Source organism: Opisthocomus hoazin, chromosome 19 (assembly GCF_030867145.1).
Source record: "Opisthocomus hoazin isolate bOpiHoa1 chromosome 19, bOpiHoa1.hap1, whole genome shotgun sequence".
NCBI classification, from domain to species: domain Eukaryota; kingdom Metazoa; phylum Chordata; class Aves; order Opisthocomiformes; family Opisthocomidae; genus Opisthocomus; species Opisthocomus hoazin.
In genome coordinates, this window is record NC_134432.1 from 398,123 (window position 1) to 540,897 (window position 142,775).

Sequence of the window (142,775 nt, forward strand, 5' to 3'; positions counted from 1 at the left end):
AATATACATGTGAAGTTTGGGGGGGCAAGACAAGCAAGCAGTCCCAGTCTCTGTGCCTCTGTGCGAGCAGTGCCATGGGCAGATGAGGCTGAGCAACAGCTTTCCAGGATAGCTCTTTCTGCCTGCGAGCTATCTGCAGACGTTCGCATTTTCAAAGTAGGGCTGACGGAGGCTCCCGGCAAGGACCCCCAAACCTACATTTGAAGTTTGAGGTGGCAAGACAAGCAAGCAGCCCCAGTCTCTGTGCCTCTGTGGGAGCAGTGCAATGGGCAGATGAGGCTGAGCAACAGCTTTACAGGCCAGCTTTTTCTGGCTGCGAGCTATCTGCAGACGTTCACATTTTCGAAGCAGGGCTGTGAAAGGAGCCTGCCAGGGACCTCCCTCATTCCCAAATGACTTTCCAAGTTTGGTGTAGCAAGACAAGCAAGAAGCCCCAGTCTCTGTCTCTCTGCGCGAGCAGTGCCATGGACTGATGAGGCTGAGCAACAGCTTTCCAGGCTAGCACTTTCTGCCTGCGAGCTATCTGCAGACATTCGCATTTTCAGAGCAGGGCTGCCTGGGCGACCCGGCACGGACCACCTAAGTTACATTTGACGTTTGAGGTGGCAAAACAAGCAAGCAGCTCCAGTCTCTGTGCCTCTGTGCGAGTAGTGCTACGGGCAGATGAGGCTGAGCAACAGCTTTCGAGGCTAGCTCTTTCTGGCTGCCAGCTATCTGCAGACGTTCGCATTTTCAAGGCAGGGCTGCCGGAGGCGCCTTTACGGAACACCTAAGCCACGTTTGAGGTTTAAGGAGGCAAGACAGGCAAGCAGGCCCAGTCTCTGTGCCTCTGTGCGAGCAGTGCCATGGGCAGATGAGGCTGAGCAACAGCTTTCCAGGTTAGCTCTTTCTGGCTGCTAGCTATCTGCAGACAAATGTCTGCAGATAAGTCCCAGTCTCTGTGCCTCTGTGCGAGCAGTGCCATGGGCAGATGAAACTGAGCAACAGCTTTCCAGGCTAGCTCTTTCTGGCTGCGAGCTATCTGCAGACGATCGCATTTTCGGAGAAGGCCTGCCAGAGGCCCCCTGCAAGGACCACCTAAGCTACGTTTGAATTTGGAGGGAACAAGACAAGCAAGCAGCCCCAGTCTCTGTGCCTCTGTGCGAGCAGTGCCATGGGCAGATGAGGCTGAGCAACAGCTTTCCAGGATAGCTCTTTCTGACTGCGAGCTATCTGCAGACGTTCGCATTTTCAGAGCAGGGCTGCCGGAGTTCCCCTGCACGGACCCCCAAATATACGTTTGAAGTTTGAGGTGGCAAGACAAGCAAGCAGCCCCAGTCTCCGTGCCTCTGTTTTAGCAGTTCCATGAGCAGATGAGGCTGAGCAACAGCTTTCCAGGCTAGCCTCTTCTGGCTGTGATCTACATGGAGATGTTCGCATTTTTGTAGCAGGTCTGCTGGAAGTGCCCAGCAGAGACCCCCTAACATACCTTTGAAGTTTGAGGTGGCAAGACAAGCAAGCAGTCCCCGTCTCTGTGCCTCTGTGCGAGCTGTGCCATGAGCAGATGAGGCTGAGCAACAGCTTTCCGAGCTATCGTCTTCTGGCTGTGATCTACCTGAAGATGTTTGCATGTTTGGAGCAGGTCTGCGAAATGCTCCTGGCAGAGACCCCGTAAGGTACGTTTGAATTTTGAGGTGGCAAGACAGGCAAGCTGCCCCAGTCTCTGTGCTCCTATGTGAGCAGTGCCATGGGCAGATGAGGCTTAGCAACAGCTTTCCAGGCTAGCCTCTTCTGGCTGCGAGCTACATGCTCTAATACTAGAAGCATATGTGGTTAGCACAGAATACAGTTTGTTTAGGGATAACTACTGAAGAAGGAAACATCAGATATACAGTTTCTGTAATGACATGTAACACTATTTGAATTAATTATTTGTTTGGACATAGTAAAAGTTTACATAGCTAAGAACCTATCCCTCAGGGAATATGTATATATTTTTTTGCAACCTGTCCAAGCAATTAATTCTGTTTTCTTTCTTTCTTCTGTTCTGTTGTGTTCACATGTAGTATTCTCTTGCTTTCTGTAATATTGTGTTGTGTTCTCCTGTGTTCTGATGTGTACTCATTTTTCGTGTTCTGTTGTTTTTTGTTGTGTTCTGTTGTGTTCTGTTGTGTTCTGCTGTGTTCTGATGTGTTCTTTTGTGTTCTGATGTATTGTGTTCTTTTTTGTTCTGTTCTGTTTTTTTCTGTTTTGTTCTGATGTGTTCTATTGTGTTCTGATGTGTAGTGTTCTATTGTGTTCTGATATGTTTTCTTGTGTTCTCATTTATAGTATTCTCCTGTGTTCTGATGTGTTCTGCTGTGTTATGTTGTGTTCTGTTGTGTTCTCTGATGTTCTGATGTATTCTCATGTGTACTGTTCTGTTGTGTTCTTTTGTGTTCTGTTGTGTTCTGATGTGTTCTCATGTGTAGTATTGTGTTGTGTTCTATTGTGTTCTTTTGTGTTCTGTTGTGTCTTCATGTGTTGTGTTGTGTTCTGTTTTGTTCTGATGTGTTCTCAGGTGCAGTGTTCTTTTGTGTTCTGTTGTGTTCTGTTGTGTTCTATTGTGTTCTCATGTGTAGTGTTCTGTGGTGTTCTGTTGTGTTCTCTTGTGTTCTGTTGTGTTCTGATGTGTACTCATGTATAGTGTTCTGTTGTGTTCTGTTGTGTTCTGATTACTTCACATGTAGCATTTTGTAGTGGTGTGTAGTGTTCTGTTGTGTTCTGCTGTGTTATGATGTGTTCTGATGTGTTCTGTTGTGTTCTGATGTGTTGTATTCTCTTGTGTTCTCTTGTGTTCTGATGTGTTCTCGTGTGCAGTGTTCTTTTGTGTTCTGATGTGTTCTCAGGTGTAGTGTTCTGTTGTTTTCTGTTGTCTTCTGTTGTGTTCTGCTGTGTTCTGATGTGTTCTGTTGTGGTCTGTTGTGTTCTCATGTGTAGTGTTCTTTTGTGTTCTGTTGTGATCTCTTGTGCTCTGTTGTGTTTACGTGTAGTGTTCTGTGTTGTGTAATATTGTGTTGTGTTCTGTTGTGTTCTGTTGTGTTCTGCTGTGTTCTGCTGTGTTCTGTTGTGTTCTGATGTTTTCTGCTGTGTTCTGTTGTGTTCTAATGTGTTGTGTTCTGTTGTGTTCTGATGTGTTCTCGTGTGCAGTGTTCTTTTGTGTTCTGATGTGTTCTCAGGTGTAGTGTTCTGTTGTGTTCTGTGTGTTCTGTTGTGTTCTGATGTGTTCTCATGTGTAGTGTTCTGTTGTTTTCTGTTGTCTTCTGTTGTGTTCTGCTGTGTTCTGATGTGTTCTGTTGTGGTGTGTTGTGTTCTCATGTGTAGTGTTCTTTTGTGTTCTGTTGTGATCTCTTGTGCTCTGTTGTGTTTACGTGTAGTGTTCTGTGTTGTGTAATATTGTGTTGTGTTCTGTTGTGTTCTGTTGTGTTCTGCTGTGTTCTGCTGTGTTCTGTTGTGTTCTGATGTTTTCTGCTGTGTTCTGTTGTGTTCTAATGTGTTGTGTTCTGTTGTGTTCTGTTGTGTTCTGTTTTGTTCTGATGTGTTCTGATGTGTTCTCATGTGTAGTGTTCTGTTGTTTTCTGTTGTCTTCTCTTCTTTTCTGTTGTGTTCTGCTGTGTTCTGATGTGTTCTGTTGTGGTCTGTTGTGTTCTCATGTGTAGTGTTCTGTTGTGTTCTGTTGTGATCTCTTGTGCTCTGTTGTGTTTACGTGTAGTGTTCTCCTGTGTTGTGTAATATTGTGTTGTGTTCTGCTGTGTTCTGTTGTGTTCTGATGTGTTCTCATGTGTTCTCATGTTTAGTGTTCTGTTGTTTTTTGTTGTGTTCTAATGTGTTCTGTTCTGTTGTGTTCTGTTGTGTTCTGTTGTGTTCTGTTTTGTTCTGATGTGTTCTGCTGTGTTCTCATTTTTAGTGTTCTGTTGTTTTTTGTTGTGCTCTGATGTGTTCTGTTATATTCTGCTGTGCAGTGTTCTGTTGTGTTCTGTTGTGTTCTCTTGTGTTCTCATGTGTTCTCATGTGTAGTGTTCTGTTGTCTTCTGTTGTGTTCTGATGTGTTCTGTTGTATTATGTGTTCTGTTGTGTTCTGATGTGTAGTGTTCTGTTGTGTTCTGATGTGTTCTCTTGTGCTCTCAAGCGTATTGTTCTGTTCTGTTGTGTTCTGTTGTGTTCTACTGTGTTCTGTTCTGTTCACATGTGTAGTGTTGAGTTGTGTTCAGTGATGTTCTTATGTGTTCTGTTTTGTTATGATGTGTTCTCCTGTGTAGTGTTCTACTGTGTTCCTTAGTCTTTTGTTGTGTTCTGTTGTATTCTCTTGGGTTCTGTGATGTTCTGATGTGTAGTGTTCTGTTTCGTTCTATTGTGTTCTGATGTGTTCACATGTGAAGTGTTCTGTTGTGTTCTGTTCTCTTCAAGTGTGTAGTGTTCTGTTTTGTTCTGTTGTGTTCTCTTGTCTTCACATGTGTAGTGTTCTGCTGTGTTCTGTTTTGTTCTGATGTGTTCTGATGTGTTCTCATTTTCACCGGACTCCAGGAAGGGGCACAGCCGGGGGGTGGGGGCTGACCCCACCTGGCCGAACAGAGCCCAATGTTCCATACCCTGTGATGTCACGCTGGGTTCCGGTGGGGAGGGCGGGGCGGCGGGAAGGCACTCGTGGCTTGGGGGGACGCAGCGCCGGTCCTGTTTCGGGAGAGCAGCTGTCTGGGTTGTACGGTTCGTTGTTGTGTTTTCTCCTTATTTGTATCATTGTTGTTCCTGTTTTCCCTCTGTTTGCTGTTCTGTTAAACTGCCCTTATCCCGACCCACCTGTTTCTGCCTCTTTCTTTTCATTCTCCTCCGCACGCCGGCAGGGGTAGGGGCGGCTGCGTGGCACTTTTGTTGCCGGCGGCAGCCGAAACCGAAACAGTTTTTCAGCAATTTAAGTCACAGATATGATCTGTAATGGGACAGATGACACTAACTGCATCTGACCATCCTAATATACTCCAGATGTTTATCTTTGGAAATATTGTTAGCTTGCAGTAGACTTTGTGCAAAGGTAGCAAGAGGAAGAGAAGTCTGTCTTTGAATTTTAAAGCTTTCTTTGCATGTGTCATTTTGTGTCCTTCTGTCTACGTGACTCGCAGCACTACACTGCACGTTCTGCGGAGCCCCTGATCTGCTAGTGACATTAACGGCTAGCTGGGTGGTGGTGGAAGGGTGCCAGTTCTCGCAGTGCGATTTCAGTAAGGAATTTCAAACTAGTTAGACTTCCCTAAAATCCAGAAACTCATTTACCAGTTCAGGAAGAGGTGGTGGTGTTGCCTTGTCCTGCCAGTGCTGAGTGCTGTATGTCCTGGGTTCGGCCAGGACAGGGTTAATTTTCACCGGACTCCAGGAAGGGGCACAGCCGGGGGGTGGGGGCTGACCCCACCTGGCCGAACAGAGCCCGGTGTTCCATACCCTGTGACGTCACACTGGGTTCCGGTGGGGGGGGCGGAGCGGCAAGAACCCTCTCGCTGCTCGGGAGTGTGCGGCGCCGGTGCGGTCCGAGAGAGCGGGTCTGTTTTTTGTTGTGTTTTCTCCTTATCTGTATCGTTGTTGTTCCTGTTTCCCTCTGTTTGCTGTTCTGTTAAACTGCCCTTATCCCGACCCACCGGTTTTCTGCCTGTTTTCTTTCCATTCTCCTCCGCACCGCGGCGGGGGGGAGGGGGGGCCGCGTGGTGCTTTTGTTGCCGGTGGCAGCCGAAACCAAAGCACTGTAGCTGTCACAAGAAGATGTGCAGATGTTGCAAACCTGCCTGACAACAAGAAAAGCAACTGTTTTGCTACCGTTTTCCTTTAGAACAGCGTCTTTCCCAGGCAGGCGTTTGACCTGTTCGTGGAATAACAACTGCCACTAGAAGTGGGCCGCATGGGAAGAGCATGCTGTTCTCCTGGAAGTCAGAAGACTGGCTTCCGTTCCTGCGTGTTGCTGATTTGGTTTATGACCTGCGAGTCCTCTCCCGCTATGTTTGCTTTACTTGTTTTCTCGATGGCGATCTGTTCAGCAGAGGAAATGCCTTTTACTTCTGTGCAAGATCTGGGCTCAAGTTGCTTGGGGGGGAAATTGCAGCTGGTTGAGAAGTCAGTCACTAATTTTTTCTAACCAAATTGTAGCTGAGATAAATTTGCCTGACAAGTACTTTCCTTTATTGGAAAGGACTCTATAGCTTTACACGCAATGAATTTAAAACCATGTAGAAACTTCAAAGTGCTTATGCCAGCTGAGCTTTTTGTATTTTAAATGTGTTTGAAGCTGCTTCAGAGCAGAAGCTTTTGCTGCTCTAGGGAAAAAAGCTTTAATTCTAGATACTGCATCAATTTACCAGCGACTGTCAGACTTTCCTTGACCTGTCTCTGTAACGTAGTTTGTAATGGAGAGATCCTTCAGTTAATTGATGAAATAACCTTGTACCTCCAGCTTGAGGCTATTGCTAAGGACGGTTTGCTTGCTTGGATGCGCTGTTTGCCATAGCCCCTGGCTGGAGTTGATACAGCATTTGAATTCGGGCTGGTAAGGTTTTGTTTCTACTGGTAGTGGAATTGAGACTGAAATAAAGCAGGTGAAATTACGACCTTACTGAAGTCATTAGCAAAGCTGCCATTGACTGAAGTAAGGCTAGGATCTCAGCCAAGGGTTTGGGTTGTTTAAATTATGGTAACATATTAATTGAGTTGTATTAAAACAAGGTTTTGAAAAAGTTAATCTTTAGCTTCGTGATACAATCTCCATTCCATAAATATTTTACATAGTGTTACTAAAAGTTTACCTTTTTTGGGCAGGTTGATAGAGGCAGATTTTAATTTATTTTTATAATCTGTGTGTTTGCACTCCTAGGAAAGAACTAAAGTACGCAGATGTCATTATTTCTGTAAATGAAAAGGACTTAATCCTAAATCTTCTAATTCTTTTATAATATATGGCAGCAGAGCTATCTAACACTCTGTCCTGCAGGAAATATTTGGCATACTTGGAAGGTCCAGGGAGAGGAGAACTAGGATGATAACATCCATTAACTTTGTTTTTTAATGAGAACTTGCATAAAGACTTTCTCGAGGAAAAAAAAAAAATCACTATTAGATTTAAAGGCTTTTTAGCAAAAGGAATGTATTGCAAGCTTTTGACCTTCCTGTGCTGTATGAAGCTTTACTGGTGCGTATGCCAGAAAATCCTGTTGATTACTGGACTCTTGCAATGTGTGCTGCCCTTCTAGAAAGTCGACATCTGGACTGTATTTATTCTACTATTTTCTCGTCACTGGATGTGTCAGAGTAGATTTTCCTCCTTTAAATTTTGATAAACTTTGTTTCTATGATTTGGCAGAAAAGATTTTGTGCAATTTTAAAGGCACAACTAATAATGCGTTCCCAAGCTCTGATGACAGTTAGAACAAACGGTATTGTTTTAAAACATAAATGTATATTTTGCTGTACTACTCTTCTTGCTTCTCTTATCTGCTAGAATAGTTTTAGCATTAAGCATATTTTAATACACATCTAGAAACAGGCAAGACTGCTTTTATTATATTATTATATTGCTTGAAGTCATGAATTATGTTAATGTAAACACTGTAGTAAAAGGGAGACTGTATTGGCACCTGAGGTCTTTTATTCCTGCTTGTCAGTCTTCACATTTGTCTTGTATGTGGAGACTGTGGCCTGGGTAGAAATGGGATTATTCATTAAGAGTCAAAGTGTGTTCTTCCACTTGTAGCGGTCCCAAAGTACACCCAGTTTGTGTTGCACATCGATGGTATCTTGGCAAAAAGGAAACCGAGTTATCCATTAGCTAATTCTCAGAGTAATCTTCTTTGTAACCAGTTCTTCAAGTAATACCTTCCAAGTTTTCCCATGCAATGAGTAAAGCTAGCATAGTCAACAAGTTTCAAGGAACTACTCTCTCAATCACTGGAAAGTTTTGACTAACTGAGCACAGTGATTTTTAATCTCTGGTATTCTGTATTATTTTTCAGTGATGTTTGTCTTATGAGGAACAATGGAACAAAATGGTTTTGGACAGGTTGATGTAGTTGCTTCTGAGAATTCGGGAGCGTGCGGCGCCGGTGTGGTCCGAGAGAGCGGGTCTGTTTTATTGATGTATGCCATCAATAAAATCAGGTGCCTTGATTAATCCTCTAGTATTGCAGGTCACAACTTGGTAACTGAGGCTGTGATAAATATCCCATAGCTTGTCTGCAGAATCAACTTTTTTTTTAGTGTTTTCAGTTAAAAGTTTTCTCCTGCAAAACCTAGGGACTGATACTGTTCTGTCAGGTCAAACAGATAAGCTGTTTCACCTGAAGTTTGTACCTAGCTCTTGTAGGCTACTTTTCCGTGATGGGTTTGCTAAGCTGCTGTGAGTGCACTTCCTCAGTCTCCATTGCTGCTTGCTCATGGGTGGAGGAGTGCACATATGGCCACCTCATAGCAAGAGGTCACCTCTGCTAGCGCAGCTGTCCCGTGGGCTTTCCGTCATTTGAGAGGGTTGGAAGGTAAGAAGAAATGAGATTGTTTTAGAGTCCATTCTCTTTGAACATCTGGGGTGATATCCTTTCTGGGGTGATATATCCTTTCTGGGGTGATATCCTTTCTGTATATGCAAAGTTAAAATTTCAAGTGCTATATTGTCTCATTTTTGCAGAGATTAAGTGTAATGTGAGGATAGGGATGCTTCTAAGCTGCCTATCTGATCAAGAAGTGCAGGTCTGAAGTTACTAAATACCCAATGAATGCAGACTAGCTGCAAAACTGACGTATGCAGCATGGTGGAGGAAGGTGAAGACTGTAAGAATGTGCTTAAACTCCCCCTGCTAAATTAACATTGCTGTTCTGAGTATCTTAGCTGAGAAATATGCAAGCATGCAAAATGTACACTTGTCATTCTTAAAGTAGTTGGTTTCCAGCCTTTAATTTCTGAAGGACTGTTGAATGACGGAACTACTTTGACTTTTTCCACACAAATCCCTCTAATGAAATGCGTTTCTGCTTCACACCCGTCAGAGTTGCTAGTGGCAGTCACTGTCTCGCTTGAAATGGGATCTTTCTCCAGTAATTTACTGCCAGTTAATCATGGCTAAGTGAGACCTGGTAATCCCATTGATGTGCCTGGACTTATCTGAAGACAAGACCTAATTTTTATTTTTTTAAAAAGAGCTGTAGTAACATCATTTGTAATTATAGTGATATGAACTTGGTCACGCTTCCTGCCTACAATATCATGTATGTAAACACTACAATAAATTCTGTCTAAACACGTTCTGCTTTAACTCTACCTCTGTCTTAAGAAGTAAATGTGCATTTGCTGTCTTTATTTATCTCTGTACTGTACCACTCTGCACTAATAAATTCATTTCTTAATGAATTCATGTAGCCGTATGGCCAGAAATATATTTTTTAACTAGCTAAGAGTCTGTGATAAGCAGTGCAAAGAATCTGTTTCTTTAAAATATGTTTTACTGTACTTTGAAACTGGCTTCTAAAGATACTGAATGTTTCCATCAACTTGGTAATACTCATAACCAGCTCCTGGTATATACAATATATTAAAATGATGCTAAATATAAAAGTGTGTGTGTATAATGATTTTAAGAAAACTAATATATATGTCTCTGCACTCTGAATAAATCTGTCTCTGGACTTGTGATCAAGGCAGAGGACAGGGCTGTTTCTTGTTACTTAAGGTAACACAGGAATTCAGGCACATAGCAAAAAGCTTTTAATCACACTAATGTGATGCATTGTATCAACATCTTAATGCTAAGATGATCTTTAGGATGAAGAAAGTATTTTAAACAAACACCATGTAGTTCCCTGCAACATCAGTGCTTTTTGTTCTAGACAGTGAAGGTCTGTTGTGTAGTCAAAGCCGTAAATGGAATGAAATGAGGTTGCTTTAAACAAAGGTTTCATAAGTTGTTGAAAATCAGTTTTGAGGAAAATGTCTGAAATGTTTTGCAGAGGTGAATCGGGTGCTGGGAAGACTGAAAACATGAAGAAGGTTATTCCATACCTTGCTCATGTTGCTTCCTCCCATAAAGGAAGAAAGGACCATAATATTCCCGTAAGTTGGGATATTTTATCATTTGTTTATTGTTCTTTTTGAAAACTACCATCTTTGCATTTAAAAAAACCATAATATTTTTATTAAAGATAAGCTGGAATGTAATCCACATAATTTTCTCAACCATTATTTTCTCTTTAGTAGGGGCTGAAATGAGCAGTTCCATTAAAATTTCCAGTTGATGTTAGCTGTTTAACTTCTCTTCTGAAATTAAAGGCTTTATGCAACCATTTTAACTAGGAACGGTATCAAAGCTTTCTGATGCAGTGTATGCCAGTTTTCAAAAAATTTAATTAACTTGGGCAAGTCTTAGTGAATTTAGTTCCCACAGATGCAGTTTTCAGTACTATATTTGTGAACAAGCTTTCTGTTCTTTCAAAAATTATCTTGTAGATAAGAAAAATCATCAAGCTTCAAAACTGCTGTAGACTTGATATGTCTACAAGCGAGCACCTAATAAAAAGCTCTAGTTTTAGTACATTACAGACAAAAACATATGCAATTATGTCAGAGTCTTGGGTTTTTTGGTAACTTGTCACTAACTGATTTATGTAGAACTTTCTTCAGATTTACTGCTAGACTTCAAAATTCACAATGAGTTTTTATCAATATTTTGCTTTACAAGATATGGATGGGTTTGAATATCTGTTGCTATGAGCACTTGGATCTCTTTGCAGTGGAATATTAATTCAACTTGCTAGAAGAAAGTGGCTTGCTATATTCGATACTGGCGTATGTGGTTGGAAATTTTCAAACTATATCAGACTCAGAAGCATCAGCTTCTGTAATTTCTAGTGTATAACACTTAATATTAAGATATTCTGGAATGTGTCAAGACTCAAACTCCTAGAAAACCAGGAGAGGACTTTTGACCAGTCTGTGAAGAAAAAAAAGCAAGAATTTGAAGTTGGAGAGAGGGAAAGATTGCTCTGCAGATAGATTTGGAGGTCTTAGGAGGATGCTGTGACTGGAGTGTCGGCAGCATTAGCATTGTCATGTGCTAGGGGAATACATGGCTCTGCAGAATGCTATTTAGAAAGTCATCCTTCAGAACTTGTTTTCTGTGTGGGTTTTGATTTATAAATATTCTTGGATTTATGGCTGTGCAGCCTTGAACAAAACTAGTGTTTTTAAAATTTCTACAGGAGTATAATTGCCTACAACTTTTTGGGGGGGAAGGGAATTATGCAGAGAATGGAACTGCACAGAGTTTGTATACCAAGTACTTCTAAACACACTATTGACAGCTTGGAATGCACCAGGTTGAAGAGACTTCTGTGAGCCTCTTGTCGAGCCTCCTTTCAAAATATGCTTCCCTTTAAAGCTGAGTTTTGAAAACCTTGTGTGATGAAGATTATACAACCTTTCTGCAAAACTTTTCCTGTGCTTAACCACTTAAACAGTCAAAAATAGGGGTTTAAAAAGTACTCCTTGTTTGTTTGGCTGTGTTTCCATAAGCACTTTGTGCCAGTACCTGTGCTAAAAGTAGTCCCCTTTTTGAGTTTTGTCATCGTAACAATTCCTGTGGCCACTCACTGGGCTTGGAGACTGCAGGCTCAAACTACTGTTCTGAAAGTCATAGAATCATAGAATGGTTTGGGTTGGAAAGGGCCTTAAAGATCATCTGGTTCCAACCCCCCTGCCATCAGCAGGGACATCTTCCACCAGACCAGGTTGCTCACAGCTCCATCCAACCTGGCCTTGAACCCTGCCAGGGAGGGGGCAGCCACAGCTTCTCTGGGCAACCTGGACCAGTGTTTCATCACCCTCACGGGGAAGAAATGAAGTCCATCTGGCTTTAGATGAAACAAGTTTCCTCTGTTTGTTGCGTGGCTGCATAACTGATATGAAGTGAAGGCACAGAAAAAAGCTGGGGTGGAAGATGTTGATGAAGGGAAGGATGAGTTGCTCAGTCTAATGCAGTGCTGGCTAATTCTGTTTAAGTTGCTGGTTGAACTGGAATCTAATTCTCTACTTAGCAGCGTGATCAAATGGGACAGGAGTTTAAGATGGTGGGTGTAATCAGCTGCTTCGTGAGCCATCGAAGACTGTCACGATGAAGACTGGAAAAGTTTTTATTCTTTGTAAAACATAGTTCAGACACAGTAAAAAGAATAGGGTAGTGTCCTGAATAGAAGTTTGATACTTTGATTGTGCGCTTCATTCAATGCACTGCTATAGTAAGCACTGAATTAAGTATATGTTTATGAAAAATGCAAAATGTTCACGTAACCTAAACCGTTTTGAAAATACAAATGAGTCTTGCTTCTGTAACAATTAATTCTTATTTATATACTGCAGATGAAAAATGTCTAATCTACACACCTAACACTCAAAAGTTAGGAAGTGTCAGAATTGGTTATATTTAAGCAGCCCTAACTTGTTCCTGTTCACATATACATTAGAAAACTGTAGAGGGCTGGTGGTGATCCGTAGTATCCATCTGTACAGCCTTTGCACTGACCTGTGCACAAAGATGATGCTAAACAGGCTTGTTAAATAGACAGCAAGTCATGGATTTACTTTTATCCATCCTGTAACGAATAATTATCAGTGCTATGCATATTACTGAGACTTCTGAAAGTTGCATGGATTTTTTTTTATGAACAATTTGTATGCTGATGAATGAATAATTATCTTCCCAACACCATTCTGAAGTGTAGGGTTAACTTTGTCTCTTTTGCCTGACAGGCAAACCTTTACAGGGTGCTGTAGAAATATTACAAACAAACGCAGCCCCCAGTTTGACACCTCAGGCCATGGCCAGAGTAACAGTAATGGTCTGCCATGCCACAAATGCTCACCATGTACGTTCTGCAGCGGCACTGGCTGTGAAATGTTTGGCTTACGCAAGGAGCATCACATAGGAGCTCTACTCATCCCTTCAACAGCCTTCTTGTGTCTGGCATTCAGCTGTTTGTCTGTTTTCTTTCCCAGCCGCCCTGTTTCATCACAGCTGGTGGCTGTGTGCCTGCAGAGGAGTCCTGCGTAGCCCTTGGCACGTCATCCCCAGGCGCAGGGGTCCTGTGGGGAACGGAGCCAGTAACACAGTGTAACCACGGAGGGTGGAATTACAGCGCCGAACAGCCTGAATACTAACGTTTCCTAGTTTTTGAGTGTTTGAATCTGTAGCCACACTGTCTCATTTCTGTTTAATCACAAAGAATGTTAAAGGTATTGTCTTGGGCACAGTGCTAGGAAGCGTGGGTGGGTGGTGGTGGTAAAAAGGTAGAAGAGAAGCTTTAGTGCTTGTGGGACTTGGCAGAGCTAGGTGAGACTAGGGTAGTCCCTTCAATTAGGAATTGAGTCTGGGCTTTCTAGAGCCAGGTGATGGAGAGCAGGGAGAAGCGCATGGCAGTGAGTTATGAACAGGCTCATCTATAGATTGAAGGTGGAATGAAAGTGAGCCTGAATCCTTGTCTGCAGTGTGCTTGGTTGAGCATCAGAACTAACACGTGTACAATTCTAGTTGATGCGTAGCAAGGGAGAAAAGATGGAAGATATCTGTTGTAAATAACTGGAAGCTTTAGCTTCACACCCAACACATCTGCGCTCTAATGAATTTGGGGGGAGTGGGGTGGTAGTGTTAAGAACTTTACCAGTAAATCTGTATATTTTATCTGCACCAGGCATATTGTGGTTTATTCGGCTGTTAACCAGGTCATACATGGACCAGCTTTCTAAAGGCAACCATTGTGCTTTAGCCTGGGCATCTCAGACCAAAGGTGACCCACACTGGTGTCTGTTGGTCTGGTCAGCTATCCCATGCTCCTAGGCCAGCATAGGAGCCTCTCTTGCCTTTGCTGTCAATTATTCCTCTGTAGACTCAGGTGGTGTGGAGAAAAGGTTATTTAGAATGAAAGGGTGAGGAAGAGAACAAGGACAGGTAACTGGTGAGTGGAGGGGGGGGCTCATGTGTCCAGAGAGGGGTTTTGACAGATTAAGCAAGGAGGGTAGGGAGTAAACAGAGTCTTCTAAACTATTTGGCTTTGTGGCTCATCACTCCTGTGTGCACTAAGTGGCATGGGAAAGAGAGAAAAGAATGAAATCGTGTTAATGCATGTGTTAGAGCTGCTTTAATATGGTTAAGTAATGAGTCCTAATTCTGACTCTTGGGCTCTGCTTTAGTTTAGAAACTTTGTGTTTTTGAATGGGGAGGGAAGTCAGTGCAAAATGTAGAAATAACTAAAAAAAAGTTTGCATACACAGCTTTCCAAAAGAAGGAAAACTGTTGGTTGTCACTCGCTGCCTGGGGGCTGCCATGAACTTGCAGGCTCTCCAGGCTGCGTGAAGTTAAGGGGGTACTCTAAGCTGGACTGTGGACATACCTGGACCCTATTCATGGTCAGATACCTGAAATGGGCAAGTGTGTTCCATCGTGGTAGTGTGTGAAGTAAACTTCTATAAATAACTGCATCCATCTACCACCGCTGTATCCAGTTCTAGGCATTCTGGTACTGCGTACCTCTGGTTCAGGTGAATGGAATTAGACTTTTGTTCACTTCCCTGCTCCTCAAAGCCTTCACATCCCAAACCCACTCTTATTGTCACTAAAATTCAGGTTTCTAGGTGGTGCCATTTTAAGCTTCAGAAATGGAAGCATAGAATCACTTAAGCTGGAAAAGACCTTTAAGGTCATCGAGTTGAACCGTAACATAATTACTGGTACTTGCAGGTTAATGATGGCTTTCAGTGACTGCATTTGCCTTTGTAGCTGAAATACTAAATTGTTTAATCTGTTTTATGAATTTCAGAAGAAATATAATTGGCTTTGAAGTACAGGATCATGGGTAGGCTCATTCAGACTGAAGCTCCCCTTGGTGAGGATTTCCCAGATGAGCTTTAACTGCCCTAATTGAAACACAGAAGTTAAGTGTGTGTCTGATTATGTTCCGTTCTGTTTCTAAGTGAGGACAGAAATGGACACCCTGAGGAAGTAGTCTATCCTGTCTGAAGATAAGCAAAGGAAATGCCTCTTAAGTTCCCAGGTGTACCTATCCTTCTCCAGTGATTTCGGAAGGAGCGGTAGCTTCATACTGAAACATCTAACCTTATTTTTAGATCCTGAGTTGTTTTCTGAGCAGGTATGATGCAGCTTTGCAAAATTCACATCACTTAGCTGAGTAAACTAAACCTTTGCTAGCTGCTTTGCAGAACTCTGTCAAAACCTGTTATTCTTCACTAAAACAGTGCTAGTTGCTAGTTAATTAAATTAGTAGACATAAACGGAAGAAGTGTGCGTCTGTCTTGGTGTGAAAATTTCTTGTGGTCTGAGTTTCACCACCACGTTTTCTCCCTAGGCTCTCTGGTCTGAAGCTCAAGATTGTTAAATTTGCTGACTGAGACAAGGGACTTTTTTTTTTAAGACTTTTCTTCTCATGTGGACGGTAATTCTTGAAAGAAAGCTTCTGTCTTGATTGTAGGATTGCCTTTCTTAAGTACTTGAAGTACAGGGCAAAAACAAAGCCACATTCTCTGTAGGTATTGCTTTCCTCTTAGTTCTTTCATAACCTTTTTGATTTTTGAAAAATAGTGATGATCTTATCCATACAAAAACACCTTGCAGTGACTAAGTCTGTCGAGACCGTTACTTGGTGTTGTGGGTTTATTTTTGTTGTTGTTTGTCAAAACTGTGGAAAGCAGTGCATGACTAATTAAACTCTTGTCCTTTTTCCCTGCTGCTCAAGGTCCATCTATCATCTTGTGTTTTATTTGGAATTAGTCCTTTGCATAAACACAGGTTTTAGTATTTTGCGCATGCAATGATGAGCAAATAACTTCTTTTCTAAAATTAACTTGAATAGTTTCTATGAAGTGAGTATATGGTTAACCTAAACCTACTGACTTTAATAATTTGGGATGTAACTTGCAGCTGGAATGTTTGCTTGCTAACATATGCATTTCTTTGTTTGCAATGAACAGCCCGAATCACCTAAACCCGTGAAACATCAGGCAAGTGTTTTTCTTTATGCTTTTAAAGTTATGTAGGTGAACTGATATATATTCTTCTATTTTCTGTCAACTTGTGTTTATAATATGTGGGAAACTTTGTAGAGGTATACAGTGAGTAGTAAACTTTGTAAATATTTAACTGGCTTTGAGAGAGTGGACTAGCGAGCAGCTTACAATTTCCTCATCATTGCAAAGCACTGCTCCCCATTTTCAAGTGGTGTTAGTCCTGAAGCAAGAGGTTCACCCTCTCTCTAGCTGACCTTCTCCAATGTGCTGTGTGTAGACTTGGTTCATGTGCTGCTGAGGGAGTGCAGAACGCTCTTTTGGTATTAAATAAAGTGCTAAAGAGATGTATTAATGGAAGCTACAAAATTCTTTTGATTAACATGCTGTTTTGTCTGGATATTTTTATAGTTTCTCAGATAACCTGATAAAGACTTTGATCTCAAGCGTAAAAGGCTTGGCATAACCAATCATCTTCTGAAGTCAAGTGTTTCCCCTGACTTTCTAGGATAAATGGTGTGAGCGACGTGGTACCTATTCAGTGTTGTTGCCTAAATTAATGATTCCTCATTTGAGCTTCAACTACTCATATTCCTTGGGTTGGCTGGACTGCCGTGCAGATAGCTCTGCATCTCTCCTACTCCCCTAACCCCTCTCTCCGTGGGCAGCAGTAGTGAGTCTGGTCCAGGGCACCTTCGTGCACGAGAGCAGGAGCTGCAGTACTCTTAGGGCTATGGAGCGGACTTGGGAAGGAGCATAAGGAGGAGGGTTAGGAGGAAGTTTAGGGTAAGGCTGTAGAAGGAGACAAACAATTGGTGCCATGTGTTAGGCAAGATAAATGCTCCGCGCTCTAACCTGAGATGTTAAGTGATGCCTTTGTCATGGGCGCGAGGTTTTAAATCAAGAAAAATCTTTGCAGCAGCTCCATATGGTATAAGCAAGGCTTGGTAACTAAAGAAGCTACCATGAGTTAATTTAGCTGGTTGTATTCTTCTGCTTACATTTTCCTGAAAGCTGACTGTACTGCAACTTAAAGTGTAGTGAAAAGGAAAATAATAAAAGACACTTCAAGTTAGGTCTGGTATACTGGAAGCAAAAAAATCCTATGGACAGCTGTGATGCCTTTGCTAGTGTGTGGTAACTCGTTAAACCTCTGTAACCCAATCATGCATCTGAGCCCACGGTCTCATTTTCAGAAGTTACAGACAGACATTCTTAGTATTTGACTTAATCCTCCCTCCTTGCAAACTTCAGTCAATTCTAAGGGTTTTTACAAAAATATTTCTCTGTTCCAAAAATAGACGGAGCAGTGTTTAGTTTAACCCTCCTTTTGCTTGTCAGGGTTGAAATAAACCTTTTGTTGGCAAACATTTTAAATGTATTGGTGGAAACATGCTAATCCAGAAGCGTTGATATTGCATAAACCATAATCATTAACATTTCTGTTTCAATGTCATTTTGAACTACAGAGTGGATCCATGTTGTATGTGAGTAGCACGTAGTTTTCCCTGCCTCACCCAGGCTTCACAACGAACCGAATCACTGGGATGCTGGTTTTTCTGAAACTGAGACAATAACCCGTCCTTATCTTGATGTTGCCCTGCATGAAGTATTGCATGACTTCACTTTTTCCACAATACCATGATACTGCTTTTTCCAAGTTCTGTTTAGATGCCTGCACGGGAGACATGCCTGTAGGACAAATTTACACTCTTTCCAAAGCACTGAATGCTTCTAAAAAAGAGAGTTAGTTTTTGGCTGTAAAGCAGTCTATCTAAAGCTGAAAACTACTAAATCGAAGCCGTTTAACGTAGTGTGGGAGGGTTGCTGTTTCGTGGTGATGGCTACAAGGCTGCTTGTGAGCGCAAACTAGAGGCTGGCTAGGCTGTGATCGCTGTGTTTGTCCTCACTGTTTTCACCCACATCTGAGGACCCAACTGAATATTTCATTCAAATCCTCAGAGATGATTGTAAAAATGAGCTACTAAGAACTTTACTCATTCTCCAGCCAAATGGGAAAAAATATTTTATGATGCATTGCAGAAATTCCTCTGCGCAAAACCAAATTAAGGTTATGGTACACAGAAGCACTTTAAAGCATGGACGAAGCGTGGCTGCAGTGAGATGCTTTCAAGTGGCACAACGATGTTCTGTGAAGGAGTCAAATTTTGAAGTCGGTGTGCTTTCTTTTCCAGAATAGCTAGAATTTGAAATGTAAGCTGTGACATGCTTGCTGCATTTAATATACATAGTGTGGTTTATTTCAAGCTGTGTACAGCATGGTAAGCAAGCTTCTCATTTTTATACTTGGTGTCTTAGCAGGAGCTGACAGCATGGTTGGGAAAGGGGAACGGGAGGAATGGTGTAAGCAAATGCTTTCTAGCTCTCTGATGCATTTACATAGGAAATTTTTAGAATATAAATTGCAGACTTGCACGTAGTGGTTATAACAGGGATCTAGTTTTTCTCTAATTATGGATTTTTTGCCAGTTTAAAAGTGCTCCGGAGAACTGTAATGCTGGCAGACCTAACATACTGTGCATAGGCACTGTGTCCTCAGTAGTGCTTCGTGTGCTCTGGGCTAAGGCTCACACAATTGTTTCTTCTTTGGTTACTTCAGAATTCAGAGAATGTGTAGTCCCAAAGGGAATATATTTAGAAGTAAACAAGTTTTGAGTAGATAACTTGAGGTCACATTAAAGAACAAGCAGCTATTGGTTTCCTGGAGGACTTGAAATACATTTTGATATACATATAAAAGCCTCTTTTAAGTGTTAACTAGTGAATTTTTTAAATTCCTGTGTAAGAATTTACTTCATATGCAAGCTTTAAGAGACTTATGTTTCCCATTCTTTGATGCTCAGACTGGGGCCTTTGTTCCATCTCTGTGCTATAAATGATTGGAAAAAGCAGGTTTATGAACACAAACGTCAGTTTTTGAGACTACATTCCAGATAGCCTCACTTTTTTTTTTTTTAAACCATCCTTCAGAGCAGGAAGGCAATATTGTATTTTCCTATATTCATCCGTGCCTCCCGGGCTCATGGAAGCAGCACAGACTTTTTTGTTACCAGACCTGCTCATGGACAGCAAATGTAAAAGCCGTTGTGCAATTTCCTTAAGATAAGTGCTTTGATTTCTACATCCATTGGCTTGAACTTAAACACTTAAAATGCATTAAACATACTCAGCAATGCCGGCTGAATTGAGCAATCTGAACATGGTCTTTGTATTTGGTGTTGCTCAGTTCCCATTATGCCATTCTGGCGTGCTGCTCAGGTGCTTTCAGGTCAGAGATACTGCAATGATCTAAATGTCTGACTGACTGAAAGTGAGTATTTCGCTGATTTGAAAGTAAGTTTGAGAATACATATTCCAAAGTAGCTATATTGTCAAATCACTGAACAGGAAGCTTAAGAATAACCTCGCACTACAATATTAAAACAGTCAAATTATTTTTTCCCCTTAAGCACTCAAAGTCTGTGCCTAATTTCATTAGCCCTAAATGTGAATTTTCTAGTCCATGTTCAATGATTTTCAACATCTGTTATGTCTTATTTGGTCACTGCTCTGTGTGTGTGTATGTGTGTGTGTTTAAAAACAAAAGAAACCCCTAAAAACTCAACAAAAAAACAAAACACATTCTTCACTGGATGGAGGAGACGTGTCAGCGGATTTAGAAGTGAGGGGGAAAATGATGAACCCCTTCTGAAGGTGGCATCACTGCCACAACCTGGGTAAAATGGCTGTTGGGAAGAAGCAGAATATAGTAACCCTTAATCGCCTGTGAGCCGTGCTTATGTCCCTTTATTTTTCTGTTTGTGTGGTTTTTAGGGAGAGCTGGAGCGTCAGCTGCTTCGGGCGAATCCCATTCTGAAATCCTTCGGGAATGCAAAGACAGTGAAAAATGACAACCCCTTCCGCTTTGTGAGTTACTCCTTTTCTCTTTAGAGCCTGTAAATCTGGATTACTGTTGTTCCCTTTTTAGGAATCAAGCTAACTAATATCAGAAGCTTTATTTGTTCTTTCCTCCATGAATTCAGGTTCTTTTATAATGCTTTCTGTAAAAACATAACTATGCCGTAGAGCTAAACTGTGGCTTGTGTGCACAAATTACTGCTGAAACTACTATAAAGCATGAAGGAGTACGGCATCAAGGTGGAATTTGGCTAGATAAGTAGCCTTCTTGTCAATAGCTATGACTTCATCAATGGATTGGTTTAGAGAGAACATCCTCAATTTTTTTAAAAAACACAAAGCTTGCATATAAAACCTCCTCTAAATTTGCACACCCTTCTGCTCTGACTGATTTACTGAAGGAAAGTCAAAAAGAGAGTATGACTTACTCAGGGTGTTGGGCACTCCTGTAACTGGTTGATGTTTTCGCTGGGTCAGTACCTTCTGTTCAGATACTGTTTGTGTGGCAGATAACCACTCTTGATGTGTCCCATTGTTTTAAAAATAGTGGTGGAACTTAGGGTGAGTAGCTATTTACCACTTCTTAAAACTTCCTTTGCTTTGCAGGGGGGAAAAATAGTGCCACCTCCTATTTTTGGGGAAAGATGTTTTTAGTACAACTTTAAAACTGTATTGGAGGTATTAAATCTCTTTTTCTTGTGAGAACACAACTAAAATGCGCAGAACAAATGAAAGATTTCTTGGCTGCGTTGACATTTCAACAATTGCTTGGATTTATAGTGTATGAACTCGGCTCCAGCGATAAGGACTCTGGGAAACTGTATGATTAAATCCGTTAGCCTTTTCAGTCAAGAAGGGAGACCGGAGTACTGCAGAAATTCAACTTTGAGAATTTTATAGGCACGTTATTTACACTATTGCTTGGTGCTTATATGTGTTTGGTATAGGATTTATAATATCAACGGGTGTCACTGTGCAGTAATTCTACTTTCTTACACGTCTTGAATCCATCAAAGATTGTACCAGTTTAGTGATGATACTGTTTTCCTAAAAGATGTTAGCATCTGGTTTGTATTATATTGAAATCTGCATTGCTATCATGAACCTAATCACTAGGATGGCTCTAGCTCTATTTTTACGAAGGAGCAAGTATAATGCACTCCAGATGGTGTCATCTCATGCAGAGAAATAATCTTTAGTAACAACCATTTTAAAACCTGACTTAAAAAACATATATCCTCCCACAAAGTGAGAAGTGCTGTTGTTCAGCCCGTACAGGCTTGTCAGTCTTCACTGTGCAGCGTGAGCATGCCAGCCTGTTCCCTGCTTGCTGATGATACCAGACGGGGCTGAAATAAGGCTGGTGTCAAATCAATTATTTTGTTCCTTTTTTTTTATTCTATCAAAGGCAGTATTCTCCTTGTTTTTTGGGAAATGAAGTCTCTAGTTTACAGTTGACAGGAGAATGGGCTTACTGAGTTCATATTGCAGAACTAAACACTTCCTTCTGATGTGGTTTTTACAAAGCTATGTACTTGGTGCTGTAATGATGGTATAAACAGAATTCAGTTGTTAGATGACCACTACTACAGTTTTTAACTGACAAATTAAAGATTTCATAGCGAGATTGGCTAGCACTAGCCAAAAGGATATATTAATTTTGCTTTTAAGAAGATGAGCTAGATAAGTGACGTCTGTAGTAGAGACTCCAGTGATGACTGAACTTTGAGGCAGGGAGCGTGTAGGTCCCCTCTTCTGGTATGTCAGCTCGTTTAATGACTGCATTTCCTCTCAATTATTTTTGTTCATGGAACTGGTAACTTGAGAGCAGAAATTAGATAACTTTTAAGTGTTGAACAGAGTAAAGTCGTTCTGAATTATGTCAGAAAAAGCCACTGACTAGACCTTACGTAATGTTTCATGTCTGTTTTCACATCTAACGTGGCAAATTCAAGCCATGTCATTAGAAGAGGGCTATGGTACCTGTTCTGGGTAACAAGTTGTCAGCTGCCATTCTTGACATGCTAGTGCTGGCACATGCATGTTATATCTAGTCTATTGGCTGAATTCCGGTAAAATGTCAGTTCATTCTTTGACAGTTATAGGTTTCTGGAATTGTTACTGAGCAGAAAGTATAAATGCTTCAGGTACAGGCTGAGCTTAGTGTTCTGTTTCTTCATACTTAGTCTGAGTTCAAGTGCTGGTGCCTGACAGGATATGCTTGAAAACAAGTCTTGTTCCTTGGCGTGGTCCTTTTGGTGCCACTGGCTTTCCAGCCAAACTGCAGATTAAGCAGTAGGAGTAACCATTGAAGCTAATTTAAAGTATTGCACCAGTTTTCTTGAAACTTGTAGAAATCGCTTGGAGTTGAAGATGTACAACCACAGTCACGGAGCAGTTGCTTTGCTCTGACACTAAGCCAAGGTAAGGCTGGTGGGTGGGTTGTACCTTTCTCTGGATTCGCTGGTGTGATTGGAGGGAGAAACTTGGTCACTCTTGTTCACACAAATCTTTTTGACGTGAATGGGCTTTATCAGGGAAGTTGAAGGGTAGGATGTTCTGGTAAGACATTGCAATAGCTCAAAAGATTGCAGCAATTTGTTCAGGCAGAAGTCTACAGCATGGCAATATATACCTCCTGGTATACACACTTGCTAGGTCGGGCCATTGCTAGAATACATATATTCTACAGGATTGAGTAGAATATTTAATATGAAAATCAGCAGTACAGTCCCTGAGCTGAAAGGATCTGCCAAACAGGAATTCACTTTAACATATTAATATAGCACTAATCAGCAGACTTGAGATAAGTGAGGATTTGCATACTGATTGTAAAAGCGCTTTCAGAAGGCCTCCACAAAAGATACTGGTAGGTGGCTTTGTGCAGATACCATCAAAAGAAGTGTTTAAGACAGGTCGTAGCAAACTACTGTGATGGTCCCTGATCTCCAAAACCTGTTCATGTGTGGACAGAGGACTGCAGAAATTGTGTGCTATGAAAATGGAGAGCTCAGTGTAGTCACTGGCTGTTTCCATTGGTTTCTTCACACCTTTGCAACCAGGGGAATACCTAACAGTTTCTTGAGCGCAAACCTGAAATGCAGTAATGGCGCTGTTAAAAACGGTCCAGCTCTGAGCCAGAGCATGTTGTCCTGTTGGGTTTGTTCATAGCCAAATGACAAATTGGACAGGGGAGCCGATGTGACTTAAAACTGGTATAATCTATCCACTTGCAACCACTTTCTTTCCAAGAGCTGCTCTGTGTGTGGGCAATGTGCTTTTTATTTGGTTCTTAGTGGAGAAAAGGAGGCGTGTGTGGAAGAAACGGGTATGTTGTCTCTCTCTGTCCTTTCTTTACCAACTGCTAGAAAGGAGAGGCTGTGCAGATAGCAGCTGTCCTGGTTTTGGAAGTGGAAGAAGCAGTGTGATGGGCTGGGCAGCACGCAGGTTCAGGATTGCTGCAGATAAAGCACTCTTAGGCACCAGGGAGTTTGCTTTAGTAATATGTGCACTTCAAATCTCAATGTTCCTTTCAACCTTGGACAGCATGTGTTGTCAATGAGAGAAACTGAGATTCACTTTCAGAAAAAATTTTTAGAAGTCTGGATTACAGAAATCTCTAGAATTCTCTTTCTTTGCTCTTCAGAAGGTGTTTGTGTGCAGTGTAACATATTCCATTGAAACAACGGCTGAGCACATTGAGGGGAAAAGATTTCATTTGAATTTGTGTGAAATGCTTTTTATATGAATGCAAGTGGGATTATGTGTTTATTATATAGACAGCATTGTTGTCTTAATAAAAATTTGTAATTACAAAAAAATCTCTCTTTTTGCAGGGAAAGTTCATTAGGATTAACTTAACATTAGGTTACTGGTTATATTGTTGGGGCCAACATCGAGACATGTATCCTACTTAATGCCATGTCGTTGTAAAATGCAAGGTTCACGATTTGTTTTGCTTTTAACCCTAGAATCTATTGGAATGCAGTGAAAGGCTACCACATCTCTACATTCCTTTGACAACATCCATCTCTTCCTTTGTTTCAAAACAGCAGATCAAATATCACAAATTCAGCATGCTTCCTCGTGCTCAGAAATTGGATACCCCAAAATTTAGCCCTCTGAAATCTGCTGACTCTTCAGACTAGCCTTAAAACCAGGGTATGTTAAACAGACAAACCATTGAAAGTGTGCTTGCGCTATGAACATTTCTTTTCTAGAAAAAACACCTTCCTAATCAGAAGCTGAGCTACTGTATTGTGCCAAAAGCTTGGTTTTGTTCTTGTCAGCACTGCAGGAGCAGCTCTCTGCCGGGAAGGAGGTGATGCTCATTATAAAGTGACAGAGCTGGAAGTGCTGGGATGCCTTCTGCTTTCTTAGCTCTTCTGGATACCAGCGTAGACTCAATAACATGAGACCTACTAGTAACTAATACTGAAGCCTAATTTAGTTTTAGCTTTAAGGTTCGTTTTTATTTATGATTGCATAAGAACAAGTAAAAATACTTGCACTGAAAGCCTTTGTCTAAAGTTGTTCTCTTCATACTAAAAATATGTGTGTATTTTTTTTTTTTTTTAGTTTGTTTAGCCTCTTTCCTGGGGGAATAGCAATAGGGTGTTCATAAAATTATGAAATTGGGAGTCTTGGTAAACATTATCGTGTGGGTATGAATCATAAAAATGCTGCAGTTAAGCTTTCATTCCGTTGCCATGAGTTAAACTGCTTAATTTTAAATTCATTGAATGTTTCGAACTATCATAAATGGCTTGCTATATTCGATACTGGCGTATGTGGTTGGAAGTTTTCAAACTATATCAGACTTAGAAGCATCAGCTTCTGTAATTTCTAGTGTATAACACTTAATATTAAGATATTCTGGAATGTGTCAAGACTCAAACTCCTAGAAAACCAGGAGAGGACTTTTGACCAGTCTGTGAAGAAAAAAAAGCAAGAATTTGAAGTTGGAGAGAGGGAATGATTGCTCTGCAGATAGATTTGGAGGCCTTAGGAGGATGCTGTGACTGGAGTGTCGGCAGCATTAGCATTGTCATGTGCTAGGGGAATACATGGCTCTGCAGAATGCTATTTAGAAAGTCATCCTTCAGAACTTGTTTTCTGTGTGGGTTTTGATTTATAAATATTCTTGGATTTATGGCTGTGCAGCCTTGAACAAAACTAGTGTTTTTAAAATTTCTACAGGAGTATAATTGCCTACAACTTTTTGGGGGGGAAGGGAATTATGCAGAGAATGGAACTGCACAGAGTTTGTATACCAAGTACTTCTAAACACACTATTGACAGCTTGGAATGCACCAGGTTGAAGAGACTTCTGTGAGCCTCTTGTCGAGCCTCCTTTCAAAATATGCTTCCCTTTAAAGCTGAGTTTTGAAAACCTTGTGTGATGAAGATTATACAACCTTTCTGCAAAACTTTTCCTGTGCTTAACCACTTAAACAGTCAAAAATAGGTGTTTAAAAAGTACTCCTTGTTTGTTTGGCTGTGTTTCCATAAGCACTTTGTGCCAGTACCTGTGCTAAAAGTAGTCCCCTTTTTGAGTTTTGTCATCGTAACAATTCCTGTGGCCACTCACTGGGCTTGGAGACTGCAGGCTCAAACTACTGTTCTGAAAGTCGTAGAATCATAGAATGGTTTGGGTTGGAAAGGGCCTTAAAGATCATCTGGTTCCAACCCCCCTGCCATCAGCAGGGACATCTTCCACCAGACCCGGTTGCTCACAGCTCCATCCAACCTGGCCTTGAACCCTGCCAGGGAGGGGGCAACCACAGCTTCTCTGGGCAACCTGGACCAGTGTTTCATCACCCTCATGGGGAAGAAATGAAGTCCATCTGGCTTTAGATGAAACAAGTTTCCTCTGTTTGTTGCGTGGCTGCATAACTGATATGAAGTGAAGGCACAGAAAAAAGCTGGGGTGGAAGATGTTGGTGAAGGGAAGGATGAGCTGCTCAGTCTAATGCAGTGCTGGCTAATTCTGTTTAAGTTGCTGGTTGAACTGGAATCTAATTCTCTACTTAGCAGCGTGATCAAATGGGACAGGAGTTTAAGATGGTGGGTGTAATCAGCTGCTTCGTGAGCCATCGAAGACTGTCACGATGAAGACTGGAAAAGTTTTTATTCTTTGTAAAACATAGTTCAGACACAGTAAAAAGAATAGGGTAGTGTCCTGAATAGAAGTTTGATACTTTGATTGTGCTCTTCATTCAATGCACTGCTATAGTAAGCACTGAATTAAGTGTATGTTTATGAAAAATGCAAAATGTTCACGTAACCTAAACCGTTTTGAAAACACAAATGAGTCTCGCTTCTGTAACAATTAATTTTTATTTATATACTGCAGATGAAGAATGTCTAATCTACACACCTAACACTCAAAAGTTAGGAAGTGTCAGAATTGGTTATATTTAAGCAGCCCTAACTTGTTCCTGTTCACATATACATTAGAAAACTGTAGAGGGCTGGTGGTGATCCGTAGTATCCATCTGTACAGCCTTTGCACTGACCTGTGCACAAAGATGATGCTAAACAGGTTTGTTAAATAGACAGCAAGTCATGGATTTACTTTTATCCATCCTGTAACGAATAATTATCAGTGCTATGCATATTACTGAGACTTCTGAAAGTTGCATGGATTTTTTTTTATGAACAATTTGTATGCTGATGAATGAATAATTATCTTCCCAACACCATTCTGAAGTGTAGGGTTAACTTTGTCTCTTTTGCCTGACAGGCAAACCTTTACAGGGTGCTGTAGAATTATTACAAACAAACGCAGCCCCCAGTTTGACACCTCAGGCCATGGCCAGAGTAACAGTAATGGTCTGCCATGCCACAAATGCTCACCATGTAGGTTCTCCAGCGGCACTGGCTGTGAAATGTTTGGCTTACGCAAGGAGCATCACATAGGAGCTCTACTCATCCCTTCAACAGCCTTCTTGTGTCTGGCATTCAGCTGTTTGTCTGTGACACTTTTCTTTCCCAGCCGCCCTGTTTCATCACAGCTGGTGGCTGTGTGCCTGCAGAGGAGTCCTGCGTAGCCCTTGGCACGTCATCCCCAGGCGCAGGGGTCCTGTGGGGAACGGAGCCAGTAACACAGTGTAACCACGGAGGGTGGAATTACAGCGCCGAACAGCCTGAATACTAACGTTTCCTAGTTTTTGAGTGTTTGAATCTGTAGCCACACTGTCTCATTTCTGTTTAATCACAAAGAATGTTAAAGGTATTGTCTTGGGCACAGTGCTAGGAAGCGTGGGTGGGTGGTGGTGGTAAAAAGGTAGAAGAGAAGCTTTAGTGCTTGTGGGACTTGGCAGAGCTAGGTGAGACTAGGGTAGTCCCTTCAATTAGGAATTGAGTCTGGGCTTTCTAGAGCCAGGTGATGGAGAGCAGGGAGAAGCGCATGGCAGTGAGTTATGAACAGGCTCATCTATAGATTGAAGGTGGAATGAAAGTGAGCCTGAATCCTTGTCTGCAGTGTGCTTGGTTGAGCATCAGAACTAACACGTGTACAATTCTAGTTGATGCGTAGCAAGGGAGAAAAGATGGAAGATATCTGTTGTAAATAACTGGAAGCTTTAGCTTCACATCCAACACATCTGCGCTCTAATGAATTTGGGGGGAGTGAGGTGGTAGTGTTAAGAACTTTACCAGTAAATCTGTATATTTTATCTGCACCAGGCATATTGTGGTTTAATCGGTTGTTAACCAGGTCATACATGGACCAGCTTTCTAAAGGCAACCATTGTGCTTTAGCCTGGGCATCTCAGACCAAAGGTGACCCACACTGGTGTCTGTTGGTCTGGTCAGCTATCCCATGCTCCTAGGCCAGCATAGGAGCCTCTCTTGCCTTTGCTGTCAATTATTCCTCTGTAGACTCAGGTGGTGTGGAGAAAAGGTTATTTAGAATGAAAGGGTGAGGAAGAGAACAAGGACAGGTAACTGGTGAGTGGAGGGGGGGGCTCATGTGTCCAGAGAGGGGTTTTGACAGATTAAGCAAGGAGGGTAGGGAGTAAACAGAGTCTTCTAAACTACTTGGCTTTGTGGCTCATCAATCCTGTGTGCACTAAGTGGCATGGGAAAGAGAGAAAAGAATGAAATCGTGTTAATGCATGTGTTAGAGCTGCTTTAATATGGTTAAGTAATGAGTCCTAATTCTGACTCTTGGGCTCTGCTTTAGTTTAGAAACTTTGTGTTTTTGAATGGGGAGGGAAGTCAGTGCAAAATGTAGAAATAACTAAAAAAAAGTTTGCATACACAGCTTTCCAAAAGAAGGAAAAGTGCTGGTTGTCACTCACTGCCTGGGGGCTGCCATGAACTTGCCGTTTCTCCAGGCTGCGTGAGGTTAAGGGGGTACTCTAAGCTGGACTGTGGACATACCTGGACCCTATTCATGGTCAGATACCTGAAATGGGCAAGTGTGTTCCATCGTGGTAGTGTGTGAAGTAAACTTCTATAAATAACTGCATCCATCTACCACCGCTGTATCCAGTTCTAGGCATTCTGGTACTGCGTACCTCTGGTTCAGGTGAATGGAATTAGACTTTTGTTCACTTCCCTGCTCCTCAAAGCCTTCACATCCCAAACCCACTCTTATTGTCACTAAAATTCAGGTTTCTAGGTGGTACCATTTTAAGCTTCAGAAATGGAAGCATAGAATCACTTAAGCTGGAAAAGACCTTTAAGGTCATCGAGTTGAACCGTAACATAATTACTGGTACTTGCAGGTTAATGATGGCTTTCAGTGACTGCATTTGCCTTTGTAGCTGAAATACTAAATTGTTTAATCTGTTTTATGAATTTCAGAAGAAATATAATTGGCTTTGAAGTACAGGATCATGGGTAGGCTCATTCAGACTGAAGCTCCCCTTGGTGAGGATTTCCCAGATGAGCTTTAACTGCCCTAATTGAAACACAGAAGTTAAGTGTGTGTCTGATTATGTTCCGTTCTGTTTCTAAGTGAGGACAGAAATGGACACCCTGAGGAAGCAGTCTATCCTGTCTGAAGATAAGCAAAAGAAATGACTCTTATGTTCCCAGGTGTACCTATCCTTCTCCAGTGATTTCGGAAGGAGCGGTAGCTTCATACTGAAACATCTAATCTTATTTTTAGATCCTGAGTTGTTTTCTGAGCAGGTATGATGCAGCTTTGCAAAATTCACATCACTTAGCTGAGTAAACTAAACCTTTGCTAGCTGCTTTGCAGAACTCTGTCAAAACCTGTTATTCTTCACTAAAACAGTGCTAGTTGCTAGTGATTTAAATTAGTAGACATAAACGGAAGAAGTGTGCGTCTGTCTTGGTGTGAAAATTTCTTGTGGTCTGAGTTTCACCACCGCGTTTTCTCCCTAGGCTCTCTGGTGTGAAGCTCAAGATTGTTAAATTTGCTGACTGGGACAAGGGAATAGGGGAATTGAAAATTTCTGCGTTTCTGCAGAAACTGCAAATTTGTATTTGGGGGTTTTTTTTGTTTTGCTTTATTACACTCATGTTCCATTTACCCTTTTTTCTGGCAAAAGTTAAAGGTATTCCAGTTTTTTAAGACTTTGCTTCTCATGTGGACGGTAATTCTTGAAAGCAAGCTTCTGTCTCGATTGTAGGATTGCCTTTCTTAAGTACTTGAAGTACAGGGCAAAAACAAAGCCACAGGCTCTGTAAGTTTTGCTTTCCTCTTGGTTCTTTCATAACCTTTTTGATCTTTGAAAAATAGTGATGATCTTATCCATACAAAAACACCTTGCAGTGACTAAGGCTGTCGAGACAGGTACTTGGTGTTGTGGGTTTATTTTTGTTGTTGTTTGTCAAAACTGTGGAAAGCAGGGCTGCCGGAGGCCCGGCCAGTCTGACTAATTGAAGTCTTGCTTGTCTTGCAAGCCCCCCTTTCTGTTTGTTGGAGGACCAAAATTCCAAATTTCTGAAGGTGAGACCAGTATGCGTGGTGGAGATTCTGCTCTTAAGTGATGGTAGTACCAAGTGATAGCTCTCAAAGCATTTCAGGCTGCTGTTGCGTTATCTATAGAGTTTGCGCCTGAAGACTTGTGGGGTTTGACCAAGTGGAAGCTGAGACACTGAGAGCTTTAAAAGGGAGATATTTGCCATGCATTCTTTCCAATTCCATGGGTCTTCCAAACCTAAGAGCTGGAAACAGTGTTTATCATAGCTACTGTTGTTCATTGCAAACAGAGTTCCAAAAGTGTAAAACAAAGGCTGTGCTAAAACCAGACCTCCTGTGTGTTCAATTCCAAGTCTCGCTTTCTTGGAAAACAAGTGTTCATGTCTCTGTACGGTTCCAGTTGATCCGTAGTATTGACAGGTCAGTCACTTGAAATGAAATCTGTATTATATCTGGTGTATGAGACCTCTGTATGGATTTTGTATATTCAGTTCTTTGTGTTGCTTAGAGACTATTGTTGTGGAGTCTCCTTCTCTGGAGATATTCAAGACCTGCCTAGACGTGGTCCTGTGCAGCCTGGTCTGGGTGACCCTGCTTCGGCAGGGTTGTTGGACTGGGTGACCCACAGAGGTCCCTTCTAACCCCTACAATTCTGTGATTCTGTGATTCAAATTCTATTGTAGAAGTTATTCTTTCTCCCCTTTCTCATGGCTAGAAAATGAAGCTGATGGAGGATGGAATTGCTGAATGTACTTCTCAGCTGGCTGAAGAAGAAAAGGCCAAAAACTTGGCCAAACTCAAGAACAAACAGGAAATGATGATCACTGATTTGGAAGGTTTGTTCTTGCTACATTTGCCTGTTAACAGGTTGTACATCATGCGAGAAAGGAGTGGATCACTTATTACAGTGTATGCAGTATCTGGTCCAGTCTGCTAAGTGTAACCTTATATGTAGATACCTTAATAGCTGTTGCTTTTATCTAAATCTTGAAAGAATAATTTATTGCTTGCAAGCCTTGTTGCATTTGGCTGCTCAGACTTTCTCGTGTTTGATTTGTTAGCTTTTCATTTTTGAGAATCCATTTTATTTAATGATACACTCCAGAAATTCATGTTGTTGCATGCATCCCTTAGTAACAAGGTAAAACATCTGTCTCTTGGGAAGGCGCTACACTTTTCTATAATAACACATTAGAACAACATATTTCTGGAAAAATGTTAGTAGGCATTCCTTAGTCTTCTAATATTTTTTGAATAAGCAAATCTGAATTGTTCTGCCTTTCTTGATGCTTTGTTTACCTAAAATGGTTCAATTTCTTTGGCCATTTATTTCTGATTGTTTTGCCTGTGTTGTCACGACTGAATTAGCCCTATATGTAACCTTTCATGATGCTATGGTGGGTTTTTTAATTACTTATGGTTGTAAATAGGTATTGTGCAACATTAATAAACTGCCAAGCCAAAGTTGCAAAATATAAGGCAATGTTGCTATCTGCCCTAATTTGGAAATATTTTTTTCACTTACTGTTATGGGCTGTCTTGCTACATATTTTAATACTGATGCGCTTATGGAAAAATACCAAAGTTTAGTCTTATCTGTGTAGGAAGGTATTGAAGTAATACAAATAATAGATGATTGATGTAGCTTTTATTTAAAAAGCCTATTCAGGGACTTTAAGATGGGCATAAGTAAGCTGTACTCATTGGAAAACAATGCTTGAGTAGTTGTGTACTTAAATTGGGACTAGTGTTTCTGAAGATACTTGACATATGTGGTTGGTTATGGTGCTGTTCCCAGAGTGATGACCTTAGAAATGGAAATTAAAGCTTAAATATAAGGCATGCAACTGCTTGGCTAGTAAAGCACAGTAAAATGATACTCTTTGAGACAATTCAAGAAGCCATGAAGGTCACTCTGCTAGGGTCTTGACACTGGTAAGTACTGAAATTTGGGGGGGGGCAACAAAAACCCACAAAACCCCAAAAAAACCCCACTAATTCAGTTTACTGTGAGTTTTCCCCATTGAGAAATTGTGTCTTATGACACTCTTCTGTCACCTGCCAGAAATATAATGTAAAAACAGAGAAAAGTGCTATTTTTTTTTTTTTTTGAATGAGGAGCTGTTTAGAGAAAAACAATGTTACTTTAGATTGTCTGGAAAATCCCAAATACCCCTCGGTAGCTCTAAGATATGATTCTTGAACATGGCTCTGTTTCCATGTAGAAGATGTCCTGATCTTGTAGCAGGCTTAGGAGGGGTGTGAGAAACCCCTGCACTGAGAACCCACAAAGTATTGAACAAGTCTAATAACTTACATTTATTCTAATAGATGTTGAATTGTGCTAATGCTATGCTAAGCAAAACCTTCCTGTGACTTCAATATATTACATACCTGGTCATTAGCTAACTGTAGACAATGCAGCCAATAACTATCTTAATCAGACCACAGGCAGATCATCTAAATGTATTTTATTGCTAGGGCACTGATAACTGGATGGTTTTCACAAAGAAATACCTTAGGGCAGGAGTATCTTGGCTACACAAGGAAATTACTGGAGGCTATCAGGGTTGCAAAGTCTTGCTAAATATCAATGGGATGTGAGTTAGTGGTACAGATACTTGCAAAAATTGTTTATCCAAGTTTTCTTTAAGTTACACTATTTTCCAGTAGACCTTTTGGAGTCTAGCCTAGCCCTTCCACAACTACGCAAGCCATAATTTTTTCCAGTCTGTAGTTCTTCATTTTTGAATCCTGATGTCTGCGATCACCTGGACGAGCAGCTCAAACTGCTCTTCTGTTAGATTCTATTCCTTATTTTTCTGTCAGCATGTGATTATGTTTGTTACCTTACTTCAAACTTTTTTCTCCAGTCATTGACTTTTTCTTGACTTTCTATCTCAATCATGCAGTTCTACTTTGCTATTTCATCTTTCCCAGTCACCCTTCCAGCTGCAGTCTGGAGAAAGAATTGACACAGTGTATATTACACTTCCCACCCTTCTTGCTGTCCCATTGCCCTGCCCCTGAACATTCTGAGGATAACAACAGGAAAAAATTGCTTACAAATATAATCCTTTACTTCCATAGAGCGCTTAAAAAAGGAGGAGAAGACCCGTCAAGAATTAGAAAAAGCTAAAAGAAAACTTGATGGTGAAACAACAGACCTACAGGACCAAATAGCTGAGCTGCAAGCCCAGATTCAAGAACTGAAGATCCAGCTGGCCAAGAAAGAGGAAGAACTGCAGGCTGCTCTTGCTAGGTCAGATCATGATGGAGCTTTATGACTACAGAAGTGTGATAGAAACCTACTTTCCCAGACAGAATTTCAGCTGACTGCAAACTGATGAGTTAAAACTGGGAGTGTTCAAGCAGAAGCCAGTTCATGTTTGTACTACAGCACCTCTAGACACCTGTGTGTTTTGCGTAGACAGGGCAAAAAAGGAACTCAATCTTTCATCACCATCCTTGCTCTATAAAGTTCCAAAACCAATGTTTCATCAGGGCTTAATAGCACTTTGGCTCTGGAAGCTTTTTAGTCTCCCAGAGTTCAGCCTCAGGAGGGGGAAAAAACATGTAATCGTAGAGAGTGTTCTTAGTTTGTCCAAATACTGGATAATGTCTGTCCAACTCAATCAAAGATCTGTGTGGTAGTCTCGCAGCCACATGTTATAAACTAAACACCACCTGAGTTTTCTGAGTAATGATCTATAACTTTGCAGGAAGAGACAGTCCTACAGACAAGGGTGCACCCTTGGGAGTGTTGAGGTCTACAAAACTGGAATACCTGAATGCAAACTGGAAAGCTTGATCATTCCAGTAGTGTATCTGTAGTACCTGGGGCACTGCGCTCATTAGGATCTTGAGAATAAGAGTGCAGTAGTGGCTTTGTCTATGAAATTTTAGGAGGTGGATTTTGTTCAAGTGGGAAAGATGAGTTATTTTTTGAGTACATAACTTATACTAGACTTATGAGAAGAGATCTGAAGCTATGAAATATCATTAACTGTTGTGGTTCTGTTTAACAGAGGTGATGAAGAAGCAGTTGAGAAAAACAACGCACTGAAAGTGATAAGAGAGTTGCAGGCTCAAATTGCAGAACTGCAGGAGGATCTTGAATCTGAGAAGGCATCTCGCAACAAGGCGGAAAAGCAGAAAAGAGATTCAAGTGAAGAGCTGGAGGCTTTAAAAACTGAACTAGAAGATACCTTGGATACCACTGCAGCACAGCAAGAGCTGAGGTAGGATCATGTGTCTGTATAAGCAGGCACCATTAAAATTCACCTTGAATTTACAAAAGACTAAAATGTTGATTTTTGATAACTATTGATGCTTCCTCTAGGACAAAGCTAGAGCAGGAGGTGGCTGAACTGAAGAAAGCAATTGAAGAGGAAACCAAAAACCATGAAGCACAGATCCAGGAAATCAGGCAGAGGCATGCTACTGCCCTGGAAGAGCTCTCTGAACAACTGGAACAGGCCAAAAGGGTGAGCAGAAAATTAATTACAGAAATACATTTTTCAGCTTCAGGACTTTTATAAGTAACATAAGTGGCGTGGTCACTTCCAGTGATATCTGCAGATCTAAATTGTCCTCTGTACATACTTAACTACTGCAGTTGAATCAAATATATCCTGCTGGTTTGAACATATAGCAACTTTTCAGATAGATGCCAAGACTATCTAAAAGTGTTTGTTAGACCTGGAAACAGTGCACCTAGAGATAAGTTGATGTAGTACTTTTGTGGGAATTCTCGAGCAGCCTATGTGCTTATTTGGTGAAAAGCAGTTCTCTGCCTAAGCGAACTGCGGAATGTTTTCCAAATAAGGTAATTGTCATGTCGACACTCACAAATAACAAACTGTGAGTACGGGTAGCGTAAAAGTTCTTCCAGCCACTCTTCACTTTATGCTTGTACCGTGACCTCCAGTGCTAGATATCTGTGGAGTATCTTGCTGATTTGCAGAGTTATATTGTGTCTCTGGTAACCCCTGCCAGAGCAGAGGAAGCGGCACACCTGGACAACGTGGTTCCTACTAGTGCAGCTTCAGTGTCTTTGTTCAGAAGTAGAATTAATCCAACACTGCCAAAAAAAAAAAAAAAAAGTATCTCTAGCTTGTAAAATTTTATTTCTAGTCATTCACAGATATAGGTGTGGACAGTTCATATACTGTAGTAATATTTTTGTGTAGGAATATTTCAGAAGCCTCCTTAGTTTAAAATACTACGTGAGAAATATAGTAGTTAAATCTGATGGAAATTATAGTTTATTCACCTGAAAATCTTACGTGTTTCCTGTGCTCCTTAGTCATTAAATATTCTCAATAAGAGCATAAAAAGACAGAAAAATACCCTACAATCTTAAACAAAGGTCCTGTGATAAGATTGTCAGTTCTGGCAATATAGTAAGAATGGCACTTAAACATCCCTTATGGCAATTACTACCTTTTTAAAAAGGTTTTTGACAAATGTCAGTGCAGTGGTGAAAAGTGCTTTATTATGCACCTCCAGGCTGCTATGCCTACTAAAATCAGGGCAGCTGTAGCTGATATCTTTCCTTTTATTTCTGTGAGATGAGCCATGCTGATCTGTTAATGGGCACATTCCTTCCTGCTCAGTGCTACTCACATGGTCCTTTTACAGCACTGACATCCCAGATCTTACTGAATTCATAGAAATATCTTCTGGTCCTCGCTGTTACCTGTGATATCTGAGAGTGGATTAACTTGCATTACCTTAATTTTTTTGGCTAACATATGCAAAATGTTACACAGCAGGATTTTAAATGCTCCCTACTTACAACTTGCTGAGCAGTTATTTTGTCTTTGAGCTTATAATCCTGATTTGCTGGACTGAATATTTTTAGCAGAAAACTTTATTGATATGTAAAAAAGTGTTGAAGTTCTTCCCTTTTGTTTTTCCTAGTTCAAAGCAAATCTTGAACAAAACAAGCAAGGCCTAGAGTCCGACAACAAGGATTTGGCCTGTGAAGTGAAGGTACTGCAGCAGGTCGAGGCAGAGTCTGAACATAAGAGGAAGAAGCTCGATGCTCAGGTGCAAGAGCTAACTGCTAGGGTCACAGAAGGAGAAAGACTGAGGGTGGAGCTGGCGGAGAAAGCTAACAAGCTGCAGGTAAGGCTGTATGGAATTCCTAAACTGCTGAACTATACACAAGAAAGTAAAAGCTTTAACCATACACAGAAGTGGCTAGGAGGAATGACTATCAAAGATGCAGCTAGGTCTACAGGAATGGGGACTGTAGTTGATGTGGGAGGCGATCTCAGTCATGTACTCGTGTACTTGAGGGACTTGAAAGTGGTGACACACCTCAGATAGCTGGAGAGCCATGACATGAATCCTGAACTTTTTGGACTATGTAAGAATCACAGTGGCTTTGAAGTACATGGCTTCCCATTTTGGAGACCAAATCCTGTAGGAGGCTCTGCTGACAGCTGGCCTACAGGTTTTTGGCTTGGATGTGGAGTTGAGTAGAGTGGGCTGAGCTCATTTGTAGGCTTGAGCAAAAATGTACTGATTGATGATGGCCACACGTTTCCTTTTGTGCTTCAAAAGGAACTTGACAGATAGGGATTGCAAGTAAAGGGCTGTTCCTCTGCGAAATGGAGAAAACAGACAAAATGCAGTCAGAGCTGACTTCTTAGCCACAGCAAAGAGTATTATGAGCAAATCAAGCTAAAGTGCTTGAAAAAGGGAGTGGCCCCATTCTTTTTGGGGGAAGCATTTTGGCAGTCTCTCACTGTATATACAGGTAGCATAGCCTAAAATAGCAAGAATTGGCACCTGGCATTGACCTTTTCTCTTGCAGTGATGCTTTAAACCCAGCTGCCACCCTGATAATCCTTGAATTAATGGTACTGTAAAATACATGGTCCTATAAAATACATGATCCTATAATGAAAAATAGCTTTAAATATGACTGTAGATGTTGGAATGACATGCTCTGCTAAATATCATGGCTAACTCTTATTATGTTCTGTCTTCAGTTCAGGACTGACACGTTTCTAACCAAACTTCAGTATTCTTAGCTTGTTGTACCTGGGATGTGTTGTTGTCTTGCCTTCCACGGAATTTGTGGAGGTTTTGTGTTCCGTGTCAGATGTAGGCTTTGCCATGGATCTGCTGCGCGTTATTACCTTTAGACTGCTTGCTTTGCAGAACGAGTTGGATAATGTCTCAAGTCTCCTGGAGGAAGCAGAGAAGAAAGGCATTAAGTTTGCCAAGGATGCGGCTAGTTTGGAATCTCAGCTTCAGGATACACAGGTGTGTGTGCAGTGAAGCTTGAACTTAGCGCTGAAGATTTGTTCCTCATTGAAATGCTAACTGCATAACAGAAAATACATTTTCATTCATGGTTTGGAAAGCCCCAGGGGTAGAAGCTGTATTTCCTATTGAAGTCTAGTGAAATGCGATGTATGATGATTGCTCAGCTACATGTGGAGCCAGTTTTTCATTATCTAAGATTTACTGCTTGATAGACTGTAGCCTTTCAGTTTCTCTTTTTTATTTCTTAGTCTCTGTGGGAGATAAGTATTAAGTCAAAAAAACCTTTCCAAGTAGGATGTTAATGCAAATAAGGTCCTTGGGGTGTGTGAAAGGCACGAGGGACAATACCCTGTCTTTTACTGACTTAGGCTGAAGTTCTTTACTGACTTCAGCTTAAGTTGTTGAAACTGCGAGTGTTTGGTTTTTGGGTTAAATAGTGCAGCTTGGTACATGTATTCATCACTTAAATATACTCTTTTTTTTTTCCCCCTGTATAAAAATGCTAATGGTGACTATGTGAGTAATGTTCATTACAGTTGGAGAGTTCTGTGAGGAACAGAGTGGGGGAAGAGAGGGCTGGTGGTTACACTTTTCATTAGTCTCGGTTATGACAGAAGTTTCCACTGCCAAATTACAGCTGTCTTTAAACTGACCTTTACATTTAAGCAATGCAGTGAATCTTGAAAGCATGCTGTCATTGCAGGATTTGTTGCTATATATTCGTCTCAGGTGGTTTAAAATAGGGACTCTATATGTTTGTCGGAAAAGAAAGATATATTTTGAAGGCAACTGCTGTGCTTGTCCCTTTGAAGATAGAAAAGTATCATCCATTGGCTTCTCTGAACAGACAGTGGCATAGATTCTCTGAGAAATACGCTTCATAAAGGCTTAAGTGTGCCCCAAATGACTGAGCAGTACCTTTTTGAAAACCCAAATTACGGATGGCTTCATAAGCATGTCGTTGTACAAAACTGCTGAGAGAAAAATAATCAAACCTGAACCTCCAAGTAGAGTAATGGAGGGTGGTGGGCCAAGGCCACACTTAACACGCTATGAACCAAACTGAACTTTGAATATGCCTGTTTGTGTAACAGGAGCTGCTTCAGGAAGAAACCCGCCAGAAACTCAACCTGAGCAGTAGGATTAGGCAGCTGGAAGAGGAGAAGAACAACCTGCAAGAGCAGCAGGAAGAGGAAGAGGAGGCCAGAAAGAATCTGGAGAAACAGATGCTTGCCTTACAATCACAGGTAAGCTGTTGTACATGGCAAGACTTCTGTAAGGGCTGCACGTTCCAGGTGAGATGAATTGGTGTCCTAAACCTCTTGGAAAAATGTCATGTAACTGGCACGTATGCTCGACCACACTTTGGAATAAAATTTTCCATGGACTTTCTCAATTGCCATAGTGACCAGTACAACTAACTGCAGTGGACAGGACTTTCCCCTCCTTGGACTCCTGTTAGCTCATAATTTTTGTGCTACTCTAGCTAGCAATAACACCTAGTTTTGTATTTTTGACTTGTTGCCTTTCTTTCCTTTTCATGATGTACCAAGGAACATTATTTTCTTTTATTTAATTTCAGTTGGCTGATGCTAAGAAAAAAGTAGATGATGACTTGGGAACCATTGAAGGCTTGGAGGAAAACAAAAAGGAATTACTGAAGGACGCGGAGTCCTTAAGCCAACGCCTAGAGGAGAAGGCAATGGCTTATGACAAACTGGAAAAGACAAAGAATGGCCTGCAGCAAGAGCTGGATGACTTGATGGTAGACCTAGATCATCAGCGCCAGATTGTTTCTAACCTGGAGAAAAAGCAGAAGAAGTTTGATCAGGTAGTCTAGTTTCCTGTCATCTTGCTGATTTCTATGATTTTTAAATGGCATCTTGTTTGCGTTGATTGATAAATCTTTTGGGAGCAGCTTGGCCTTTGTTAGGAGTAACTTGTTGCTTCTAATTTCAGTGAGCTAAATGCCATCTTGGAGTCTTGTTAGATCAAGTAATAAGCTCTTTCTATACAAAAAAGAAATTCTATTGGAACAAAAACTTCAGACTATTATTGTAATCCCTCAGGATAGACTAAGAAAGGGTGTGAAGTCTGAACGATGGAAATAATAGGAAAATTATTTCATCTTTGTTAGTAGCTTGCTTTCCTCTCCTCATTCCAGAGTAGCTGTAGCTGTTTTCTTACTAGCCTTTGGATCAAGACTGAGAGACTAGACAGCTTCTGAATGCCAGTTAAACTTAGAGCATTCACCACTTCAGTGACTAAAACACCTCTGAGGCAGGAAGGACCTGATTATAGAACTGATGAGATGGATTAATTATTTCTTATATTCAGATGCTGGCAGAAGAAAAGAACATTTCTGCCAGATATGCAGAGGAAAGAGATCGTGCTGAAGCAGAGGCAAGGGAGAAGGAAACCAAAGCACTGTCTCTGGTTCGGGCTTTGGAAGAAGCCCTGGAAGCTAAGGAAGAGTTTGAAAGACAGAACAAACAGTTGCGGGCAGATATGGAAGACTTAATGAGCTCGAAAGATGATGTGGGCAAAAATGTAAGTAACTTTCCACACCCTATTTTGTTATGAACTGCACAGGGAACAACACAGGAAAATTCCCTGGTTGGAGAAGTGTTTTTGACGCAAATATGGAACGTTTTGAGGCTGATTTGTAACCCAAAATTCTGGAGGAATTAATGCTCAGAACAAGAGGGTGGTCTCTATTAAGATGAGGCCTGTTCAAAAGATGTGAAGACTTGGAGAGCAGCAGTTGCTGGCCTAATGCCTAATGGCACTTGTGCTGGATTTAAGAGCTTGTCTTACTACTACTACTTTTTCTCTGTGAATATTGCACAGCTCATCTCTCCATTCATCTGCACGGATGTTTGTTTGGTTCTCTAATCTGTATCTTAGAGATGCTGCTCTCCCTGTTCTGATTGTCCAGTTTGGAGCATCACAAAGTGTAGTGTACTGAGTTCATATAATGTCTACTTTTGCTGTTAACTGCTGATTTTGAGAGGGTCTGATTAATGTTTGTGGCTTAGGTCCATGAACTGGAGAAATCAAAAACAACTTTAGAGCAACAGGTTGAAGAGATGAGGACTCAGCCTGAGGAACTGGAAGATGAACTGCAGGCCACAGAAGATGCTAAACTTCGTTTGGAGGTGAACATGCAAGCTATGAAAGCCCAGTTTGAGAGAGATCTGCAAGCCAGAGATGAACAGAATGAAGAGAAAAAGAGGATGCTGGTTAAACAAGTATGTATCTTACTGTGCTTCATAGTGGGAAGGGCGTGATGATCTTTGACAAAGCTCTATGGCTTTGAGAACTTGCTACCAGGAAAATAAAACTCTGTGCTTAAAGATCCCATCCTATAGAAGTCCCAAGCACGGATCTTTACCAACAAGACAATAGGTCTTGTTGTGGATTAGCCACTGTTAATGTTAGTCTGCCAGTGGTGGTCCTCCAATTCAACTGTACCTTGCCTCAAAAGCACTCAACATGCAAGTAGATTTGACTGTTGCTGCATGGGTGTCCTTCAAGCCCGTCCTGTTTGGTGTACAGCAACAAATCCATGGATGCCGACATAGACTGAAAGACTGTAATTAAGTGAACAGTTTCTTAAATGAAAAACGTAGCAAAGATTCCAGATTTGCCAGACTTGAGTCTCTTCAGATCTACTTTATGATACTAGAGTTCTAAAGAAATGCCTTTAAAATTTCATGCTTGTAGGAGAAGATAGATCTAAATTAACATTTCTAAAGCTTTAAGGAAAAAGCACCGAATATTTCAAGATTTATCACAAGAAAACAAAAACCTACTGAGAATTACCTGTATAGAGATCTCCTATAAATAAATAAAAGCATTGACCTGGAAGGCTTTTGAAGTTCCCTGCAATGCTGAATTGCTATTGTCTTGCACTGGACAAGAGCTCCTGACCTGGCATGAGGAGAGAGGCTTGATTCAAAAGAAACATATTCCTTCATGTTGGTAACCTGTGGCACTTCTGGCTCACTTTTATTGTTGCATGAGTTCATCTTAGTTCTTGTTAGTTGCTTTCTTAGATACTTTGCTTCTCTGTTCTCTTTTGAAAAAAAGAAAAGTTGTTGGTGTATACATTCTAGTAGCACATCTGTTTCAAAGAGAATTATTTCTTTTTTTTTCTTCTTGAGAATGTGTGGTGATTCTATGTCGTATTTTCCTCTTAGTGGTTCGATCAGAATTAGCAACATCTGCCCCCAAGTCATACCTAAATGTAGACAGATGTACTGGGCCAGAAGCTGATCATGAAGTAGCTGAACAGATGAAATGGAAATGCTTCAGACTCTGAGCTCTTTTCTTTATTTTCCTTTTGTCAGTTCAGAGATCTCTGCTTCCAGTTTGTGGATTTTTTTGCCGTCTGCAGTTTCTTCCCATGTAGCTGAGTTCTGTAGGCTCTTCGAATCAAGTAATGCTAATTCTGATCTGCAAAGGCCTTTCGGATTCATCAGCCATTTTGTTAGGATTTTGTGTTTGCTCTGTTCCTGGAGCTTGAGCCTGTTAAATCCCTTGATTTCACAGGTGCGAGAGCTGGAGGCAGAACTGGAAGATGAGTGCAAACAGAGGGCTCTTGCTGTGCCAGCCACGAAGGAAATGGAGATGGATATGAAAGACCTGGAAGGTCAGATAGAAGCTGCAAACAAGGCTCGAGATGAAGCAATCAAACAGCTACGTAAGCTCCAGGTAGGCACAGCAAATCAGCTGAGCTGCTTTCCCTCCTGCTGACAGTGTGTCAAGGGTGCTGCTTTTCGTTACATGCATTTGTAGTGTGAAGGCAAGAAGGAGTATCAGACTCAGCTATGCTGGCACACGTCACAGTATCTGGCCCGAACTTATCAGCCGCTCAAACCTCCTCTCATCCTTTTGTTGCTAAGGAGTTAAGATTGTCCCCCACGTACTTCTATTCAATAGTCATCATTTTCAACGCTTTGCATAAGGATTTACTGAGGATTGCTTTTGAGGCTGAATCTTTAAAATTTATGGTTGTTTGTATCTTTGAATTTACTGATTTCAGCTCAGCTCTTGCTGATTGCTACTTCCTCTAGTTGAGGAAGCCAAAAATGCTGCAGAGAAATAGGAGGAGTAAATTTTAGTTGCTTTGAAAAAGATCCAAGATGCCTATTTTTTTAGATTGGCAAGAAGAATCCAGTACTTGTGTCAAGGATTTATTTCCCATTCCCAGAGAAATACTCCGTCTTTAGTAGAGGTCAGTTTTCCCAAGGCTTTCAGTGCCATGGCCCAAAGCTGCAGGAGTATGATTCCGTGGTAAGACCATGTATAGCACAGAGCAAACTGCATTGCCTTTCTGCCCTATCCACTCTATTCCTTGGCAATCCTACTTCAACTGAATGAGGGCAATTTTGGAACTTGGTCCAGGCGCTGGATGAGAAGGGAATGGAGATTATAGCAAGAAATGCTGGTACCTAGCAGTAGCGGCTTCTCTGTTCCCAGAGGCTGAGTCAGTTACAGAGTTCATACCTGATCCCTGTACACTTTCATGCAAGCACGTGAAATAAGTGGTCTCATGACTGGTGGTATTGCGAAGATGCAGGTACAACTTCAATGCAGTTTCTCCAGCTTTATTCTTTTAGCATCTGAAGTCAAACTTGTGTGAATTAAGATATCAGTCTGTGTTAAGTGTCTTACGGGAAGGATAAGTATGTGCTTCTACGTTATATGTGCAAAATGGTGAATTGTGGTACTTCTACACTGAGAAGTTTCTTACCTTGGGTACTTGTAATAGGTTTTATCAGTCAATTTAAGTAAATAGGTTTGTTTTTTTCCAAGACAATTGCAAGAGCATTACCTATCTACTACAAAGGTATCTCTACTACCTCTACTAGAGGTTTCTTCCTACAAGAAATCTACTAATAAATGAAGTGAAGTCTTCTAATGGGATATTTCTGATGAGGAGTGAGTGATGGAAAGATGAGAAAATGAAGGGTTTAGACTGAAAGAGGGTAGATTTAAATTGGATATAAGAAAGAAATTCTTCACTCTGAGGGTGATGAGGCACTGGCCCAGGTTGCCCAGAGAAGCTGTGGCTGCCCCCTCCCTGGCAGTGTTCAAGGCCAGGTTGGATGGGGCTTTGAGCAGCCTGGAAGGTGTCTCTGCCCGTGGCAGAGGGATAGAACTCTGATCTTTAAAGGTCCTGTCCAACCCAAACCATTCTATAATTCTATGAAAATAAGAACTGAAAATAAATATATTTAAGTGGAATGAAGCCACTTTAGGAGGAAGGTCTTGCCTCCTAAGGGCAAAAAAGCTTCAGAGCTACTAATAAATCTTGTGGTTGTCCTGCTGTATCATGGCTTATTCTTTCCTCTGCTCTCCAACTGCAGGCTCAAATGAAAGACTACCAGCGGGAGCTAGAAGAAGCCCGTGCATCCAGAGATGAGATCTTTGCACAGTCCAAAGAAAGTGAAAAGAAGCTCAAAGGTCTTGAAGCAGAAGTACTCCAGCTCCAAGAGGTGAGATTGATATCCAAGAAATCTGTTTTTCTTTCTAGAGAAAAGGGGAAGGCCAGAGTGTGTTTGTTTTTTTTAAAACAAAAAAAAAAGTAAAAAGCCATCCAGTGAGTTGAACAGAAAAGTGGGAGCCTGGAGATGTTTCTCTTCCTCACTGCCCCAGGTCATTAGTGAGCTTCTTATAGCTTTGTAGGAATCCTTCTAGTAGTCTGGACTTCCTTTCTCTGCCTGGGTAGCAGGGAAGCCTTACTACTGCTTGAACAGATTTCAAGCCTCACTGAAATTTGCAAGGTGGTTTGAGAGTCTCTGGAAGCTGTGGTGCACAGTGTCAGTACTAAAACTGGTCACTGGAAGTATATAAAAACCTAACAATCTCTCCAGTACCTCAGTGGACCATTTAAGTCTGTGGAGGTTTATCTCTCTGCTATCTGAGGTCCTCATCCCTTTCTTTTACGGGCATCTGTTCCCTCATTGTTGGCAATTCATGTAAGAGCTCCAAGTCGTGCTACATATCGCTGTCACTTATCTCCGATTATCTCCGTTGTCTGCCACAAGGTTAAACGTTTGAGGTTTGAAGGCAACAGAATTGCCTTGTGTGAGAGACGGCCTCTTTTTGCCCTGTTAGCTGCAAAGGTTGAAGCAATCACTCAGCTTACACTGCACTTAATGTTTGAGACTTTTACCTACAACTTACTAGAGCTTCTCCATGTCATTCTTTCACAGACGTCAAACTGGTCAGTCTTGCACTTGCAGTGCATTAGATTGTGTCCTTCTTAGTGAATGTCTGGGTGTTTCTACCACTCAATACAATTTCACAATAGAAGATTCAGCGCTGTTATACTTTTGTGCTAAAAATTCATTTTCTATACTTTGCTTTCAGTCATGCTACGTACTCTGTAGGAACCTAAAAAATTTGCTTAATTTAGTGCTCACGTTATACTTAATGAATTAGAGCATGTGACAGAACGGTTTTCTCCTCCTGCTTAGGGCTTGAATGTTACTGGCCTTTTCAGGGGACGGGGAGAAGTAAATTCATAGTAGTCATGTGGCAGTTACGGGAGGGAAAGATCAAGGTGATGCGTCCTGCTAGCTTTTACAGCTGTTGGTTCTGTTTATCCATTAAAAGACCTCGGCGATATCACACTTCACAGCATCTCCCAGAAGTTATTAGAAGGCATAATTGTTTGCAGAAGTTTTGAGATTCCTAATGCTGTAATGAATATTTCCTAAACCTTCACAGGAGTTTGCTGCGTCTGAAAGAGCTCGTCGTCATGCTGAGCAAGAAAGGGATGAGTTGGCTGATGAGATTGCAAACAGCGCTTCGGGAAAGTGAGTCATCAAATGTATTAATTGTGCATCTGAAGAACTTCAGGCACCAGCAGCTGCAGTTCTTGGTAGCCTGCTTGCAATTTCTGTATTGACCTGTTGTCCCGATAAAAATTCCTTCTTGTTACGAAGAGAATTGCTTACACAGTAGCTTCTCGTTACAGTTTGGAATGTCTAAAGTATCAAAAGCAAAATAGCCAGTTGCTTTGTATCAGATCTGAGCGTGTCTTGACCCAAATACTTCTTTTCTAGGTCAGTGCTGCTGGATGAGAAGCGCCGGCTGGAAGCTCGGATTGCACAATTGGAGGAAGAGCTCGAGGAAGAGCAGAGCAACATGGAGCTTCTCAATGAGCGGTTCCTAAAGACCACGTTGCAGGTGAGTCCGTTGGTGGCAATGCTGTAGGGGCAATCTATGTTTCAGTGTGCAGATAAGTGGAGGATCTGAATAGCACCAAATGATCTTCTATCCTCCTCCTCTGAAAGGTTGACATGCTGAATTCTGAGCTAGCTGGGGAGCGGAGTGCCGCCCAGAAGAGTGAAAATGCACAGCAGCAGCTAGAAAGGCAGAACAAAGAGCTGAAAGCCAAGTTGCAGGAACTGGAAGGATCTGTGAAGTCGAAGTTCCAGGCAACAATTTCTACTCTAGAAGCCAAGATTGTGCAGCTAGAAGAACAGCTTGAGCAGGAAGCCAAGTAAGGAGAAAAAGAAAAAAAAATCTGTTTGCTTGTGTTTGCCATGTCTGAAACCTCTGTGCCTTAGGTTTTTGTGGGGCTGAGATATGAGCTTCCGACAAAGGCATTGGGGTTTCTGATCAGGAAACCTACTGTTTGGGGGACACATTTTGACAAGACAACTGCAAAGTAACTGGGGTTGAAATTTTCAGAAACTATTTGCTCCGTAACTAAAGCTGCTGAATTAACTCTGGACATTAACCAGGTGAGTATGTTGACTGGTAGTCCCAGGATGCGCAAGGTGATGCAGAAGTTTCTTGAGACAAGATGAAACATCGCCTTGAGACACCTGGTCTCTTTGGTTAGAGGAAGCCAGTTGAAGAGCTTAGGTGTGACAGCTTTAGTTGGTTGAGATGAATCCTGTACTCTGCAGAAGTCTTTCTGCAGTGAGCTCTTCCTGTCTATCCTTGTCATCTTGGTCCTCCAAATATATGTATTTGTTTTAAGCTAGTTCCTCCCAGAATCTGAAGGTCTTATAACAATCTTTGTTCTTTTTGTGCTTTTGGCTCTATGGGAGGAACATGATACTGGTTAGCAATAACTCTGTAAGAAGCACCTTGATATCCCTCTTTTGAGCCTGCATACCATACTGGTATTGCTCCAGTGCTAAGGCTTCATGTTTTCAAAGCTGCATCCCAGCCAACCACCAGCACGCTAAAACTGTTGCTGCTGTTGATGGTGGCAGGCGTGTTAGGAGAACTCAAGTATCAGTTACACCATGAGGCGAGAGCCTTTCAGAAGGAACAGATTTTGTCTTCCTGGCCTTCAAGTACTGGGACAAATGACGGCTTTTGATTATTCTAGGGAAAGAGCAGCTGCTAACAAACTGGTCCGTCGTACGGAGAAGAAATTGAAGGAAGTCTTCATGCAGGTGGAGGATGAGCGTCGACACGCAGACCGGTACAAGGAGGAGGTAGGTGAAAGGGCTTAGCTTTTGAGGCCTATTTCTCAGAAAAGGTAAATAAAACCATACTTTAAGTAGAAAGGGTTTGCTAAGAAGCATGTTAATGAAAAGATGTTGGGGAATCTATCTTGATGATTAAACCACTAGAGTAGTTCCCAGTGGTCAAAACCTCCCCGTGATAGCTCTGATGTGATGGTCCGTTACGCATCCTGGTCTCCCAGACCCAGGAGCTCTGCAGTGTTTCCAGGAGCCCGGGCTGGAGTCTGCAGTAAGGCTGTGTTGGTTCATCTCCAGCTGGAGTGGTTGGGTGGACAGGACGTTGGCTAACTCCTGGTCGTGGCGTTGCAGCTGTCTAGTTTGATCCTGAGTCCCTGGGTTTATATTTCAGATGGAAAAGGCAAATGCCAGAATGAAGCAGCTCAAACGCCAGCTGGAGGAGGCTGAAGAGGAAGCCACACGTGCAAATGCTTCCCGACGTAAACTTCAGCGTGAGCTGGATGATGCCACAGAGGCTAACGAGGGCCTGATCCGGGAGGTCAGCACCCTGAAGAACAGGCTGAGGTAGGTGGTGCCAGTGGCGGTGGGCAGGGTTTGTCTGAGCCCTCGTGTGCCCACAGACTCTCCGCAGTGCATCCTTGGGGAGTATCCAGCTGTGGCGCTGCTGGTGTTAGGGATGTTCAGCTCAGGAAGTGTGGGCTGGATGAGTGCTCCGTGCGGTGGATTGAGAACTGGCTGAATGGCAGAGCTCAGAGGGCTGTCATCAGCGGCGCCGAGTCTGGTTGGAGGCTGGTAACTAGTGGTGTGCCTCAGGGGTCAGTACTGGGCCCAGTCTTGTTTAACTTCATCAGTGACCTGGATGAAGAGACGGAGTGTACCCTCAGCAAGTTTGCTGATGACACCAACCTGGGAGGAGTGGTAGATACACCAGCAGGCTGTCCTGCCATTCAGCGAAACCTGGAGAGGCTGGAGAGTTGGGCAGAGAGGAACCTGATGAGGTTCAACAAGGGCAAGTGCAGGGTCCTGCACCTGGGGAGGAACAACCCCAGGCACCAGTACAGGCTGGGGCGGACCTGCTGGAGAGCAGCTCTGCAGAGAGGGACCTGGGTGTTCTGGCGGACGACAGGTTGACCATGAGCCAGCAGCGTGCCCTGGGTGCCAAGAAGGCCAATGGGATCCTGGGGTGCATCAAGTGGAGTGTGGGCAGCAGGTCGAGGGAGGTTCTCCTTCCCCTCTGCACTGCCCTGATGAGGCCCCATCTGGAGTGCTGTGTCCAGTTGTGGGCACCCCAGTTCAAGAAAGATGAGGAGCTACTGGAGAGAGTCCAGCGGAGGGCTACAAGGATGGTGAGGGGACTGGAGCATCTCCCCTACGAGGAGAGGCTGAGGGAGCTGGGCTTGTTCAGCCTGAAGAAGAGAAGGCTGCGAGGGGACCTTAGAAATGCTTATAAATATCTGCAGGGTGGGTGTCAGGAGGACGGGGCCAGACTCTTTCCAGTGGTGCCCAACGACAGGACAAGGGGCAATGGGCACAAACTGAAGCAGAGGAAGTTCCAGCTGAACACGAGGAAGAACTTCTTCCCTCTGAGGGTGACGGAGCCCTGGCCCAGGCTGCCCAGGGAGGCTGTGGAATCTCCTTCTCTGGAGATATTCCAGCCCCGCCTGGACGCGGTGCTGTGCAGCCTGCTCTGGGTGACCCTGCTTGGGCAGGGGGTTGGGCTGGGTGACCCACAGAGGTCCCTTGCAACCCCCACCATTCTGTGATTCTGTGATTTTTCCAGTGGCTGGTACCAATCCCTTTTTTTCCCATACCCACTCCAGTGGGAATGTCTCAGCATTTTCCTTGAGAGCAGCTCTTGGAGATCAAGGTCTCTACCGAATACAGATGGGAGACAGCAGTGGTGAGGTTGCTGCAGAACAAAACCATCTCGGGGGTAGAGAGAGGCTTATAGGAGCGGCAGGAGGGGTGCAGCGCAGCGCTGCACAAACGAGTAGTTGGTATTATTTTAGAGACCCTGCTCTGTTTAGGACTTGGTCTGTGCTCGGTGCTTGTACAGAGGCAATATTTTAGGTTGCTTGGGACTTGCAAAATTAAGATGATGGTACGCGCTAAGCAGGAATACCAGAATACCGGAATGTTTGCCACAGCCTGTCTTCTCCTTGATCAGAGAAGGGGTTTCAAGACCCTGTGTGTGAAATTTGCCCCGTGTCTGGGGGCAAACTCTTCCCCCATGGTTCAGTGCGGAGGTCTTCCCAGAGCAGCCACCAGCATGGGGCCGTGGGCTGTGGGCGAGCCACGACCCTTCATAGATTGTCTGGTTGCTGTTCGCAGGAGGGGGGGCCCCATCACCTTCTCCTCGAGCCGATCCGGGAGACGCCAGCTGCACATCGAAGGGGCCTCGCTGGAGCTCTCGGACAACGACGCAGAGAGCAAAGGCAGCGACATGAACGAAGCGCAGCCGGCGCCCGCCAAGTAGAGCCCCATCACACCGTTTGCATGCAGAGACCTTTGACACAACAGTCGGCAGGAGGAGGAGGACTTTCCTGACCACCCAACTGCCTTGTGGCCATCAATCTGCCTTACGAGACGTCGGCATGCTACAATGTTACTTATCCTAGGTCAACTATGTCTTAAGGCTCTCCAGCCTCACCATACTGTACCCTGCTTCAGATATAGTTACAACTGCTTTTTTTCTGTAGTAAATAAAATGGAGTTGTCTCTGTTCAGTGCATCTATTTTCCAGATACTCATTGTATAGCCATTTTATAAAGCATCATGTGAAGGATGGAACTTTTTTTTTTATCAACACGGAAACTTCATTCCCAGAGGGTAGGTGGTTGGGGCAGACCCGTTGTCATGACTATGCATGATTTGTTGTACAGACAGCATCCTTCCGTTTCTCCTGTGCTCAGGCGGCCCGTGGCTGTATCGAGTCTGGTGGATCATTGAAGACCAAACTGCACCTGTATTTTTTTTTTTCTTTTCTCCTAATTGTTGTGATCAGCACACAATCAGCGAGTGAACTGTGAAAAGGCCTTGGGAAGTGTTAGAGGGAGATGTAGGGATGAACGAGTAGCGTCCATTTTTAACCTGCAATACCCTTTTGAAGTGTTCTCAGCACCTGCTTCATCAGTTAGCGTTCCTGCAGTACAGGCAAACTGAAACAGCGTCGCCGTTCCTCATCTGTACAGTACTTCTGCGTTTGTAGAGACCCGCTATCACCACGCCCGACAGATCTGTGTATATATTAGGGCTACTATAATGTGAACACCAGTGGAAAATAAACAGACAACGCAGGCGAAATTAATTTATTAATTTAGGGCCGAGTGAGTTAGCCTTCAAGCCGCAGAGCCGAGCGGCTGCACGGTGCGTGGAGGCCGAGGCGGTGCGGCGGCTCCGGCGGGAGCGGCTCCGGGGCCGCGTGGGGCGGGTGCGGAGCTGGCGGTGACAGGGGTTCAGCGACGGATGTTGCCTGCCTAGGAGTTGACATGCCAGTGGATGTGAATCCTTTTTGTTGTTGTTGTGTTTTTTGTTTTTTTTTATTTTGAACAGTATTACAGCGAGTAGTTAGCATTCTTTTTGTTTAAATATCTGAAAAACTGACATTACAGAAAGTGCCTTAGACACTACAATACTAAGACAATGTTACATATATAATTTGCCTATATAACAATGATTTAATGTATTAATTTTGACTGTGCTTCATATCACGTACCTCTCTAGTCCAAGTGGTATTATTGATATTAGTGACAATGAATCAATTTTAACCAGGAACCTTCCTCTGCCACATACTCAAAAACCGTGGATTTCCTTTTTTGGTTAAAAGCTTGAACTTCTGTCACAAAGGTTTTGTTGTGTGTGTTTGGATACTTTTAATCAAACTGGCTGTTGACCACCAGGCATCTGACTGCAAATATCTTGTTTTCTTGTATACCCATATTTCTAGACAATGATTTTTGTAAGACAATAAATTTATTCATTATAGATGTGGCCGCCTGCTCTGTTTACTTACAGGAAGAGCTATCTCCTGAGGCTGGAGTAGACCTTAATAAACAAGAATATGACTGGAAGCTGCATTTACCCTTCTTCCTCTTTTGTTTGCTCAGGGTTTTTTTTCTCTTTTGACCTAAACACAGTGTAAATGGCCTGGTCAGGGCTGAGCCTTTGTGTTGCCATTAGAGTCCAAAGTCCCCTCCTGCTGACCTGCAGGGCTGGGACCCAGGCAGAGGCCCCATGGCTGCCTTCAGTGGGGTCTGGGCTTTCTGCTGGGCGGTGGAATCTCCTGTTTCGGAGGTCCCAGTGTGCAGTACCTGCTCCCCTGGCCCAAGGCAGTGATGGCGTTGGATAAGGCCAAGGCTGGCACTGGTGCCCTGGGGCTGTTCCCTGCACAGAGAAGGTGGACCAGTGTGGGGAGCTGATAGGAGCAGGGAGATGGTGGGCTTAAAACTGGAGTGAGAGGAGAGGGGTGGGGGAGAGCAGGAAGCCCCTGCCTGGGCTCTACAGTCCAGGGCTGCTGTCAGTGGTCCCTCTGGTCCCAGCAAGCCTGGGCTGAGGGAGCCTCCAGCACCGAAGGGCTGCTGGGGACCAGAGCTGATCCCAGGCACCCGCTCCTGGAACCCAGTTCAGTCAGGGGTACCGTTAGCTCAGGTGTCTCCTTCAAGGCAGTGGCTGCTGCTCCTCCTGCTGTGAGGACCATACTGGGGAGGGGGCAGGGGCTGCTGAAGGGCTTTTCCCTGCCTCTCTCATGGCTTCCATACCTCAGGGCAGGGGTTGGGCCACTACCAGGCACAAACACAGGCTGGGCAGAGAATGGGAGCGAGAGCAGCCCTGAGGAGAAAGGCTTGGGGTGCTGCTGGGTGAGAAGCTGGACACGACCCAGCCGTGTGTGCTCACAGGGCAAGGGGGGGATTCTGCCTCTCTGCCCCACGCTGGTGAGACCCCCCGGGGTAGGGGTCTTGGGAATGTGAGGGCCCGGCTGATGAGGATGCGGGTGAAGCTCCAACCAGGAGGTTGCCCAGGATGAGTCGGTCAGCCCCACGCATTACGGCTGCCTCAGCTAAGAAAAAAAAGGAGGGTAACTGTCACAGGCGATTCCCTGCAGAGGGGAACAGAGGGCCCGATCTGCTGACAGGACCCATCCCAAGGGAAGTCTGCTGCCTCCCTGGGGCCCGGGTCAGGGATGTTGCTTGGAAACTCCCTGGTCTGGTGTGGTCCTCTGACTGTTACCCCCTCTTGGTAATGCAGGTTGGCGGGGACAAGATCGCGGAGAGAAGTCCCAAGGCTATCAAAGGGGACTTCAGGGCACAGGTCGAGGGATCGGGGGCACAGGTGGTGTTTTCCTCCATCCCATCAGTGGCAGGGAACAGCACTGAAAGGGGAGGAAAGCTCACCTGGTTAACAGGTGGCTCAGGGACTGGTGCCATCGGTTGAATTTTGGCTTCTTTGATCATCGGGAGGTGCACACAGCACCGGGCCTGCTGGGGACAGACGGAGTACAGCTGTCTCAAAGGGGAAAAAGGATTCACTGAGAGGGCTTTAAACAAGGTTCCAAGGGGGATCACATCACTAGGGATGAGCCCAGGTGTGTCATGGCAGGGTCAGGGGGAGATCGACAGCCCAGCTCAAGTGCATCTACACTAATGCACGTAGCATGGGCAATAAACAGGAGGAGCTGGAAGCCATTGTACAGCAGGACAGCTAGGTCGTCATCACAGAATGTGGTGGGACAGCTCGCATGACTGGCATGCTGTCACGGATGGCTACAGACCCTGCTTCGGCGGGGGGGGGGGGGGTGTTGGACCAGATGACCCACAGAGGTCCCTTCCAACCCCCACCACTCTGTGATTCCGTGGGAGCCCTGCATCCAGCTCTGGAGCCCTCGGCACAGGACAGACCTGGAGCTGGTGGAGCGGGGCCAGAGGAGGCCCCAGCAATGATCTGAGGGCTGGAACCCCTCTGCTGGGAGGAAAGGCTGGGAGAGCTGGGGCTGTTTAGCCTGGGGAAGGGAAGGCTCCAGGGACACCTTAGAGCAGCCTGAAGGGACCTGTGAGAGAGCTGGAGAGGGTCTTGTGACAAGGGCATGGAGTGATAGGCCAAGGAGTGATGGCTTCAAGCTGCAAGAAGGGAGGGTTTGATTGAACCTGAGAAAGAAATTCTCCACTCTGTGGGTTGTGAGGCCCTGGCCCAGGCTGCCCAGAGAAGCTGTGGCTGCCTCCTCCCTGGCAAGGTTCAAGGCCAGGTTGGAGGGGGCTTGGAGCACCCCAGGCTGGTGGAAGGGATCCCTGCCCATGACATGGGGGGCTGGACCTGGATGACCTGTAATGCCCCTTCCAACCCAGACCATCCTATGGTTCCATGAACATGCAGAAGGCCCAGGCTCTGTGCAAGAACAGCATCCTCTTACTGGGGATTTTTTAAGGGGAGGGTGTTCCTGATCCCCCGAGGAGGGAGCTGGTCCCAGGGTGGGGGGAGCTGTGTGGCCTCCCCCTGCATGGCACTGGGGCTCTGGCGGGAGCTGGAGGCCTCCGTCGCTTTGCAGGCTCTTCCCAAAAATCAGATCTTGAGGTCCAAGACAGTCGGTGCCATAGAGGGAAGGCGCTTGCTCAGCCGCCGCTCCCCTCTCTGCGCAGAGGGAAGGAGGAGGCAACACTGCAAGGGAAAGGCAGCTAGCGCTTCGCAGCAGCGCACAGCAGCATCGCTACGTGACAAAACCACGGCCACTGCCAGCGGTTCTGCAAAATCCACTGATTTCACATTAAAAGACTTTTATTTTTGGAAGATGACTGTAATTTGGGTTTGGGTTTTTTTTTGAAAACCCCTTCACGATCTGTGTCACCACGGTGGTATGGTACACTGTCCTACTGCAACATGCCATATAGATTTCGAATAAATAAAGCTACAAAGCCCAAGTTATGTACAAAGATCTTTGGCAAAGATAATTATGTTTACAAACCTATGTACAATAAAACAAATGTAAACAGTCAAATGCAGCAGAGGATGCACAGGAAAGGACGACCATACAAACCCTGACGGCGAGGGGGGTGCTTCCCGCCTCCCCTCTGCTGGGGCCGATGGTTTTTTTCTCAGCACTTGTAAATAAACCAGCTTGGAGCTGCAGAGCCAAGTGAAGGCGACGGCCCCGAGCGGGAATGAAGATTTCTAAACCCACAGATCAAACCCCGGCTGGGTTTGCTGGTTCTTTGTATAAAATCCACCGACTCCGAGGCACACGGACAGAGAACTCGCACAAACACGTTGCTCGAAAGACGCACGAGGTACACGCAGTCGCCCAACACTGTCGCAGAAGCTCGCAGGTGACGCTGTGAGATCCAGTCCTATATTACATGGATCGGAACAGGGGTGGGGTGGTGGCGGGGTCCCAGGAGGGGGCTTTGTGGATTTGTGGCTTCCTAACGCTCCGGCGGAGTTCCCGGTGTGGCGGTGCGTGGATGTTTGTCTGACGAAGGCACCGGGAGCACGCTCCAGCCGCTCGCTGCGTTGCTGCACGGGTGGGGGAGCGCCGAGGGGCCGCTTCAGCACGGCTCAGCCGCGCCAGCACCCAGCAAGGCAGGCGATGTTCTGACTGACGAGTGCTGGGCACGGGACCGTCACCCCCGTGCCCCCAGCCCCTCCATCCCTCCCTCCCGTAGGGCTGCGCAGCTCAGCCTCCCATGCCCACTCCAACCCACGGCCACGCGCTGGCCCCGCAGTGATTTATTAAGCTGCGGTAACTGAGTCATGGACCTGATTCCTGTCCAAAGAGCCGCGGCGCAGCCTCAGCCAGGGGTCTGAGGTCTGAGCCTTACCGGGAGGGCAGCAGCTGCCCGTCCTGAGCAGCAGGATGCTGGAGGAGGCAGGGAGAAACGCTGCCAAACCTAAGTTAGAGAAGAGATACGGTGAGGGGCTGAGGACCGCCGGGCCGAGCAAGACTCCTGCAGCCCGTGAAACAGAGCACTGCGGGTGGAAGCTTGAGCAGCGCGGGGTGTGGGGCCAAGGCAGAGAACGTCCGCTACAGCGAGAGGAGAAAACAAACTGTATTACTGTGACATGGAGGGCCATAAGCTCAGGGTCTCCTCGGGCTGCAGGGCGCAGGTCGTGTTCCAGCGGGGCAGGAATGGGCAGAAATCGGGAGCAGTTCTTCTCGTGGTGGGCTGAGAAAAGCATCCGCAAGTCCGAACACGACCTCCTGCGGGCTCATACGCTCAGGGGGAGCATGCCAGGCGCCGAGGATGGTCGAGAGGCTCCCAGTCCGGGGGGACCTTGATCAAAGCCGTTTACTGCCCTGAGGAGCAAGAAGAGACAGGCCGGTAAGTGATGAGCCCCAGGAGATGGCACCGCTCACCCCTCCCGGCCCCAGCAGCTGGAGAACAGACCCCTCTCCTCCCCTCTCACCTCACCCTGGCTGTACGATGTCTGCAAGGCCACTGTGACCACAATAGGGCTCCCATGGCTGCACCCACCCGCAGCCAGGGACAGGCGCAGGTGGGTGCTCACCCCGCTGCCTGGAGGTGGTGGGTGCTGCCTGATGACCACCCCAGGAGGACAAGCAGCTCCTGCGCAGACCCCAGGCCCCCACGCCAGGCTCTGGGCAGCTGAGGGGCTGGGCACAGCAGCGCTGCAGGCTCGCTCCCCACGGCCAGCTCCCCTCCCTTCTTCATGGGTGCTGGTGGGCTGCGAGAGGAGAACATGGGTCTGACAGCTTTTCCATCTCTACTCCGTTCTGGCTTTGGCAGATCTTCTGTGATCAGGCTCAACACAGAGCGTCTGCCCAGGCTCACCATCTGCTGATCATCACCACCACCACAGCCTTGACAACCAGAAGCGATGGCATCCCCATATCAGGACAGCACGTCCACCCCCACTGTTGTCCCAGAACCAGCACCCTGCCCTCACAGTCGGGTTTGTAATAACAAAGGCGAGGGAGAACTCCCCCAGCCCTGCAAGGTCCCTACCTCGACGTCTGCTGGCTCCCAAGTGCTGCCTCTGCAGCCCTTCACGAGCTTCGCCCGAACCACCGGCTCCCCAGAAGATGCCATTGAGATCCCTCCTGGCAGAGCTACGTTTGGGAGAGGGGACACCTGAGGAGACAGCCTCTGTTGCCCAGAGCTGCGAGCTGCGGTGAGTAGAAGCAAGAAGGAAGAGAAGCCGAGGGCTCTCCTGACGAGCTCGAAGCCAAGCCAGGAGCTGGCAGCTCCGGGGTCCCAGGCTGCGCCCACTCCGCAGAGCACATCCCGCTCGCTGCCGTCACTGCCCACGGGACCGAGATGCCACCAGCCCACGCGCGGTGGCTCACGACTGCATCCCCGGGCAGAGCAGCGCAGTTTCCGCACTCCTGTTCCTGTGCTGCGCACATTCACCGGTGACCTTGCAGCTCCTGCGTCAAGGATGAAAAAACCCCACCAGCAACCCCAGAGGCTGCTGCCGTTGCACTGGGCAGTCACAAGCTCCTTCCATGAAGAGCTAAAATCCCGACAGTCGCTAGCAAGAACAGATTCCCATGGTAACGCAGCTCGCTGCCGCAGGGAGTCAGGCTGTTTCCTTTCCCCATAGAATCTCAGAATGGTGGGGGTTGGAAGGGACCTCTGTGGGTCACCCAGCCCAACCCCCTGCCCAAGCAGGGTCACCCAGAGCAGGCTGCACAGCACCGCGTCCAGGCGGGGCTGGAATACCTCCGGAGAAGGAGACTCCACAGCCTCCCTGGGCAGCCTGGGCCAGGGCTCCGTCATCCTCAGAGGGAAGAAGTTCTTCCTCGTGTTCAGCTGGAACTTCCTCAGCTTCAGTTTGTGCCCATTGCCCCTTGTCCTGTCGCTGGGCACCACTGGAAAGAGTCTGGCCCCGTCCTCCTGACACCCACCCTGCAGATATTTAGAGGCATTTCTAAGGTCCCCTCGCAGCCTTCTCTTCTTCAGGCTGAACAAGCCCAGCTCCCTCAGCCTTTCCTCGTAGGAGAGATGCTCCAGTCCCCTCACCATCCTCATAGCCCTGCGCTGGACTCTCTCCAGTAGCTCTTCATCTTTCTTGAACTGGGGAGCCCAGCACTGGACACAGTACTCCAGATGGGGCCTCACCAGGGCAGAGTAGAGGGGAAGGAGAACTTCCCTCGTCCTGCTGCCCACACTCCTCTTGATGCACCCCAGGATCCCATTGGCCTTCTTGGCAGCCAGGGCACACTGCTGGCTCATGGTCAACCTGTCATCCACCAGGACACCCAGGTCCCTCTCCACAGAGCTGCTCTCCAGCAGGTCCGCCCCAGCCTGTACTGGTGCCTGGGGTTGTTCCTCCCCAGGTGCAGGACCCTGCACTTGCCCTTGTTGAACCTCATCAGGTTCCTCTCTGCCCAGCTCTCCAGCCTGTCCAGGTCACGCTGAATGGCAGCACAGCCTTCCGGTGTGTCTATCACACCTCCCAGTTTGGTGTCATCAGCAAACTTGCTGAGGGTACACTCAGTCTCTTCATACAGGTCATTGATGAAGAAGTTGAACAAGGCTGGGCCCAGTACTGACCCCTGAGGGACACCACTAGTTACTGGCCTCCAACTAGACTCAGCACCACTGATGACAACCCGCTGAGCTCTGCCATTCAGCCACTTCTCAATCCACCGCACCGAGCACTCCTCCAGTCCACACTTCCTGAGCTTCCCTAGAAGGATGTTATGGGAAACCGTGTCGAAAGCCTCGCTGTTAAACACCCACACTAGCACAGCCTGGCTCAGAGCAGGGAGAAACCACCTTTCCCACCTCCTCCCCATTGAGGTGGAAACTTCAACTCCCATTCGAGCATTGCCTTGATACAGGGAGGTGCCTCCCTGGCTGCACGCAGTAAAAAGCTGCTGGAAGAAGCTCAGGGGCAGACGTATCTCACTGTCTACATTTGGATGACGGGCCATGAAGCCAACCTGATCCTGACACGACTCTGCAAATTAGTTAACAGCTCAGAAGCACCTCTGACAAGTAGGACGGGGGGGGGGGGGGGGGGGAAAACCAAACAACAACAAAAAAAAAACCGACCCAAACTGGATTAAAACGTGGTACTTTGCTCCCTTCTGAAAGGATCAGAGAAAAGTGGCATTCCACGTCAGCAGCCTGGGTGTGCTCAGGTCTGATGAGCTGCGTTCAAGCCCAGCTCTACAGCTCTGTCACGTTTCCTGCACTAAACTCCGGGCTGCTCTTTCACAGAATGGTTTGGGTTGGAAGGGACCTTCAGAGGCCATCTAGCCCAACCCCCTGCAGTAAGTAGGTGCCCAGCGACAGGACAAGGGGCAACGGGCACAAACTGAAGCAGAGGAAGCTCCAGCTGAACACAAGGAAGAACTTCTTCACTCTGAGGGTGACGGAGCCCTGGCCCAGGCTGCCCAGGGAGGCTGTGGAGTCTCCTTCTCTGGAGATATTCCAGACCCGCCTGGATGCGGTGCTGTGCAGCCTGCTCTGGGTGACCCTGCTTGGGCAGGGGGTTGGGCTGGAGACCCACAGAGGTCCCTTGCAACCCCTACCATTCTGTGATTCTCTGAAATTAAAATACATTAAACAGAGGAACTGTGAAAAATAACAAATAAAGTATGCTGGATGACTCCTGGCTAACCTCCCAGAGGAGAGCGGGGAAGAGAAGTCCTTGCGCCCGGTCTCCAAGGTCTCCGACAGTGCCGGGAGGAGCACATGCATCGCTCCAGCCTTCAGCCGCTCTGCCCAGGCCTGACACAGGCGCGGGGCTCCTGCATGCAGCTGACGCTGCCCGACAGCCTGGAGACCTGCCCACAGCCATTAATCCCAGCCAGATCACTTGCCTGCTGCTTCTGCCTCATTTCGCCATCCCTCAGACCCGACCCACTCTGTGGGGCCCGCGCTGCGCCCTTGCTCTGGGCTTCCTAAGAAACTGGGCTCAGGGGTGCTTCACAGGGAGCCGAAGCCCCAGTCCCTGCTGGGAACAGCCCCAGCAGTGGTTTCTGATGGATGCTCCTGACTGCCTGCCCGTGCAGTGGCGTGGACCTTGTGCCCGTTTCCAACTGCTCTCTCTGCCCTGTGATTGCTAAAGACAGATTTTTACATATTAATCTTTATTCCAAGCTGTATTTTGTGCTTGGCACCTTATCTCCAAGACTCTCTCAACTCTAAGTATCCAATAAAGCCTCAGCAGAAAATTCTCCTGTTGCTGAATAGCCCAGGCTGAGGAGTAAATGGATGGGCTCAAAGCATGCTTGGAGACCAGCCCCCCAATAAAACAAGAGGAAAAGGGAGTTTTCAGGCAGGGCAGTGCTTTGAAACACACCCAAGCAGCAGTAACAGCACAAGGAGGCAGAGGAACGCCCAGCACGGAGATGCAAGGAGGAAGATGGGGACAAGGCTGTGGCAGATGAAGCTGGCAGGGACCTGCACCTTTCGACAGCACAGGGAACCCTCCGCGCTCCCTCGAGAGGCAGATGAGGGAGACGAGCCAGACCCTTGGATGCTGGAGGTGGTGCCTGCACCGAGCCCCTGTGCCCAGGATCCCCCCACAGAGCCCGGGACCCCGGGGTCTGCGCAGGCTGCTTCCAGCTGGCACGGCTGTGGCGGGCAGGGACGGTGGCACAGAGCCGGAGCACTGCTGTCTCGACGCGCACGCTGCTGATCACACCGTCCTCCGCCCCTGCTCTGCAACCCTGGCCGGCTCCCAGCACATCTGTGCCTTTGTTGGCTTTCCCATCGGCCAGAACCACAGCAACCGAGCATCGACAAGACGACAGCAACGAAATGTCGAAGGAAAAACACTACCAAAGGGCAAACTAACTTTCAAAATTCACTAAATTAACAGCAGGGATACTTCATCCTGTATCTCTGATGTGACTGATTCAATCAGAACCATGCATGTATTTGAAGAACTATTGATTAGATCAAGAAAGCAAGCAGCACTCAATCTTATGTTTGCAACAGGTCACAGCAGCAGAGGAGTTTATCTAAAGTAAGGAGAAAGAGAGGGATTGCGGCCTCAGGCTTTGATCATGGACCATTAGTTTGTAACGCTGAGAGAACTACCCCATGCAGTTAGCACAACCACCGACTCTGCACCTCCGAGCACCGAGTTAAAAGGCATGCAGCTTATCATTGCAAATGAATTCATTTACCCATGACCAAGGTGGGGAATACGACCTTTTCACGCCTAGTGGAGAAAAATTGAAACAGTTTATGCACACGATAAAGACATTCTTGGCCATAACCCTGGACGCAAGGAATGGGGCAAAGCAAAGGTGTTCAGCTGAACCTCACCAGATCTCTCCCCTTCCACCTCTGCCCGGGCAGACGAGGGGTCCTATTTCAGCGACAACCAGCACTCCCACCATACTCCACGGCCGCAAGCGCGTGACCCAGATAAAACCCTGGAGCATTGCAAAGCACGTTACAGGACATGGGATTACTCACCTGCATCCGAGGTACCCACACGTCCCTCTTTTCCAGGAAAACTTTTTCATAAGGCGGACTAGGGAACGGGAAGACCGCCCTGCTTTCACTGCCTGATGTGTTACGATCAGGGCTGGGGTAACTGTGTGCACTGTGTAAATATCCCTACGTGCTTCACGGGACTGCTACAAGTGTGCAAGCAGAGGTGCTTCTCGCATTCAAACCTGAGCTTGTTTGAATAAAACAAAGCCCAGCAGATTGACCAAAATAACCTAAGCATAAACACCATCTACAAGGACTTTGATAAGAGTGCGGGCAGGGGAGTGGGGGAGCAGTGAACACGGAGTTCATGCGTCAAGCAACAAATACTACATGCTGGCTCACATGCTGCCTCAGCTCTGCTGTTCAAGTGCCAAGGCTCTGCAGAGCCCATCAAAGTCAGAGCCATTTTGTTCCCCAACTGGATCGAAGTTAATAACCAATTAAGAAATATTACAACACCAAAAAAAACAAGTATCTATTCGAGAACATCCTCAGGTGCTGTTCAGCCATGCCCGGGCATCCGAACAGTAACAGCACATTCCTGAAGGAACAAGTCTGCAGGAATCTAATCTCACAGCAGACATTGAGTTTTAAAAATGTAGGCAAGTCCTGACTCTTCCAATTCCCCAGCAAAGCCTCGCTGCGGGCCCAGCTGTCCTCCAGGCCTCTGCTAAAGTGACACTCCCCTATGTCAGCTCCTGCCCATCGCTGTCTTCGGCTGCCTGCTCAGCTCCGCTCAGCAGGCAAAGAGCAGATGTTTGACAGGAGATGGAGACTGGCCAAACACTTTAACCAACAAAATGGCAGAGGAAGGAAAGTAAGGGGAAATGTAATGCTGCAGCTGAGTTACCTCTGTCCCATTCCCACCACCCAACAACGGGCTGCTCTTTAGGCAGTGGCTGCAGATGGGATGGCATCTACAATCACATGTGGCTGTTTCAGGCTCCAGCAACAATGAGGGGCAGGGAGGAGAGTACAGGGGCTGGGGAGAGAGGAGGAGAGGGGATAAGCAAGGCATGTCTTGCCTCAACCCCTCGTGCCCAGCCACCGCCGCATGCTCCAGGTCCAACTCCTGCCAGCGCGGCTGGAGCTGGGCGGCTGCTGCAGCGTGCGGGCGTGATGGGGCTGACCACATTGCGGTTCAGAGCTCGGTTCAGCTTACACGTGCAAAGTTGTACAGGTTTTACACGGCAGCCACGGAGACGCGTGCCCAGCACAGACACTGCCATCAGCCCCAGCACTCAGAGACCTCCACAGGGGCAGCAAGATTGAGCAGGAGCCGATGCGGGGAAGAGGCACGGGCCATCCGCTGTCAACAGCATGTGGGCACTCAGAGGAGGAGGACAGGACAGCAGGGATCTCTAACAACCTTCTGATAAGGACGTCAGTCATTTCCACCCCCTTTTCTAGCCCACTAACATCCTCCAGCTCTGCTGTAGAAGTTAGTTTTCAGGAGGGTGGGTTTCTAAACCTTTTTCAGCTACAACCTGCTGGTAACTCCAGGCAGCCAGCCCAGATAGCAAGTGTGATGACAATCCAGATAATTAAAAGTGACCCCACCCCACACAGCAATCAGCTTATTTGTCACACCACAACTCGATATAGCCATGCTGCCTCCTAAGAACAGCTATAATCTCTCCCTAGCAACTACCCTGACAGCTTGTACCTGAAATATCGCCCGTGCCCTGCAAGTGTGAGCTGACGTGGTGATGCACAGACCCCAGCCAGCCTTGCAGTGCACAGACGACCCAAAAGTCTGTCCCATTTGCACAGGACACTGACTTTGTTATGTCTCTAAACTCTTCTTTTCCAAAACCAGCAAACAACAGTGACTCTAAAAAAAACTCTGAATACCAGTTTCTAAGATGCAACTTGCCCTGCTACCCACGTAGCAACACAATTCAGCTCAAACGAGGATGATTGTAGGAAGCTCAGCTTGTCTGGTCTGTATACGACACTCTTCAGGTCGGCAACTGCTCATTTACTTCTCCAAAATAAATTCTGTATTGAGGATGTGCAGAAATCTCTGACCACAGGCGAGTCACGGGAGACACACGGGGTCGTTTCTCCTGTGAAAGCAGTTTCTGGCTTCACAGCTGACGCACAGCACAGACAGCATGGAAGCAGTTGCTCCCTCGATCAGCCAGAACTATGCCCTTAATGATGTTTTCTTTTTCCCCTCATAGAGGGGGAAGTAGAGCAAACAGGGCACCACCCTCCAAGCGAGCATTTGCTGCCTGCACTCAGCTGTTCTCACCAAGGGAACCTTCAGATTTGCCGTCAAGTACTTCCCCCGTGTGAGCACACCAGTAGCTATGGCAACTCCACCGCTACCTACTTGAGATCCTTTCGAAGGGCACGTTCACTTCACCAGCAGGTTTGCTGCCTCGGTTGATTTTTTATTACCTGAGATGCAGCTGCCAAGAGATTCGGCAGCAGAGGGATAGGACAGGCACTGACACCCTGCCAGCTACGAGACAATCACGCTTGCTTTGCTCTGTGCTTTACAGAAATCAGCACTGTCACCCTCCCCATCCCCTTGAGACTGGCTCCACAATTTATTTGTCCTATAGGATGAAAGCTGTGGTGGGCTAAAGACAAACCAAGAATAACTTCTGCTCCAAGTAGCATCCTGAAACACACTCCCTTTCAGGATAAAAGCATATCCTTACTTACCCTTTGTCGAAGAAAGAAGTATGTCCCGGATGAGGGTACTTTGTGCCATTGCTGTTCATCACGCCGCTGTTAACATTCCCTGAAATGTAGGATTTCCGTGATGCCTGGTCCTTTGCAAAATTTCTGCAAGCAGCTAATTTGGATTCTAAGGCCTGTGAAAGGGGAAAAAAAAAATGACGTCAAAAAAGTAATACCATTAAGAGGAAGTATTTTGCTGCTCAAGTTCAGGCTTTGTCATGACCCCAAGATCACCACGATCAGGAACCCAGTGTGATCACCTTTGGCGAAAGCTGAACTGAATGGGAACAAAGCTGTCATTTTCTCTGTCATCCAACCACAAAGGAAACCCACACAACGAGACGCTGACGCAGACTGCCACGCGTGACTCAGTTCCATCAGGGCTCAGATTTTACAACATATCAACACTCATTTAATTACCTAAAATAAGGAAGCCAATTCCTAGCAGAAGTTACCAAAACTTCCTGCTTCAGCAGCTGCAGTAAGGCTGGCATAAGCTAATCAGAAGTCTAAGACAGAGCCTAAAGCAGAATCCTCAAGTTTTGAGAGGGACTTTGTATTTGGGACTTTGTATTTGGAAATTCGAATTTTTTTCTCCAGGGCAATGCCTTCTAGCATTTCTTTCTTAATCTTGGCCTGCAAAACAAAGCCAGTTTCTTAAGTGCCATTGGTATGCTTCAGAACAAGAAGTGCTACAGCATCAGATGAGGAACCCAAGGCAGCAACTAAGCCTGTCTCTGTGGTCTGTACCTCATCTGTATTACTTCGCAGCAAGCCTGGTGAGATCTTGTTCCCCTGTACAAGGTGACAGTCTCTGCCTCATCTGCTGACTCCTGCCAGAAGGGAGGCCAAAATCCTGATTCTCTCCTTCACTGCAGCACACCCCCTGCCCTTTCTGCTGTCTGTCACAAACTGAGGCTTTGCTTCAATAGCAGTCTGGTCTAGCAGAAAGTCCTTGCAACAATTTCTTACATCCACCCTGCGCATGGGAGCATTCATACACTTGCAAATGCATACAGCGGAGACAAAACCTCATCTCCCCAAACACGGGGCTTGGTCCCATTCCACGTAGAAAAATATTCCACTGATAAGACACTGGCATGCTATCACAAGTAAGTGAACACTACACAGTGTTCTAGAAATCCATGCAAGCTTACTCAGTGGCTATATAGGCAGATATATTGTGGTCAGCAGGTCGAGGGAGGTTCTCCTTCCCCTCTACTTGGTCCTAGTGAGGCCCCATCTGCAGTAGTCTGTCCAGTTCTGGGCTCCCCAGTTCAAGAAAGATGAGGAGCTACTGGAGAGAGTCCGGCGGAGGGCTGCAAAGATGGTGAGGGGACTGGAGCATCTCTCCTACGAGGAAAGGCTAAGGGAGCTGGGCTTGTTCAGCCTGAAGAAGAGAAGGCAGAGAGGGGACCTTATAACTGCCTAGAAACATCTTCAGGGGCGGTGTCAAGAGGATGGGGCCAGATTCTTTTCAGTGGTGCCCAGCGACAAGGGGCAACAGGCACAAATTGAAGAATACGAAGTTCCAGCTGAACATGAAGAACAGCTTCTTCACTCTGAGGGTGACAGAGCACTAGAACAGGCTACCCAGAGAGGCTGCGGAGTCTCCTTCTCTAGAGATACTCAAACCCTCCTGGACAAGGTCCTGTGCAGCCTGCTCTGGGTGACCCTGCTTCGGCAGGGGGTTGGACCAGGTGACCCACAGAGGTCCCTTCCAACCCCCACCATTCTGTGACCCTGTGAGATATAGATAACTACCTACCTCTTGGTCTCAAAGCACCTATCAGCTGGAAATAGCCTGTGTGATCTGTGCCAAGTGACTCTATCTCAGCTGCATGCAAGAAAGCTGAGGGGAAACTTCTTGCAGAGAAATGGAGTCTGAGGCTCAGGATGAGGCATCTTATGAGTAGCCAAAGCCACAGAAATCCTAAACATCCTCTAATCATTACTGAACAAATGCATGAGCTGGAATTTTGTACCAGTGGCAGAGCGTGTGTCTCGGAGCAGGCTGGGAACAAGCATGCTTATTTGGCATTTCCTGTCCTTGCAGAGTAATCACACGGGATTGTGCTTAAGCTCTCTAAATCCCCTGCAGACTCTTACTCACAATGATCCCATTTTAAACATGTCACTCCATAACCCCGAGTTATCCTGCTGCCCTTTCAAACCAGCTACGAGCTCACCGACTCCAAACATGAACAATGAGTTAATTTTTAATTTCAAACTTTGCTAAAACAACTCTCTGTACTGCAGCTATTGCTGTTCTCAATGCTAACCACAAGAGACAGAGGAAAGCCAGCACCGGTGGCGAGACACGGAGGCTACCCATGCTTCCACTCAGAACACCAGCCACTAAGGCACGTCCACAAGCTTCTCATAACTCAAGAGTCGCCTTCATTCAACTGGAAAGCCTGGCATCCTAAACAACACTGTAACAGATGTTTAAACCACTTCTTCCTTGCTTATTGTGGTAATCCCTTTAAAGGCTCACGCATTTCACTTCCCCATCAACTACAGATGGGAACATTTGGCTTTCTCCTGATTTATTTTCTCACTTTCTTAGCACAGGCTTCTACTTTTTTTTCTGTTTTCAGCACCTGTTGCAGATCTCCCCAGGCATGATCTCAGCTCCCCTCCCATGACACACAGTTACTGTGCAGCAGGCACCCAGAGTCTGAGTGCCAGTTCTGCACCTGGGTCTCACTAGAGAGGAAGCCACAGGCCACACCTGAGGTAAGAACAAGTGTCTGACAGTGTCTAACCCCATACACCAAAGTGCTTGAGAAACTTCTTACTCCAAATATGAATTTCATCACCCAAAGTTGGAATCAGAACCTTAGTAATATGCTTTACAAATCAAGATCATTAAAAAAAATACATTATCACATACTAAACACTGAATATGGATGCTTTGGAAACTACAGCACAGGCCAAGACCTTGTGATTGTGCACAAGGATGAAATCTCAGTGACAACCCCACCGAGACAGGAATACTTCAGTTCAGAGCACTCACCCCCACTTTCCGCAACAGATCTCCCACAATGTTGAGCGCAGATATTCTAGCCGAAGGAGTAAGGGGCTGGTACCAAATCCATTTGGTATAGCTGCAAACACAGACACATTTTATTACCTGCTCCACTTCTCCACAGGTTTTTTTATTTGGTTTTTTTTTTGTTTGTTTCAATTTCAATAAATCAACTCCAAGGTAAAAAAGTAAATCTAAAATCCTACTGCAGGCTATTCACACAATTACCCCACAATAACACGCAGACTACATGATCACTAGCCATGGAAAAACGAAAAAGCTTAATTCCTGTCCACTGCCCTCTTTCCCATTAGAACTACACACAGAGCTCTCGCACTCTCCATCTGCAAGGCTATTGCCTGCAATCCATCTAATCCAGCCAGAGCTTCCCCTGGAATCTATTCTTTCTAATTTGAAAAATAACGTATTAATCCTTGCAGTTGTCCAGAGCCTTCCAGACAGGGAAGCGGACTGGACTAACACCCTGCTGCCTCATAGAGAAAACAAGACCCCCAAAAAGTGTGTGTTGTAACAGGGGCAGTCTAGACTGTTTGAATTACTGCCCACCATTTACTCACCACTGCTGCCCCACATTTAAGCAGAAATATCAGCCACTGCACTTCCCTGCGATCTCAAAGGTCTTCAGAGCTCTGCTGCAGGCATCCACTGCAGAGTACAAACCCTTGCCCTGGTAAAAGCAGTATCTAAGCTTCAACATCCTGCTTCTCCATGCTGTTTACTGATTATACTCCTTAAATGCACCTGATGCTGCCCCAGGATTTAAACACACCTGATCCAATGCAGGTGGGATCCACACCTACCTACACTTACTTCAAGTTCACCAACAAGCACCTGGCCTGAAATTGTTTGTTAACAAGCTGCAGGTACTGCCTAACAACTAGACACAGTTTCTACAAATTATACCTTTTGGGGAAGGAAAACTATTTTCCGATCCTTTTCCAACAGGTGTAGCTGGCAAGGAGAGAGATGCCTGGACAGCCGAATCCATCTTTTCACAGTCTAGAGTCGGAGAACTGGGCGCTGACTTTCGGGTGACTTCTTGTTGCCTCTCCCGTACTGCTAGCTCTTGCCGTAAGTCTGAGGGTTGAAAGAATAAAAAACCCACACGTCTTGGTGACCGAGTTCCCTAATAAACACTGTCTCTATTCATTTGGGAGGGATGAGGAGGAAACACTTTGCAACAGCTCTGTATTAACTGCCTGCTGCTGTCTTTCTGCAGCAGTGAGGACCCCCACCTCAGGGCAGTCACAGCCCCAGACCATCACTGCCTGTCACGTGTAAGCACAGCAGGTGACTTTTCCGCAGTATCTTCCCCATCTGTGGTGCGAGTCCCATGGAAAGTGCGTTACGCGAACTGCAGCTGGTCAAAAATGCCTGCGGAACTACACTCTGCTCCTGCTCAAACAGCGGTGGGGAAAAGGGAGGAATGACCCATTCTTACGTTTCCAGCTCCCCACATCATTCTTCCTGTTAAGCTGTGAGCTACCTGCAGATGTTCGCATATTCAGAGCAGGGCTGCCGGAGGCACCTGGAATGGAAAACCTAAGCTACATTTGAAGTTTGAGGTGGCAAGACAAGTAAGCAGCCCCAGTCCCTGTGCCTCTGTGTGAGCAGTGCCATGGGCAGATGAGGCTGAGCAACAGCTTTCCAGATTAGCTCTTTCTGCCTGCGAGCTATCAGCAGAAGTTCGCATTTTCGGAGCAGTTTTTCCGGAGGCCCCCTGCACGGACCCCCAAAGATATTTTTGAAGTTTGAGGTGGTAAGACAAGCAAGCAGCCCCAGTCTCTGTGCCTCTGTGCGAGCAGTGCCATGGGCAGATGAGGCTGAGCAACAGCTTTCCAGGCTAGCTCTTTCTGCCTGCGAGCTATCTGCAGACGTTCGCATTTTCAGAGCAGGGCTGCCGGAGGCGCCCGGCACGGACCACCTTAGCTACTTCTGAAGTTTGAAAGGGAAGACAAGCAAGCAGCCCCAGTCTCTGTGCCTCTGTGCGAGCAGTGCCATGGGCAGATGAGGCTGAGCAACAGCTTTCCAGGCTAGCTCTTTCTGGCTGCGATCTATATGCAGACGTTTGCATTTTTGGAGCAGGGCTGCCGGAGGCCCCCTGCACGGACACGCAAAGCTACGTTTGAAGTTTGAGAAGGCAAGACAAGCAAGCAGCCCCAGTCTCTGTGCCTCTGTGCGAGCAGTGCCATGGGCAGATGAGGCTGAGCAACAGCTTTCCAGGCTAGCTCTTTCTGCCTGCGAGCTATTTGCAGATGTTTGCATTTTCAGAGCAGGGCTGCTATAGGCCCGCTGCACAGACTCCCAAAGATGCGTTTGAAGTTGGAGGTGGCAAGACAAGCCAGCAGCCCCAGTCTCTGTGCCTCTGTGCGAGCAGTGCCATGGGCAGATGAGGCTGAGCAACAGCTTTGCAGGCTACCTCTTTCTGCCTGCGAGCTATCTACAGATGTTCGCATTTTCAGAGCAGGGCTGATATAGGCCCGCTGCACGGACTCCCAAAGCTACGTTTGAAGTTGGAGGTGGCAAGACAAGCAAGCAGCCCCAGTCTCTGTGCCTCTGTGCGAGCAGTGCCATGGGCAGATGAGGCTGAGCAACAGCTTTCCAGGCTACCTCTTTCTGCCTGCGAGCTATCTGCAGACGTTCACATTTTCAGAGAAGGGCTGCCGGGAATGCCCGACACTGACCATATATATACGTTTGAAGTTTGAGGTAGCAAAACAAGCAAGCAGCGCCAGTCTCTGTGTTTCTGTGCGAGCAGTGCCATGGGCAGATGAGGCTGAGCAACAGCTTTCCAGATTAGCTCTTTCTGCCTGCGAGCTATCTGCAGACGTTCGCATTTTCAGAGCAGGGCTGCAAGACGCACCCCTCACGGACAACCTAAGATACTTTTGAAGTTTGAGGGGGCAAGACAAGCAAGCAGCCCCAGTCTCTGTGCCTCTGTGCAAGCAGTGCCATGGGCAGATGAGGCTGAGCAACAGCTTTCCAGGCTAGCTCTTTCTGGCTGCCAGCTATCTGCAGACGTTCTCATTTTCGGAGCACGGCTGTCGCAGGCTTCCGGCATGGACCCCATAAGCTACGTTTGAAGTTTGAAATCGCAAGACAAGCAAGCAGCCCCAGTCTCTTTGCCTCTGTGTGAGCAGTGCCATGGGCAGATGAGGCTGAGCAACAGCTTTCCAGGCTAGGCCCTGCTTCCTGCCAGCTATCTGCAGACGTTCGCATTTTCAGAGCAGGGCTGCAAAAAGGGACCATCACGGACCCCGAAATCTATCTTTGAAGTTTGAGGTGGTAAGGCAAGCAAGCATCCCCAGTCTTTGTGCCTCTGTGCGAGCATTGCCGTGGGCAGATGAGGCTGAGCAACAGCTTTCCAGGCTAGCCCCTTCTGGCTGCGAGCTATCTCCAGACGTTTGCATTTTCAGAGCAGGGCTGCGAAATGCGCCTGGCAGGCACCCCTGGTCTGCTTTTGAAGTTTCAGATAGCAGGACAAGCAAGCAGCCCCAGTCTCTGTGCCTCTGTGCAAGCAGTGCCATGGGCAGATGAGGCTGAGCAAGAGCTTTCCAGGCTAACCTCTTCTGGCTGCGATCTACATGCCCTAATACTAGAAGCATATGTGGTTAACACAGAATAAAATTTGTTTAGTTATAACTAGTGAAGAAGGAAACATCAGATATACAGTTTCTGTTATCACAAGTAACACTATTTAAATTAATATTTTGTTTGGGCATAGGGAAAGTGTACATAGCTAAGAACCTATCTCTTAGGTAATATATACATATTTTTTTTGCCAGCTCTCCAAGCAATTAATTCTTTTTTTTTTTCTTTCTTCTCTTCTCTTGTGTTCACATATAGTATTCTCTTGCGTTCTGTAATATTGTGTTGTGTTCTCCTTTGTTCTGGGGTGTACTCATGTTTAGTGTTCTGTTGTTTTTTGTTGTGTTCTTTTGTGTTCTGTTTTGTTCTGATGTGCAATGTTCTGTTGTATTCTCTTGTGTTCACCTGTAGTGCTCTGTTGTGTTCTGTTTTTTTCTGTTTTGTTCTGCTGTGTTCTGATGTGTTCTGTTGTGTTCTGATATGTTTTCTTGTGTTCTCATTTATATTGTCCTCCTGTGTTCTGATGTGTTCTGTTGTGTTATGTTGTGTTCTGTTGTGTTCTCTGGTGTTCTGATGTGTTCTGTTGTGTTCTGTTGTGTTCCGTTGTGTTCTCTGGTGTTCTGATGTGTACTCATGTGTACTGTTCTGTTGTGTTCTTTTGTGTTCTGTTGTGTTCTGTTGTGTTCTCATGTGTAGTCTTCTGTTGTGTTCTGTTGTGTTCTGACGTGTATTGTTCTGTTGTGTTCTGTTGTGTTCTCAGTTGTAGTCTTCTGTTGTGTTCTGTTGTGTTCTGATGTGTAAGGTTCTGTTGCGTTCTGTTTTGTTCTGATGTGTCCACATGTGTTCTGATGTTCTGCTTGTTCAGCCTGAAGAAGAGAAGGCTACGAGGGGACCTTATAAACGCTTACAAATATCTGAAGGGTGGCTGTCAGGAGGATGAGGCCAAGCTCTTTTCAGTGGTGCCCAGTGACAGGACAAGGGGCAATGGGCACAAACTGAGGCACAGGAAGTTCCATCTGAACATGAGGAAGAACTTCTTCCCTCTGAGGGTGACGGAGCACTGGAACAGACTGCCCAGGGAGGTTGTGGAGTCTCCTTCTCTGGAGATGTTCAAGACCCACCTGGACAAGGTCCTGTGCAGCTTGCTGTAGGTGTCCCGGTGTCCTGGGTTTGGCCAGGACAGGGTTAATTTTCACCGGACTCCAGGAAGGGGCACAGCCGGGGGGTCGGGGCTGACCCCATCTGGCCAAACAGAGCCCGGTATTCCATACCATGTGCCGTCACGCTGGGTTCCGGTGGGGGGGGGGCTGCCGTGCGGCGCCGGTGCGGTCCGAGAGAGCGGGTTTTGTTTTTGTCGTGTTTTCTCCTTATTTGTACCGTTTTGTTCCTGTTCCCTCTGTTTGCTGTTCTGTTTAAACTGCCCTTATCCCGACCCACCGGTTTCTGCCTGTTTCTTTTCATTCTCCTCCGCTTGCCAGTGGGGGGAGGGCCTGCCGTGTGGCGCTTTTGTTGCCGGCGAGCAGCCGCACCAAACTATAACATTTAATTGGCGCCCAACGTGTAGCGGGGATAACGGCAGGGCTGAGCAGCAGGTGTTAAAACAGCTTTCTTAGATTTTGTTAAATTTTGTTATAGGCATTTTTCTGTGTTAGTTAAATAGTCGCCGGTAAATCATGTTTATGTCTGTGATCAGATGGCTGTGGTTTTTGAATCCTTACTTGCACTATGTTTTCCCTGTGGTGCTGTTCATCATCGCAGGGAAAAAGATCAGGATGATGATTTTTTTGTACTGTAAGATGTCGACTTATGACATGATAACGTCAATGTGCATGAAATTAGGCTTGTATTTGCATGCGACACTGCGATCATTTTCATACCTCGGATCCTATGTCTTAGAATTTGTGAATAATCAAACCCAGTCTGTGGGGAAAACCGAAGGGGATACCTTCCCCCACTCTTTCGCCCCCCCTCTCTCCCTCAGGCTGGTCCTAACTGCTTTTGAGAATTTCGAGTACCCCTGGGATGCTCAGGCCAGCACTCTCCTTTTGTTATGCCTCCTGAATGGGTTGCAGGTTTTGTTTAGGGCTAAACAAGTCGTTAAGAACATCGTGCAGAGACCTGCCCCGGGGCCGGATAGCTGTGAGTGGCTGGGTGTGTGGGACAGCATGGGCAGGTGTCTAGAGCAGTGGGCACCACCGGTGTTTTTTAAACTCACCCCTGAACAAATACAGAATCCAGACAATCTGGTAAAATATCTGCAAAAAGTGTGCTGCCACCCTGGCAACTCGAGAGAGACACAGATCACTGCAATGTGCTGGGGTCTGGCCCACGCCTACCAAGCCCTGTTCAACCTGATTCAGTGCCTGAAGGGGAAAGTGTGGGGGAACGAAGCAGCAGGCACTGCGGCTGGTGCTGCCCCCCCAGCCGGCCCTGCAGCCCCTCCAGCCCCAGCTCCAGCCGCAGGCATCGCGGCTGAGCCCAGTGACCAACCTGTGCCGGTAGCATTCGCGCCTGTAAAACTAAAGAAAGACGCAAAGAGAGCAGATCGCTCCGGGAGGGATGACAATGAGCCAGGGTCATCGCAGGAGATAGAGACAGAGATCATCACCCGGTCCCTGTCCCTGGGCGAGCTGCGAGGCATGTGGAAAGATTTCAGCCACCACCCAGGCGAGCACATTGTCACCTGGCTGCTGTGGTGCTGGGATAACGGGACCAGCAGCTTGGAGTTAGAAGGCAAGGAAGCCAAGCAGTTGGGATCCCTGGCCAAGGACGGGGGCATTGACAAGGCCATTGGGAAGAAGGAACAAGTCCTCAGCCTCTGGAGGAGACTTCTGTCAGGCATGAGGGAGAGGTACCCCTTCAGTGACTATTTTGTGTGCTACCCTGGCAAGTGGACCAGTATGGAGAGGGGTATTCAGTACATGAGGGAATTAGCTGTGCGGGAGCTGGTTTATAATGAACCAGATGATGACCAGTTACCCACAGACCCAGATGAAGTCCAGTGCACACCATCTATGTGGAGAAAGTTTGTGCGGAGCGCACCCTCCTCATATGCCAACTCACTGGCAGTAGTAAACTGGAAAGGTAAAGAGGCACCAACAGTGGATGAGGTGGCTGTCAGACTCCAGCAATATGAGGAAAGTCTCGCTTCCTCCCTTGTTTCAGCTGTCAATAAATTCTTCCAGAAGGTCCAGCGACTCGAATAGAGTATGTCCTACTCCCCACCTGTATGGGCCAGTGTCTCAGCTATTAGGGGCAAGCGTTTCTCTGCTCAGGAGAGGGAATAGAGAGACTACACACCACGGGGCAACCTGTCGTTCTGCTTGACCACGGAGAGGACATGAGGAAGTGGGATGGAAAACCCATCTCAAGTCTAGAGGCACGAGTACGTGAGTTGCGAGGTAAAACAATCACAAAAGGGGACTCTGTTAGGAAAAATGCCGCTCCAGTTTCCAAAAGCCAGCTCTCCAGACCAGGTAGACAGTTTGACCTTGATTCCGATCCTCTGGAGGGGACCTCCAAGTCATTCTTACAGCAGGTGAGCAGCAATTTCTCTGACGAGGATTAGAGGGGCTCTGCCTCCAGCCAGGTGGAGGAAAGGGACAACTGCGTTTATTGGACAGTGTGGAGTCGGTGGCCTGGCACGTCAGATCCACAAGAGTATAAAGCTCTAGCGGACACTGTTGCACAGTGTCCTTAATGCCATCAGAGTTCAAAGGGTCAGAGTCCATTTGCATTTCGGGAGTGACAGGGGGGTCCCAAGAGCTGAGTCTACTGGAGGCTGAAGTGAGCCTCACTGGGCAGGACTGGCAGAAACACCCCATTGTAACTGGCCCCGAGGCTCCGTGCGTCCTTGGGATAGACTATCTTAGGAGAGGGTATTTCAAGGACCCAAGGGGTTATTGGTGGGCTTTTGGCATAGCTGCTTTGGAGACGGAAGAAATTAAACAGCTGTCCATTTTGCCTGGTCTCTCAGAGGATCCTTCCGTTGTGGGGTTGCTGAGGGTTGAAGAACAACAGTTACCCATCGCAACCACAACGGTACACCGGCGACAGTATCGTACCAACCGAGACTCCCTTCTCCCCATTCATCAGCTGATCCGCCAGCTGGAGAGTCAAGGAGTGATCACAAAAACTCGCTCGCCCTTTAATAGTCCCATATGGCCAGTGAGAAAATCTACTGGAGAGTGGAGACTGACAATAGACTACCGTGGCCTGAATGAAGTCACACCACCACTGAGTGCTGCCGTGCCAGACACGCTGGAACTTCAATATCAGCTGGAGTCAAAGGCAGCCAAGTGGTACGCTACAATTGACATTGCTAATGCATTCTTCTCCATCCCTTTGGCAGCAGAGTGCAGGCCACAGTTTGCATTCACCTGGAGGGGCATCCAGTACACCTGGAACCGACTGCCCCAGGGGTGGAAACACAGTCCCACCATTTGCCATGGACTAATCCAGACTGCACTGGAAAAAGGTGAAGCTCCAGAACATCTGCAGTACATCGACGACATCATTATATGGGGCGACACAGCGGAGGAGGTTTTCGAGAAAGGGGAGAAAATAGTTCAAATCCTTCTGAAAGCCGGTTTCGCCATTAAGCGAAGTAAAGTCAAGGGACCTGCGCAAGAGATCCAGTTTTTGGGGATAAAATGTCAGGATGGGCGCCGTCAAATCCCAATGGATGTCATCAACAAAATAGCAGCTATGTCTCCACCAACCAGCAAAAAGGAAGCACAGGCTTTCCTGGGTGTTGTGGGTTTTTGGAGGATGCACATCCCAAATTACAGCCAAATTGTGAGTCCTCTGTACCACGTGACCCGGAAGAAGAATGATTTTGAATGGGGCCCTGAGCAACGACAGGCATTTGAACAGATTAAACGGGAGATAGTTCATGCCGCAGCCCTTGGTCCAGTCCGATCAGAGCAAGATTTTAAAAAAAGTGCTCTACACTGCAGCCGGGGAGAATGGCCCAACCTGGAGTCTCTTGCAGAAAGCACCACGGGAGACTTGAGGTCGACTCCTGGGGTTTTGGAGCCGGGGATACATAGGATCCGAGGCCCGCTATACTCCCACTGAAAAACACATTCTGGCAGCATATGAAGGCGTTCGAGGTGCTTCAGAAGTGGTGGGCACTGAAGCACAGCTCCTCCTAGTACCACGGTTGCCGGTCCTGGGCTGGATGTTCAAAGAGAGGGTCCCCTCTACGCTTCATGCCACTGATGCTACGTGGAGTAAGTGGGTCGATCTGATCACCCAGCGTGCCCGAATGGGAAATCCCAGTTGCCCAGGAATTCTGGAGGTAATCATGGACTGGCCAGAAGGCAAAGATTTTGGAGCATCGCCAGAGGAGGAGGTGACATGTGCTGAAGAGGCCCCACTGTATAACCAGCTGCCAGAAGATAAGAAAGAGTATGCCCTGTTCACGGATGGGTCCTGTCGCATTGTGGGGAAGCAGCGGAGGTGGAAGGCTGCTGTATGGAGCCCTACACGACAAGTCGCGGAAACTGCCGAGGGAGAAGGTGAGTCCAGCCAGTTTGCAGAGGTGAAAGCCATCCAGCTGGCTTTAGACATCGCCAGTCGAGAGAAGTGGCCAGTGCTCTATCTTTCCACCGACTCCTGAATGGTGGCCAATGCCTTGTGGGGGTGGCTGCAGCAATGGAAGAAGAACAACTGGCAGCGCAGAGGCAAACCTATCTGGGCTGCCCCATTGTGGCAAGATATTGCTGCCCGGCTAGAGCAGTTGGTTGTAAAAGTCCGTCACGTGGACGCTCACATCCCTAAGAGTCTGGCCACTGAGGAACATCAAAACAACCACCAGGTAGATCAGGCTGCTAAGATTGAAGTGGCTCAGGTGGATCTGGACTGGCAACATAAGGGTGAACTGTTTATAGCTCGGTGGGCCCGTGACACCTCGGGCCACCAAGGAAGAGACGCGACATACCGATGGGCTCGTGACCGAGGGGTGGACTTGGCCATGGATACGATCGCACAGGTTATCCATGAATGTGAAACATGTGCTGCAATCAAGCAAGCCAAGCAGGTAAAGCCTCAGTGGTATGGAGGACGATGGCTAAAATATAAATATGGGGAGGCTTGGCAGATTGACTACATCACACTGCCACAAACCCGCCAAGGCAAGCGCTATGTGCTCACAATGGTGGAGGCCACCACCGGATGGCTGGAAACCTACCCTGTGCCCCATGCCACATCCCAGAATAACATCCTGGGCCTTGAAAAACAAGTCCTGTGGTGACATGGCACTCCCAAAAGAATTGAGTCAGAAAACGGGACTCATTTTCGTAACAGCCTCATAGACACCTGGGCCAAAGAACACGGTATTGAGTGGGTGTATCACATCCCCTACCATGCACCAGCCTCTGGAAAGATCAAACGGTACAACGGGCTGCTAAAAAACCTATCTGAGGGCAATGGGGGGTGGGACTTTCAAAAATTGGGATACCCATTTAGCAAAGGTCACCTGGTTGGTTAACAGCCGGGGATCCACCAACCAGCCTGGTCCTGCCCAGTCAAAATCTCAGCGCCCCGTAGAAGGAGATAAAGTCCCTGTAGTGCACACGCGGAACATGTTAGGGAAGACGGTTTGGGTTAGTCCTGCCTCGGACGAAGGCAAGCCCGTCCGCGGGATTCTTTATGCTCAAGGTCCTGGGTGTACCTGGTGGGTAATGCGGAAGGATGGGGAAGTCGGATGTGTACCTCATGGGGATTTGATTACGGGCGAGAATAGTCCATAAATAAATTGTATAAAGTTAATTCTTAAATAACCCTGTCACTGTCTGTCATCACTGTTATAATTGTTATATTTTGTACCAGTAGTAGCATAGTAAGAATCATCCAGATTAAAGAAGGATGGACTTTTTCGATGAAAACCTAGCAGAGCACAGCGATGATGGAACTGGACCTGGTTTTCAACAACTGGCATCCAGCAACTTCATCAAGATCAACATCTCCTGCAGACTGTGGTCACGGGCCGCACCAGATACATCAGCCGTGAGCTCCGGATGCAGCAAGTGACTGACCATCACCACACATCACCCCTCCTGCCACGGAAGACCATTACGACAGATGGAGCCCAAAGTCATGGATTAAATGAACTCAATGGACACTTTAGAGTGATGATCCATAGACTAAGGGAATGATATCTGGAGACAGGAGAAGTGGTGGTGATCAACTGCACAATGGGGGACCTGGGCATGACGTAGACGGTATGGAATAAGGGGTGGATAATGTCCTGGGTTTGACCAGAACAGGGTTAATTTTCACCGGAATCCAGGAAGGGGCACAGCCGGGGGGTGAGGGCTGACCCCACCTGGTCAAACAGAGCCCGGTATTCCATACCCTGTGACGTTACGCTGGGTTCCGGTGGGGGGGGCGGGGCGGCGGGAAGGCACTCGCGGCTTGGGGGGACGCAGCGCCGGTCCTGTTTTGGGAGAGCGGCTGTCTGGGTTGTACGGTTCGTGGTTGTGTTTTCTCCTTATTTGTATCGTTGTTGTTCCTGTTTTCCCTCTGTTTGCTGTTCTGTTAAACTGCCCTTATCCCGACCCACCTGTTTCTGCCTCTTTCTTTTCATTCTCCTCCGCACGCCGGCGGGGGGAGGGGCGGCTGCGTGGCGCTTTTGTTGCCGGCGGCAGCCGAAACCAAAACAGTTTTTCAGCAATTTAAGTCACAGATATGATCTGTAATGGGACAGATGACACTAACTGCATCTGACCATCCTAATATACTCCAGATGTTTATCTTTGGAAATATTGTTAGCTTGCAGTAGACTTTGTGCAAAGGTAGCAAGAGGAAGAGAAGTCTGTCTTTGAATTTTAAAGCTTTCTTTGCATGTGTCATTTTGTGTCCTTCTGTCTACGTGACTCGCAGCACTACACTGCACGTTCTGCGGAGCCCCTGATCTGCTAGTGACATTAACGGCTAGCTGGGTGGTGGTGGAAGGGTGCCAGTTCTCGCAGTGCGATTTCAGTAAGGAATTTCAAACTAGTTAGACTTCCCTAAAATCCAGAAACTCATTTACCAGTTCAGGAAGAGGTGGTGGTGTTGCCTTGTCCTGCCAGTGCTGAGTGCTGTATGTCCTGGGTTCGGCCAGAACAGGGTTAATTTTCACCGGACTCCAGGAAGGGGCACAGCCGGGGGGTGGGGGCTGACCCCACCTGGCCAAACATAGCCCGGTGTTCCATACCCTGTGACGTCACACTGGGTTCCGGTGGGGGGGGCGGCTCGGCAAGAACCCTCTCGCGGCTCGGGAGTGTGCGGCGCCGGTGCGGTCCGAGAGAGCGGGTCTGTTTTTTGTTGTGTTTTCTCCTTATCTGTATCGTTGTTGTTCCTGTTTCCCTCTGTTTGCTGTTCTGTTAAACTGCCCTTATCCCGACCCACCGGTTTTCTGCCTGTTTTCTTTCCATTCTCCTCTGCACCGCGGCGGGGGGGAGGGGTGGCCGCGTGGCGCTTTTGTTGTCGGCGGCAGCCGAAACCAAAGCACTGTAGCTGTCACAAGAAGATGTGCAGATGTTGCAAACCTGCCTGACAATAAGAAAAGCAACTGTTTTGCTACCGTTTTCCTTTAGAACAGCGTCTTTCCCAGGCAGGCGTTTGACCTGTTCGTGGAATAACAACTGCCACTAGAAGTGGGCCGCATGGGAAGAGCATGCTGTTCTCCTGGAAGTCAGAAGACTGGCTTCCGTTCCTGCGTGTTGCTGATTTGCTTTATGACCTGCGAGTCCTCTCCCGCTATGTTTGCTTTACTTGTTTTCTCGATGGCGATCTGTTCAGCAGAGGAAATGCCTTTTACTTCTGTGCAAGATCTGGGCTCAAGTTGCTTGGGGGGGAAATTGCAGCTGGTTGAGAAGTCAGTCACTAATTTTTGCTAACCAAAGTGTAGCTGAGATAAATTTGCCTGAAAAGTACTTTCCTTTATTGGAAAGGACTCTATAGCTTTACACGCAATGAATTTAAAACCATGTAGAAACTTCAAAGTGCTTATGCCAGCTGAGCTTTTTGTATTTTAAATGTGTTTGAAGCTGCTTCAGAGCAGAAGCTTTTGCTGCTCTAGGGAAAAAAGCTTTAATTCTAGATACTGCATCAATTTACCAGCGACTGTCAGACTTTCCTTGACCTGTCTCTGTAACGTAGTTTGTAATGGAGAGATCCTTCAGTTAATTGATGGAATAACCTTGTACCTCCAGCTTGAGGCTATTGCTAAGGACGGTTTGCTTGCTTGGATGCGCTGTTTGCCGTAGCCCCTGGCTGGAGTTGATACAGCATTTGAATTCAGGCTGGGAAGGTTTTGTTTCTACTGGTAGTGGAATTGAGACTGAAATAAAGCAGGTGAAATTACGACCTTACTGAAGTCATTAGCAAAGCTGCCATTGACTGAAGTAAGGCTAGGATCTCAGCCAAGGGTTTTGGTTGTTTAATTTATGGTAACATATTAATTGAGTTGTATTAAAACAAGGTTTTGAAAAAGTTAATCTTTAGCTTCGTGATACAATCTCCATTCCATAAATATTGTACATAGTGTTACTAAAAGTTTACCTTTTTTGGGCAGGTTGATAGAGGTAGATTTTAATTTATTTTTATAATCTGTGTGTTTGCACTCCTAGGAAAGAACTAAAGTACGCAGATGTCATTATTTCTGTAAATGAAAAGGACTTAATCCTAAATCTTCTAATTCTTTTATAGTATATGGCAGCAGAGCTATCTAACACTCTGTCCTGCAGGAAATATTTGGCATACTTGGAAGGTCCAGGGAGAGGAGAACTAGGATGATAACATCCATTAGCGTTGCTTTTGAATGAGAACTTGCATAAAGATTTTCTCGAGGAAAAAAAAAAATCACTATTAGATTTAAAGGCTTTTTAGCAAAAGGAATGTATTGCAAGCTTTTGACCTTCCTGTGCTGTATGAAGCTTTACTGGTGCGTATGCCAGAAAATCCTGTTGATTACTGGACTCTTCCAATGTGTGCTGCCCTTTTAGAAAGTCGACATCTGGACTGTATTTATTCTACTATTTTCTCGTCACTGGATGTGTCAGAGTAGATTTTCCTCCTTTAAATTTTGATAAACTTTGTTTCTATGATTTGGCAGAAAAGATTTTGTGCAATTTTAAAGGCACGACTAATAATGCGTTCCCAAGCTCTGATGACAGTTAGAACAAACGGTATTGTTTTAAAACGTAAATGTATATTTTGCTGTACTACTCTTCTTGCTTCTCTTATCTGCTAGAATAGTTTTAGCATTAAGCATATTTTAATACACATCTAGAAACAGGCAAGACTGCTTTTATTATATTATTATATTGCTTGAAGTCATGAATTACGTTAATGTAAACACTGTAGTAAAAGGGAGACTGTATTGGCACCTGAGGTCTTTTATTCCTGCTTGTCAGTCTTCACATTTGTCTTGTATGTGGAGACTCTGGCCTGGGTAGAAATGTGATTGTTCATTAAGAGTCAAAGTGTGTTCTTCCACTTGTAGCGGTCCCAAAGTACACCCAGTTTGTGTTGCACATCGATGGTATCTTGGCAAAAAGGAAACCGAGTTATCCATTAGCTAATTCTCAGAGTAATCTTCTTTGTAACCAGCTCTTCAAGTAATACCTTCCAAGTTTTCCCATGCAATGAGTAAAGCTAGCATAGTCAACAAGTTTCAAGGAACTACTCTCTCAATCACTGGAAAGTTTTGACTAATTGAGCACAGTGATTTTTAATCTCTGGTATTCTGTATTATTTTTCAGTGATGTTTGTCTTATGAGGAACAATGGAACAAAATGGTTTTGTACAGGTTGATGTAGTTGCTTCTGAGAATTTGGGAGCGTGCGGCGCCGGTGCGGTCCGAGAGAGCGGGTCTGTTTTATTGATGTATGCCATCAATAAAATCAGGTGCCTTGATTAACCCTCTAGTATTGCAGGTCACAACTTGGTAACTGAGGCTGTGATAAATATCCCATAGCTTGTCTGCAGAATCAACTTTTTTTTTTAGTGTTTTCAGTTAAAAGTTTTCTCCTGCAAAACCTAGGGACTGATACTGTTCTGTCAGGTCAAACAGATAAGCTGTTTCACCTGAAGTTTGTACCTAGCTCTTGTAGGCTACTTTTCCGTGATGGGTTTGCTAAGCTGCTGTGAGTGCACTTCCTCAGTCTCCATTGCTGCTTGCTCATGGGTGGAGGAGTGCACATATGGCCACCTCATAGCAAGAGGTCACCTCTGCTAGCGCAGCTGTCCCGTGGGCTTTCCGTCATTTGAGAGGGTTGGAAGGTAAGAAGAAATGAGATTGTTTTAGAGTCCATTCTCTTTGAACATCTGGGGTGATATCCTTTCTGGGGTGATATCCTTTCTGTATATGCAAAGTTAAAATTTCAAGTGCTATATTGTCTCATTTTTGCAGAGATTAAGTGTAATGTGAGGATAGGGATGCTTCTAAGCTGCCTATCTGATCAAGAAGTGCAGGTCTGAAGGTACTAAATACCCAAGTGAATGCAGACTAGCTGCAAAACTGACGTATGCAGCATGGTGGAGGAAGGTGAAGACTGTAAGAATGTGCTTAAACTCCCCCTGCTAAATTAACATTGCTGTTCTGAGTATCTTAGCTGAGAAATATGCAAGCATGCAAAATGTACACTTGTCATTCTTAAAGTAGTTGGTTTCCAACCTTTAATTTCTGAAGGACTGTTGAATGACGGAACTACTTTGACTTTTTCCACACAAATCCCTCTAATGAAATGCGTTTCTGCTTCACACCCATCAGAGTTGCTAGTGGCAGTCACTGTCTCGCTTGAAATAGGATCTTTCTCCAGTAATCTACTGCCAGTTAATCATGGCTAAGTGAGACCTGGTAATCCCATTGATGTGCCTGGACTTATCTGAAGACAAGACCTAATTTTTATTTTTTTAAAAAGAGCTGTAGTAACATCATTTGTAATTATAGTGATATGAACTTGGTCACGCTTCCTGCCTACAATATCGTGTATGTAAACACTACAATAAATTCTGTCTAAACACGTTCTGCTTTAACTCTACCTCTGTCTTAAGAAGTAAATGTGCATTTGCTGTCTTTATTTATCTCTGTACTGTACCACTCTGCACTAATAAATTCATTTCTTAATGAATTCATGTAGCCGTATGGCCAGAAATATATTTTTTAACTAGCTAAGAGTCTGTGATAAGCAGTGCAAAGAATCTGTTTCTTTAAAATATGTTTTACTGTACTTTGAAACTGGCTTCTAAAGATACTGAATGTTTCCATCAACTTGGTAATACTCATAACCAGCTCCTGGTATATACAATATATTAAAATGATGCTAAATATAAAAGTGTGTGTGCATAATGATTTTAAGAAAACTAATATATATGCCTCTGCACTCTGAATAAATCTGTCTCTGGACTTGTGATCAAGGCAGAGGACAGGGCTGTTTCTTGTTACTTAAGGTAACACAGGAATTCAGGCACATAGCAAAAAGCTTTTAATCACACTAATGTGATGCATTGTATCAACATCTTAATGCTAAGATGATCTTTAGGATGAAGAAAGTATTTTAAACAAACACCATGTAGTTCCCTGCAACATCAGTGCTTTTTGTTCTAGACAGTGAAGGTCTGTTGTGTAGTCAAAGCCGTAAATGGAATGAAATGAGGTTGCTTTAAACAAAGGTTTCATAAGTTGTTGAAAATCAGTTTTGAGGAAAATGTCTGAAATGTTTTGCAGAGGTGAATCTGGTGCTGGGAAGACTGAAAACACGAAGAAGGTTATTCAATACCTTGCTCATATTGCTTCCTCTCATAAAGGAAGAAAGGACCATAATATTCCCGTAAGTTGGGATATTTTATCATTTGTTTATTGTTCTTTTTGAAAACCACCATCTTTGCATTTAAAAAAAAAATAACTTTTTTATTAAAGATAAGCTGTAATGTAATCCACATAATTTTCTCAACCGTTATTTTCTCTTTAGTAGGGGCTGAAATGAGCAGTTCCATTAAAATTTCCAGTTGATGTTAGCTGTTTAACTTCTCTTCTGAAATTAAAGGCTTTATGCAACCATTTTAACTAGGAACGGTATCAAAGCTTTCTGATGCAGTGTATGCCAGTTTTCCAAAAATTTAATTAACTTGGGCAAGTCTTAGTGTATTTAGTTCCCTCAGACGCAGTTTTCAGTACTATATTCGTGAACAAGCTTTCTGTTCTTTCAAAAATTATCTTGTAGATAAGAAAAATCATCAAGCTTCAAAACTGCTGTAGACTTGATATGTATACAAGCGAGCACCTAATAAAAAGCTCTAGTTTTAGTACATTACAGACAAAAGCATATGCACTTATGTCAGAGTCTTGGGTTTTTTGGTAACTTGTCACTAACTGATTTATGTAGAACTTTCTTCAGATTTACTGCTAGACTTCAAAATTCACAATGAGTTTGTATCAATATTTTGCTTTACAAGATATGAATGGGTTTGAATATCTGTTGCTATGAGCACTTGGATCTCTTTGCAGTGGAATATTAATTCAACTTGCTAGAAGAAAGTGGCTTGCTATATTCGATACTGGCGTATGTGGTTGGAAGTTTTCAAACTATATCAGACTCAGAAGCATCAGCTTCTGTAATTTCTAGTGTATAACACTTAATATTAAGATATTCTGGAATGTGTCAAGACTCAAACTCCTAGAAAACCAGGAGAGGACTTTTGACCAGTCTGTGAAGGAAAAAAAGCAATAATTTGAAGTTGGAGAGAGGGAATGATTGCTCTGCAGATAGATTTGGAGGCCTTAGGAGGATGCTGTGACTGGAGTGTCGGCAGCATTAGCATTGTCATGTGCTAGGGGAATACATGGCTCTGCAGAATGCTATTTAGAAAGTCATCCTTCAGAATTTGTTTTCTGTGTGGGTTTTGGTTTATAAATATTCTTGGATTTATGGCTGTGCAGCCTTGAACAAAACTAGTGTTTTTAAAATTTCTACAGGAGTATAATTGCCTACAACTTTTTTTGGGGGAAGGGAATTATGCAGAGAATGGAACTGCACAGAGTTTGTATACCAAGTACTTCTAAACACACTATTGACAGCTTGGAATGCACCAGGTTGAAGAGACTTCTGTGAGCCTCTTGTCGAGCCTCCTTTCAAAATATGCTTCCCTTTAAAGCTGAGTTTTGAAAACCTTGTGTGATGAAGATTATACAACCTTTCTGCAAAACTTTTCCTGTGCTTAACCACTTAAACAGTCAAAAATAGGGGTTTAAAAAGTACTCCTTGTTTGTTTGGCTGTGTTTCCATAAGCACTTTGTGCCAGTACCTGTGCTAAAAGTAGTCCTCTTTTTGAGTTTTGTCATCGTAACAATTCCTGTGGCCACTCACTGGGCTTGGAGACTGCAGGCTCAAACTACTGTTCTGAAAGTCATAGAATCATAGAATGGTTTGGGTTGGAAAGGACCTTAAAGATCATCTGGTTCCAACCCCCCTGCCATCAGCAGGGACATCTTCCACCAGACCAGGTTGCTCACAGCTCCATCCAACCTGGCCTTGAACCCTGCCAGGGAGGGGGCAGCCACAGCTTCTCTGGGCAACCTGGACCAATGTTTCATCACCCTCATGGGGAAGAAATGAAGTCCATCTGGCTTTAGATGAAACAAGTTTCCTCTGTTTGTTGCGTGGCTGCATAACTGATATGAAGTGAAGGCACAGAAAAAAGCTGGGGTGGAAGATGTTGATGAAGGGAAGGATGAGTTGCTCAGTCTAATGCAGTGCTGGCTAATTCTGTTTAAGTTGCTGGTTGAACTGGAATCTAATTCTCTACTTAGCAGCGTGATCAAATGGGACAGGAGTTTAAGATGGTGGGTGTAATCAGCTGCTTCGTGAGCCATCGAAGACTGTCACGATGAAGACTGGAAAAGTTTTTATTCTTTGTAAAACATAGTTCAGACACAGTAAAAAGAATAGGGTAGTGTCCTGAATAGAAGTTTGATACTTTGATTGTGCGCTTCATTCAATGCACTGCTATAGTAAGCACTGAATTAAGTATATGTTTATGAAAAATGCAAAATGTTCACGTAACCTAAACCGTTTTGAAAATACAAATGAGTCTCGCTTCTGTAACAATTAATTTTTATTTATATACTGCAGATGAAGAATGTCTAATCTACACACCTAACACTCAAAAGTTAGGAAGTGTCAGAATTGGTTATATTTAAGCAGCCCTAACTTGTTCCTGTTCACATATACATTAGAAAACTGTAGAGGGCTGGTGGTGATCCGTAGTATCCATCTGTACAGCCTTTGCACTGACCTGTGCACAAAGATGATGCTAAACAGGCTTGTCAAATAGACAGCAAGTCATGGATTTACTTTTATCCATCCTGTAACGAATAATTATCAGCGCTATGCATATTACTGAGACTTCTGAAAGTTGCATGGATTTTTTTTTATGAACAATTTGTATGCTGATGAAGGAATAATTATCTTCCCGACACCATTCTGAAGTGTAGGGTTAACTTTGTCTCTTTTGCCTGACAGGTAAACCTTTACAGGGTGCTGTAGAAGTATTACAAACAAACGCAGCCCCCAGTTTGACACCTCAGGCCATGGCCAGAGTAACAGTAATGGTCTGCCATGCCACAAATGCTCACCATGTAGGTTCTCCAGCGGCACTGGCTGTGAAATGTTTGGCTTACGCAAGGAGCATCACATAGGAGCTCTACTCATCCCTTCAACAGCCTTCTTGTGTCTGACATTCAGCTGTTTGTCTGTGACACTTTTCTTTCCCAGCCGCCCTGTTTCATCACAACTGGTGGCTGTGTGCCTGTAGAGGAGTCCTGCGTAGCCCTTGGCACGTCATCCCCAGACGCAGGGGTCCTGTGGGGAACGGAGCCAGTAACACAGTGTAACCACGGAGGGTGGAATTACAGCGCCCAACAGCCTGAATACTAACGTTTCCTAGTTTTTGAGTGTTTGAATCTGTAGCCACACTGTCTCATTTCTGTTTAATCACAAAGAATGTTAAAGGTATTGTCTTGGGCACAGTGCTAGGAAGCGTGGGTGGGTGGTGGTGGTAAAAAGGTAGAAGAGAAGCTTTAGTGCTTGTGGGACTTGGCAGAGCTAGGTGAGACTAGGGTAGTCCCTTCAATTAGGAATTGAGTCTGGGCTTTCTAGAGCCAGGTGATGGAGAGCAGGGAGAAGCGCACGGCAGTGAGTTATGAACAGGCTCATCTATAGATTGAAGGTGGAATGAAAGTGAGCCTGAATCCTTGTCTGCAGTGTGCTTGGTTGAGCATCAGAACTAACACGTGTACAGTTCTAGTTGGTGCGTATCAAGGGAGAAAAGATGGAAGATATCTGTTGTAAATAACTGGAAGCTTTAGCTTCACATCCAACACATCTGCGCTCTAATGAATTTGGGGGGAGTGGGGTGGTAGTGTTAAGAACTTTACCAGTAAATCTGCATATTTTATCTGCACCAGGCATATTGTGGTTTATTCGGTTGTTAACCAGGTCATACATGGACCAGCTTTCTAAAGGCAACCATTGTGCTTTAGCCTGGGCATCTCAGACCAAAGGTGACCCACACTGGTGTCTGTTGGTCTGGTCAGCTATCCCATGCTCCTAGGCCAGCATAGGAGCCTCTCTTGCCTTTGCTCTCAATTATTCCTCTGTAGACTCAGGTGGTGTGGAGAAAAGGTTATTTAGAATGAAAGGGTGAGGAAGAGAACAAGGACAGGTAACTGGTGAGTGGAGGGGGGGGCTCATGTGTCCAGAGAGGGTTTTTGACAGATTAAGCAAGGAGGGTAGGGAGTAAACAGAGTCTTCTAAACTACTTGGCTTTGTGGCTCATCAATCCTGTGTGCACGAAGTGGCATGGGAAAGAGAGAAAAGAATGAAATCGTGTTAATGCATGTGTTAGAGCTGCTTTAATATGGTTAAGTAATGAGTCCTAATTCTGACTCTTGGGCTCTGCTTTAGTTTAGAAACTTTGTGTTTTTGAATGGGGAGGGAAGTCAGTGCAAAATGTAGAAATGACTAAAAAAAAGTTTGCATACACAGCTTTCCAAAAGAAGGAAAAGTGCTGGTTGTCACTCACTGCCTGGGGCTGCCATGAACTTGCAGGTTCTCCAGGCTGCGTGAGGTTAAGGGGGTACTCTAAGCTGGACTGTGGCCATACCTGGACCCTATTCATGGTCAGATACCTGAAATGGGCAGGTGTGTTCCATCGTGGTAGTGTGCGAAGTAAAGTTCTATAAATAACTGCATCCATCTACCACCGCTGTATCCAGTTCTAGGCATTCTGGTACTGTGTACCTCTGGTTCAGGTGAATGGAATTAGACTTTTGTTCACTTCCCTGCTCCTCAAAGCCTTCACATCCCAAACCCACTCTTATTGTCACTAAAATTCAGGTTTCTAGATGGTGCCTTTTTAAGCTTCAGAAATAGAAGCATAGAATCACTTAAGCTGGAAAAGACCTTTAAGGTCATCGAGTTCAACCATAACATAATTACTGGTACTTGCAGGTTAATGATGGCTTTCAGTGACTGCATTTGCCTTTGTAGCTGAAATACTAAATTGTTTAATCTGTTTTATGAATTTCAGAAGAAATATAATTGGCTTTGAAGTACAGGATCATGGGTAGGCTCATTCAGACTGAAGCTCCCCTTGGTGAGGATTTCCCAGATGAGCTTTAACTGCCCTAATTGGAACACAGAAGTTAAGTGTGTGTCTGATTATGTTCCGTTCTGTTTCTAAGTGAGGACAGAGATGGACACCCTGAGGAAGCAGTCTATCCTGTCTGAAGATAAGCAAAAGAAATGCCTCTTATGTTCCCAGGTGTACCTATCCTTCTCCAGTGATTTCGGAAGGAGCGGTAGCTTCATACTGAAACATCTAATCTTATTTTTAGATCCTGAGTTGTTTTCTGAGCAGGTATGATGCAGCTTTGCAAAATTCACATCACTTAGCTGAGTAAACTAAACCTTTGCTAGCTGCTTTACAGAACTCTGTCAAAACCTGTTATTCTTCACTAAAACAGTGCTAGTTGCTAGTTATTTAAATTAGTAGACATAAACGGAAGAAGTGTGCATCTGTCTTGGTGTGAAAATTTCTTGTGGTCTGAGTTTCACCACCATGTTTTCTCCCTAGGCTCTCTGGTGTGAAGCTCAAGATTGTTAAATTTGCTGACTGAGACAAGGGAATAGGGGAATTGAAAATTTCTGCGTTTCTGCAGAAACTGCAAATTTGGATTTTGGGGATTTTTTTGTTTTGCTTTATTACACTCATGTTCCATTTACCCTTTTTTCTGGCAAAAGTTAAAGGTATTCCAGTTTTTTAAGACTCTGCTTCTCATGTGGACGGTAATTCTTGAAAGCAAGCTTCTGTCTCGATTGTAGGATTGCCTTTCTTAAATACTTGAAGTACAGGGCAAAAACAAAGCCACAGGCTCTGTAAGTATTGCTTTCCTCTTGGTTCTTTCATAACCTTTTTGATCTTTGAAAAATAGTGATGATCTTATCCATACAAAAACACCTTGCAGTGACTAAGGCTGTCGAGACAGGTACTTGGTGTTGTGGGTTTATTTTTGTTGTTGTTTGTCAAAACTGTGGAAAGCAGGGCTGCCGGAGGCCCGGCCAGTCTGACTAATTGAAGTCTTGCTTGTCTTGCAAGCCCCCCTTTCTGTTTGTTGGAGGACCAAAATTCCAAATTTCTGAAGGTGAGACCAGTATGCGTGGTGGAGATTCTGCTCTTAAGTGATGGTAGTACCAAGTGATAGCTCTCAAAGCATTTCAGGCTGCTGTTGCGTTATCTATAGAGTTTGCGCCTGAAGACTTGTGGGGTTTGACCAAGTGGAAGCTGAGACACTGAGAGCTTTAAAAGGGAGATACTTGCCATGCATTCTTTCCAATTCCATGGGTCTTCCAAACCTAAGAGCTGGAAACAGTGTTTATCATAGCTACTGTTGTTCATTGCAAACAGAGTTCCAAAAGTGTAAAACAAATGCTGTGCTAAAACCAGACCTCCTGTGTGTTCAATTCCAAGCCTCGCTTTCTTGGAAAACAAGTGTTCATGTCTCTGTACGGTTCCAGTTGATCCGTAGTATTGACAGGTCAGTCACTTGAAATGAAATCTGTATTATATCTGGTGTATGAGACCTCTGTATGGATTTTGTATATTCAGTTATTTGTGTTGCTTAGAGACTATTGTTGTGGAGTCTCCTTCTCTGGAGATATTCAAGACCTGCCTAGACGTGATCCTGTGCAGCCTGGTCTGGGTGACCCTGCTTCGGCAGGGTTGTTGGACTGGGTGACCCACAGAGGTCCCTTCTAACCCCTACAATTCTGTGATTCTGTGATTCAAATTCTATTGTAGAAGTTATTCTTTCTCCCCTTTCTCATGGCTAGGAAAAGAAGCTGATGGAGGATGGAATTGCTGAATGTACTTCTCAGCTGGCTGAAGAAGAAGAAAAGGCCAAAAACTTGGCCAAACTCAAGAACAAACAGGAAATGATGATCACTGATTTGGAAGGTTTGTTCTTGCTACATTTGCCTGTTAACAGGTTGTACATCATGCGAGAAAGGAGTGGATCACTTATTACAGTGTATGCAGTATGGTCCAGTCTGCTAAGTGTAACCTTATATGTAGATGCCTTAATAGCTGTTGCTTTTATCTAAATCTTGAAAGAATAATTTATTGCTTGCAAGCCTTGTTGCATTTGGCTGCTCAGTCTTTCTCGTGTTTAATTTGTTAGCTTTTCATTTTTGAGAATCCATTTTATTTAATGATACACTCCAGAAATTCATGTTGTTACATGCATCCCTTAGTAACAAGGTAAAACATCTGTCTCTTGGGAAGGCGCTACACTTTTCTATAATAACACATTAGAACAACATATTTCTGGAAAAATGTTAGTAGGGATTCATTAGTCTTCTAATATTTTTTGAATAAGCAAATCCAAATTGTTCTGCCTTTCTTGATGCTTTGTTTATCTAAAATGGTTCAATTTCTTTGGCCATTTATTTCTGATTGTTTTGCCTGTGTTGTCACGACTGAATTAGCCCTATATGTAACCTTTCATGATGTTATGGTGGGTTTTTTAATTACTTATGGTTGTAAATAGGTATTGTGCAACATTAATAAACTGCCAAGACAAAGTTGCAAAATATAAGGCAATGTTGCTATCTGCCCTAATTGGGAAATATTTTTTTCACTTACTGTTATGGGCTGTCTTGCTACATATTTTAATACTGATGCCCTATGGAAAAATACCAAAGTTTAGTCTTATCTGTGTAGGAAGGTATGGAAGTAATATGAATAATAGATGATTGAAGTACCTTTTATTTAAAAAGCCTATTCAGGGACTTTAAGATGGGCATAAGTAAGCTGTACTCATTGGAAAATAATGCTTGAGTAGTTGTGTACTTAAATTGGGACTAGTGTTTCTGAAGATACTTGACAGATGTGGTTGGTTATGGTGCTGTTCCCAGAGTGATGGCCTTAGAAATGGAAATTAAAGCTTAAATATAAGGCATGCAACTGCTTGGCTAGTAAAGCACAGTAAAATGATACTCTTTGAGACAATTCAAGAAGCCATGAAGGTCACTCTGCTAGCGTCTTGACACAGGTAAGTACTGAAATTTGGGGGGGGGGCAACAAAAACCCACAAAACCCAAAAAAAACCCCACTAATTCAGTTTACTGTGAGTTTTCCCCATTGCGAAATTGTGTCTTATGACACTCTTCTGTCACCTGCCATAAATATAATGTAAAAACAGAGAAAAGTGCTATTTTTTTTTTTGAATGAGGAGCTGTTTAGAGAAAAACAATGTTACTTTAGATTGTCTGGAAAATCCCGAATACCCCTTGGTAGCTCTAAGATATGATTCTTGAATATGGCTCCGTTTCCATGTAGAAGATGTCCTGATCTTGTAGCAGACTTAGGAGGGGTGTGAGAAACCCCTGCACTGAGAACCCACAAAGTATTGAACAATTCTAATAGCTTACATTTATTCTAATAGATGTTGAATTGTGCTAATGCTATGCTAAGCAAAACCTTCCTGTGACTTCAATATATTACATACCTGGTCATTAGCTAACTGTAGACAATGCAGCCAATAACTATCTTAATCAGACCACAGGCAGATCATCTAAATGTATTTTATTGCTAGGGCACTGATAACTGGATGGTTTTCACAAAGAAATACCTTAGGGCAGGAGTATCTTGGCTACACAAGGAAATTACTGGAGGCTATCAGGGTTGCAAAGTCTTGCTAAATATCAATGGGATGTGAGTTAGTGGTACAGATACTTGCAAAAATTGTTTATCCAAGTTTTCTTTAAGTTACACTATTTTCCAGTAGACCTTTTGGAGTCTAGCCTAGCCCTTCCACAACTACGCAAGCCATAATTTTTTCCAGTCTGTAGTTCTTCATTTTTGAATCCTGATGTCTGCGATCACCTGGCCGAGCAGCTCAAACTGCTCTTCTGTTAGATTCTATTCCTTATTTTTCTGTCAACATGTGATTATGTTTGTTAACTTACTTCAAACTTTTTTCTCCAGTCATTGACTTTTTCTTGACTTTCTATCTGAATCATGCAGTTCTACTTTGCTATTTCATCTTTCCCAGTCACCCTTCCAGCTGCAGTCTGGAGAAAGAATTGACACAGTGTATATTAAACTTCCCACCCTTCTTGCTGTCCCATTGCCCTGCCCCTGAACCTTCTGAGGATAACAACAGGAAAAAATTGCTTATAAATGTAATCCTTTACTTCCATAGAGTGCTTAAAAAAGGAGGAGAAGACAAAAAAAAGGGGAGGACAAAAAAAAAGGAGAAGACAAAAAAAGGAGGAGAAGACATCTCGCAACAAGGCGGAAAAGCAGAAAAGAGATTTAAGTGAAGAGCTGGAGGCTTTAAAAACTGAACAAGAAGATACCTTGGATACCACTGCAGCACAGCAAGAGCTGAGGTAGGATCATGTGTCTGTATAAGCAGGCACCATTAAAATTCACCTTGAATTTACAAAAGACTAAAATGTTCATTTTTGATAACTATTGATGCTTCCTCTAGGACAAAGCGAGAGCAGGAGGTGGCTGAACTGAAGAAAGCAATTGAAGAGGAAACCAAAAACCATGAAGCACAGATCCAGGAAATCAGGCAGAGGCATGCTACTGCCCTGGAAGAGCTCTCTGAACAACTGGAACAGGCCAAAAGGGTGAGCAGAAAATTAATTACAGAAATACATTTTTCAGCTTCAGGACTTTTATAAGTAACATAAGTGGCGTGGTCACTTCCAGTGATTGTCCTCTGTACATACTTAACTACTGCAGTTGAATCAAATATATCCTGCTGGTTTGAACATATAGCAACTTTTCAGATAGATGCCAAGACTATCTAAAAGTGTTTGTTAGACCTGGAAACAGTGCACCTAGAGATAAATTGATGTAGTACTTTTGTGGGAATTCTCGAGCAGCCTATGTGCTTATTTGGTGAAAAGCAGTTCTCTGCCTAAGCGAACTGCGGAATGGTTCCAAGTAAGGTAATTGTAATGTCGACACTCACAAATAACAAACTGTGAGTACGGGTAGCGTAAAAGTTCTTCCAGCCACTCTTCACTTTATGCTTGTACCGTGACCTCCAGTGCTAGATATCTGTGGAGTATCTTGCTGATTTGCAGAGTTCTATTGTGTCTCTGGTAACCCCTGCCAGAGCAGAGGAAGCGGCACACCTGGACAACGTGGTTCCTACTAGTGCAGCTTCAGTGTCTTTGTTCAGAAGTAGAATTAATCCAACACTGCCAAAAAAAAAAAAAGTATCTCTAGCTTGTAAAATTTTATTTCTAGTCATTCATAGATATAGGTGTGGACAGTTCATATACTGTAGTAATATTTTTGTGTAGGAATATTTCAGAAGCCTCCTTAGTTTAAAATACTACATGAGAAATATAGTAGTTAAACCTGATGGAAATTATAGTTTATTCACCTGAAAATCTTACGTGTTTCCTGTGCTCCTTAGTCATTAAATATTCTCAATAAGAGCATAAAAAGACAGAAAAATACCCTACAATCTTAAACAAAGGTCCTGTGATAAGATTGTCAGTTCTGGCAATATAGTAAGAATGGCACTTAAACATCCCTTATGGCAATTACTACCTTTTTAAAAAGGTTTTTGACAAATGTCAGTGCAGTGGTGAAAAGTGCTTTATTATGCACCTCCAGGCTGCTATGCCTACTAAAATCAGGGCAGCTGTAGCTGATATCTTTCCTTTTATTTCTGTGAGATGAGCCATGCTGATCTGTTAATGGGCACATTCCTTCCTGCTCAGTGCTACTCACATGGTCCTTTTACAGCACTGACATCCCAGATCTTACTGAATTCATAGAAATACCTTCTGGTCCTCACTGTTACCTGTGATATCTGAGAGTGGATTAACTTGCATTACCTTAATTTTTTTGGCTAACATATGCAAAATGTTACACAGCAGGATTTTAAATGCTCCCTACTTACAACTTGCTGAGCAGTTGTTTTATCTTTGAGCTTATAATCCTGATTTGCTGGACTGAATATTTTTAGCAGAAAACTTTATTGATATGTAAAAAAGTGTTGAAGTTCTTCCCTTTTGTTTTTCCTAGTTCAAAGCAAATCTTGAACAAAACAAGCAAGGCCTAGAGTCCGACAACAAGGAGTTGGCCTGTGAAGTGAAGGTACTGCAGCAGGTCGAGGCAGAGTCTGAACATAAGAGGAAGAAGCTCGATGCTCAGGTGCAAGAGCTAACTGCTAGGGTCACAGAAGGAGAAAGACTGAGGGTGGAGCTGGCGGAGAAAGCTAACAAGCTGCAGGTAAGGCTGTATGGAATTCCTAAACTGCTGAACTATACACAAGAAAGTAAAAGCTTTAACCATACACAGAAGTGGCTAGGAGGAATGACTATCAAAGATGCAGCTAGGTCTACAGGAACGGGGACTGTAGTTGATGTGGGAGGCGATCTCAGTCATGTACTCGTGTACTTGAGGGGCTTGAAAGTGGTGACACACCTCAGATAGCTGGAGAGCCATGACATGAATCCTGAACTTTTTGGACTATGTAAGAATCACAGTGGCTTTGAAGTACATGGCTTCCCATTTTGGAGACCAAATCCTGTAGGAGGCTCTGCTGACAGCCGGCCTACAGGTTTTTGGCTTGGATGTGGAGTTGAGTAGAGTGGGCTGAGCTCATTTGTAGGCTTGAGCAAAAATGTACTGATTGATGATGGCCACACGTTTCCTTTTGTGCTTCAAAAGGAACTTGACAGATAGGGATTGCAAGTAAAGGGCTGTTCCTCTGCGAAATGGAGAAAACAGACAAAATGCAGTCAGAGCTGACTTCTTAGCCCCAGCAAAGAGTATTATGAGTAAATCAAGCTAAAGTGCTTGAAAAAGGGAATGGCCCCATTCTTTTTGGGGGAAGCGTTTTGGCAGTCTCTCACTGTATATACAAGTAGCATAGCCTAAAATAGCAAGAATTGGCACCTGGCATTGACCTTTTCTCTTGCAGTGATGCTTTAAACCCAGCTGCCACCCTGATAATCCTTGAATTAATGGTACTGTAAAATACACGGTCCTATAAAATACATGATCCTATAATGAAAAATAGCTTTAAATATGACTGTACATGTTGGAATGACATGCTCTGCTAAATACCATGGCTAACTCTTATTATGTTCTGTCTTAAGTTCAGGACTGACACGTTTCTAATCAAACTTCAGTGTTCTTAGCTTGTTGTACCTGGGATGTGTTGTTGTCTTGCCTTCCACGGAATTTGTGGAGGTTTTGTGTTCGGTGTCAGATGTAGGCTTTGCCATGGATCTGCTGCGCGTTATTACCTTTAGACTGCTTGCTTTGCAGAACGAGTTGGATAATGTCTCAAGTCTCCTGGAGGAAGCAGAGAAGAAAGGCATTAAGTTTGCCAAGGATGCGGCTAGTTTGGAATCTCAGCTTCAGGATACACAGGTGTGTGTGCAGTGAAGCTTGAACTTAGCGCTGAAGCTTTGTTCCTCATTGAAATGCTAACTGCATAACAGAAAATACATTTTCATTCATGGTCTGGAAAGCCCCATGGGTAGAAGCTGTATTTCCTATTGAAGTCTAGTGAAATGCGATGTATGATGATTGCTCAGCTACATGTGGAGCCAGTTTTTCATTATCTAAGATTTACTGCTTGATAGACTGTAGCCTTTCAGTTTCTCTTTTTTATTTCTTAGTCTCTGTGGGAGATAAGCATTAAGTCAAAAAAACCTTTCCAAGTAGGATGTTAATGCAAATAAGGTCCTTGGGGTGTGTGAAAGGCACGAGGGACAATACCCTGTCTTTTACTGACTTAGGCTGAAGTTCTTTACTGACTTCAGCTTAAGTTATTGAAACTGCCAGTGTTTGCTTTTTGGGTTAAATAGTGCAGCTTGATACGTGTATTCATCACTTAAATATACTCTTTTTTTTTTCCCCTGTATAAAAATGCTAATGGTGACTATTTGAGTAATGTTCATTACAGTTGGAGAGTTCTGTGAGGAACAGGGTGAGGGAAGAGAGGGCTGGTGGTTACACTTTTCATTAGTCTCGGTTATGACAGAAGTTTCCACTGCCAAATTACAGCTGTCTTTAAACTGACCTTTACATTTAAGCAATGCAGTGAATCTTGAAAGCATGCTGTCATTGCAGGATTTGTTGCTATATATTCGTCTCAGGTGATTTAAAATAGGGACTCTATATGCTTGTTGGAAAAGAAAGATATATTTTGAAGGCAACTGCTGTGCTTGTCCCTTTGAAGATAGAAAAGTATCATCCATTGGCTTCTCTGAATAGACAGTGGCATGGATTCTCTGAGAAATACGCTTCATAAAGGCTTAAGTGTGCCCCAAATGACTGAGCAGTACCTTTTTGAAAACCCAGATTACGGATGGCTTCATAAGCATGTCGTTGTACAAAACTGCTGAGAGAAAAATAATCAAACCTGAACCTCCAAGTAGAGTAAAGGAGGGTGGTGGGCCAAGGCCACACTTAACACGCTATGAACCAAACTGAACTTTGAATATGCCTGTTTGTGTAACAGGAGCTGCTTCAGGAAGAAACCCGCCAGAAACTCAACCTGAGCAGTAGGATTAGGCAGCTGGAAGAGGAGAAGAACAACCTGCAAGAGCAGCAGGAAGAGGAAGAGGAGGCCAGAAAGAATCTGGAGAAACAGATGCTTGCCTTACAATCACAGGTAAGCTGTTGTACATGGCAAGACTTCTGTAAGGGCTGCACGTTCCAGGTGAGATGAATTGGTGTCCTAAACCTCTTGGAAAAATGTCATGTAACTTGCACGTATGCTCGACCACACTTTGGAATAAAATTTTCCATGGACTTTCTCAATTGCCATAGTGACCAGTACAACTAACTGCAGTGGACAGGACTTTCCCCTCCTTGGACTCCTGTTAGCTCATAATTTTTGTGTTACTCTAGCTAGCAATAACACCTAGTTTTGTATTTTTGACTTGTTGCCTTTCTTTCCTTTTCATGATGTACCAAGGAACATTATTTTCTTTTATTTAATTTCAGTTGGCTGATGCTAAGAAAAAGGTAGATGATGACTTGGGAACCATTGAAGGCTTGGAGGAAAACAAAAAGGAATTACTGAAGGAAGCGGAGTCCTTAAGCCAACGCCTAGAGGAGAAGGCAATGGCTTATGACAAACTGGAAAAGACAAAGAATCGCCTGCAGCAAGAGCTGGATTACGTGGTGGTAGACCTAGATCATCAGCGCCAGATTGTTTATAGCCTGAAGAAAAAGCTGAAGAAGTTTGATCAGGTAGTCTAGTTTCCTGTCATCTTGCTGATTTCTATGATTTTTAAATGGCATCTTGTTTGCGTTGATTGATAAATCTTTTGGGAGCAGCTTGGCCTTTGTTAGGAGTAACTTGTTGCTTCTAATTTCAGTGAGCTAAATGCCATCTTGGAGTCTTGTTAGATCAAGTAATAAGCTCTTTCTATACAAAAAAGAAATTCTATTGGAACAAAAACTTCAGACTATTATTGTAATCCCTCAGGATAGACTAAGAAAGGGTGTGAAGACTGAACGATGGAAATAATAGGAAAATTATTTCATCTTTATTAGTAGCTTGCTTTCCTCACCTCATTCCAGAGTAGCTGTAGCTGTTTTCTTACTAGCCTTTGGATCAAGACTGAGAGACTAGACAGCTTCTGAATGCCAGTTAAACTCAGAGCATTAACCACTTCAGTGACTAAAACACCTCTGAGGCAGGAAGGATCTGATTATAGAACTGATGAGATGGATTAATTATTTCTTATATTCAGATGCTGGCAGAAGAAAAGAACATTTCTGCCAGATATGCAGAGGAAAGAGATCGTGCTGAAGCAGAGGCAAGGGAGAAGGAAACCAAAGCACTGTCTCTGGCTCGGGCTTTGGAAGAAGCCCTGGAAGCTAAGGAAGAGTTTGAAAGACAGAACAAACAGTTGCGGGCAGATATGGAAGACTTAATGAGCTCGAAAGATGATGTGGGCAAAAATGTAAGTAACTTTCCACATCCTATTTTGTTATGAACTGCACAGGGAACAACACAGGAAAATTCCCTGGTTGGAGAAGTGTTTTTGACGCAAATATGGAACGTTTTGAGGCTGATTTGTAACCCAAAATTCTGGAGGAATTAATGCTCAGAACAAGAGGGTGGTCTCTAATAAGATGAGGTCTGTTCAAAAGATGTGAAGACTTGGAGAGCAGCAGTTGCTGGCCAAATGCCTAATGGCACTTGTGCTGGATTTAAGAGCTTGTCTTACTACTACTACTTTTTCTCTGTGAATATTGCACAGCTCATCTCTCCATTCATCTGCACGGATGTTTGTTTGGTTCTCTAATCTGTATCTTAGAGATGCTGCTCTCCCTGTTCTGATTGTCCAGTTTGGAGCATCACAAAGTGTGGTGTACTGAGTTCATATAATGTCTACTTTTGCTGTTAACTGCTGATTTTGAGAGGGTCTGATTAATGTTTGTGGCTTAGGTCCATGAACTGGAGAAATCAAAAAGAACTTTAGAGCTACAGGTTGAAGAGATGACGACTGAGCTTGAGGAACTGGAAGATGAACTGCAGGCCACAGAAGATGCTAAACTTCGTTTGGAGGTGAACATGCAAGCTATGAAAGCCCAGTTTGAGAGAGATCTGCAAGCCAGAGATGAACAGAATGAAGAGAAAAAGAGGATTCTGGTTAAACAAGTATGTATCTTACTGTGCTTCATAGTGGGAAGGGCATGATGATCTTTGACAAAGCTCTATGGCTTTGAGAACTTGCTACCAGGAAAATAAAACTCTATGCTTAAAGATCCCATCCTATAGAAGTCCCAAGCATGGATCTTTACCAACAAGACAATAGGTCTTGTTGTGGATTAGCCACTGTTAACGTTAGTCTGCCAGTGATGGTCCTCCAATTCAACTGTACCTTGCCTCAAAAGCACTCAACATGCAACTAGATTTGGCTGTTGCTGCATGGGTGTCCTTCAAGCCCGTCCTGTTTGGTGTACAGCAACAAATCCATGGATGCCGACATAGACTGAAAGACTGTAATTAAGTGAACAGTTTCTTAAATGAAAAACGTAGCAAAGATTCCAGATTTGCCAGACTTGAGTCTCTTCAGATCTGTTTTATGATACTAGAGTTCTAAAGAAATGCCTTTAAAATTTCATGCTTGTAGGAGAAGATAGATCTAAATTAACATTTCTAAAGCTTTAAGGAAAAAGCACCGAATATTTCAAGATTTATCACAAGAAAACAAAAACTTACTGAGAATCACCTGTATAGAAATCTCCTAGAAATAAATAAAGGCATTGACCTGGAAGGCTTTTGATGTTCCCTGCAATGCTGAATTGCGATTGTCTTGCACTGGACAAAAGCTCCTGACCTGGCATGAGGAGGGAGGCTTGATTCAAAAGAAACATATTCCTTCATATTGGTAACCTGTGGCACTTCTGGCTCACTTTTATTGTTGTATGAGTTCATCTTAGTTCTTGTTAGTTGCTTTCTTAGATACTTTGCTTCTCTGTTTTCTTTTGAAAAAAAGAAAAGTTGTTGGTGTATACATTCTAGTAGCACATCTGTTTCAAAGAGAATTATTTCTTTTTTTTTTTCTTGAGAATGTGTGGTGATTCTATGTCGTATTTTCCTCTTAGTGGTTCGATCAGAATTAGCAACATCTGCCCCCAAGTCATACCTAAATGTAGACAGATGTACTGGGCCAGAAGCTGATCATGAAGTAGCTGAACAGATGAAATGGAAATGCTTCAGACGCTGAGCTCTTTTCTTTATTTTCCTTTTGTCAGTTCAGAGATCTCTGCTTCCAGTTTGTGGATTTTTTTGCCGTCTGCAGTTTCTTCCCATGTAGCTGAGTTCTGTAGGCTCTTCGAATCAAGTAATGCTAATTCTGATCTGCAAAGGCCTTTTGGATTCATCAGCCATTTTGTTAGGATTTTGTGTTTGCTCTGTTCCTGGAGCTTGAGCCTGTTAAATCCCTTGATTTCACAGGTGCGAGAGCTGGAGGCAGAACTGGAAGATGAGTGCAAACAGAGGGCTCTTGCTGTGGCAGCCAAGAAGGAAATGGAGATGGATACGAAAGACCTGGAAGGTCAGATAGAAGCTGCAAACAAGGCTCGAGATGAAGCAATCAAACAGCTACGTAAGCTCCAGGTAGGCACAGCAAATCAGCTGAGCTGCTTTCCCTCCTGCTGACAGTGTGTCAAGGGTGCTGCTTTTCGTTACATGCATTTGTAGTGTGAAGGCAAGAAGGAGTATCAGACTCAGCTATGCTGGCACACGTCACAGTATCTGGCCTGAACTTATCAGCCGCTCAAAACTCCTCTCATCCTTTTGTTGCTAAGGAGTTAAGATTGTCCCCCACGTACTTCTATTCAATAGTCATCATTTTCAACGCTTTGCATAAGGATTTACTGAGGATTGCTTTTGAGGCTGAATCTTTAAAATTTATGGTTGTTTGTATCTTTGAATTTACTGATTTCAGCTCAGCTCTTGCTGATTGCTACTTCCTCTAGTTGAGGAAGCCAAAAATGCTGCAGAGAAATAGGAGGAGTAAATTTTAGTTGCTTTGAAAAAGCTCCAAGATGCCTATTCTTTTTAGATTGGCAAGAAGAATCCAGTACTTGTGTCAAGGATTTATTTCCCATTCCCAGAGAAATACTCCGTCTTTAGTAGAGGTCAGTTTTCCCAAGGCTTTCAGTGCCATGGCCCAAAGCTGCAGGAGTATGAGACCGTGGCAAGACCATGTAAAGCACAGAGCAAACTGCATTGCCTTTCTGCCCTGTCCACTCTATTCTTTGGCAATCCTACTTCAACTGAATGAGGGCTTTTGGAACTTAGTCCAGGCGCTGGATGAGAAGGGAATGGAGATTAAAGCAAGAAATGCTGGTACCTAGCAGTAGCGGCTTCTCTATTCCCAGAGGCTGAGTCAGTTACAGAGTTCATACCTGATCTCTGTACACTTTCATGCAAGCGCCTGAAATAAGTGGTCTCATGACTAGTGGTATTGCGAAGATGCAGGTACAACTTAAATGCAGTTTCTCCAGCTTTATTCTTTTAGCATCTGAAGTCAAACTTGTGTGAATTAAGATATCAGTCTGTGTTAAGTGTCTTACGGGAAGGAAAGTATGTGCTTCTACGTTATATGTGCAAAATGGTGAATTGTGGTACTTCTACACTGAGAAGTTTCTTACCTTGAGTACTTGTAAAAGGGTTTTATCAGTCAATTTAAGTAAATAGGTTTGTTTTTTTCCAAGACAATTGCAAGAGCATTACCTATCTACTACAAAGGTATCTCTACTACCTCTACTAGAGGTTTCTTCCTACAAGAAATCTACTAATAAATGAAGTGAAGTCTTCTAATGGGATATTTCTGATGAGGAGTGAGTGATGGAAAGATGAGAAAATGAAGGGTTTAGACTGAAAGAGGGTAGATTTAAATTGGATATAAGAAAGAAATTCTTCACTCTGAGGGTGATGAGGCACTGGCCCAGGTTGCCCAGAGAAGCTGTGGCTGCCCCCTCCCTGGCAGTGTTCAAGGCCAGGTTGGATGGGGCTTTGAGCAGCCTGGAAGGTGTCTCTGCCCGTGGCAGAGGGATAGAACTCTGATCTTTAAAGGTCCTGTCCAACCCAAACCATTCTATAATTCTATGAAAATAAGAACTGAAAATAAATATATTTAAGTGGAATGAAGCCACTTTAGGAGGAAGGTCTTGCCTCCTAAGGGCAAAAAAGCTTCAGAGCTACTAATAAATCTTGTGGTTGTCCTGCTGTATCATGGCTTATTCTTTCCTCTGCTCTCCAACTGCAGGCTCAAATGAAAGACTACCAGCTGGAGCTAGAAGAAGCCCGTGCATCCAGAGATGAGATCTTTGCACAGTCCAAAGAAAGTGAAAAGAAGCTCAAAGGTCTTGAAGCAGAAATACTCCAGCTCCAAGAGATGAGATTGAAATCCAAGAAATCTGTTTTTCTTTCTAGAGAAAAGGGGAAGGCCAGAGGGTGTTTGTTTTTTTTAAAACAAAAAAAAAAGTAAAAAGCCATCCAGTGAGTTGAACAGAAAAGTGGGAGCCTGGAGATGTTTCTCTTCCTCACTGCCCCAGGTCATTAGTGAGCTTCTTATAGCTTTGTAGGAATCCTTCTAGTAGTCTGGACTTCCTTTCCCTGCCTGGGTAGCAGGGAAGCCTTACTACTGCTTGAACAGATTTCAAGCCTCACTAAAATTTACAAGGTGGTTTGAGAGTCTCTGGAAGCTGTGGTGCACAGTGTCAGTACTAAAACTGGTCACTGGAAGTATATAAAAACCTAACAATCTCTCCAGTACCTCAGTGGACCATTTAAGTCTGTGGAGGTTTATCTCTCTGCTATCTGAGGTCCTCATCCCTTTCTTTTACGGGCATCTGTTCCCTCATTGTTGGCAATTCATGTAAGAGCTCCAAGTCGTGCTACATATCACTGTCACTTATCCCCGATTATCTCCGTTGTCTGCCACAAGGTTAAACGTTTGAGGTTTGAAGGCAACAGAATTGCCTTGTGTGAGAGACGACCTCTTTTTACCCTGTTAGCTGCAAAGGTTGAAGCAATCACTCAGCTTACACTGCACTTAATGTTTGAGACTTTTACCTACAACTTACTAGAGCTTCTCCATGTCATTCTTTCACAGACTTCAAACTTGTCAGTCTTGCACTTGCAGTGCATTAGATTGTGTCCTTCTTGGTGAATGTCTGGGTGTTTCTACCACTCAATACAATTTCACAATACAAGATTCAGCGCTGTTATACTTTTGTGCTAAAAATTCATTTTCTATACTTTGCTTTCAGTCATGCTACGTACTCTGTAGGAACCTAAAAAATTTGCTTAATTTAGTGCCCACGTTATACTTAATGAACTAGAGCATGTGACAGAACGGTTTTCTCCTCCTGCTTAGGGCTTGAATGTTACTGGCCTTTTCAGGGGACGGAGAGAAGTAAATTCATAGTAGTCATGTGGCAGTTACGGGAGGGAAAGATCAAGGTGATGCGTCCTGCTAGCTTTTACAACTGTTGGTTCTGTTTATCCATGAAAAGACCTCGGCGATATCACACTTCACAGCATCTCCCAGAAGTTATTAGAAGGCATAATTGTTTGCAGAAGTTTTGAGATTCCTAATGCTGTAATGAATATTTCCTAAACCTTCACAGGAGTTTGCTGCGTCTGAAAGAGCTCGTCGTCATGCTGAGCAAGAAAGGGATGAGTTGGCTGATGAGATTGCAAACAGCGCTTCGGGAAAGTGAGTCATCAAATGTATTAATTGTGCATCTGAAGAACTTCAGGCACCAGCAGCTGCAGTTCTTGGTAGCCTGCTTGCAATTTCTGTATTGACCTGTTGTCCCGATAAAAATTCCTTCTTGTTACGAAGAGAATTGCTTACACAGTAGCTTCTCGTTACAGTTTGGAATGTCTAAAGTATCAAAAGCAAAATAGCCAGTTGCTTTGTATCAGATCTGAGCGTGTCTTGACCCAAATACTTCTTTTCTAGGTCAGCGCTGCTGGATGAGAAGCGCCGGCTGGAAGCTTGGATTGCAGAATTGGAGGAAGAGCTCGAGGAAGAGCAGAGCAACATGGAGCTTCTCAATGAGCGGTTCCTAAAGACCACGTTGCAGGTGAGTCCGTTGGTGGCAATGCTGTAGGGGCAATCTATGTTTCAGTGTGCAGATAAGTGGAGGATCTGAATAGCACCAAATTATCTTCTATCCTTCTCCTCTGAAAGATTAACACGCTGAATTCTGAGCTAGCTGGGGAGCGGAGTGCTGCCCAGAAGAGTGAAAATGCACGGCAGCAGCTAGAAAGGCAGAACAAAGAGCTGAAAGCCAAGCTGCAGGAACTGGAGGGATCTGTGAAGTCGAAGTTCAAGGCAACAATTTCTACTCTAGAAGCCAAGATTGTGCAGCTAGAAGAACAGCTTGAGCAGGAAGCCAAGTAAGGAGAAAAAGAAAAAAAAGAAATCTGTTTGCTTGTGTTTGCCATGTCTGAAACCTCTGTGCCTTAGGTTTTTGTGGGGCTGAGATATGAGCTTCCGGCAAAGGCATTGGGGTTTCTGATCAGGAAACCTACTGTTTGGGGGACACATTTTGACAAGAGAGCTGCAAAGTAACTGGGGTTGAAATTTTCAGAAACTATTTGCTCCGTAACTAAAGCTGCTGAATTAACTCTGGACATTAACCAGGTGAGTATGTTGACTGGTAGTCCCAGGATGCACAAGGTGATGCAGAAGTTTCTTGAGACAAGATGAAACATCGCCTTGAGACACCTGGTCTCTTTGGTTAGAGGAAGCCAGTTGAAGAGCTTAGGTGTGACAGCTTTAGTTGGTTGAGATGAATCCTGTACTCTGCAGAAGTCTTTCTGCAGTGAGCTCTTCCTGTCTATCCTTGTCATCTTGGTCCTCCAAATATATGTATTTGTTTTAAGCTAGTTCCTCCCAGAATCTGAAGGTCTTATAACAATCTTTGTTCTTTTTGTGCTTTTGGCTCTATGGGAGGAACATGTTACTGGTTAGCAATAACTCTGTAAGAAGCACCTTGATATCCCTCTTTTGAGCCTGCATACCATACTGGTATTGCTCCAGTGCTAAGGCTTCATGTTTTCAAAGCTGCATCCCAGCCAACCACCAGCACGCTAAAACTGTTGCTGCTGTTGATGGTGGCAGGCGTGTTAGGAGAACTCAAGTATCAGTTACACCATGAGGCGAGAGCCTTTCAGAAGGAACAGATTTTGTCTTCCTGGCCTTCAAGTACTGGGACAAATGACGGCTTTTGATTATTCTAGGGAAAGAGCAGCTGCTAACAAACTGGTCCGTCGTACGGAGAAGAAATTGAAGGAAGTCTTCATGCAGGTGGAGGATGAGCGTCGACACGCAGACCAGTACAAGGAGCCGGTAGGTGAAAGGGCTTAGCTTTTGAGGCCTATTTCTCAGAAAAGGTAAATAAAACCATACTTTAAGTAGAAAGGGCTTGCTAAGAAGCATGTTAATGAAAAGATGTTGGGGAATCTATCTTGATGACTAAACCACTAGAGTAGTTCCCAGTGGTCAAAACCTCCCCGTGATAGCTCTGATGTGACGGTCCGTTATGCATCCTGGTCTCCCAGACCCATTAGCTCTGCAGTGTTTCCAGGAGCCCGGGCTGGAGTCTGCAGTAAGGCTGTGTTGGTTCATCTCCAGCTGGAGTGGTTGGGTGGACAGGACGTTGGCTAACTCCTGGTCGTGGCGTTGCAGCTGTCTAGTTTGATCCTGAGTCCCTGGGTTTATATTTCAGATGGAAAAGGCAAATGCCAGAATGAAGCAGCTCAAACGCCAGCTGGAGGAGGATGAAGAGGAAGCCACACGTGCAAATGCTTCCCGACGTAAACTTCAGCGTGAGCTGGACGATGCCACAGAGGCTAACGAGGGCCTGAGCCGGGAGGTCAGCACCCTGAAGAACAGCCTAAGGTAGGTGGTGCCAGTGGCGGTGGGCAGGGTTTGTCTGAGCCCTCGTGTGCCCACAGACTCTCCGCAGTGTGCATCCTTGGGGAGTATCCAGCTGTGGCGCTGCTGGTGTTAGGGATGTTCAGCTCAGGAAGTGTGGGCTGGATGAGTGCTCCGTGCGGTGGATTGAGAACTGGCTGAATGGCAGAGCTCAGAGGGCTGTCATCAGCGGCGCCGAGTCTGGTTGGAGGCCGGTAACTAGTGGTGTGCCTCAGGGGTCAGTACTGGGCCCAGTCTTGTTTAACTTCATCAGTGACCTGGATGAAGAGACGGAGTGTACCCTCAGCAAGTTTGCTGATGACACCAAACTGGGAGGAGTGGTAGATACACCAGCAGGCTGTGCTGCCATTCAGCGAGACCTGGACAGACTGGAGAGTTGGGCAGAAAGGAACCTGATGAGGTTCAGCAAGGGCAAGTGCAGGGTCCTGCACCTGGGGAGGAACAACCCCAGGCACCAGTACAGGCTTGGGGCGGACCTGCTGGAGAGCAGCTCACAGAGAGGGACCTGGGTGTTCTGGCGAACGACAGGTTGACCATGAGCCAGCAGCGTGCCCTGGGTGCCAAGAAGGCCAATGGGATCCTGGGGTGCATCAAGAGGAGTGTGGGCAGCAGGTCGAGGGAGGTTCTCCTTCCCCTCTACACTGCCCTAGTGAGGACCCATCTGGAGTGCTGTGTCCAGTGCTGGGCTCCCCAGTTCAAGAAAGATGAGGAGCTACTGGAGAGAGTCCAGCGGAGGGCTATGAGGATGGTGAGAGGACTGGAGCATCTCTCCTACGAGGAGAGGCTGAGGGAGCTGGGCTTGTTCAGCCTGAAGAAGAGAAGGCAGAGAGGGGACCTTAGAAATGCTGATAATTATCTGCAGAGTGAGTGTCAGGAGGACAGGGCCAGACTCTTTCCAGTGGTGCCCAGCGACAGGACAAGGGGCAATGGGCACAAACTGAAGCTGAGGAAGATCCAGCTGAACACGAGGAAGAACTTCTTCCCTCTGAGGGTGACGGAGCCCTGGCCCAGGCTGCCCAGGGAGGCTGTGGAATCTCCTTCTCTGGAGATATTCCAGCCCCACCTGGACGCGGTGCTGTGCAGCCTGCTCTGGGTGACCCTGCTTGGGCAGGGGGTTGGGCTGGGTGACCCACAGAGGTCCCTTCCAACCCCCACCATTCTGTGGTTATGTGATTTTTCCAGTGGCTGGCACCAATCCCTTTTTTTCCCATACCCACTCCAGTGGGAATGTCTCAGCATTTTCCTTGAGAGCAGCTCTTGGAGATCAAGGTCTCTACCGAGTACAGATGGGAGACAGCAGTGGTGAGGTTGCTGCAGAACAAAACCATCTCGTGGGTAGAGAGAGGCTTACAGGAGCGGCAGGAGGGGTGCAGCGCAGCGCTGCACAAACGAGTAGTTGGTATTATTTTAGAGACCCTGCTCTGTTTAGGACTTGGTCTGTGCTCGGTGCTTGTACAGAGGCAACATTTTAGGTTGCTTGGGACTTGCAAAATTAAGATGATGGTACGCGCTAAGCAGGAATACCAGAATACCGGAATGTTTGCGCACAGCCTGTCTTCTCCTTGGTCAGAGAAGGGGTTTCAAGACCCTGTGTGTGAAATTTGCCCCGTGGCTGGGGGCAAACTGTTCCTCCATGGTTCAGTGCGGAGGTCTTCCCGGAGCAGCCACCAGCATGGGGCCGTGGGCTGTGGGCGAGCCACGACCCTTCGTGTATTGTCTGGTTGCTGTTTGCAGGAAGGGGGGGCCCCATCACCTTCTCCTCGAGTCGATCCGGGAGATGCCAGCTGCACTTCGAAGGGGCCTCGCTGGAGCTCTCGGACGACGATGCGGAGAGCAAAGTCAGCGACGTGAACGAAGCGCAGCCGGCGCCCGCCGAGTAGAGCCCCATCACACCGTTTGCATGCAGAGACCTTTGACACAACAGTCGGCAGGAGGAGGAGGACTTTCCTGACCACCCAACTGCCTTGTGGCCATCAATCTGCCTTACGAGACGTCGGCATGCTACAAGGTTACTTATCCTAGGTCAACTATGTCTTAAGGCTCTCCAGCCTCACCATACTGTACCCTGCTTCGGATATAGTTACAACTGCTTTTTTTCTGTAGTAAATAAAATGGAGTTGTCTCTGTTCAGTGCATCTATTTTCCAGATACTCATTGTATAGCCATTTTATAAAGCATCATGTGAAGGATGGAACTTTTTTTTTTATCAACACGGAAACTTCATTCCCAGAGGGTAGGTGGTTGGGGCAGACCCGTCGTCATGACTATGCATGCTTTGTTGTACAAACAGCATCCTTCCGTTTCTCCTGTGCTCAGGCGGCCCATGGCTGTATCGAGTCTGGTGGATCATTGAAGACCAAACTGCACCTGTATTTTTTTTTTTTTTTTCTCCTAATTGTTGTGATCAGCACACAATCAGCGAGTGAACTGTGAAAAGGCCTTGGGAAGTGTTAGAGGGAGATGTAGGGATGAACGAGTAGCGTCCATTTTTAACCTGCAATACCCTTTTGAAGTGTTCTCAGCACCTGCTTCATCAGTTAGCGTTCCTGCAGTACAGGCAAACTGAAACAGCGTCGCCGTTCCTCATCTGTACAGTACTTCTGCGTTTGTAGAGACCCGCTATCACCACGCCCGACAGATCTGTGTATCTATTAAGGCTACTATAATGTGAACACCAGTGGAAAATAAACAGACAACGCAGGCGAAATTAATTTATTAATTTAGGGCCGAGTGAGTTAGCCTTCAAGCCGCAGAGCCGAGCGGCTGCACGGTGCGTGGAGGCCGAGGTGGTGCGGCGGCTCCGGCAGGAGCGGCTCCGGGGCTGCGCGGGGCGGGTGCGGAGCCGGCGGTGACAGGGGTTCAGCGACGGATGTTGCCTGCCTAGGAGTTGACATGCCAGTGGATGTGAATCCTTTTTGTTGTTGTTGTGTTTTGTTTTTTTTTTTATTTTGAACAGTATTACAGCGAGTAGTTAGCATTCTTTTTGTTTAAATATCTGAAAAACTGACATTACAGAAAGTGCCTTAGACACTACAATACTAAGACAATGTTACATATATAATTTGCCTATATAACAATGATTTAATGTATTAATTTTGACTGTGCTTCATATCACGTACCTCTCTAGTCCAAGTGGTATTATTGATATTAGTGACAATGAATCAGTGTTAACTAGGAACCTTTCTCTGCCACATATTCAAAAACCGTGGATTTCCTTTTTTGGTTAAAAGCTTTAACATCTGTCACAAAGGTTTTGTTGTGTGTGTTTGGATACTTTTAATCAAACTGGCTGTTGACCACCAGGCATCTGACTGCAAATATCTTGTTTTCTTGTATACCCATATTTCTAGACAATGATTTTTGTAAGACAATAAATTTATTCATTATAGATGTGGCCGCCTGCTCTGTTTACTTACAGGAAGAGCTATCTCCTGAGGCTGGAGTAGACCTTAATAAACAAGAATATGACTGGAAGCTGCATTTACCCTTCTTCCTCTTTTGTTTGCTCAGGGTTTTTTTTCTCTTTTGACCTAAACACAGTGTAAATGGCCCGGTCAGGGCTGAGCCTTTGTGTTGCCATTAGAGTCCAAAGTCCCCTCCTGCTGACCTGCAGGGCTGGGACCCAGGCAGAGGCCCCATGGCTGCCTTCAGCGGGGTCTGGGCTTTCTGCTGGGCGGTGGAATCTCCTGTTTCGGAAGTCCCAGTGTGCAGTACCTGCTCCCCTGGCACAAGGCAGTGATGGCGTTGGGTAAGGCCAAGGCTGGCACTGGTGCCCTGGGGCTGGTCCCTGCACAGAGAAGGTGGACCAGCGTGGGGAGCTGATAGGAGCAGGGAGATGGTGGGCTTAAAACTGGAGCTAGAGGAGAGGGGTGGGGGAGAGCGGGAAGTCCCTGCCTGGGCTCTACAGTCCAGGGCTGCTGTCAGTGGTCCCTCTGGTCCCAGCAAGCCTGGGCTGAGGGAGCCTCCAGCACCGAAGGGCTGCTGGGGACCAGAGCTGATCCCAGGCACCCGCTCCTGGAACCCAGTTCAGTCAGGGGTACCGTTACCTCAGGTGTCTCCTTCAAGGCAGTGGCTGCTGCTCCTCCTGCTGTGAGGACCATACTGGGGAGGGGGCAGGGGCTACTGAAGGGCTGTTCCCTGCCTCTCTCATGGCTTCCATACCTCAGGGCAGGGGTTGGGCCACTACCAGGCACAAACACAGGCTGGGCAGAGAATGGGAGCGAGAGCAGCCCTGAGGAGAAAGGCTTGGGGTGCTGCTGGGTGAGAAGCTGGACACGACCCAGCCGTGTGTGCTCACAGGGCAAGGGGGGGATTCTGCCTCTCTGCCCCACGCTGGTGAGACCCCCCGGGGTACGGGGCTTGGGAATGTGAGGGCCCGGCTGATGAGGATGCGGGTGAAGCTCCAACCAGGAGGTTGCCCAGGATGAGTCGGTCAGCCCCACACATTACGGCTGCCTCAGCTAAGAAAAAAAAGGAGGGTAACTGTCACAGGCGATTCCCTGCGGAGGGGAACAGAGGGCCCGATCTGCTGACAGGACCCATCCCAAGGGAAGTCTGCTTCCTCCCTGGGGCCCGGGTCAGGGATGTTGCTTGGAAACTCCCTGGTCTGGTGTGGTCCTCTGACTGTTACCCCCTCTTGGTAATGCAGGTTGGCGGGGACAAGATCGCGGAGAGAAGTCCCAAGGCTATCAAAGGGGACTTCAGGGCACAGGTCGAGGGATCGGGGGCACAGGTGGTATTTTCCTCCATCCCATCAGTGGCAGGGAACAGCACTGAAAGGGGAGGAAAGCTCACCTGGTTAAGAGGTGGCTCAGGGACTGGTGCCATCGGTTGAATTTTGGCTTCTTTGATCATCGGGAGGTGCACACAGCACCGGGCCTGCTGGGGACAGACGGAGTACAGCTGTCTCAAAGGGGAAAAAGGATTCACTGAGAGGGCTTTAAACAAGGTTCCAAGGGGGATCACTTCACTAGGGATGAGCCCAGGTGTGTCATGGCAGGGTCAGGGGGAGATCGACAGCCCAGCTCAAGTGCATCTACACTAATGCACGTAGCATGGGCAATAAACAGGAGGAGCTGGAAGCCATTGTACAGCAGGACAGCTAGGTCGTCATCACAGAAATGTGGTGGGACAGCTCGCATGACTGGCATGCTGTCATGGATGGCTACAGACCCTGCTTCGGCGGGGGGGGGAGGGGTGTTGGACCAGATGACCCACAGAGGTCTCTTCCAACCCCCACCACTCTGTGATTCCGTGGGAGCCCTGCATCCAGCTCTGGAGCCCTCGGCACAGGACAGACCTGGAGCTGGTGGAGCGGGGCCAGAGGAGGCCCCAGCAATGATCTGAGGGCTGGAAACCCTCTGCTGGGAGGAAAGGCTGGGAGAGCTGGGGCTGTTTAGCCTGGGGAAGGGAAGGCTCCAGGGACACCTTAGAGCAGCCTGAAGGGACCTGCGAGAGAGCTGGAGAAGGTCTTGTGACAAGGGCATGGAGTGATAGGCCAAGGAGTGATGGCTTCAAGCTGCAAGAAGGGAGGGTTTGATTGAACCTGAGAAAGAAATTCTCCACTCTGTGGGTTGTGAGGCCCTGGCCCAGGCTGCCCAGAGAAGCTGTGGCTGCCTCCTCCCTGGCAGGGTTCAAGGCCAGGTTGGAGGGGGCTTGGAGCACCCCAGGCTGGTGGAAGGGATCCCTGCCCATGACATGGGGGGCTGGACCTGGATGACCTGTAATGCCCCTTCCAACCCAGACCATCCTATGGTTCCATGAACATGCAGAAGGCCCAGGCTCTGTGCAAGAACAGCATCCTCTTACTGGGGATTTTTTAAGGGGAGGGTGTTCCTGATCCCCCGAGGAGGGAGCTGGTCCCAGGGTGGGGGGAGCTGTGTGGCCTCCCCCTGCATGGCACTGGGGCTCTGGCGGGAGCTGGAGGCCTCCGTCGCTTTGCAGGCTCTTCCCAAAAATCAGATCTTGAGGTCCAAGACAGTCGGTGCCATGGAGGGAAGGCACTTGCTCAGCCGCCGCTCCCCTCTCTGCGCAGAGGGAAGGAGGAGGCAACACTGCAAGGGAAAGGCAGCAAGCGCTTCGCAGCAGCGCACAGCAGCATCGCTACGTGACAAAACCACGGCCACTGCCACCGGTTCTGCAAAATCCACTGATTTCACATTAAAAGACCTTTATTTTTGGAAGATGACTGTAATTTGGGTTTGGGTTTTTTTTTGAAAACCCCTTCACGATCTGTGTCACCACGGTGGTATGGTACACTGTCCCACTGCAACGTGCCATATAGATTTTGAATAAATAAAGCTACAAAGCCCAAGTTATGTACAAAGATCTTTGGCAAAGATAATTATGTTTACAAACCTATGTACAATAAAACAAATGTAAACAGTCAAATGCAGCAGAGGATGCACAGGAAAGGACGACCATACAAACCCTGACGGCGAGGGGGGTGCTTCCCGCCTCCCCTCTGCTGGGGCCGATGGTTTTTTTCTCAGCACTTGTAAATAAACCAGCTTGGAGCTGCAGAGCCAAGCGAACGCGATGGCCCCAAGCGGGAATGAAGATTTCTAAACCCACAGATCAAACCCCGGCTGGGTTTGCTGGTTCTTTGTATAAAATCCACCGACTCCGAGGCACACGGACAGAGAACTCTCACAAACACGTTGCTCGAAAAACCCACGAGGTACACGCAGTCGCCCAACACTGTCGCAGAAGCGCGCAGGTGACGCTGTGAGATCCAGTCCTATACTACATGGATCGGAACAGGGGTGGGGTGGTGGCGGGGTCCCAGGAGGGGGCTTTGTGGATTTGTGGCTTCCTAACGCTCCGGCGGAGTTCCCGGTGTGGCGGTGCGTGGATGTTTGTCTGACGAAGGCACCGGGAGCACGCTCCAGCCGCTCGCTGCGTTGCTGCACGGGTGGGGGAGCGCCGAGGGGCCGCTTCAGCACGGCTCAGCCGCGCCAGCACCCAGCAAGGCAGGCGATGTTCTGACTGACGAGTGCTGGGCACGGGACCATCACCCCCGTGCCCCCAGCCACTCCATCCCTTCCCCCGGTAGGGCCGCGCAGCTCAGCCTCCCATGCCCACTCCAACCCACAGCCACGCGCTGGCCCCGCAGTGATTTATTAAGCTGCGGTAACTGAGTCATGGACCTGATTCCTGTCCAAAGAGCCGCGGCGCAGCCTCAGCCAGGGGTCTGAGGTCTGAGCCTTACCGGGAGGGCAGCAGCTGCCCGTCCTGAGCAGCAGGATGCTGGAGGAGGCAGGGAGAAACACTGCCAAACCTAAGTTAGAGAAGAGATACGGTGAGGGGCTGAGGACCGCCGGGCCGAGCAAGACTCCTGCAGCCCGTGAAACAGAGCACTGCGGGTGGAAGCTTGAGCAGCGCGGGGTGTGGGGCCAAGGCAGAGAACGTCCGCTACAGCGAGAGGAGAAAACAAACTGTATTACTGTGACATGGAGGGCCATGAGCTCAGGGTCTCCTCGGGCAGCAGGGCGCAGGTCGTGTTCCAGGGGGCAGGAATGGGCAGAAATCGGGAGCAGTTCTTCTCGTGGTGGGCTGAGAAAAGCATCCGCAAGTCCGAACACGACCTCCTGCGGGCTCATACGCTCAGGGGGAGCATGCCAGGCGCCGAGGATGGTCGAGAGGCTCCCAGTCCGGGGGGACCTTGATCAAAGCCGTTTACTGCCCTGAGGAGCAAGAAGAGACAGGCCGGTAAGTGATGAGCCCCAGGAGATGGCACCGCTCACCCCTCCCGGCCCCAGCAGCTGGAGAACAGACCCCTCTCCTCCCCTCTCACCTCACCCTGGCTGTACGATGACTGCAAGGCCACTGTGACCACAACAGGGCTCCCATGGCTGCGCCTACCCACAGCCAGGGACAGGCGCAGGTGGGTGCTCACCCCGCTGCCTGGAGGTGGTGGGTGCTGCCTGATGACCACCCCAGGAGGACAAGCAGCTCCTGCGCAGACCCCAGGCCCCCACACCGGGCTCTGGGCAGCTGAGGGGCTGGGCACAGCAGCGCTACAGGCTCGCTCCCCACGGCCAGCTCCCCTCCCCTCTTCACGGGTGCTGGTGGGCTGCGAGAGGAGAACATGGGTCTGACAGCTTTTCCATCTCTACTCCATTCTGGCTTTGGCAGATCTTCTGTGATCAGGCTCAACACAGAGCGTCTGCCCAGGCTCACAATCTGCTGATCATCACCACCACCACAGCCTTGACAACCAGAAGCGATGGCATCCCCATATCAGGACAGCACGTCCACCCCCACTGTTGTCCCAGAACCAGCACCCTGCCCTCACAGTCGGGTTTGTAATAACAAAGGCGAGGGAGAACTCCCCCAGCCCTGCAAGGTCCCTACCTCGACGTCTGCTGGCTCCCAAGTGCTGCCTCTGCAGCCCTTCACGAGCTTCACCCGAACCACCGGCACCCCAGAAGATGCCATTGAGATCCCTCCTGGCAGAGCTACGTTTGGGAGAGGGGACACCTGAGGAGACAGCCTCTGCTGCCTAGAGCTGCGAGCTGTGGTGAGTAGAAGCAAGAAGGAAGAGAAGCCGAGGGCTCTCCTGACGAGCTCGAAGCCAAGCCAGGAGCCGGCAGCTCCGGGGTCCCAGGCTGCGCCCACTCCGCGGAGCACATCCCGCTCGCTGCCGTCACTGTCCACGGGACCGAGATGCCACCAGCCCACGCGCGGTGGCTCACGACTGCATCCCCGGGCAGAGCAGCGCGGTTTCCGCACTCCTGTTCCTGTGCTGCGCACATTCACCGGTTACCTTGCAGCTCCTGCGTCAGGGATGAAAAAACCCCGCCAGCAACCCCAGAGGCTGCTGCCGTTGCACTGGGCAGTCACAAGCTCCTTCCATGAAGAGCTAAAATCCCGACAGTCGCTAGCAAGAACAGATTCCCATGGTAACGCAGCTCGCTGCTGCAGGGAGTCAGGCTGTTTCCTTTCCCCATAGAATCACAGAATGGTGGGGGTTGGAAGGGACCTCTGTGGGTCACCCAGCCCAACCCCCTGCCCAAGCAGGGTCACCCAGAGCAGGCTGCACAGCACCGCGTCCAGGTGGGGCTGGAATATCTCCAGAGAAGGAGACTCCACATCCTCCCTGGGCAGCCTGGGCCAGGGCTCCGTCACCCTCAGAGGGAAGAAGTTCTTCCTCGGGTTCAGCTGGAACTTCCTCAGCTTCAGTTTGTGCCCATTGCCCCTTGTCCTGTCGCTGGGCACCACTGGAAAGAGTCTGGCCCCGTCCTCCTGACACCCACCCTGCAGATACTTATCAGCATTTCTAAGGTCCCCTTTCTGCCTTCTCTTCTCCAGGCTGAACAAGCCCAGCTCCCTCAGCCTTTCCTCGTAGGGGAGATGCTCCAGTCCCCTCACCATCCTCGTAGCCCTGCGCTGGACTCTCTCCAGTAGCTCTTCATCTTTCTTGAACTGGGGTGCCCAGAACTGGACACAGTACTCCAGATGGGGCCTCACCAGGGCAGAGTAGAGGGGAAGGAGAACTTCCCTCGCCCTGCTGCCCACACTCCTCTTGATGCACCCCAGGAACCCATTGGCTTTCTTGGCAGCCAGGGCACACTGCTGGCTCATGGTCACCCTGTCATCCACCAGAACACCCAGGTACCCTCTCTGCAGAGCTGCTCTCCAGCAGGTCCGCCCCAGCCTGTACTGGTGCCTGGGGTTGTTCCTCCCCAGGTGCAGGACCCTGCACTTGCCCTTGTTGAACCTCATCAGGTTCCTCTCTGCCCAGCTCTCCAGCCTGTCCAGGTCACGCTGAATGGCAGCACAGCCTTCCGGTGTGTCTATCACACCTCCCAGGTTGCTGTCATCAGCAAACTTGCTGAGGGTATACTCAGTCTCTTCATACAGGTCATTGGGCTGGGCCCAGTACTGACCCCTGGGGGACACCACTATTTACTGGCCTCCAACTAGACTCAGCACCGCTGATGACAACCCGCTGAGCTCTGCCATTCAGCCACTTCTCAGTCCACCGCACCGAGCACTCCTCCAGTCCACACTTCCTGAGCTTCCCTAGAAGGATGTTATGGGAAACTGTGTCGAAAGCCTCGCTGTTAAACACCCACACTAGCACAGCCTGGCTCAGAGCAGGGAGAAACCACCTTTCCCACCTCCTCCCCATTGAGGTGGAAACTTCAACTCCCATTTGATCATTGCCTTGATACAGGGAGGTGCCTCCCTGACTGCACGCAGTAAAAAGCTGCTGGAAGAAGCTCAGGGGCAGACGTATCTCACTGTCTACATTTGGATGACGGGCCATGAAGCCAACCTGATCCTGACACGACTCTGCAAATTAGTTAACAGCTCGGAAGCACCTCTGACAAGTAGGACAGGGGGGGAAAACAAAACCAAACAACAACAAAAAAAACCCGACCCAAACTGGATTAAAACGTGGTACTTTGCTCCCTTCTGAAAGGATCAGAGAAAAGTGGCATTCCACTTCAGCAGCCTGGGTGTGCTCAGGTCTGATGAGCTGCGTTCAAGCCCAGCTCTACAGCTCTATCACGTTTCCTGCACTAAACTCCGGGCTGCTCTTTCACAGAATGGTTTGGGTTGGAAGGGACCTTCAGAGGCCATCTAGCCCAACCCCCTGCAGTAAGTAGGTGCCCAGCGACAGGACAAGGGGCAACGGGCACAAACTGAAGCAGAGGAAGCTCCAGCTGAACACAAGGAAGAACTTCTTCACTCTGAGGGTGACGGAGCCCTGGCCCAGGCTGCCCAGGGAGGCTGTGGAGTCTCCTTCTCTGGAGATATTCCAGACCCGCCTGGATGCGGTGCTGTGCCCCCTGCTCTGGGTGACCCTGCTTGGGCAGGTGGTTGGGCTGGAGACCCACAGAGGTCCCTTGCAACCCCTACCATTCTGTGATTCTCTGAAATTAAAATACATTAAACAGAGGAACTGTGAAAAATAACAAATAAAGTATGCTGGATGACTCCTGGCTAACCTCCCAGAGGAGAGCGGGGAAGAGAAGTCCTTGCGCCCGGTCTCCAAGGTCTCCGACAGTGCCGGGAGGAGCACACGCATCGCTCCAGCCTTCAGCCGCTCTGCCCAGGCCTGACACAGGCGCGGGGCTCCTGCATGCAGCTGACGCTGCCCGACAGCCTGGAGACCTGCCCACAGCCATTAATCCCAGCCAGATCACTTGCCTGCTGCTTCTGCCTCATTTCGCCATCCCTCAGACCCAACCCACTCTGTGGGGCCCGCGCTGCGCCCTTGCTCTGGGCTTCCTAAGAAACTGGGCTCAGGGGTGCTTCACAGGGAGCCGAAGCCCCAGTCCCTGCTGGGAACAGCCCCAGCAGTGGTTTCTGATGGATGCTCCTGACTGCCTGCCCGTGCAGTGGCGTGGACCTTGTGCCCGTTTCCAACTGCTCTCTCTGCCCTGTGATTGCTAAAGACAGATTTTTACATATTAATCTTTATTCCAAGCTGTATTTTGTGCTTGGCACCTTATCTCCAAGACTCTCTCAGCTCTAAGTATCCAACAAAGCCTCAGCAGAAAATTCTCCTGTTGCTGAATAGCCCAGGCTGAGGAGTAAATGGATGGGCTCAAAGCATGCTTGGAGACCAGCCCCCCAATAAAACAAGAGGAAAAGGGAGTTTTCAGGCAGGGCAGTGCTTTGAAACACACCCAAGCAGCAGTAACAGCACAAGGAGGCAGAGGAACGCCCAGCACGGAGATGCAAGGAGGAAGATGGGGACAAGGCTGTGGCAGATGAAGCTGGCAGGGACCTGCACCTTTCGACAGCACAGGGAACCCTCCGCGCTCCCTCGAGAGGCAGATGAGGGAGACGAGCCAGACCCTTGGATGCTGGAGGTGGTGCCTGCACCGAGCCCCTGTGCCCAGGATCCCCCCACAGAGCCCGGGACCCCGGGGTCTGCGCAGGCTGCTTCCAGCTGGCACGGCTGTGGCGGGTAGGGACGGTGGCACCAAGCCGGAGCACTGCTGTCTCGACACGCACGCTGCTGATCACACTGTCCTCCGCCCCTGCTCTGCAACCCTGGCCGGCTCCCAGCACATCTGTGCCTTTGTTCGCTTTCCCATCGGTGTTTTGGTTTCGGCTGCCGCCGGCAACAAAAGCGCCACGCGGCCGCCCCTCCCCCCACCGGCGTGCGGAGGAGAATGGAAAGAAAGAGGCAGAAACTGGTGGGTCGGGATAAGGGCAGTTTAACAGAACAGCAAACAGAGGGAAAACAGGAACAACAATGATACAAATAAGGAGAAAACACAACCACGAACCGTACAACAGCTGCTCTCCCGAAACCGGACCGGCGCTGCGCCCTCCCAAGCCACGAGAGCGTTCCCGCCGTGCCGCCCCCCCCACCGGAACCCAGCGTGACGTCACATGGTATGGAATACCGGGCTCCGTTTGGCCAGGTGGGGTCAGCCCCCACCCCCCGGCTGTGCCCCTTCCTGGAGTCCGGTGAAAATTAACCCTGTTCTGGCCAAACCCAGGACATTATCCACCCCTTATTCCATACCATCTACGTCATGCCCAGGTCCCCCATTGTCCAGTTGATCACCACCACTTCTGTCTCCAGATATCATTCCCTTAGTCTATGGACCATCACTCTAAAGTGTCCGTTGAGTTCATTTAATCCATGACTTCGGGCTCCATCTGTCATAATGGTCTTCCGTGGCAGGAGAGGTGATGTGTGGTGGTGGGCGGTCACTTGCTGCATCCGGAGCTCACGGCTGATGTATCTGGTGCGGCCCGTGCCCACAGTCTGCAGGAGATGTTGATCTTGATGAGGTTGCTGGATGCCAGTTGTTGAAAACCAGGTCCAGTTCCATCATCGCTGTGCTCTGCTAGGTTTTCATCGAAAAAGTCCATCCTTCTTTAATCTGGAGAATTCTTACTATGCTACTACTGGTACAAAATATGACAATTATAACAGTGATAACAGACAGTGACAGGGCCCACAACAACTAACTTTATACAATTTATTTATGGACTATTCTCCCCCAAAATTAAATCCCCATGAGGTACACATCCGACTTCCCCATCCTTCTGCATTACCCACCAGGTACACCCAGGACCTTGAGCATAAAGAATCCCGCGGACGGGCTTGCCTTTGCCCAAGGCAGGACTAACCCAAACTGTCTTCCCTAGCATTTTCCGCATGTGCACTGCAGGGACTTTATCCCCTTCTACTGGGCGCTGAGGTTTTGACTGGGCAGGACCAGCCCGGTTGGTGGACCCTCTGGTGTTAACCAACCAGGTGGCCTTTGCTAAATGGGTATCCCAATTTTTGAAAGTCCCACCCCCCATTGCCCTCAAAGTGGTTTTTAGCAGCCCATTGTAACGTTCAATCTTTCCAGAGGCTGGTGCATGGTAGGGGATGTGATACACCCACTCAATACCGTGTTCTTTGGCCCAGGTGTCTATGAGGCTGTTGCGAAAGTGAGTCCCGTTGTCTGACTCGATTCTTTCGGGAGTGCCATGTCGCCACAGGACTTGTTTTTCCAGGCCCAGGATGGTATTCCGGGCGGTGGCATGGGGCACAGGGTAGGTTTCCAGCCATCCGGTGGTGGCCTCCACCATTGTGAGCACATAGCGCTTGCCTTGGCGGGTTTGTGGCAGTGTGATGTAGTCAATCTGCCAAGCCTCCCCGTATTTATATTTTAGCCATCGTCCTCCATACCACTGAGGCTTTACCCGCTTGGCTTGCTTGATTGCAGCGCATGTCTCACGTTCATGGATAACCTGTGCAATAGTGTCCATGGTCAAGTCCACCCCTCGGTCACGAGCCCATCTGTATGTCGCGTCTCTTCCTTGGTGGCCCGAGGTGTCATGGGCCCACCGAGCTATAAAGAGTTCACCCTTATGTTGCCAGTCCAGATCCACCTGAGCCACTTCAATCTTAGCAGCCTGATCTACCTGGTGGTTGTTTTGATGTTCTTCAGTGGCCCGACTCTTAGGGACGTGGGCGTCCATGTGACGGACTTTTACAGCCAACTGCTCCAGACGGGCAGCAATATCTTGCCACAATGGGGCAGCCCAGATAGGTTTGCCTCTGCGCTGCCAGTTGTTCTTCTTCCATTGCTGCAGCCACCCCCACAAGGCATTGGCCACCATCCAAGAGTCTGTGTAAAGACAGAGCACTGGCCACTTCTCTCGACTGGCAATGTCTAAAGCCAGCTGGATGGCTTTCACCTCTGCAAACTGGCTGGACTCACCTTCTCCCTCGGCAGTTTCTGCGACTTGTCGTGTAGGGCTCCATACAGCAGCCTTCCACCTCCGCTGCTTCCCCACAATGCTACAGGACCCATCCGTGAACAGGGCATACTGTTTCTTATCTTCTGGCAGCTGGTTATACAGTGGGGCCTCTTCAGCACGTGTCACCTCCTCCTCTGGCGATGCTCCAAAATCTTTGCCTTCTGGCCAGTCCATGATTACCTCCAGAATTCCTGGGCGACTGGGGTTTCCCATTCGGGCACGCTGGGTGATCAGAGCGACCCACTTACTCCACGTAGCATCGGTGGCATGATGCGTAGAGGGGACCCTCTCTTTGAACATCCAGCCCAGGACCGGCAATCGTGGTGCTAGGAGGAGCTGTGCTTCAGTGCCGACCACTTCTGAAGCAGCTCGAACGCCTTCATATGCTGCCAGAATCTCTTTTTCAGTGGGAGTATAGCGGGCCTCGGATCCTTTGTATCCCCGGCTCCAGAACCCCAGGGGTCGACCTCGAGTCTCCCCTGGTGCTTTCTGCCAGAGACTCCAGGTTGGGCCTTTCTCCCCGGCTGCGGTGTAGAGCACGTTTTTAACATCTTGCCCTGACCGGACTGGACCAAGGGCTACGGCATGAACTATCTCCCGTTTAATCTGTTCAAATGCCTGTCGTTGCTCAGGGCCCCATTCAAAATCATTCTTCTTCCGGGTCACGTGGTACAGAGGACTTACAATCTGGCTGTAATTTGGGATGTGCATCCTCCAAAAACCCACAACACCCAGGAAGGCCTGTGCTTCCTTTTCGCTGGTTGGTGGAGACATAGCTGCTATTTTGTTGATGACATCCATTGGGATTTGACGGCACCCATCCTGCCATTTTATTCCCAAAAACTGGATCTCTTGCGCAGGTCCCTTGACTTTACTTCGCTTAATGGCGAAACTGGCTTTCAGAAGGATCTGAACTATTTTCTCCCCTTTCTCGAAAACCTCCTCCGCTGTGTCGCCCCATATAATGATGTCGTCGATGTACTGCAGATGTTCTGGGGCTTCACCCTTTTCCAGTGCAGTCTGGATTAGTCCATGGCAAATGGTGGGACTGTGTTTCCACCCCTGGGGCAGTCGATTCCAGGTGTACTGGATGCCCCTCCAGGTGAAAGCAAACTGTGGCCTGCACTCTGCTGCCAAAGGGATGGAGAAGAATGCGTTAGCGATGTCAGTTGTAGCATACCACTTGGCTGCCTTTGACTCCAGCTGATACTGAAGTTCTAGCATGTCTGGCACGGCAGCACTCAGCGGTGGTGTGACTTCATTCAGCCCACGGTAGTCTATTGTCAGTCTCCACTCTCCAGTAGATTTTCTTACTGGCCATATGGGACTATTAAAGGGTGAGCGAGTTTTGGTGATCACTCCTTGACTCTCCAGCTGGCGGATCAGCTGATGAATGGGGAGAAGGGAGTCTCGGTTGGTACGATACTGTCGCCGGTGCACCGTTGTGGTTGCGATGGGTAACTGTTGTTCTTCAACCCTCAGCAACCCCACAACGGAAGGATCCTCCGAGAGACCAGGCAAAATGGACAGCTGTTTAATTTCTTCCGTCTCCACAGCAGCTATGCCAAAAGCCCACCGATACCCCTTTGGGTCCTTGAAATACCCTCTCCTAAGATAGTCTATCCCAAGGATGCACGGAGCCTCGGGGCCAGTTACAATGGGGTGCTTCTGCCAGTCCTGCCCAGTGAGGCCCACTTCAGCCTCCAGTACACTCAGCTCTTGGGACCCCCCTGTCACCCCAGAAATGCAAATGGACTCTGACCCTTTGAACTCTGATGGCATTAAAGTACACTGTGCACCAGTGTCCACTAGAGCTTTATACTCTTGTGGATCTGACGTGCCAGGCCACCGAATCCACACCGTCCAATAGACACGGTTGTCCCTTTCCTCCACCTGGCTGGAGGCAGGGCCCCTCTAATCCTCGTCAGAGAATTTGCTGCTCACCTGCTGTAAAAAAGACTTGGAGGTCCCCTCCAGAGGATCGGAATCAAGGTCAAACTGTCTACCTCGTCTGGAGAGCTGGCTTTTGGAAACTGGAGCGGCACTTTTCCTAACAGAATCCCCTTTGGTGATTGTTTTACCTCGCAACTCACGGACTCGTGCCTCTAGACTTGAGGTGGGTTTTCCATCCCACTTCCTCATGTCCTCTCCGTGGTCAAGCAGGTAGAACCACAGGGTGCCCCGGGGTGTATAGCCTCTGTATTCCCTCTCCTGAGCAGAGAAACGCCTGCCCCTAATAGCTGAGACACTGGCCCGTACAGGTGGGGAGTAGGACATATTCCTGTCTAGTCGCTTGACCAGTTTCTCCACGGCTGAGACAAGGGAGGAAGAGAGACTTTCCTCATATTGGCGGAGTCTGACAGCCACCTCGTCTACTGTTGGTGCGTCTTTACCTTTCCAGTTTACAACTGCCAGTGAGTTGGCATGGGAGGAGGGTGCACTCCGCACAAACTTCCTCCACATGGATTGTGAGCACTGGAGTTCATCTGGGTCTGTGGGTACCTGCTCATCGTCTGTGTCACAGTAAACCAGCTCCCGCACAGCTAATTCCCTCAAGTACTGAATACCCCTTTCCATATTGGTCCACTTGCCAGGGTAGCATACAAAATCGTCACTGAAGGGGTACCTCTCCCTCACACCTGACAGAAGTCTCCTCCAAAGGCTGAGGATTTGTTCCTTTTTCCCAATGGCCTTGTCAATGCCCCCGTCCCTGGCCAGGGATCCCAGCTGCTTGGCTTCCTTGCCCTCTAATTCCAAGCTGCTGGCCCCGTTATCCCAGCACCGCAGCAGCCAGGTAGCAATGTGCTCACCTGGGTGGCGGCTGAAATCTTTCCGCATGTCTCGCAGCTCGCCCAGGGACAGGGACCGGGTGATGATCTCTGTCTCTATCTCCCGTGATGACCCTGGCTCATCATCATCCCTCCCGGAGCGATCTGCTCTCTTTGCATCTTTCTTTAGTTTTACGGGGGCGACTGCTACCTGCACAGGTTGGTCATTGGGCTCAGTCATCGTGCCTGTGGCTGGAGCTGGGGCTGGAGCAGCTGCTGTGTCCGCTGGGGAAAACCGAGGCAGACCCTGCAGCTGTGGCTGCAGCAGCCGTGGTGCCGGTCGGGGGGGCTGGGACTGCCTGCTGTGCTGGAGGGGCTGCAGGGCCGGCTGGGGGGGCAGTGCCAGCTGCAGTGCCTGCTGCTTCGTTTCCCCCCCTTTCCTCCTTAAGGCACTGAACAGTGTTGAACAGGGCTCGGTAGGCGTGGGCCAGACCCCAGCACCTTGCGGTGATCTGTGTCTCTCTGGAGTTCCCAGGGTGGCAGCACACTTTTTGCAGATACTTTACTAGTTTGTCCGGATCCTGTACTTCCTCAGGGGTGAGTTTAAAAAACACCGGAGGGGCCCACTGCCCTAGGTACTTGCCCATGCTGTCCCACACACCCAGCCACTCACAGCTATCCAGCCCCGGGGCAGGTCTCTGCAGGATGTTATTAACGACTTACTTAACCCTAAACAAAACCCAGAACCCGTTCAGGAGGCATAACAAAAGGAGAGTGCTGCCCTGAGCCTCCCACTGGTACTCGAAATTCTCAAAAGCAGTTAGGACCAGCCTGAGGAAGAGAGGGGGGGCGAAAGAGTGGGGGAAGGTATCCCCTTCGGTTTTCCCCACAGACTGGGTTTGATTATTAACAAAATCTAAGACATAGGATCCGAGGTACGGAAATGACCGCAGTGCCGCATTGAAATACAAGACTAATTTCATGCACAGTGATGTTATCATATCATAAGTCGATATCGTACAGTACAGCAAAATCATCATCTTAATCCTTTTTCCAGTGATGATGAACAGCATGGCAATGAACACATAGTGCAAGTACGGATTTACGTAGCAGAGCCACTTGATCAAAGTCAGAAACATTTTTTTCTTTTTTACCGGCAACTACTTAACACAGAAAAATGCGTATGACAAAATTTAAGCAAATCTAAGAAAACAGTTTTAACACCCGCTGCTCAGCGCTGCCGTTATCCCCGCTCCACGTTGGGCGCCAAATTAATGTTTCGGTTTCGGCTGCCGCCGGCAACAAAAGCGCCACGCGGCCGCCCCTCCCCCCGCCGGCGTGCGGAGGAGAATGAAAAGAAAGAGGCAGAAACAGGTGGGTCGGGATAAGGGCAGTTTAACAGAACAGCAAACAGAGGGAAAACAGGAACAACAACGATACAAATAAGGAGAAAACACAACAACGAACCGTACAACTCAGACAGCCGCTCTCCCGAAAACAGGAAGGGTGCTGCGCCCCCCCAAGCCGCGAGTGCGTTCCCGCCGCACCGCCCCCCCCCACCGGAACCCAGCGTGACGTCACAGGGTATGGAGTACCGGGCTCTGTTTGGCCAGGTGGGGTCAGCCCCCACCCCCCGGCTGTGCCCCTTCCTGGATTCCGGTGAAAATTAACCCTGTTCTGGCCAAACCCAGGACAACTGTTGTTACTGGAAGAAATTGCCCAGCTAAAACAAGATCTTCTGACTACCCGGGAGCGCGGTGACGGCACGCTTGGAGAGACTTTGAGGACAAACCGAGGCATGGTGCTCAGAGAAAACGGGTTACTCGTGTCGCAGAGCTCTGCAGGCAGTTCGAATGGGAGAGTTAAACAGGTATGGGCAGCTTTGCCATCTGCACCGTGCTCCTTTTCACCAGTTTGGTGGCAAAACCAAAGTAAAATGGACTGGAAGCCAGTTCTGTGCTGTTAGCGTGTAGAGGGGATGTGAGGCTGACTGATTTCCTTGGGGAAAATAATTGGAAAATACGAGTGTTATCATTTCCTTCCTTTATGTTTATGGACATAGTGGGAGCTTGGATAAACTGAAGGGCCCCCTTGGTGTGCATGAAAGAAAGAAGTTACGCAGTCTTTCAATGTTTTAAACCTTTTTGGAGCTCTTTCTCAACTCCTTTTAGCATCGTGAGGCACGGAGCTGGCTCGCTGTTCCCGCAGCGGTCTTGCTCTTGCTGTAGGCAGAAGGTGTTCCACTTCCCTGCTCCTCCTTGCCATTTTCTGCCCTTATGCTCGGTGTCTGAACTCGTCCCACAACTGCTGCTCCGCAGCAGCAGCTCGCAAACAGCTGGGGTTTGCTGTGCCCCATGCCCCTGTCTCAGTTCCTGCTCTCCCATTGCTCTACCAGGTGGCAGGCAACACCCGTAGTTATCACTACGTTTAGCTGTGTTTTAAATGCAATTTGTTCACCTTTCTTACTGTGTGATCTAAAAAAGAAAGGGAAGGGCAGCGAGCCCTGCCAAAAGGGGAAGGATTGAGGAAGGTACCCAGGATGGGGATTCTGAGGAGGAACAGGGATTCCATGGAAGAGTTTGTAAGAGAAGAGAGGACAGGGTGGCCTGCATAGGCAGGAGAGTGGAAGGGAGAGGATCAGAGTTGTGCCGATACCAAGGAACAGCAAATCTGTACAGTTACAGAACACCAAAGTAAGATACGAGGTATAGAGGGGCTGCTGAAGAGGATCCCAACAGAAGCAGGCGGGGAAAAGCCCCACAAAACCTAAATGATCTCAAGGACAAATGACCTGGCTGGACTGCACAGTGCTGGATGAAGACTTGCCAGCTCGGGAATTTATCTGGGGATTTATCTTAGAAGGGAAGCTTGATCTTAAGTGGATTTTGTCTGGTCCCAAGAACAGAGGGTGAAGACGCAAAGCGTAAATGCAGATCAACAGATGGCCGAAAGTGATGCTGGGAAGAAAGGTTTTCATACACCAGATGTGGGAAGCTCCCGATTTGTAGCTTTGAGCTGCAGAGATTTTTGGGACTCCACCTCCAGCTGCGTGGAGAGTTCACACACCTGGATGCAGGGAAAAAGGAACCTGCCTTAAGCAGAGGGGTCTAAAATCTCTGTGAAGCTCCATCAGATGCAGGGATCGAGATCATACGGAGCTCAGTTATCTTCCAAAAGCCACCATAGGCCGTTGGTGACCCTTTCATGGTGCCCAGGCTGCGGTCACGTTGTACCAGCGTGTCTGTCCCCGTAGCGCTGCCAGGACTTGCTTTGCTTATCTGCCTCAGTGAGACTCTGGGCCAAGAGTGAAGAGCAGCCTGGGTGGTGTGGCTTTTGTTTGACAGGTAAGTTTTAACAGGGATTTGTTCCCTCCTCCAGGTTTTTGCATCTTCTCCCTCAACTGCAAGAGTTGTATCAGCTTCTCGGAGGGGATGGACAGGGTAGGGAGCAGGACGTAGTATGGGGGCAGAGGAAATGCTTGCCTGGCTTTACCCATCTTCCTCCTTAAATGCCCCTAAATGCCACTGGCATACCTCTGCCTTTCTTAACGGCCAGTCTTTATCTTTCCTTGCAGTTGATTTCCAGGTAACCTGTGTCGTTTCGCTGTTCCTGCAGAGTGTGTCCGACGAGGGATTCCAGCAGCAGGAGGAAAAGGTGCAGCAACTGCGTCAGGACTTGCGTCGCGTTCAGAACTTGTGCAGCTCAGCCGAGAGGGAGCTGAGATACAAAAGGGAGAACAACGTCGACTTACAAAAGCAAAACCTGTTGCTCCAGCAAGAGTGCACCAAGGTAGGAAGAGAGCAGGGAGAACTGTTTGAGAGCATCGCATCGTTTTACAGGCTGTGGGAGGTCTGAGGTGCCGATCAACAGGCTGGGCTTTGTTTGCATTTGTCCGTGCAGTACCTGGGGCTCTCAAGCATGCTGTGTCTCAGCTCCACGGAAATTGCACCGCCTCCAAATAAAACGTGCTGGTGCTGCTGTACTGGTGCTTCTGGTGCTGTGCCAGTGGTGTTGTGCTGGTGCTGCCGTTGCTGCTGGTGGTGGGCTCAGCCCAGAGGCAGTTGCCCGTGCCCTGCCGCTCCTCAGGGCTCGGCTCCTCTGCTGGCAGCTGGCACCCGGCAGCGCCCACCCAATCCTGCCTGCCACCGCTCATCGATGAGAGGCAAGGCAGTGCGGTGCCCATTCCTGCTGGGCCATGAAGAGCATCTGGCGGTTCCTGTGCAGGAGGAGGGCACAGAAGCAGCATGTGTCCTTCGGAAGCATCGCTGACAACAAGATCTTGCAGGACATCTGGAACAAGCCACACTGCATGTCCACCACTGGGGGCTTGGCCCCAGCGCCGCTGCCGGTGAAGAAGCAGGCGGCTGTTGGTGACAACAACTGCCGGGAGAAGGACGAGAGGTAACAGGCGCAGGCAGGCGGGAACTCTCTGGGAAACTCCTGGGCTGTTCTCCTGCCCCGTGGCTTCGCTTCGTTCCTGGGCATGTTGGTTCCCAAGGGAGGGAAAGATGGAAAGGGCCGTTGTTCTTGCGGTGAGTCCAAGAGGTTGTGCTGTCTGTCTTTCCAGGCCCAGACCCAGCGTGTGCCCTGCGGTCCCCAGGGAGCAGGAAAACGAGGGAGGAGCTGCTCCAGGCCATGCAAAACGGGTGTCAGCACCCAGCGCTCGCCGCAGGGCAGGAGCTGCTGGAGATAGGCGGTGTGCACCCGCTCTGGGGAGAGCAGGTAGGACTCTCCAGCGTGGAGGAGGCGATGGGGAAAAGGGCTGTTGCCTGCCCTTTTGGTGGGCTGCCAGGGAGACAGGGTGTTTGGAAATGGCGTGGAGGGGTTCCTTGTCATCCGGGAACAAATGCTCTGCCAGGTGTTGTCCCTGGGAAGCAGAATTCTCGAGACACTGCTTCCTTTTTGGCTCCTTTCTCGTCACTTCGAGTGATGTCCCTGGCACATGGCGCAGGCGCGTGCTCTTGAGGAAACGAACTCCCAAGCAGGAGAAGAGATGCATTTTGCATCCGCGTTGTGACAGGTCTCTCGCTAGGATTTCATGGGTTTGGGGTGTGTGTTTGTGCTAAGATTGTCTCGGGAAGCACGATGATTCGGGAAGCGCTCTAGGCACCAAGGAGCTGTATTAGCTCACAGTGGTTCCAAAAATGTGTGGTTTTAATGTAGATGAGCCTGCCTTATACTGGGAGTCTGCCGGCCGTGAGTCGCCAGCTGATGAAGAACCAAAGGAGGAGGGCAAAAGCTCTGAGGGGGAGGTATGTAAACCCCAAGCCTTTGGAGACTTCCTTTTAGGCTTCTATCACACCCTAATGCAGAAGAAGACTTTTCCATGAGTAATGCCAAGGGCAGGGTTCTTGGAAACTCTTTTCTCATCCGATGTCAAGTTAGTGACAGTCCTCTTCTGGGTCTGTGACATGCTGCCGCTGTCTCCTGTTTTGAGCTGATTTCCTAAGTTCCGTCCATTTTTATTCTTTCCCTTTGAGCAGACAGGAAACATCACAGCCCAAATACCGACCCCAGGGTTGGATTCATCCCTTTGCCACCGGAGCCTCGGAAGTCCTGGGACACCAGAAAGTGCCGATGTGCAAGAGATTCTAAGAGCATGTGACGTCCGGCTCACTGTGCCCGCGCACATCTCTGAGGTGCTGGAAACCAACAAGAGCTTGTGTCAGCAGCTGGACAAAGCCAAAAGGAAAGCTGGCAGGCTGGAGCAGGAAGTGGAGCAACTGAAAGAAACTCTCCGGGAGAAGACACTGGCTTTAGATAGAGCAGAAAGAGAATTACATCAGGCCCGGAGGCAGGCAAAGGAGCAGCACGCTCTACCCCCGAAGAACGCTCAAGAGAGAAAAGATGCCATCAAGCAGGCAGAAGAGCTGCAGGAACAACTGTCCCAGCTCCAGAGTGAAAACGTTTTCCTCCGTCAGCAGCTGGGAGAGGTGCGGAACAAGGCCGCCCAAGAACATAAGGTGAGCGACGCCTTTATATGCGAGGCAGACAAAGTAGAAAAAGAGGTGAGATGATCACTGAGCAGGAATGACTGAAAGCAGAGCAGTTCCCAAGGCTGTCTGGTGCTCCGGAAAGTCAGCAGGTGTAAGCTACGTGCGTGGGAGTCCACCACTCGAGCTGGTTCTGGTTTTGTTGGAATTGCGGAAAGTGCCGGCAAGCCTTGAGACGTGCTTATAGACGTATACGTAGATACAGTCTCTGCATCTTCCCAGCAGAATGTGCTGGAAACAGAAATCTTCCTTCAGAGATGGCATTTCTGTAGTTGCCTTCACTTGCCAAGGATGGCTAGAGACCGTCAGCTGTGCAGATGTCGCCTTCTTCCAGGGGATGAGGCTGCTCTGCTTTGCGATGCACTTAGAGAACCGATCTCGGTATATTATCTAGTAACTGCAAGTCAAAAGACAGATTTTGGCTTCTTACCTTTTTCTCTGTCCTCCCGTGACATTGTTTCCCTAGACAACAGTGGGACGGCTGCAAGAAGAGCTCACTGATGCTTCAAGAAAGCAGTGGATAGCAGAAACGTCACTGAAAGCTTCCACACTCCTACGCGATTACCTGAAGGAGGAAAACTCCCGCTTACTAGAGGACTTGGACAAGGCTAAGGCCAAGGTATGCAAAGTCTGTAAACCTGTCAGTATGGAGGAAGCTGTTCCGTTGCTTCAAAGAGTGCCAGACAAGAAAATAATTTGGGAACAAATACAGGAGAGACTTCTCTGAGGACGTTATGAGCTTCTGCATCACTAACAACAGTTGTCCAGGCTCGAGGGTGCTTTTAGCTCCTTTCTCCTCGCTGCCTCCTCCCCTCTCACCTTGAAAAAGTCAGCTGGCTCTTCAGGGAGCTCGTTCCGAGGCTGTGGGAAGGCAGTGAGCTTGGGACAGCACCTGGGTGGGGAAGAACGAGGCGGCCGTGCTCTTTGGAGACTGGTTTCTGTTTCGACACCGTGCAGAAGTTGTGGCCATGTTATTGAGGTTGGCGGAGATTTGAGAGCCCTTTGCCTAAGACAGATTGTTTATTCCCTGCATCCAGATGTGTGAACTCTCCGCGCAGCTGGAGTTGGAGCGTGAAACATCTCTGCAGCTCGCACCTGCAAACCAGCAGCTGCGAGGGCTGGTGGCTACTCCTGTGCCACACGGCTTGGCGACTCGTACGACAGCAGCGCTTTCTGGAGAACAGCATGAACAGCGAGCACAGGCAGAAACGGGACAGAAGCAGCATCTCAGCCCACTTTTGCAGGTCAGTTTATGTACGATTTGCATCTGTAGTCTGCATTGCGTTCATTCGTGGTGGTGGCGATGGCGTTTTAGGTGTTTGGTCTTGGGCATCCGGCTCTCCTTGTTGGTGCTGTGGGTTTGCCTTTCCCGTAGGGAAGCTGGGGAGCTGCAAAAGGCTGCGTCAAAGTGCCTCTGTGCGTGTGGTGGGACCTGTGTGCATGAGAAAGATGCCGCCTTTTCCTTCTCCCTGTCCATGCAGTGCTGTAGGCTGTTTAATACCAGCTTTTGTGTACAAATGGCAGGAAGAGCAGGCTTTTTGAGAGCCGGGGGCGTTGTCTTTTTCTTCCTGTTTCTTGAAGTTGCGCCTTCTGCTTTAGACACAGGCAGCCACTCAAGCCAGAAGAGAGGAGATCTGCACCACTGACGTCTCCTGGAGAAAACTGCTGGAGCAGAGATTGAGCGCTCTGGAATCGGAGCTGGAGAGAGCACAGAGCTTGCAGGAGAAGAGCGCACTGCAAATGGCATGTGTGCAGGCTGAACTAAAAAGTTGGGAGAAATGTTATCTGGTGGACAGGAAATTAGCAGATGCTTTACAAAGGCATTAAAAATGTAAGTCCAAATGTCTTCTGTTTTTCCCCCACGTTATGGGAATACGACCCTCTTCTTCGTGGCTTTTCCACCCCACTTCCCTTTCTTGGATCTGGTCAGCAGGATGCGTATGCTCAAGACGGCATACTTCTCAGAAGAGCACGCCTTGGGCTCTCCCATTATGGAGGCCTGTTTGCCTTTCTCTTTACTGACCCTGAAGTAACACAACGAATCAGGCCTGTCTGCAGGACATTTTGGTTCTTTTTCTTCAAACAGTTTTCTGTAACCATCTCTCCTTGCTGCATGGTGGTGGAAAAGAGGAGCTTCATTTCTGCTGCTCTTCTGCTCCACCTTAGGATAGACGCACTTGGAAAGGCAGAGGGGACACAAGAGGAGCCTGTGAGGCAACAGGACTTTGTTCAGCTGCCGTTATGGCGGTGCATCGTCGGTGGGAGTTTACAGCAGGGGGAGGGAGGGAGCCTGCAGTCCCTACCAGCTTCTAGGAAAGGTCCTACAAGGGAAGATATAAGACAGGTTGCTCAGAAGAGCCCGAGAAGCAGTACCTTTGGGTGGCTGGGAAGTCTGTGTGCATGAGTCCAACAGTGTAGCATCACCCTTGGGGAACACACCTTTGCGCCACGATGAGTAACAGCCGTTCTTGCATGCTCCTGCCTTTTTCACAGGGCTAATGAGATGTTCGCAGAAGCTGTTGCTAAGGGCCCTCAGGACCCGCGGTGCGGATGCTTCAGTGGCAAGGCAGAGAGCCTGGGCCACACCAGGGCACAGAGCGGAAACCCATCGGGCTCAGGTAAGCAGCTCCAGATGTGGCTCTTCAGTGGTCAGGTGGGCCTGAAGAATTGAACCGATTTCAGGACCCTTGTTCCTCTGGAGTCTTGAGCTCCCAACGCGCTGATTTGCTTTTGAGGCTTTGTCTGCATAAGGTGGGTGGGCACAGAAGGTGTTCTGGCGGGACAAATTCTACCTATGTCCACCTGGGAAGGATGGACCCGTGCTGTGCTGAGAGAATTCCTTGGCCTGGCTTCGATAGCGGAGCTTTGTCTGCTCAAAGACAGACGATCCTGTGCTTTGGTGGGGAGGAAGGCAGAAGCTGCCTTGTGCTCCAGAAAAGCCCTCTGCTGAGCTTCCTGGGAAAACGGGGCACTTGAGGGCAAAGGGGCCTCAGGTCTCTGAAGTGTAAGCAGATGCCATTTGGGTGGGTTCATCTGTTGTGTGCGGTCGTGAAGATGAAACTGCATCTGCTGGGGATCCTCCCTGCACATACATCTCCTGCTCCTTGGCAAAAGCAGAATAAAGCCCAGGACGTGCCCTCGCAGGCCAACACCACCTGACTGTGGCGCTTGCAACAGCAGCTATTAGAGGGGAACTCAATACTCCTGGAAGCTTGTCAGAATTGTTTGTCTGCCCCGATCCTCCCGTGCTTTCCCATGGCGTCCTTGCGTGAGCCCCCACAGCATGGGGCTCGGCAAGGCTCCACGGCTGGGGACAGCAGAGCCCTGGCAGATGTCCCCCGCCTGCCTCCCCAGCGAGGGGGTCTCCGCTCTGCTGGAGGTGCCACGGTCGCCGTCCCAGCTCGGGGGAGGCCAGCTCGGCCTGCGGGACTCTCCTCAGCGTGGGTGTGGGGGCCGGGGGTCAGGCCGGGGTCCAGCTAGGGGGGTCTGGGGGAGGCCCGGTGCCGGTCCCGGGCAGGGCGGGTGTCCCCGGGGGCTCTCCCTGGGGCCAGGGCAGCCGAGCCCTGCCCGGAGCTGCTCCATGCTGCGGGGCCGCGGGCCTGGGGCTCGGGCAGGGCGGGGGCTCCATGGAGAGCGGCCTGGAAGAGGGCCCGGGGCCTGGGCTGGGAGTGGGCTGGGCGGCAGTGGCCTGGGCAGGGCACGGGGGATGCTGGGAGCTGTAGTCCCCGGCCCCGGGGCATGCTGGGAGCTGCAGTCCCTCTCCCCCACCCCGGGGCATGCTGGGAGCTGCAGTGCCTCTCCCCCACCCCGGGGCATGCTGGGAGCTGCAGTCCCTTTCCCCCACCCCGGGGCATGCTGGGAGCTGCAGTGCCTCTCCCACACCGCGGGGCATGCTGGGAGCTGCAGTGCCTCTCCCCATGCCCCGGGGTATGCTGGGAGCTGCAGTGCCTCTCCCCGTGCCCCGGGGTATGCTGGGAGCTGCAGTCCCTCCCTGGGCACTGAGCGCCCCGTCATGACGCCGGGGGATGGCCCGTCCTCTGTCCCTGCCCGCAGGGACACTGCGCTGGGCTGACCTTGGCTGGGCAGAGAGCCTCGACTCAGGGACACTGATTCAGTGGAGGAAAAGAAGGTTATCAGGAGTAGTCAGCATGGATTCACCGAGGGGAAATCATGCCTGACCAATCTGATAGCTTTTTACAATGGCATGACTGGCTGGGTAGATGAGGAGAGAGCCGTGGATGTTGTCTACCTAGACTTCAGCAAGACTTTTGACACGGTCTCCCAGAACATCCTCCTAGGGTAGCTCAGGAAGTGTGGGCTGGATGAGTGGTCGGTGAGGTGGATTGGGAACTGGCTGAATGGCAGAACTCAGAGGGTTGTCATCAGCGGTGCTGAGTCTAGTTGGAGGCCGGTCACTAGTGGTGTCCCCCAGGGGTCAGTACTGGGCCCAGTCTTGTTTAACTTCTTCATCAATGACCTGGATGAAGAGTTAGAGTGTACGCTCAGCAAGTTTGCTAATGACACCAAACTGGGAGGAGTGATGGATACACCGTCAGGCTGTGCTGCCATTAAGCGTGACCTGGACAGGCTGGAAAGCTGGGCAGAGAGGAACCTGATAAGGTTCAACAAGGGCAAATGCAGGGTCCTGCACCTGGGGAGGAACAACCTCATGCACCAGTACAGGCTTGGGGTGGACCTGCTGGAGAGCATCTCTGTGGAGAGGGACCTAGGTGGCCTGGTGGACGACAGGTTGACCATGAGCCAGCAGTGTGCCCTGGCTGCCAAGAAGGCCAATGGTCTCCTGGGGTGTATTAGGAGGAGTGTGGCCAGCAGGTCCAGGGAGGTTCTCCTTCCCATGTACACTGCCCTAGTGAGGCCCCATCTGCAGTGCTGTGTCCAGTTCAAGAGAGATGAAGAGCTACTGGAGAGAGTCCAGCGGAGGGCTACGAGGATGATGAGGGGACTGGAGCTTCTCTCCTACGAGGAGAGGCTGAGAGAGCTGGGCTTGTTCAGCCTGAAGAAGAGAAGGCTGCGAGGGGACCTTAGAAATGCCTCTAAGTATCTGCAGGGTGGGTGTCAGGAGGACGTGGCCAGACTCTTTCCAGTGGTGCCCAGCGACAGGACAAGGGGCAACGGGCACAAACTGAAGCAGAGGAAGTTCCGTCTGAACATGAGGAAGAACTTCTTCCCTCTGAGGGTGACGGAGTCCTGGAACAGGCTGCCCAGGGAGGCTGTGGAGTCTCCTTCTCTGGAGATATTCAAGACCTGCCTGGACGCAGTCCTGTGCAGCCTGGTCTAGGTGACCCTTCTTCGGCAGAGGGGTTGGACTAGATGATCCACAGAGGTCCCTTCCAAAGCTGAACACAGCAAAACTCTGTTATCCTTGTAGAACCGGCCCCGTGCTCAGCCCTGCAAGCGCCCGAGCACCGGGAGGAAGGGGTGAGCGAGCGGAGAGCGAGCGCTAAGTCACGGTGTCAACACGCAGAGAAGATCCAGAATTTTAGCAAGGCTTTCTGCAGCGGTAAACAGGCTCTTCAGCAAAATGAACGCTTCGGTAGGAGGCATTCCTTGCCTTTTATTTTAAATAACAAAACTGAAAATCCAATATCAAAATCCTTGTTTGAAACAGAGATTTGGGGTTGTGTTTTTGTTTTTTTTTGCCAGATTGTGACCAAGAAAGAAGGTATGTTGTTATTTTTGTCTGAATAAAAGTCAAATTTAAGCTGAAATTTCCTGTGCCCAGCATGAAGCTGAAAAGGGAAAAATCTTTGTTCGCCTTTTCTATAAGGAAAACTGTCTTCTTGCTAGTTCTGCTTAGGATTAGGATACCAGTGTGTATGCGGACAAATTTCTGTCAGTCTGCTCCTAATACATCTTTTCCTATTTCTTGCACTCGAAATACGGGATACTCTGCATTAACTGGTGTGATGGTTGCAGATGTTTGTTGATTCAGGCTTGGAGGGTTGGTATACAACCACAATTTTTACTGTACTGGCCATTTCGTAAACATAGGTGCTAGCACAGCACTGATACATGAACTGCGACTGTGTTTTGGTTTGCAGCAAATTATGAAATTTGTGATGAAAATAAGAAATATGGCTGTTTGGGCTTTTCAAAACTTACCCTAGCTGTTTGTGAAACCCGTACCTAAATATCCGAGGTGAGGCATTTTCCATATTCTAGAGGTAAACTGAGTCTCTGGACTGAGTCTCTGGAATAACTATGGAGGAACTGCTGTAATAAACAGAGCACTGCTATTGAGCCTGGATCTCCAGAAACATAAACCTCTACCATTTGAATAAGAGAAGATGTTCCCATACGTCTGGGGAACTCCTCTCTCTGCTGTCGCACGCGTACACCTGTGCATAAGGGCAGTGCAATTTTGGAACCCTTATTCCTGTGAACCCTTATTCCTCTCTGAGCTTGGTGGAGGTCAAAGTCCAGACCACGGCTGGTGACCAGGTGTTTTTCCTGTTCTGTACAGACAAAACTGAGCTACAGAAGGCCATGGAGCACAACAGCAGACTGGACAAGGAAATCCTGGCGCTGCAAGCATGGGTCCAAGCACTTGACTTGGAAAGGAAAGCGTTCCTTGATTTGGTGAGTACCCATCTCCCGCTGCCGGGTCTCCTGCGGCACCGAGGAGCCTCTGCGTGGCCGACAGCCCCGGGCTGGCTCTGGACGTTCCGCCTCGCTCCTTCACCTGCCTCGCCGCTCTGATTTCCCCTCTCTTTTTCTGCAGCAAGTCTTTCCAGAGTTGCGGTTCTGACGTTGTGTGACTCATGGAGTAATAGACTTTGGGAAATGGGCAGAATAATTATCCAAAGAGTGCTTTAAGGCAGCTGCTGTTACTGCAGCCCTGAAAAAAGGCGGCTCTCAGAGCATCCTCTGGTGCAGGAAGGGTTCGATGCCTCGCCAAACGGAGGGGGCTGCGCGGGCTCACACTGCGTATATGCTTTAGGGCTTGCAGCAGAGTCCTGAAAGACGCGAGCAGGATCGGCTCGTGCTTGCTGTTACCGGCCAAAGTCTGCACACATTTAAGCGAGCAAACAGAGTACGCAACATTCCTATCTTTTCCTAGGGACTGTTATTAAAGACAACAAATAAGTTAGTCTAAACCCCAATACCTAGCCATTTTTAAACAATTTTTAATTTATGCTTATGTTTTGATACTTCTCTACCTCTTTGGCTTTTTATTGTGGCTGCGTTGATTTGCTCAGTAGCAGATAAACTTATTCCTTTTCTTTTTGTGTTGGCTTTCTTAAGTGACTGTCATTACCATTAATGTTTGACGTAATGAATTTAGGATTCTCTAAATGCAGTAGTCTTTATCAACAAGATAGTTCCTTACCGAGATTGCCAACAGTGAATGAACACAACAGTCTGTTTCCCATTAAAAAGTGCCATTTGGCACAAATTTGGTGTCTGTTCTTAACTCCAATTCTTTATATCAGTCCTTCAGCAGCCTGTAATTGCTTGCCGGCAGCCTATAATTACGTATGCTGCCCCAGCACAGATAGCTCAGCAGATGTCTTGCTGGTCTCTCAGATCAAAATGAGTATTTTTAAATCAATAGAAGTACCTCTGACAGTACCATGCCCATCTCTTTATGATAATATTGAAAACTTACTTTCTTTAATATAATTTATTCACATTTGAGGATTTAAAAATTTGAGTATGTAGTTCTGTTCCTTCCGTTGAAAGAAGTTGCTGGTTCTTCCTTAGCATAGCATCTAAGCGCGTCTGTAATCTCAAAGCTTGTATTTGCAGGACAGTCTGTTTCTGGGTCTGCAAAAACATTATGTAATTTAGTTCGTACTGCTCAGTTTACTTTTTTTTAATTCCAGATAACATTGTATTTGCTTTAGCACACTGCTTCTTTCGGTCGCTATGTATACATACACTTTTGTGTGTATACCTATGTTTTTATTACATATAAAGAGAGACATAGACACAAAAATTTGCAGGGAAGTGTAAGATATTGTTTTCTCTGTACAGAAAAAAAATGCAGCCAGAGTGAGACTGCTTCCAATCAACCACGTTGTTAAGCTAAAAGCAAATTACCTTTATTCCTTAGGAATGAGGTTTAACTGTTGGCACAGAAGTTAGAAACCCACCATTTTTAGTATGTAGAAGCTGAAACTGTACTTTGTTAGGAGACACAGAAGTTCTGCATCCTGAGGTCTTTTTGCTGCCGGTGAGTTCCGGACAGCAGGGTGAGGAGCAGGCTGGACAGCTGGCTCTGGCTTGGTGGTCTGTGGGAGACCGACCCCATCCCTGCCATGTGCTCCACCAGTTGGTGTACCGAGCCTTAACCCTGCAGGATTCGGCATCTGCGTGGCATGAGCGGGCTCGCCAGGTGCCTGTGGGTGTGGGTGGAGGCATAGCACGAGGCTGAAGAAAGGAAAAATGCATGCTGAGAAGGTGGCCTGTGAACGCTTTGCGAGGGCTGGTAGCTTCAGAGACTAGCAGTGCTGCTAAATCTGTGAAAAATGATAAAGTGGGGATGGCAGTGTTCTGCTGAACCCATGCGAGGTCCGTGGCATCGACTGTGTGAGGCTCAGCTGGCACCTATGGGTGCTGCTGGCCACGCTTGAAGAGCACGGGATGGTACCTGCATCTGGTGAAGGTGAGCACCCTCTGGGGGGCTTCACCAATACCCGGCCAGAAGTCACTGCGGTACGACCCCGTGCTTGTGAGTCGATGGCTGGGGTTTGCTTCCCGGCTGCTGCTCCAACTGGTAGCCACGAGCGAGTGTGAGTGAGTGTGTGAGTGAGTGAGTGAGTGTGTGACGTGAACAGTTACCTGCTAATAACAGTATTCTATTGATCCCATCGATAACATCAAAGGCCAAAAGGCATCCTCAGAAACAGTGATTGTCTACCCCTCTGCACCCAGTCCTGTTCGGTAAAAGGGAATGTACGACATGTGCGTGATCAGTAATTGAAATAAATGGAGAAAAATCGCTTACCCTTGAACATAGCAGCGTTCCCCCTTTTACTGCTTTTAGCTCTCTGAATAGTCTGAGGCCGCCCGGTTGGAGCAGCCGCATGATCTCAACCGATCCCTCAAGCTGAGTGGGTAATATTAATAAATCTGCGGCGTATCTACAGCGAATTTGAGGGGAATCTTAATTCTCTAAGACAGCAAGATGAACCTTCACCAAAAATACAAGCAAATGTTTTCCTTTTGAAGGATGAACAGCTCCAAGAGGAGATCTCCGAGTATCAGAAGAGCGAGAAGCAAGAACTCCCGTTGCCTGCGCCAGACGAGACCGAAGAAGTCGCAGCGTGTGTGGAGTCTTGGCTGGACGAGAGGGGACATAGTTTGGTGCGGTTGAGCAACCCAGGCTTGGTAACGGAGACAGACCTTGAAAGTAGCGAACACGGAACACTGCTACAGAAGTAGAGTGGCGAACACGGAACACTGGAGCAGGGGGACTGCCACGTTGTTGCTTCCTGCCTTATCGTCGCTTCCGCATCGAGATGCAGCTCTGCACCAATCACAGCGAGTTGTAGCTATTTTGACTATATATGGTGAAGATAACTAACCAATCAGAGGCTGTAACTGCTTTGCTATATAAACCTTGTTTTGCTGACTAATAAAGGAGAACGACCATACTCACATTGAGATTTCATTGTTACTCCGGGTCCGTCTCCCACTCCAACAACTGGTAGCAGAGGATGGTTTAGTTTCCTGCGGCAAAAAATGATTCATCTTCCTGCAGAATCTCCAAGTCTGCGGTAAGCAGCTAGAGGAGGGGAGTGGGAAAACAACGGCTGGGAGTGGTGTTACCTGGGTGCAGCGTCGCAGGGCAGACATGGACGGCCACCTCCCAGGGAGTAAACAAGCCCCACTGGTGCTGCCTGGCGCAGCTAAAATTGAACATGGAGGCCGGGGTCACAAGCATGGAGATAGAGGCTGCGGCAACGTTGCTTGTCGGTATGCTCTCTAAGAGAGGAATAGATGCAACGGCAAAGCAACTCGTGAAGTTGATTGGGCCGGGGAGGAGATGGGGTCCACACTGATATAGGAAGAGTCAGCAGTGGTTAAGCTCCTCCAACCCGTCCTCTCCGTGAGATGGTTACAATATGACTCACCTACCTTGAAGTTTCTGTTGCTGCTGCACCGAGAAAGGACTTAAGCTGTTACTTCTGCTTTCGCTACATTAACACCCAAGGGAGGACCTGCTTGGCAACAACTCTGCTGTTTCAGGGTCCTAGCCTCCTTATGCCATCTTTGAAAGCAGGAGGGGGTCCGAGTCAGCAGCCCGTGGAGGAAGGGAAACCTGCGGTCCAGGAAAAGCAGTACGCGCGGCGAGACCCATTGGCACAGGGTTTTCCACCCCCACTGCCAGAGTCACCGCCACCGCGCCGCGGAGAGGGATGTGCTGAGGCGCCACCGCCCGCAGGTTGGCCGGGTGCCGCCGCTGCCCCTTCCGATCGTCCCATGTCCCCGAATCCTATACCGCGGTATCCTCCACTTCCTCTGCCTACGCCGCCGTCTCCAAGGACTCCAGTGACTCGTTGTACAGATGAGAAGGTTACGGATACTTTGCTGCCGGAGCCACCAGTCCCTAACCCATATAACCCGTTTTCTCTTCCAGCCCCACCTTGCGCCGTGCCGTGGAATGGGGGGTTGGGAACCAGGGGAGGGTCGGGGGTACGGTGGAGAGGGATAGCTAAAGTGGGGTGTGAACTGTAAGGGGGAAAACCACAACACCAGCGAGTGCAAAAAATCAGGAAACAGATCAGTTGTTCGACTTGGATGTGTGGCAGAGAATCGTGGACTCTGTGCATGCAGGTTGGCAACAAAGAGGAGCGAAAATTAGTCCCTGTTTTTCGAGCTGTTGTTAGCCTGACTCAGAAGTAATGGAGTGCCCGCGGAATCACCGCGTGTTTTTGGTATTTTAACTTGGAAGGTGTTAGGAGAGTTACCTTTTAAACATACTTCAAGGCGTGATGTGAATGCGAGCCGAGTATAAACAACTTGGCGTTTGGTTTATGAAGCGTTAAAAAATGTGTTAGCAGAGAAAAAAAGTGGCCAGAGTCATTCAGAAAAGTCCTTTTGTTGCAAATGTACCACCTGAAAAAAGCCGTGAGAAGGGGCTGGGTCCAACAGACCCTGAACAGGAATTGGGTCTGTGCCTCGCCTCCGGCTCACTGGAGAATGGGACAGTCACCAAAAAAAGGAGCGAAGGCTCCATTAAAAATTTTTTTACAGTGAAGTTTGAAAGAACAAAGTCTTGCAGTTTAAAATCCCTGAGAAAATCATTACTTGGAAATCAGTGCATACAGCTTTAAATGCTCTAAAACTTACAGAGACTATCTTAGAAGCAGCTGCTATACCTCTGTCCTTATCTCAAAAAAAGGACAGAGCAGCAGTCTGTTGAAATTTAACCCTACATACGACAAAATTCCTACCGAACATGAGAAATGCGGGAAGTAAATCTGCCAAAACCTGACGATCCTTTGAATCCAGAGAAATGGGAAGTGGGGTGTAAAATCCGGCATCCCAAAAGTGCACGACAGGGTCTCTCAACAGCAATTGGCGTACCCGACCTGAGATCAAAACAAGGTTTAATTCCAACATAAAACTGCACAGTCCCTCAGACGCTGTACAGCCGCCGCACCAGCAGTCACCGCATCGAACGGGTCAGCAAACCTTACACCTGGTGGGGCACATGGCTCCCCCCGGGCAACCGGCGGCACGGTTCCCCCCACACCCCACTCCCCCTTCCCTTGATCGCAGCGCGCCGGCCCGTCCCGGCCAGCCCAGAAGCGGCGCGGCGAGAACCATCTTTCTGACATTAAAGGACTTGGTTACCAAAAAATGTATACATTCCAATTACTGCAGTAGAATTCCTTCTGAACAAACAGCTGGACTTTATTATCTTTCCAGGGTTCAGATGGTGTACCTAGATAATGTTATTCACTCTGCTGAAAGGTGAAAATATTGACTTTACAGCTGAAGATTTGTCCCCTCTATTTACTTTGTTAAAAGGGACTCAGATTTATTATTTTCCCGAAGATCAATGCCAAAAACAAAAACTGTTCTACAAAAGATTTCAGATTGAATTGCAATTGCCTTTACCTTCAGAATTAATGTCGAATTGCCAACAAATTTTTATATCATTTATGAAGGTTTTGTTTTACAGCCTTACCCTCTTTTCGATCAGTGATGTGTTAACACGCAGCAGTTGAAGACTCTGGAATGAATGTTTTTGTCTCATACGCCCATGAAAACATTGACTTCAAAGGTACACATCATAGTGTCCTTAATAGCACAAGGTTGGAATCGCTGTCAGCAAGTTAATACTATTTACCTGCTGCTGGCTAAAGATGACTTTGTGGTATTAAACAGAGAATCCTTATTGCTGCAAGCCGCTCTAGCTGATTATTTAAATAACATACGTTATACCCTTCCACAACATAAGCTGTTACATTCCCTCTCTCAATTCTCATTCCCTCTTTTTTTTCAGCCAAAAAACCAATGTGTTTCTGTTCCTATTAAAGGAGCATGAACAGTGTTTTGGAAACAAACAAATTCATCAGATTAGTAATCATCTATTTTAGTCGTTGAAGGATCCACACAAATTTTTAAGCTATCAGTGGCCTTGCACGTCTTTGAATTGTTTTCGACTGAACCACTCAATGTTGTCACAGATTCTGCATGTTGTGAATATTGTTCAACGCATTGCAGATGCAATTGCTATTGAAATTAGATAATCGTGTACGTGTATATTTTATAATGCATATATAGTTACATACTACTCTACTAAAACCAATAACTGAAGAAAAGGTTGTAGCAGATCAATTGACAATGGCAGCAGTACTGCCACACAGTTTCAAGCAAGCCCGATTATCTCATGACTTCTTTCATCAAAATGCCTCTTCCTTGCATAAACAATTTGCTTTGCCCCAGGGGCAAGCCACAAAAAATGTTCATGCATGCCCTCACTGTCAATGTATTACACCCGTAATATCGTGTGCAGGAGGGAACCCTCGTGGTTTACGAGCTGATGAGTTGTGGTAAAGTGATGTTCCACATATATCAATATTTGGTCGACTGCGTTGTGTACATGTTAATGTGGATACTTTCTCAGGATTTCTGGTAGCCACGGCACATGCGAGAGAAAAGGAACGTTTCACGGACAATTTCTGTTTTCCTACAGGACTGGAGTATACAACGTGTTACAGGTATACAACGTTCTTCTACTGCACAAGCCATTGTCGAAAGTGTCCACGGGACCCTCAAAGCTATGCTAAATAAACAAAAAAGGGGGAATCCTATGGGCAGTGTTACCCCACAGGAACAGTTAATGTACTTAATTTTTAAAATCGTTCTGATGATCAATTATTTACAATAGCAGCTGACCGTCAATTCGGGATGGTCCCTCCATTTGTGGTTCGACCAAAAGTATGGTATAAAGAATTTGGGGAATCACAATGGACAAGTCCTGTAGAACTAATAACGTGGGGAAGAGGGTATGCGTGTGTTCTTCTTTCAACAGGCCCTTGATGGTTACCAGCAAAATATATGAAGCTATATCATGAGCTGAAAGAAAGTAACGCAGAATCCGATGCCAGAGGTGACCACACTCACTCTCAGGGAGCAACCTCTGACATGGAAGCAGAAGAGACCCACTCTGGATGATCCTATTACACAGGGAACACTGAAAAAATTACAGCAAACGCAAGTACTCTGATGACTGCAGTGGGTGCACCACCCACACCAATTAATACATTCCTTGCATATTTGGCAATTATCTCCCACAACAGCTTTTGTATAATGAAGCAATCTTGGAGGACACGGTATACGTGATTTTAGAACTGCGTCTGCACAAGAGCAAAGGTCAACTAGCAGACACCGTGAGGAAAAGTATAAACCTTCACCTGAGGGCTCCTGACAACTGCCTAGAGGTGCCAATATGCATGTACAAAAGACATTAATATATAAAAAAAAAAAAAAAAAAAAAAAGGGGGGGAGAGAAATGGAGAATGATAAGTACTTTACAGAAATGTAAAGATTCTGTATGTTAGCATGGCATAAATATCTAGTAAGAGTGTCTTTTCGGTACACACATTTGAGTAAAACTATTCCCTGTGCGTTCAGTAATGCAGTAAAGAATGCCTGCTTTCTAGTACTCCAACATTAAGTTTTAGAAAGTTAATTATTTTGCAGCTTTCTAGTAATAGATTTTGGGTACCCAGGTAGGACGCTGCTCTTGAACTTCAATGGTCCGAGGGATTGCAGGACCTCCAGCCGGCACCGAGGGATTCTCGGGGAGAACCTCTGATCACTGGATCAAAAAGTTCTGAGCATGAATCATTAATAAGGCAAAGGCATTCTTCCAGTATTGTTTCTTGTTGCCTATTTGTTAGTCATAGTAAAAGCTTCACAGCATTGAACTATATCCCTGACGAGAAGGGAAAGTGTCCTTTCTAATCCTGAATTGAAAAGAGAGTACTCTTCCTGAAACTGAAGCTTGGGAATTTGTCTGTTAAATGTTGAATTTTATTGTAAGTCCTGTCTTTGCAATATTTGGATTTATGCTGAAAACTTGGTGTGCCTGTGTGTGTGTGTGGTCGCGACCATGAACGTGTGATTTTATATTACCGTGTTTGTATTTCTGTGATCTGATGGATTTATTTGGTTTCTGTGATCTAACGGATTTGTCTGGACTAAGTAACTGTTTTGTGTCTTTTGGTTTGGTAAGTTCTGCAGGTATTGACTATTTCTGGTTTTTGACTTTAGATTGTTGTATTTGGACTCTGATTTATCAAAACTTCGGAAGCATTTGATGCAGCAGGGAATAGATGTGGTGATGCTTGCAGCTTTATGCTTTTATGTACATTAATTTTAGCCTATATAGTTAATGAGTCATAGTTCTAGATACATTGATCTTAACCTAGGTGATTAATATGGATAGCCAATACTAAATGTTATGGATGTTTGTATATATGATAAGTATACCTATAACCCAAGTGCAAATTTACTGAGCTCATACTATTGATACACTGCTATTTCGACTCCTAACGCGGTGAGATGCCTTCCCTCCCATTGACAATAATGATATGTTGTGGTCAAGCGGTACTTTAGTCCCACCATTCACACTGGAAGAAAATTGGATACAAGTAAATCCAGCAAGAAAATTGAATGCAAGTAAATCAATCTACACCCATATGCTAGGTAACAGATTTACCATCAGTATGTATCATTCTCAAGTTAATTTAATCTTTCTTTATATCCAGCAGGTTGTGGTATGCACTTCACATCTCTATGTCTTCAACTAGCATTTGTGTTCTTATACTGTTAGTATTGTAGTTTGTGTGGGCCTCTGAAAGAGTGGTAGCAAGCTGAAGACCAAGGTTAATGTCAGCTCTCATCATCATCAACAACCTCA

The 142,775-nt window shown here is 46.8% G+C and overlaps 2 protein-coding genes across 2 annotated transcripts; both read left to right on the forward strand.

Annotated features, from left to right (window-relative positions):
- The first annotated feature begins 9,967 nt into the window (after positions 1-9,967).
- Positions 9,968-49,566, forward strand: LOC142363670 (uncharacterized). Its single transcript, XM_075439819.1, is given in 24 exon segments — positions 9,968-10,090; positions 19,880-19,972; positions 23,800-23,826; positions 23,828-23,892; positions 24,233-24,284; positions 29,865-29,891; positions 30,580-30,700; positions 32,955-33,126; positions 33,893-34,105; positions 34,207-34,351; positions 35,790-35,996; positions 37,041-37,145; positions 38,243-38,395; positions 38,731-38,979; positions 39,486-39,698; positions 40,187-40,399; positions 41,703-41,864; positions 43,523-43,651; positions 44,889-44,977; positions 45,227-45,350; positions 45,458-45,666; positions 46,510-46,618; positions 46,998-47,170; positions 48,938-49,566. Coding segments are annotated over 24 exon segments (3,318 nt in total). The 3' UTR covers positions 49,083-49,566.
- Positions 49,209-106,326, forward strand: LOC142363671 (myosin heavy chain, embryonic smooth muscle isoform-like). Its single transcript, XM_075439820.1, has 17 exons — positions 49,209-49,224; positions 91,107-91,296; positions 91,398-91,542; positions 92,960-93,166; positions 94,211-94,315; positions 95,412-95,564; positions 95,900-96,148; positions 96,655-96,867; positions 97,356-97,568; positions 98,871-99,032; positions 100,690-100,842; positions 102,056-102,144; positions 102,394-102,517; positions 102,625-102,833; positions 103,680-103,788; positions 104,168-104,340; positions 106,115-106,326. Exons 1-17 carry the CDS (start codon positions 49,209-49,211, stop codon positions 106,254-106,256), a joined length of 2,652 nt encoding a protein of 883 aa, XP_075295935.1. The 3' UTR covers positions 106,257-106,326.
- The last annotated feature ends 36,449 nt before the right edge of the window (positions 106,327-142,775 follow it).

Bases quoted from the DNA above. Each gene is read 5' to 3' on its own strand.
- LOC142363671 (XM_075439820.1), top strand. The intron at 91,543-92,959 runs GTGAGCAGAAAA...TGTTTTTCCTAG, and splicing joins AACTGGAACAGGCCAAAAGG to TTCAAAGCAAATCTTGAACA. The intron at 102,834-103,679 runs GTAAGGAGAAAA...TGATTATTCTAG, and splicing joins CAGCTTGAGCAGGAAGCCAA to GGAAAGAGCAGCTGCTAACA.